The sequence below is a fragment of the Denticeps clupeoides genome, chromosome 3 (genome assembly GCF_900700375.1).
Source record: "Denticeps clupeoides chromosome 3, fDenClu1.1, whole genome shotgun sequence".
Classification (NCBI taxonomy): domain Eukaryota; kingdom Metazoa; phylum Chordata; class Actinopteri; order Clupeiformes; family Denticipitidae; genus Denticeps; species Denticeps clupeoides.
The window spans coordinates 13796305-13940483 of record NC_041709.1 but is presented as its reverse complement, the minus strand read 5'-3'; the positions used below and the strand labels follow the sequence as shown (position 1 = coordinate 13940483).

The window sequence follows — 144179 nt, the reverse complement described above, 5'->3', positions numbered from 1 at the left end:
AGCACTCAGCAGAAGTTCAGTCCTTTTTGTCTTGAGCCCAGGCGAGCAGCTTCTGACACTCTCTGTTGTTCAAGAGCGGCTTAGCACAAGGAATGCAAAAGCTGAAGCCCATGTCTCGTATATGTCTGAGCGTAGTGGTTCTCCAGCTGCAGTCCACTCTTTGTGAATTTTTTGACAATTCTCTCCAGGGTGCGCTTATCCTTGTTGCTTGTACACTTTTTTTTCAGCCACATCTTTTCCTTCCCTTCGCCTCTCCATTAATGTGCTTGGACACAGAGCTCTGTGAACAGCCAATCTCTTTTGCAATGACATTTTGAGTCTTGCCCTCTGTGTGCAACGTGTCAATCTTTTGGACAATTGTCAAATCAGCAGTCTTTCCCATGATTGTGTAGGGAGAGCATTAATGGCCGTTGCAGGAGTTTTGAGTTTATTAGCTGATTAGAGTGTGGTACCCTGTGTCTTCAACACTCAACCTAATGTTCTGAGATATTAGTTGTCAGTATTAATCATCAAAATTAAAAGAAATAAACACTATGTCTGTGTGGAATGAATGTGTTCATTATACAATTTTTACTTCTTCGATGAAATAAATCAACTTTTTGAAAATATTCGAATTATATGACCAGCACGTATATGTAACACCTTTGGCCTGTGGGAAGAAACCTGAGCCCATGGAAGAAAAAACCCACAGCACACACACTCTGGCATATGATTCCTACCCTGCAGAGAGGGAACCTGGGCCAAGAAAGAAAGGCAGGAGTCCCTCTGGCATGGCAGCAGTGCTAACTATGGCACAATTTATCCTTGTCCGAGCTCATTTGTTAGCTTGTGCATGGCTACTGTGGTTTGCTGCAGAAGAGAATCAATACTGCAGAATTCCTGCTAACTTGCATTTCTTCCTGGGTAAATGCTCCACATTCTCCACATGAGGCACACACAGCATCATGAAGACATGCTTGAAGCACAATAAAGAGTCGTTATGTCAAATGTTTAATGTTTATTTCCAGTCACATACATATATTAACTTTTACATACACAGTACCTTTGAAATGTCGAGTGCTTAACAGCTTTCTACATTGATTCTCTAAAACCTTTTTTCTGTTTTTGCATGTTTATTTAATTGATCACCCAGTAGCCTGGAGATAGGAAATATGACAGAGCACTGCAGAGTGAACCAGACACTTTCAACTTCACATCTCACCCAAATGGCTCACTGTCAGCAAAACAAAGAAAAAAGTGGAAATGGATCAAAAACACCACCGTTATTTTCTTCGTAAAACACAAACATTGTTGTAGTCGTGCTCCACACAGAATATTGTTTTATAATATCAAAACCATAAAAATCCCTATATTAAATGATTGCTATTGGTGAGATATTTTGATCAGTGTATTGCAGTGGGTTTGGAGTCATCTGATTTTTCATGGATGAACCAGCAATGAGGTGCTGCTTGCCCATCATCAGACAGGATACTACGGGAGGGGCAGAAAGGGCTTGAGAACCATTGTTATCATGAAACCACAAAAAAAAAATTAAGTCACCATTGAATTAGTCAAGCAGTGACAGTAATGGAACTCTTGACCGCAACTGTCCTTGCGTCCTTACGTAATGTAAATCCTTCTTACTCCAATGTACACACCATACTACTGGTACACAACAAGAACATACAGTACTGCATTATACACAGCCAACATTTTGAGCACTCCTCAAAGCAAGGGTCAAAACATGTAGTGTCAATGAAGTCATCTACTAGAATCTACATTGATGGTTAATGTACAGTGTCAAGAAATGTATAAATGCCTCGGTCACAATGTCACACCGCATCACACAAATCACTCATGATGTCAGTTCCTATGAATGCTGGTTTCCTTAAGAGCAGCACTGCGTTGTCTGAGAACAACGTGGCCTTTACATTCATTGCTGACACTCACATGAATTAGTTTTCTGTATTTTTTCTATGAAGAATAAAATGACTAGGTCTACAGCAACCTGCTCAAATTCAAAGAAAAACACTGAAAGATATTCTTAGAAAAAGCCTGTTTTGTAGGTCATTTTTAGAACAGTAATAGCTGTGTGATAGCTGATGCTTTTGAAAAATCCAAAACCCTGAACAAAGAGTTGTACAATGAACCCAAGTCCCAACAAAGGGACAGTGATACCTAAAATGGTTTCTCAATAAGAAAATTAGCCTGTATAAAACATATGACCACACATCAAACATTGTTCTTATTGTTAGGTAATTCACAATAGCTCCATTTGTAATGACAATCAATAATATAATTCAAAAGTAACAAATCATTTACAGTGTCCACCCTGTTTTCATGTCTTGAGTTTCATAGCTGCTGAAAAAAAGACCTGACAGATCCTGGAGACCCCTTTTCAACTTCCTAGCTTTTTCAAAGTGTCATTTTCCTGTACGTTGGCAAAGGTTTTTTGAAAGAATTTGGCAAGTAGATGTTACTTTAAATTTTACACGACCAACGCATATCTCCAGTGGTTCTGAATGAGGGGAATACAACAGCTACATCTACCACTATGAAGCCAGTACAGTATCCATGCAATTGAAAGGGTATTAATTACTGGCCGGAACATATTGGATGGAAGATGTGCTACAACAAGCAGAGCACAGAGAAACAGTTGCAACAGCAGTCTACCTGAGAATCAACCAGCTCACTGCCATTTTCACCTCTCCTGAGAATAATATGGGGGGACAAAACCCATCTGAGTGTCCAAAACAAGGATTAGTGTGCTTGAAAACAACAACATGAAATATTAATTTGTCAGGGTTGTATACAAAGAGACTCATCTGTATGTAAATAATATTTGCTTAAAATGAATCTAAATTTATAATTTGTTTAGCATAGAAGCTATGAATCTTGTTTGCTTTTCAACATTAATGCATAATGTGTCTTGGTATATTTGGAGCAAAAGGTTGGATCAGGGCACTGATTTAGGGCCTTTTAAAATTGCCAAATATTTAAAATTCAAATATTTAATTACTTCTGTTTTTTGTAGACTAACCTGACCAAAGACAATAACAAATATAAAGAAAATAAATTGTACTGTCTAGTCAAAAAAAAAAAAAATTTAAATGTCCAAATACATCAGCACCAACAAATAAATAAAACATGTGTGTTTCATCCCTTTATTAAAATGTTCTCGTACAATGGTAAAATCAGACAAGTACAGGTACAAAACAAAAAACTTAAAACTTAATTAGATGACCAGTTCACTGTGTAGTCCATACCACGTATAATGCAATGAATCATTACGTACCTACAAACTCAAAATACAAGTCATGTGCGTTTAAGGTAGGGTTACTTCTTAAATTCTACTTTATTCATTCATCAAAATGCAACATTTACATGTAAAATGGTTTAAGGGAAGTCTAAGGGTGGGGTGGGGTGGGGTGGGGTGGGGCGGGTGAGTCGGCCCTGGAGACTGTGTGAACAGTGCCACGCCACCCACAATAATCATTCCCTGGTAAAGATTTTAATCAAAGCTACATCAAACAAACCCATGAGTATTGGGCAACATTAGAACATTAGTCTGGCCTTTTTTAGGGTACAAAGCATTATCAACTCCATGACATGCCCACACATTTTAAATCTAAATTTAAGAAGAATAATTTCTTCAGTAGACTCTTTTTGCTCTTTACCAGGGGTGACGATTATTGCGGAGGGCACCGTATCTGCAGGCAAGTATCAGGTTGGAATGTGAAACATAACTAATCAAGCACCTTCACCATATTTTACTGTGTGTGTTCACATGTCTCTTGACCTCATTGTGTCACATTCAAACTCTTCTAAGCAAACGACTTTGCGTGATTTTTTTTTTTTTTTTTACAGAAAGAGGAAACTGCATGATTTCAAAGGCACTTCCCAAACTCAGATTCAGTTTTGAGAAATAAATAAAAGCTTGATAAATAAAGCATCCACTGAGGAGTCAGGCATGTCTTGTTTAGGTAGTCTGAACACTGGATTATGCTGACAATCAAATTCAAATGAAGATAAAATTATAATAATAACCTGCAATGGACAAAAACTTGCTTTAACCATCAATTATTTACTGATGAGTTAAATATTTTTACCCTTGTTCCGGTCCCTCTACGCTCGACCCAGCAACACACACATTCTCACAGCCACGCAGACACACACACACACACACAAACACACACACTTGCACATTCACACACTCGCATGTGTAAGGCGACCACTACTTCTAGACATTGACTCCATGTTGCTGTTACAGAGTAACTACCCTCTGATGGTGAAAGTTAGGTGACAAGCAAGGCCACAGTATTACGCCTATGCATTGTGTTAAATCCCCAAAAAAAAAAAAAACAGAACAGAAAACAAATGACACAATCACCACATCTCTATGGCTCTCTCCGGGGCTGAACTCACACAGTGTCCCTCTGAATCATGACTCAGGTCTGAAAAGCTCAGTTACTTACATGGTATAGAAACAAAGGTTTTTCTCTACGCATTTATTATTATAATTAGCTCAGTTGTTGTTGGGTTTTTTTTTCCCATCATGCAAGACTACAGGCAAGGGCAACTAAGGTCAAAGCAGTGATGTGGCAAGGTGTGCAAGGAAAGCAACCCATAAAATAAACTAAAACAGAGTTAAAAACAATTACTTCCAATACTGGCCCTCAGTCCCACACAGAGTACTCTACTGCTGTACAGAATTACATATATACAAAAGACTGGGGGCGCTCTACACGTAGCGCCCCTTTTCAGGAGTCACACAAAAATGACATCGACCTGTCCGGAACGCAATAGCAGGGCCAGGAGCAGGCAGTACCATCACAAGGGGGGAAGGAAGGAGTGGGGAAGGGGGTCTTTATAGTACAGTAGTCGTCAACAAAGGGGAGCCCACCTTGCCACATAGGACAGAAGCACATAAGCTTGCAAGGTATTGATTATCAGCCAGTCAATTTACACTTTACAAAGAGATGCCCGGGAAAGCAACTTGTTTTACACGTGTTTAGTCTTTATATCATTTTTATTTTTGTGTACTTGTTTATTTGGGTGCCATATGATGGGGAAGATATAAAGCAAAGCAACTATAAGGTTCCTCAATATACATATCAGTTTGTTTCTTTTTACCATAGAATGAAAATGCAAGCTTTTGTGTTCCGTTTACATCTTATGTCTAATTCACTTTTTTTATTGTTATTATTTTTTGAATACATATTATATCATCATTCGGGTTTGTTCTGATAGTGTGGTTGCACTTCACCTTCTGAAGAACATTGGGTTGCGCAGGCAGGCGGCTAGTCACCTGCAACACCCGAGGGCTCCCGCTGAGGTCTCCAGGCTGCTGTCGGTGTCGGAAGCGAGGGTCTGGTCGGTGGACATGGAGGAGATGTCGTTGATGGAGGAGGACGGAGGGAGGCTCTCGCTACTGTTCACGGCTGCACCTGTGCTAAGGGAATCAACAAGCAGCGGGGGTTACAATGAAAAGGAACGTCCAGCAGGACGAGCACAGCGCTGGAATCAGGAATAGGTCAATAGGTTAGAACACACACACATACACACACACACACCACAGAACAACACACCAGCACCATACGGAGGCCAACACTGCTGCAAGAGGGAGGACATGATCGCAGAAGGACGTGGAGACTATGGCTAGAGTTCATGGGAGTTCTCCTTGGGGTGATGTGGAGGGCAGCTGAACACTGGATATATGGATTAGTCTGTTCCAGTCCGGTCTCATGTTTATCACTGTGTCTTACGTAGATTTGTGTCTTTTCTCACACATGTTATGTAACAGGTTCTGTTTCACAGTGGGTCTGTATCGCTCCTAAATCCTTGTTCTGTGTATTATATGCACTCTAGTATTTTAGGTCCATGTGCTTTTAAAAATCCAGTTCCATCCTGTAGCATATCTGCTATGGAATGGAATGAATGATGTACCATCCATTCCAAATGTTGTCTGAGAAATAAACACATGATCATCCCGTCATTGTTTTTTCAGTACTCTGTTGCTAGGTAAAACATATTAAAACTGTGTAAATTGGAACTCAAGTAGAATTTTGCTGTGTTATTTTTCATGTCTTATCATGTCTTTATGTCTTTATGCTAAAGATCCACATGTTTGCATTGTCCAACTTTCCAATGCCCTGTGAATTCCATTAAATCATTAACGAGTCACACACCGAATTAGTGGTGCTTTACTTCTAAATCATCAAGATTTATCCTCTGATTCTGATTGGGGAAAGATCTCAGACTCAAAATTGAACTCAGCACCTGCGAATAAGCAGAAGAAAGAATTGTCTGTTCATTTTGCCTCGTTATTTTCTGTTCATTTAAATAGACTGCACAAAATCACTTTGCACAAAAAATTTGTGCTTTTTACTTTACTGCTCTTTCTTTTTTAAAACATTGTCTTTCACTCATTTGCACACCCTACCTTCACCCTACCAGTTACACATATTTTATGTGTAATATTTGGTTATGTTTGCAATATTTGCATATTGGTCTTCATTGTATACTTGCAACATTTGCAATACTGTGGTCTGTAGCAGTCGCAAAAAAGCATTTCACTGCTTATCAAACCGTGTATGACTATGCATGTGACCAATCAAATTTGAATTTGAATTTGATTTATATTGCCATTTATTGCTCTGCTTCTTTGCTGTCTACCTTTACTTTTAGTTTGAGTCAACTTTTTGGACGACCTCTCAGGCAGCCTCACAAGAAGCTATTCAAGACTATGCAGGAAAAACAACATACTTATTTCATTACTTGAATAAAATATGCATTTTTTTTTAATCCACCAAACTTTCACTATGCTTAAAGAAGACACCTTCCTTCAAATAGAACGTTCTAATGTACTGACCACTAGATGGAGACAATTCTTTGTGAATTATGAAATAAATAATTAACAACACCAAACAATACAATCAGCTAGACAGTGAAGGACATCTTTTTTTGTCCTCTATCTGACATTCTTGCCATATCAGTATCGAAAAAAAAGAGTAAAAAATATGTCCTCAAAGTAAAAGTGAAAGTTCATCCATTTCAATTTAAATCCTCCATTTCAGAGGAACCGTTGTGAAGCCAGAACTCACTGCCACATTTATAATGTTCATTTGAATAGTGCCACAGAACATTAACTTTGGTAGCCAAAACTCAATGTAGGTCTAACATATTTTTACAGTAGAAATGACATGCCGCCTTGGCCTAAAGCATTAACCAAGCCTAAGAAAAAATACATGTTGTTTTTCTCTTTTGCTCTGTGGGAAAACATGTCCTGTAAGCAGAATAGAATAGCCCTGGAGCCATGAGACCAGGAGTACATTTGGACTGATGTGTTAAGGATGAAGAACTGGCCATAGCAATGCACACACAGTATAAAAATAATAATAATTATGGAGGAAATGTACGTATTGTGATGTATGAAATGTATTTTTGCTAAAATACACAAACATTGTAAGAATCCATATTTAAAATCTATTTTGTGTATTTCTCTCAACTATTATGTATATGAATGTGTATATGAATATCCCTTACATGACATTTAAATGTAACTCATCCAGTCAAGTTGTCTGTGTGTGTGAATGTGTGTGTGTGTGTGTGTGTGTGTGTGTGTGCATGTGTGTGTGTGTGTGTGTGTGTGTGTGTGTGTGTGTGTGAAATACAGCCTCTGCAGACTATAACTGCATTGAGTATGCTCGCCTCGGTGCAAGTACTGCCCATCTACTTAATTGCAGAGACAGAGAGAGAAAGAGAGGGGGTGGGGGTATACTGCAGATTCAATTAATTCCCAGCAGATGGCTGTGACTGAAGAAAACCACACATTCAGAGTTCAGAACGGGGCTGAAGACCCACCTACGCCTAAAGCGGCAAGATTCCGCACTGAGATCAATGGCAGAACCATGATCAGACTGATTCTGCTTCACTCTGGGCTGTCGAATTTTGGGAATCAAACATGAGAAAGGAGGCCAATTGTAACAGTGAACTGCCCTCTACTGACCACCATGAGAAATGCAGGCACCTCTGAGCAGTGGCCTTACAGTTCCCAATCATTTGCTACACATCCAACCAATCTTTTTTTTGTTTTATGTAGGTCAATAGCCACTAATGTGTTACATAGCTGTCATGCATCCATGCAACCTTACAGTAGCTACTCCTCTGCTTCACCAAGGCCCAGATTTTCTAAACAGGGCAAGTTAGTGCAAGCATGCACTGAAGAAAGCACTGAAAATAATGTGTAAAAACTCTGGTCCACACTTTTCTGTTCTTTGACCTTTGGTATAAAACAATGGGACAATTACAAGTATACTGACTACTGCAATTTTTCAGTGCGGAAGGGAAGTCCTGTGTGCATCATAGTAAATCCTGACTGTATCTGGGCCCAAATGTCTGCGGAATTCTGCAAAGTGCTTTAAGCATCATTATGATTCATCATTACCGTTCTGAGATGATGTCATTTTTGTAATTCAGATAAGGACTGTTTAAGGCTGCTTGGATGAATGCATCACATGAACTCCAACCATAACCATGAAATGCCCATAATTACAAACAGACAGTAGAACGGTACACCAAAAAATCTCATTCTTTAGTAAGAGCAATCAGCTGAAGGAACAGTTCTCCATTTTCAAAGTGTATGTGATTTGATTTTTAAAACATTTGATGTCTGCTGCCGCTCTTTTTTGATATATTTTGATATATTTAGTAATCCCTCCACGATGGATTATTCCTCTTTGTATTTTTATATTCAGCTGCTGCACTGAAGCAGACAGACCTAAGGCCAATGCACATTTCAGGAAGAAAATTCAAAACAACTACATAAATAAAAAGGTTGTAGGGCATCTGCAGACCAATGTGATCAACATTCAAATGTGCTGTTGAGGAAATGGTGAATTTTGAGTACTCACCACAAATAAATGACAATCCAATTTGGAAAAAAAGGGTGGTTAAATGCTAAAAATGGTTGAACTGTTCCTTTAAGACATATACAAAACTATTTATACATTAGCTTTTAGAAAACAGTGACAGAGCAGTTATCGAGAAATATTATTGCATATTTTCAAACATTAGTTTTCACAAACACAACATATTTTTTATTCATTATGACTGACGCATTCATCAGCAAAAAAGCAAATGCAACTTTAACCTGTTGTCTCACAAGACAGGATGGGAGACACAGACGAATGGGTTACGCACAATGGTTGTCTCGGGTACACGTTTAAAAAACCCAATTATTTTGTAAATTGACTTACAGAGGGATTAGGCTATGCACTGAGAGTACCTGAAGGAGAGGGCTGTCCCTTCACCACTCCATTCTTCATTCTCTCCTCAAAGTTCATCACTTCTTTGTAGATTAATTCTGAAAGTAAATCAGAAAAGGATTAACAAACCAGGAAAAAACTTTTAAATGTCACTGAGTGGATTCAATTCTTCTCATATATTTTTTACCATATTATATTCTTTTTATTATTTACCTTTCCATTCATCAATGGAGTGTTCTCTCTCATCCAGTTGCTTATCATAAATCTGGGGAGGAGGCTGAAGATGAAATGTGTATATGTTCACATTGCAGAACAATAAACGCAATTAATAACACAAACAAAGAACCTGTATAATATATCATTTAACACAATAGTTCAGAAAGTGGAGGGTGCATGGAGCTTCTGCAGGGTGGTGCAGAAATGTGTTGAATTCAATCAACATGATGCAAGTTAATGTGAAATCTTTCACTTAATTATTCTGTTTTCTTTATTTAGAAGCATGAATTAAATGTTTAAAATAAACAGAAATGCATGCTTATTTTGTTTTTTTACTCTCTTAGCTGATGCAAAAAAAATGGAATTTAGTCAGACATTTTTATAGTATTTACAGTAATTTAGTCAGAAACTACAATGTGATGTCAGTTGTATTATGATGAACCGCTTTATTACAAGGCAAGCAGTCACAGTAATGTTTACCCTGATTCTCTGCTGTGCATGGCTCATTTCTATGCCAATGGTTCATCTATATCTAGTCATAACTATCATGATTACACTAGTAATACATACAGAATTAGTAAATTTGGTGTTCAATTTTATTCCATTATCCAAGATGCCACATGTTATTAAGGAACCCTTTGCACATGCAACCGTTAGCTCAACAGTCCCTTCAGTGGCAACAGCTATTATCAATAAAATTGCTTAATTAGTCAGAGTGCACAGTCTGCCCTTTATCATCATATCATGTACGTTATGTTTGCGCATTTCTTTTCTTCATGCATCAATCCCAGACATTGAACATGCTGTATATGAATGTGCCTTTAGCTCCATAGACTACAGTTTGGAACTTCCTGTTTAGTTTTTTTGTATCTGTACTTGTAGTATACTCTTTATCTCAGTTTCGTGTCCTGATTGACTGGCCTGTATGAACTACATGAATTTACTGTTATTCCGGGTTCTGCTCCCTTTTGCGTTTGAAGTTATTTAACATTAATACGATTTCCCCTAGCCTGTCTATGGTCCTGCAGTGGCTACAAATGGTGATATGTATAAAGAGTGCTTTGACCATTCAAAGAGTTGCAGAGCAGGCGGCTGGATCTGGTATTTGTCCCCTTATGGCCAAACATCGTGATTACTGAATGGTGTTGATAATGTCATTTCTATAGGTCGCTCTCCTCCTCATCCTGCCTCTCTCCTCCTTATTGCCATTTAAAGCTACAGACATGGGCAAATCTCATTGTGGGACTGCATAAAAGTGTCTGTAATTCTGCACCACAGCTGAATTTTGGAGAGAGACTTCAGATACAGTATTAGGGGACTGAGACCTATATAAAAGCAAAAACATTTCATGTAAGGGAACCTTTAATATTGTATTGTATTAATATATTTATTTTTAACCCTTGCATCCTGCAGTGTGACATCTGCTTAGAGTTCTCTGCTAAGACACTAGCCGGAGCAGTCCACAGCACAGCCGCTGGATACTCACCGCCTCCACCTCAGATGGGTCGTACCACACATTGATGTAGGGGTGCTGTAAGGCCTCATCCACTGATATCCGTTTGGCTGGATCAATAATCAGCATCTTGGACAGCAGGTCTCGAGCCTGACTGGCTGCAGCGAGAAAACACAGCAGGGTTACAGTCTGGAAGAACCCCAGATAAAAAAATCTCATCTCGTTATCAATCCCAAAGCTGGATTGATGATGATGTATGATTCTGGAGTCAATGGTTTACTGTGTTTGATGTGTATACTCGATAAACAGATTTAATAATATTTTTTCATTAAAAATATGAAACTAAAAATGTGAAAGAAAGTACCACAAGGCTTTCCTTTCCTGTCTCCTTGTCTCATTTTTCCCATTAGCTCGTGCCTCCTCGCATCCTGCTCACTCTTGCATCCCACCATTTTATATACAGTCCATTAATAAATCTCATTTTACTCGTCACCTCATGCTAAGAGGCCAGGGTAGCCCCACCAGTCAGCCTGTCCCTGTCAGCTCCAAAATGGCATCTCCTGTGACTCACTCACAGCCAGTCTCAGCTCTGCCAGCCACCTCCGGAAGCTCGGCTCATCAAGATGGCTCCTGTACTGCACCACTCAGCACTGCTCTGACTTCTAACCATAACCAGTGGCAACCTCTGGAGCCACTGCATCCAGGTTGTGTGACAAGGTCTAAGGCCCGACGTGAAACATAAAAAGGGGGGCTTCGGCAGATTTAATTATCTGAATGCGAAGTGCAATAAATAAGAGGTTGGGAGTGGACTGAAGGGTTAACGCCTGGTTGTTATTCTGTCACGGCGTCGGTTTAACCTGGATATCAAAAGACGAGAGTGGTGAACTCAATTGTGGAATAGTACGGCTTTACTATACAAATGCATGAAACTGATACAACAGAACATTTATACATTTTTGCATTCGAGACGCCGCACAGTAGGGAAATGGCAAATGTCTTAGCTGGGTTTGTGTGGCAAGAAAACAGTCTGACAGTGGAGACGAGTTGACCAGCTGGGTTTAGAGGTGAGTCGAGTAAGATTCTCAGGTAGGAGATAATGGAACTCAATGACTGAGCATCAGCTGGTAGTAACTTCTGAATATTTATGAATGGAACCACCTGTTTCCATGTTCCCATGACTGTCATTTGACTGGTTAAGTGACAGATTCTTGCAATTCCCTATTAATAATTTATAGAAGTACAAATTGTAGTAATAGCATAGTATTTGTCATAGTAATTATATTAACAATAATAATCCCTTTAATAGCATTTGTAATATTTGTAATATAATTTTTTGTATATTTACACTTAAGATAATATTTTTAGTTAGTTTTTTCCATTGTGGATAGTTTGATTTTGCAGCAACTGAATCTTTCAGTGAACAGCTATGATTGTCCAATCGTTCTTTAAATACAGTCTCACACACGTGTAACCACGCTTACCTTTGAGTTTGTTGTGCTCGGAGTCTGCAGGGAAGAGGCAGTCGGGGAAAAGCTTGGGGAAAGTGAGGCCGGCGTATTTGGGCCGGTTCTCGACATAGTTGCGCACAGTCGGCTGTAGCTTCTTCATGAACTCGGGTGATGGTGTCCCCAGCTGCTCAATCACCTTGTTCCACTGGTCAATGTCTGAAGAGAAGGCAGCTGAGGAAAACACTATGGCAACCACACAACTACAACCAACTATAAAACTACTATGAAACTGTCTCCGGTACTGTCTCAGGTACTCCAGGATTTCATGTCTCGATTGTTGGGGCAGTGGTTGGCCTAGCAGGTAAGGAAGCGAACGTAATTGGAAGGCTGCCGGTTCAAATCCCAAACTGCCACGGAAACACTTAGGTGCCACTGAGTAAAGCACCGTCCCCACACACTGTGCCTGTCACTGCCCACTGCTCACCGAGGGTTGAGGCTAAATGGTGATGGTTAAATGCAGAGGATTTCGTTGAGTGTACTGGATGCTGTGCTGCAGTGTTTCATGATGACAATCGATTCACTTTCACAATATATTGTCTTTTATGCCTTGTAATGTGTTTATTTTGTATTAAATCCCCATTTATGCTGAGTCGTGCGAATGTGTCCTTCCCTGCACTGCCCCATTCCTGACAGAAGGATTTCCAGATCTAGAACAAATATGATCGACAGATTTAATCTGCTGTTTTAGCTAAATTATTGTGTATTTCAGGTCTACGTGAGTAGGCATTCAACCACATGACGCTGATGACGACCACCAGTTCAGATTTGGCTGCATTTCATTTAGAGCACCATTGTCCCCTGTTGCCAAAATCCACAAGCAACGCTGTCCTGTCACTGAGCGACCTGCGCCATTTGTATTCATGAGGTCGAGCCCAGCGGAGCTGCAAGGCTCTGGCAATCTTTCATCACAGAAAAAAAGTCTACTGAAATGTGTTTTGACTGAAGCCGCTTATTAAAATATCCAGATCCTTCAAGTCAACTCGGAAATTTCAGAAGGAATATCTGTGTGTGTTTGTTGTCTGTTCACTCAGCATTTTACTTATTCATGTTCTAGAAACATCTGAAGAATGGCAAACACTCTGGTGACAACATAGTGGCCGAGACTAAATTTAAACAGCCAGCCTCAGCAGCACACACAAGCTCCATATTTACACCTGACGCGTTTCAAGATGCCTCCGGGTGGCTGCATCCTCCCATTAAATGACTGCACAATGACTACACAGGGGTCGCGGAGCAAGGTCAAGTAAACAATCGCCACCATTCTGCGAACACACAAATCTAAGTGCACATAATTCATGTTTACATCACACATCAAGTGAAAGAGAAGCTCCGTTTGCACACTGCACTTGGACCAGGGCCTTCCGTCAGCTCACAATCAGCTAAAAATGAATAAAGTCGCCGCAGAACTCTTTACAGGGGTCCTGGGTGTCCAAAATGACCCATTTACTGTTCTCATTAGCAAAGAGCTGACCCAGGCCAGCTCCTGGTTGGTTGAAAACAGGTGACATTCAGACGACCATTTAAATCCTGGCTTCACTTTCATTGCCATTTGAGCATCTCAGACAATCTATGCTATGGAGAGAAAAAAGATCTTGATATCAACCATCTATTTCTTGCAATTACTGGCCCTCACCGTATCTCTGAATGAGATAAGTAAAGTGCCTTGAGTCTCCTGTGTTGGCCACAACAGTGACAGTAAAGTGCAACAGTCTAATAAAATGACAGGCCATGCTTGAGCTGTGAGTCAATAGAAATCCCTGAGATGCCGGGAGATGAGAGATGCCTAGCAACAAAGCCAGAGAATGCACACGAGGTGGGGGGTGGAGATGATGTTGCCCGGTTACCCTTGGGGGCATCACGTGACACTTTTTTTTCTTTTCTCCCTCCCAGACCCGATGCATTCACACAGCGGGGTGCCAATTCAAATGGGCATCAGGACGTTCTGAGACTCATTACCTCAGCCTCATGGAATGCCATGGTTCTTTGTACTGCCATCTATCTGCCATCCATGCCTGTGGGGTTGATCTTATTCCTGAGGCCCACCCTGTCTCATGGGACCGGAAATTCACCCAAGTTGCAGATAAGAAGACAGATGATACATGTTGTCTCAAAGAATTCGCTGAGCGAATTTGCTTTTCTTTTGCTCATATTAATGAGCATCTCGTGAAGCTGAAGATGGTGCCACATGCAAAGCAGTCGTGATGGTAAAGAGAAGTGATATCTGCTGATACATGCTGAAAAAAAATTTATATTCTTCAAAAATAATACTATTCAATATATATTTACACTCTCCTGAGTATTAGGGTTTCTGTCATAGTGTGCACTTCCGGGTGGTGGGTTCCTTTACACATCACCTCCATAGTATCCCTGTGGCACGGATAGCAATCCTGACTGTGTAATGTGTCCGGTGCGGCCTGTTATGTGTCATCCTCTCCCCTACTTAATCCCGTGTGAGCCGGAATTCTACAGAGCAGTTCTCCAACGTGAATACCGGAGGAGTCCCCACGTCCCATGTGTGGCCTGAGTCTGGTTTTTGCTGTCTATAAAACATTTGTCTTTGTTGCAATACAGATCAATCTTAATCAAGGCCAGTCCAGTGTCTTGCTGTGCTCCAGCGAGCTGTGACGCTCTCATCAAGGAGTAGAACTTGGGAGCTAAACAAAGCAGGCCACGGTGTCACACAGCACAGAGACGTTCCTTACAGCGGAACAGGGTGAGGAACAGAGCAAGGCAGGGTGGATTTGATTTTGTTCTCCCCAAAATAAACTATATACATTCTCGTTCTCTGGACTTCTCGGAGTCTGTCGTTCTTCTCCCTCCTCCTTCGGTTGTGACAATCATTCGACCTCTTATTGTTTTAAATATTGTGAACAATTTCTTGCATCAAGTCACTCTGTTTCCGCAGATGTGGACAAGCCTTAATAATGAGGTAGAGCCACAGATCAATTTAATGGAAATCTGCTTGTCAAAAGGTTTCTGATACTATGTTACAAAGCATTTGATTGAACAGTTGACATAAGCACAATATTTCTTCTGTAACAAGCATTTCTTCCTTAAATAGACTATAATTGACCTGTCACTTTAAATAAAATGTCATGTATTTGAATGTTTTTCTGCAGCAGAATGTCATGAATGAGGAGATTGCGCCAGTGGCCATGGTGGAAGGATACGGTCGGTCCCTGGAAACAGTACACTTCCTCTTATCACCTCCCCAAAGATGCAGCCCACTGACCACATGTCCACTGCAGACACAGCCATGTAGTGTCAATACAGATATCACACACACACACACACACGTGTCACAAAAACTCATAATCTGTATCACTCTCGCCAACCTTCTACGAACCACGCATCTCTCCACTGACCACCTAACATCTGATTCTTAGCCCATTTAACATACCTGTCAGCTGTTCTCCTTTATTCATTTTCATGTTTAAAACCTGAACAGACCTTGGTGAGCTTCAAAAAAGTATTATCTTTTCTGAAAGTTGCTTATTCTGTTTCCTGGCAACCTTTAAGAGGGCAGGATGGAGTTGAGCACAGGACACAATTTCTATAAAGCATATTTTTCTAATGGAAGTTTAATCTGGCACACAGAGAGCTAGATTATTAAGATAAATATTTCAGGTTAATGGTTTTAAAATAACAAAAACATGGTCATTTAAATAGATGGCAAATTCTCTTTTAAAAGCCCACAATTAGCCGTGTTAGTCCAGCAAATCAATAAAGTAAGTGCTAAGGTGCACAAAATGAACAGTTAGAGCACAGCAGGCAAATTACTAGAAAATGTCTTTCTGCCCAATAAATCGTCCCACTGTTCTCATTAGAAAAATTCCGACGTATGCTCTCAGTCCATGAGAAAATCCCCAGAGAAAACCATTGCAGGTGCACCCGTAAAAGTAATGAATGACTATTCAAATACTTATATTCAGAGACTCCCCCTACCCCATACATAACGAAGCAGTTTATTACACAACAACCACAGGAACATTTTTACATTACACGCACACACCCGAAGCATAAACGCTAATTAACAGCTCAAGAACAGAGCAGGGGAGGGGGCGTTTCTACCCACAATACCGTGGGCCGTGGTTCATGACCTTGCAGTGTGTGAATGCACGCCAGGAAGCGGTCCCAAAATGATCCAATTAAAACAAAGTCATAAATATTCATTAAGCAAGATGCCCGGCACCAAATGTCTATGTCCAACTGTGCTGGAATTTACACAGATAGTGATGTTCGCTGCTTTGTATGTAGATTTGCTGACAGCAACTTGTGTAATAAAGCAGCACCTATATGCAGCTAAATTCTTGAATGGTCCATTAATATGGTCACAATAATATGGTCAGTGCAGCTCACAGCACTTAGATCACTTTGGACTCATTGTGTTTTTAATGGTCCATGTAGAGGCAGAAATGCTCAATGCACTTATAGCTATGAAACTTCTACTGATCAATAAGAGGTGCAACATTTTGGATATAATGCTTGAATGTTGCAGGAGTAGCAGTATGTTTTTCAGCATGAATTCGGACATGAATATTTTCTTCTCAATGTCAGTGTCAAAAAGGCTGAAGTCCGAATACGTTCGTTCAGCTCTGTCCAGTGTAGTGCACAACACTGCAAACGAATGTGATGTGGATTATACATGGTAGCGTGGGGTTGGAATCTTTCCACTTTTGCTCTTTCAGCTTTGAGCTGCTAAGTGACCTGATGTTTAAGCTGTTTTATCTGTCTTATTCATCTTTATTTTATCTATGTCTTACTAGTTCACGCAGAATCATCACTGCAATAGTCACTGTTAGCTGACCAGGTTTTCGTTTCAGATGAAAATGCTAAGCCTTTTGGAACTTTTGAATCTGTGGAAAACCCACTGTGCCAACACCTACACCAATAGCATCTGGCATTCACTTCAGGTATATTAGCTGAACAATGTCTACCCCATTATGGATGCTTACACGTTTTGCTTCAGAACTATTCAGAATTCAGAACTAGCCTATGTTTTAATCCTACTGCTTTCTTCACACTGCCAAATTAGATGCTGTAAAGTGCTCAGGAGGTGTTTATCTTTAGGACAGCCTGGCAGATGAAACGATAACCAGTTAAATATTTATAGAGCAGCCCAAAAAATCCTCAGATTAAAAACAAATTATCCTCCTTTGATCACCAGCTCATGCCCACGGCACAAATAATTTGTTTCGGGATCTAACGATGTTGCAATGGTTGCTGCTGGGTATCCCAATATCCCTCTGGAATGTATGTCTTTACTATGTTCACAGTTCCATGAGTCCTAACATATTCTGTTATGAAGCTTCAGCCATCACAAAAAAGCCACCATGAACCGAGCAATGGTCAACTACAGGGTCCCAAAACTGACTTTACAAGTGTAATTTTGTGTAATTTAGTGTTATTATTCCAATCAATGGCACAATGTGAAATGGTATTGGAAATTGATTTTTTTTTTTCCTAAACTCGAGTATGCATGTTCATTCATTATTTATGTGTTGAATGGCAAGAATCAACATCAAAAGTTTTAGCTTCACTTTATAGCTTAATTCATCTAAACAACTTCATAGTAAAATCAAGGATACAGTCCCGACCAGGAAAGAGGATTTTGTGGCGCACCATTTCTCCCATAATGCATCCCACTGACCATATATCCACTGCATGTAGCAGAAAAAGAGCAGACAGAAGGAAAGAAGGGGTTAGTGTTAGTTAAAACAGGCATTAATGACAGGGAAAAGGAGACTCATTAGAGAAAGCAGTGGTTATTCAGACATAGAGAAATAATTAGTTGCAAATGATATGGTTAACACAAACAAATTACGATTTGCCAGACCAAAGGCAGAGCGGTGGAAAGCCTCAAGGGCATGTGGCTGATGGCAGAAAATCTATAGCCCACCGCTACTGCCCTGAACCCCGTCTCCTCCCCCAACCCTTCTCTGAATAAAGTATCGATGAGAGGTCAGAATCCAGAGACTCCAGAGGAGTAAAGCAGCAACTGGGAACCTGATTTGTCTAACTCCACAATTTATAATTCACTTCAGCTGGGTTGACAATGTAGCAAATAATCACGTTCCTGGCACAACACGCACAGAAAGTGAAATCTATCCTTACCGTTTTCCTTGTAACCCATGCCCAGAATAACCTCTGGTGCTCTGTAGTAGCGTGTCACCACATAGGGTGTCATCATAAAGCTTGTGCCAGCAGTTCTTGCCAGACCAAAGTCCAGGATTTTAAGCGTGCAGTCAGATTTCACCACTATATTGCTAGGTTTCAGATCCTGTGAGGATAAAGAAGAAATAAGAACATCGCAAAAAGCGATCAGTGGTAGAACAGATAAATCGTTGGGGATAATGGGTCTCTCTAATGGGTGGCCCGACACTAGATCCTACTACAATGCTTCATGCCTGATTTACTTGAGAAGAGCGACACATTACCCTATGGATGATGCCAGCTGAGTGCAGGTGTTTGATCCCACACAGCATCTGGTAGAGTAGGTAGGACATTCTCTCATGGTCTAGCTCCATCTGAATCACCTGGCAGAGGTTGGCATCCATGAGCTCCATAACCAAGTAGCTGCGGAAAAAATGACAGCAAAAACTTGAGATCAAAAGTCAGGGGGATAAGAAAAATAAGAGATAAGAAAAAGACTCACTGCAGTCAAGCTGTTGATTTACAAGTGCTGCACAATGCACAACAGTTAAAGTCTAAATTGGCCCTATTGAGTTATCAGCAGGAATCAGTCGTTTGCAAAATCCCATGACAACACTGCAATGCCTTTCACAAAAGGCTTCAAACTTTTTTTCGTTTGGCTACTCTGCGAGTGATGACTGCACATTACTATGCCACCAAGTAATTCGCCTCTCCACTTAAAACATAAACTTTGATTCGCGGTGAAATAGCACTGGTAGCATCCTGCCACATAGCATTTACAGATGCAGCAAACTCATCATTCTGTAATGATGTCTGAACCCTCGGTTGTCTAATATCTTCAGTCTGAGTACGCATAAAAGCCACCATGCCATGATGGGTCCATGATCTGACTGTAAATGGCAAGTTTTGCATGTGGTTTGCAGATTTGCGTAAGAATCGGTTCAATGTGTACAGTTTGTTTCAGATGTGCCTTTTGTGAGGAAATCTCCGGTTCCCTTTCCCTCGTCAGAGTCTCAAAAAAGTATTGGAACCCTGACTTATTCCCCTTTCCCCATCCCTCTGTTCCTGTAATTCATAAATCTGAACACCTCATCTATAACCAGGTATATGCAATCACTCCAGGTTCATATTATCAACACTTCAGTGGAGTCCAGTCCTGCTGTTTTCGGGTTCAGCCCTTAATATGGGTCCACAGGAACTGTGCCTTGCTCTACTGTACTGACTGCATTGATTTTTTTTCCAGACTTGCTGAGCACAGTGTGTGAAGAGAAGTACTGTGCTAATGCACTCTGGGATTTCATGGCCTGTGGGCAAGTGCACATTTCTCTGTGGCATTTTAGATTAGCCCAAAACCAGCCTTGAATTACCATCACCATGGGCATGAAGATAAGCAGTTTCAAAAGTGCTTTGCATTAATATATAGAAAGTGACAAGAAAGAAGCACGATCTTTAATGATGTATTAACAGGAATGGGTGTAAATCGTCCAGAATGAGGAAATATGGGAGAGCTGACATTCATTGGGCTCCAGTCATTTCATTTTTTTACTCTTCTTCAAAATGGGTCTTTCTTGTTTTATCTATTGATGTAAATCCTAATGAAACTTTTGACCTTACATAAGGGAACACGTCCTACCCATACTGAGCTCCACTTTGTCAGTTTGAAAATAGTGCCCTTTTTTTAGGTTTAGGTTTTTAAGTTTAATTGTGTTTATAATGATTTTAAGAAATACTTACACATCCTGGAACTCCTCTAAAGATTTCTGTGGTGTGAAAACATTTAATAAGCTGATAATCTGAAAAACAAGAGGATGGAAAATTACATAAATCTAAAAATTTATATACACAACCAGTCCAAAATTTGCACACACCTACTCATTTATGGTCTTGCATTAACATTATAGAACAAAACTGAAATCACAGGACTATGATGTTTTGGTGTGATGGCAACAGTTGACACCACTGGCTTCTCTTGACCACCTGAAGTTGGACAACAGGGATGTTGGATTTTTCTAACAGTCCTGAAGGTTTATGCTGAGCAGTTTCTTATTATTCACCCATGTTAATGAGCATCTCATGAAGCAGCTTTTGATGACGATAATGAACAAAGCAGCCATGTAGGTAAAAAGAAGCGACTCTGAAATAACAGGTTCATCAAACATACTTCTCTTTCTCCTCCTACAAAAATACTAAATATGCTTCTTGCATCGTATTCTTCAAAATGGCACCACCTTAGTCTCCAAAACCACCACAGAGTAGGTGTGTCCAAACTGTTGACTGGTAGTGTACAATGACTAACAGAGACTAACATACGATCCTCGATAGAATTAACCACTTTCTTCCTGTTCAGTAAGTATACTGGTTAGTATGCACATACACCCTGGAAACTATGGCAAGCACTCCACCCCTGTCCTCCAAACTACCAACACAGGGAGTGATGGAGAGAATTAGGAGTATGTGTGTAGGGGGTTGACAATGACCCTGATTCAAGGACACTGCTGTCTGAGAAGGCAATGGAGAGAGACAGATTGATAAAGAGAGAAAGATGGAGAGACATTACAACACTGAGTGATTCCACATAGCAAAGGAAAAAAATAAGAGCACAGAGGAACTGCAGCGGAGGGAAAAAAGGAGCCCTGAAATCCCTGAGCTCTCATGCACTATCCCCCTCTGTTTTTTTTTTCCTTTGTCATCCTTTCTTTTTTCTCCCTCTCCCCTTTTCTCTCAACACACTTCCCCAGGCCAAGCTTGTCGGATGCACAAAACTGATTGTCTTCATGGCGGCTTTAAATAGGCACCCACAAGCCGTCTGCTTCAGATCAAAGACTAATGCAAGTTGAAGTGAATAAGTGAATAATGTGTAAGAGATCTTTCAATATTTCAAGCTAGAGGAAGCTACGAAATGTAAATCAGGAAACGAGACATGATGTTCCACATACAGGCACATGCCAGAGAATACAAATAGGTGTCTTTAGCCACAGGCCACTGCGGCGGGGAGCCACTTACGTTTTTGTGATTGACGCATTTCATAAGCACCAGCTCCCTGTATGCTCGTTTAGCGTGGGTCTGGTTCTGAAACGGTCTGCTGAGCTTCTTAATGGCCACATTCCTGTCAAGGACAGCATCGTATCCGGCGCTGCAGAGGGGAGGGAACACACACAAACACACTGAGCCAAATGGATGCAGGGGCTGCAAGGATGCATTCGCTGCAGGAATACATTAACCTCACATGAAATCTGCTTATTGTCTGATTATTCTGAGAATTTAAAGGAGGCCCCAATGACACATTCCAGAATTTAGATGGAATGATTATGATTAGAAGCAGAACAGCAAAAGATCACATTCATCCATTAGATTGCTTGCACCGTAAGAAATTGAAAAACAGTGGAGAACTCTTAATATCTGATCATTGACGTGTATAGTACAGTATTGTGCTGAAAAATGTGCGCTGCTCTGGTCATAGACAGGAATTCTGAAATGACGCTTTGCAGATTTATTGTGTGCTGTTCCCACCAACAGCCTGAAGACTGGCGAACAACGAAAACGATGCAGTGCTCCTGCGTTTAGCCTACTTCCATCACCTCCCCCAGCTCACCGCTCCTCCCCGGCAGAACACCTCTGATCATTAACTATTTATCAGCCGTGGCAGCCCAAACCACTCAGAGGATTCCATCATGCTTCCTGTGTGTAGGTACGGCACAGAAAGAGAGTGATGGGTGAGCCTAATTGTATATGAATTATATGAATTATTTGATTATTAAAAATTGTCAAGTGCATTAAACACATGGTGAGACGGCATGCTGCAGCTGGAGCCAAGCGGGCCTCCCTCAAGGAACAAAAAATGCAGAACAGGGTGCAAATAAAAACCACATTACCATTTAATCGCACCCTCGCCTTTTAATCAGTAGCCTAGTAAACTCATTAGAGAGAACAAATGGGGCTGGTGTAGCGACAACAATGAACCCTCAACACACAGGGAGAGGAGACAGCCTCAGCTGCGTTGCAACCCCACCTCTCAAATGGCATCATGGGATATTTAAACGCAGCCCTTCCAAGAACGGCCACTGGGGAGCCTGGGAACTCATGCAGATACAAGCAAGTGCACCTGCTCCTGGTTTCTGTCAGCTGTCGTGTGTTAGACACTAGTGCCTTTCCTTCTTTAGTAGCTGTGTGACAAAGGCTGGGATATTTTTGCAACTTAATTGTTGCAAACACCCGAGGGTGTCCCCCCTCCCCCTATCTCTGTACTCACGTCACCTCCCTAAAACTCCATCTACAGTGTAGACACAAATACTAATTTTTTTGTTGTTCAGTTTTTTCTGTGGTGTACTGAAGTATAATGACAAGTATTTTATACATTTCAAAGGTTTTTATAGACAATTACTTGAAGTATATGCTGTTAATTGACTTTCCATTCCTTTGTTGGAATGGTTTGTTGGAATGCCCCGATCCCACAGGTCATCTTTAAGAGACGATCCTGGGGCTTGCTGGACTTTTTTGGGTACCCTGAAGCCTTCTTCACAACACTTGAACATCTCTCCTTTTTGTTGAGGTGCAATCTTAGTAGCAGCAATATCTTTGCCTGTGAAGCTCTTGTTATGCAACGCAATGATGACTGCTCGAGTTTGCTTTCAGGCAACCATGATTAACAGAGGAAATACAACGATTTCAAGCATCACCCTCCTTTTAAAGCATCCAGTCTGCTATTCTAACTCAGTCAGCAGGAATGAATGATCTCCAGCCTTATGCTCCTCAAAGCTCACTTGTGTTAATGAGAGGAGATCTGAAATGATCTCAGCAGGTCATTTTGTGGCAGGGCTGAAATGCAATAGAAATGTTTTTTTGGGATTAAGTTCATTTTCAAGAGGGACTTTGCAATTCATCTGATCACTCTTCATAACATTCTAGAGTATATGCAGTATCACCAAATTGCTGGGAGATTAATGGATTTTACAATATGAATTATTTGACAGTAAAAAAAATCTCAATTATGTATCTACTTAATCAAGGGCCATATTAGCAAAATTGTGATAGATTACAGATAGTACATGTGGAATATGATGGAATTCATGATTAATTTTATATTAATATGAATCATATGTTCAGAACCATATTCCAAACATCAGAAAAGAGAGCAAATCCATTTTGAAAAACAGTAGATTACATAATGGGGAAAAAAATCATGTTGGTATCAATGTGAATGTGATCATTGTGATTTATGTGAGAAATTAATAACTAAATAAATTAATGAACTGCGCTATTAATACTGGTGGGCATATGACCTGATGCCATGTGCCAGGTGTCATCCAATCCTGATCCGGTAGATGCATAGATGCGTTTTTGCCAGGTTCCACCACACCTGAAGGAGCACGGCTGAATCAGGAGTGCTAAATGAGGGCCAAAACCCAGGACGCGTGTCCTGCAACACCAATGTTGGTGACCCTGCTTTAAACACGCCATCTTCTGTTGTGATAACATCTCAATTTATTCATTGGTGTTGCTACAATACAGACATCTGGAGACAGATATTCTCTGACTGCTATGTGCTGTGAAAGTTTATGTGCACTATTACATTTTGTCATGTCTATATCACATAAATATCATAAGACATAATCTAAATCCAAACAGCTCACACACAAGTTAAAAATGTACGTGTTGAGGTAGTAGACGAGGGTAACACCCAGGTTCAAATCCCACTTACTACTATTGTGTCCCTGAGAAAGACACTTAACCCTGAAGGTCTCCAAAGATACTTTCCCTGTAACTACTGATTGTATGTCAGTATGAGGGCATCTGTTAAATGCTGTAAATGTGAATGTCGACCACATTAAGGCCATAGTGACACAACAAATACAATGCCCCCCACCCCCAACGGAGTACACAAAACAGAAAATAATCAAAAGCTTTTATATGTTGATGTTGTTTCCTCCCTGCTGGTATATCTTGTTGACCAGAAGGGCCTGAGAAGAAATACGGAAAGCTTTGATAAAACAAACAGAACTGTCATGCATCCTTCACTGCTGCGCTGCCAGCAGGCACACCCTGAACCCACTGACCCTGAAGTACAGGGCAAAGATCGACAACCTGGGTAAATGTTCACTCTTGTTAATGTCATTCATCCTTTTATCGCTGCTAAGCTGTCCCTTCCTTGCTCTCTTGCATTTCTGGCTACCTTTGGCTATGACCCTTTTTGTTCTTCTCAACTTCACCTTCTGGATTGCCCATCAGACCTGACTGATCACATGCTGCCATCTTATAGCCTGCCTCTGGATTATGAGCCTGCAAAACCCCACGGACCCACTGCACGATCTGGTACTGACCCATTTCTGCTGAAGATGAACCTGAACACCCCCATATAGCCACCATCTTCTACGGTACTTTCTGTGTTTCCTTACTCCTGACGCGCCAAAGCCATGCCGCTTGATGCTCCCTTGCTCCCGACTCGATCCCTGTCACCATGGGCTCCACCACACCTGGGACCAGGCCCATGGGGCCCTGAATCACACCACCGTCCTCATGAGTAGCAAGGCCGTCGGGCACCGCAGACCCACCTTGCTGTAGCAACCCCGGTGACAAAGTGTGGTTGTCGATTGCCCATGCCCTCCAATGGCAAGAAGCTGGGGCCCTGCTATGTGGGACATTTCCACATAGTCCAACAAGTTAATTGAGTGGCGTACCAGCTGTCCATCACTCGCACCATGCGGGTAAGCCTGGTCTTTCACGTGTCCCTCCTCCACAAGGCACTTGCCTCTCCTCTACGTCCCACTCCGCAGGCTATTCCCTCCACAGATAATCAACTCAAGATGGGGTTTGGTTACTACAGGCATAGTTGCGCCATTATCTACTGCATTTTTGTTTAAGTAGAACTGAAAAAGCAATTCACTGAACTAACAAATGGTACAGGGTGTCATGATCCAGAGATTCACGTTAGTCCTGTGTAATGTTTCCTAATCGTCTTTACCTGTGTTTGATATATAAAGCTGCCCTGTTCATGTCTGTTATGTCTTTGTTATGTTACATGTTCACGAGTTACCGGATGTCTGTTTTTCACATATTAAACCCCTGTATCGTGATGTTGTGCGAATGAATCCTTCTTCCTCGTCTAGTTTTGTCACCGTCTCAGTTCACCTCCCTCGTCATGCCAAATGGCCGTGACACGCGGAGAATAGGGTGGCGCAAAGGAGACAAATAATGGAGCCAGGGTCAGCAGAATAACATCTGAATAACCTAATTTCTTTTACTTAAGAAAACACTGTCTTCTACACCACTGAGTAAGACAGGAATGCTACAGTAGGTGATTACCTCCATTTGCCATAAGACTACAATCTTAGACTACAAGACTACAAAAAAACTCTAATTAAGTACACTATTCCATAATCCAGTCCATACATCCATAACACAGGTACTGTACGTCTATTATTATTACAATTTATTATTCAATACTGCATATGTGCAAAAATTTTCATTAGAACAATTTATTTAAAAAAGGGTAACTATTTAATTTCACATTATACAGTTAATTCAATAGATTCTTAATATTAGTGTGGGAAAGATGTCCATATGGGGAGTGACATGGAGATGATCTGGTCTTTTATATACACTTTGGAGACTTTCATACGGCATTAAATTTAATTCAGTGAAAACTGTTTGGGTTTTCTCAATACAGTCAGCAAAGTTTTTATTTTAATAATTTCTCCCCAAAAACACATGTCACATGGTACTGTGCAAAAAGGGATGTGTCCAGATTCAGGCACGCTGTCTACATTTGGAGAAACCACAAAACCATCTGCAATCAGCCCCTAAATCCCCTTCATTGTCCATCTTTGACTTTATATTGGAATTGTCTCTGACTAGGATGAATGTCACATCTATGTCATAGGTCAGACCCCAAACAAGAAGTAAACAAAAATTGTGTAAATTTATTTTAAACATTAATATATGATTTATGCATTAAATTACATTTTAATTTAGTTTGACTGTTTTTCTCTATTACATTTTGTCTCGTTATCTATATAATCTATAATCCTACATATTTTATTATGTTGTAAATTTCCCCCAAGATCAATAAAACCTTATTTTGCTCTATAACAAGTTCATATGGAAATGTGTCTTCTAATAAATTTTTACTTGCTAATAGGCATGGCTTTAAAGGTGAGCCCTGTTAACTGTGGGCTAATTGCAACACTGGAAGGCGAAAGGCAGGTTAGGAATCTGTGCCTCTCGGTGCAGGTGTGAATGAGCACCAGATGGCCTCAGCATGGCTGTCAGGGAGAATCAGCCTCAGGACACAGTTCTAGGTGGGAGGGGGTTAGGAAAAGCCCCTCCACAAGCCTCTGCCCACCCACCACGCACACACCAGCAACAAAGGACAGAGCAGCGCACTGACTTTGAGGATGAGATTAAAGGGAGGCCATTTGCAGATCTCAGGAGTAAAGGCAGGTTTTATGGTGCACATTTTCCTCACAGCTGGATACCCAGCAGCCACCAAATACAAGTTGTTGTTTTTTTTCTAAAAGCTAATCCATCATAATGCTGTCTCCAATATGTTACTGCTACAATGGGTAGTTTCATATTGTTTATTTTGTAATAAAAATGTTCATCGGTAACATCTATAAGCAAACATTGATTTGTTCTTGGTATTAAACAGTCCAATATGAGTGTAACCTTTAAAAACGTATATACTATAATCGGCAGTCGTCAAATGCGCTGAAGTGGCCATGGAAACAGTGAAGTGTGCAGGAAAAGCTCTGGCCAATGGGAGTAAAGTTGCACATCACTGTGAGAGCCATGCGAGAGATGAGGTCATGCTAAACATCCTTCAGTGTGCTAATGCACTGCATAAAACCGCTTGGTAAGAGCCACCACCTCGATTCTCCTGCACATTAAAAATACACAACAAAGGAATAGGACGGTTCTCAAATTTCACAGGGGAAAACCTGCGTATTATGGTTTATACAGTGAGAGGTGCTAAAATAAATGAAAGACTGTTTAATCATATTGGTATAATTGAATTTGATTAGAAGCATATTGAAGAGCAGGTAATTTTGAATGGAAAAACACTCTTTATAGCAGTAATATATTACTTATATGTGTGTGTGTGTGTGTGTGTGTGTGTGTGTGTGTGTATGTGTGTGTGTGTGTGTGTATATATATATAGAAAGAGTACTAATCAGTGGACTGATCACAACCCTTTTTCCAGTCAAATGTTCCTTATGTAACAGATTATATAATGCATGATGATTCTGAGAATGTCACTTTGCCCTGGTTGGTGGCTTTGTGCATATGCTGTTTTCGGTTTCATTGCCATGATTCCAATAAACAGAGAGAATAAATTGAAAAACCAGGAGCTTTGAAAAACCAAAACTGGTGATTGGCAGGCAGACAGCATGACATAATGATGGCTTACAGACTAAACCGAGAGAAATGCACAGGCTGACAGATGCTGGGAGGTTTTTTTTTTTTGGATTATGCTGCAGTCCTGTTCTTGTTCCCACCCTTCTGAATATAACAACATCATTTTATAAAATGTTCATAGTAACTTAAATAAGGCCACAGTTTTGAAGGGGCCCTATTTTGTTCATCATGGTGACAACTGGTTAGGAAACAACGGTTTAGTAGAATACTACCATCATAACATCATGACATTACAGGATGTTGTCCTCAGCAGCGACTGTTTTCAGACCTGTCCCTGAGCATTAGTGTTGCTTTCTGTCCTAATAATGGGGTTGCCATGTGTAACAATTGTGCCGTATTAATGACCCATGCGCTGATGGAAGGCAGCAAATTAGATCAGAACTGTCCATCCGCCAGACTGCGTTCCAGCAGCCTGCAAAGATGCCCGACCCCTGGATTAGTAGTCCAGTCCTGCCTGGCCTCCTGTACCAATTTTCTCAATCGCCTTGGAAAAGCATGGGGACAGAAGATGACATAAAAGATCAGGACGGGGTGGAGAACATTTTTTTTCCAGAATTTTGACATGGCTGACAGCTCCAAAGGAAACCCCGCCTTCAAAGCCAAGTGTCAGATCTTTATGGCATGTCAGGGTATTGACATGGCATCAGGGAAAGGGATGTGATGTCTGACATTTTCACGCTGCCCTGAAGGGTTAAGGCGAGCCCGATGTTCCTCTGTGTCTAACGAGATGCCGCAGAGATAAATATTTTAATGTATACAGGCACAGAATTCATAACAGTTCCACGATAACAAGACTCACTCACATTCGTACAGATTTATGTTAAACAGGCCTCATCAAAATTCTATTATGGCACACATCTTTCTGCATCTTTAAAGATGCTGCTGAATGTTAGCACACATCCCATCATTTTTGAAGACTATAGTCATTTTTAAATACTCACCACACTATTCCCTGAGCCCCAGAGCCAATGGGCTTTAAGTTCTGATAGCGTTTGAGGACTGTGAAGGTCGAGTCTCCCACTTCCACACTGTAGAACTGGTTGTCTACTTTGCTTTTGCTCATATTGTAATGTTTACCGATGTATGACACATCCACTTGTTTACCAAATCCCTGCAGAGACAAAAGCATAAAAAAAGCCTGATTACATTCAAATGTTTGCTGCTGGAAATGCAGATTAAACAGAACAAAGACGAGAAGTATTAAGGCAACTAGGTGCTATCATTTACATTTACAGCATTTAGACGCCCTTAGTTAGGGTTAACCATTGTGTCTCAGGGACATAATGGTAGTAAGTAGGATTTGAACCTGGGTCTTCTGGTTCATAGGCGAGTGTGTTACCCACTAGGCTACCAACACCCTATCAGAGGGGCTGTAATGCCAAAGACATCATCAGGGCTTAGATGAAACATGGAAGAACTGCATGATAGTTACTTTGAAGAAGAGAAATTTAGTTTCATTATTAAAGATTGTGGTTTTTATCTACCTGTTCAGATAAAAAAAATACCCTCTACCTGAGAATGCCAATGAGCTTACACTAGTGAACAAACCCCACACTTAGTGCACAGCACCACACTTAGCCCCAGTTTAAAAACACTGCCTATAAGTCAGTGTTCAAAGGGTCAATTCAACAATATTGTAGAACTGTAGAAAACTGCAATTTTGGTATGGCCCAGATTAATCAAAGCTTTGTTGTGAAATTTTAAGGGTCTTAATAAAAAATTAAGCTCTTGCAGCGTATGCTCCAGAAGTGCAGGACTGGGAGATAAAATGGTCAGGAAGAGCAAAGAACTCCATACTTTATCTAAAGTGAGCTGATGAAGCTCACTGGGTACTCATACTAATACAAGCTATCCATCCATGGGCTAAGACAGGGGTGCGTAATCTTATCTGGTGTGGGCTGGGGATTTTTTTTTTTTTTTGAGAGAGAGAATTCCATCTCTGTGGAGTCTCTAGATTGGGCTGAAATGGCACATTTTAATAAGAACCCACAAAAAGGTCACAAGATTATCCTTTAAAAATAATCAAAGTGCTTGTCTCTTGGCACGGCTTGTCAGTTTAAGGTCAAAACTGACCTCTCGTTGTTATCACTGCATGCCAGACCATGGTCCTGTAAAAAGAAACCAATTGGATGACTGCGTAAAGAGTCCATTTTTAGAGGAAAAGGGCCAGGTCTCTAAGGCTGTATAATATTATTGGATAGGAACTTAAGGCAAGCCCAGAAAAAGAAGACCAAGGCCAGTCCATGAACCATTTCTCTAACTCCACCAGCTGAGTCTGAACCTGACAAAGAAAATTAGATTTGGATTAACAAAGATCTGCAGTAATTGCCATCTTTTACTGAAATGAAATGGGGTGAAGGGGCTGAGAGGAGCTCTTTATGAGCAAGTGATTATAGTCATCCCTCATTTCTCCAAAGACTGCACACCCTGTCTATGCTGATTGTGTACATGTATGTTTTATGTATATGTATATGTATGTCAGGATTGCCTGCAGCTGGGCTCCACACCGGAATGCAATCCTGACGCCCCATAAATGCCGGAAGTGTCCGCCCGTTCGGGGTCGCTGGCATTTTCGTGAACTTTAGTTGGTAACACTGTTCGTAATTTGAGTTCTGGCAATCGCCACACGCCTACGGGTTAGTTTCAGTTCCTTATTTAAGTTAAATCGTTTTCGGCCACCGCGCCAGTCTTTATTTGTGTTTCTTTATTGTTTATTTGTTAATAAAAACCCCTTCCCAACATGTCAGACCTCTGCGCTTCCTTCCCCCGTAAGTCCGTAGACGTGACAGAATGCCAGCGACCCACCCAAAAGCGCAGAGGTAAAAAACAGAGGAGAAGAAACGCCGCGAAGGACGCGGCGCGGCGAACGCGGACACCAGGGGAGAGACGCGCCGCCCGTTCTGGTGGAGCGTTTTCTCCCCGAGAAGCCGTGGTACGCGGCGCCACGTGATAACGTCACCCCCGGGAAACTCCGCGAAACCCGGAAGCGACAACGTCGGCGGGTGAGTGGGCGGAGCGAGGACGTTGGCGTCGGCAGCAGCGAGGAAGTGACGTGGGCAGCGAGCGCAGAAGATGCGACCCCCACGATCTTCGGCATGTCGAGCCAAGAACTCTGCGCTCTGCTGGCAAGGCTCCCCGTGGACTGGGACGACACGGACGACGACGAGAGCACGGGAGACGAGAGTTGGGCTCCGCCCATCGGCGGCGTCCCTCCAGCGAGGGGATGGGCAGCCTCCAGCCCGAATGGCCAGAGTACTGTCCCTGGGAGTTGATCGCACCCTGGGTCCAGGATGTCCGCAGGGTGGACGACCCTCGGAGTCACAGGTGGGAGGACACGGATGACGAAAGCGACAATGACGTGGATTTTCGTTGGGCAGTCGGGGCCGGGATGGCTCCACCCAGCGCGCGCGTCCGAGATTGTCGCGACATCCGTGAAGATCCACGTGACTTCCGAGGGTATGAGGTCGACACGGACCAACACGAGGATGACGCCGATTGGGCAGTCGGTGCCGGGATGGCTCCGCCCATCGTGCCCGTCCGTTGCGAGGTCCGTGGAAACACACGTCAGTCCCAGAGGTGCGACAACAGTGAGGAGGAGGACAGCGATGCGGGCGTAAGCTGGTGGAACAGGGCGACAGGAGGTCGCCAACCAGCAACTGCACTGTCGGAACTGCCTCACAGGGAAGATGCCCTCCCAGTTCCAGTCGCCGACCCGCCTTCCCTCTGCTCGGACGTTCCCCAGCTGAACGGCAGCGCATCACCAGCGCCCCCGCATGCTGGAGAAGACGTCCACCACCCCCCACGCCACACGCCCACCACCATCTCCAGCGACGCTGCCTGGCAGCAGGGAGAGACCGACAGGAGTTTTCGGGACTTCCAGCAGAGACTGAGGGCGGAGTTTGATCGGCCAGAGCCTGAGCCAGGGATCGAACTCTGCCCCTCCACCACATCCAGCGCCAGTCAGGATCCGGGGCAAGAAGACCAAGCACTGGCGGGCGACGAGAAGGTCGCGCCTCCCGAGATTCTGGCTGTGCCCCCTGAGGAGGTCCCGGAGAGCTCAGAGAGGGAACCAGACGACCCTCTCTTCTGTCTGTCTCTGTCTGTGTGTGTGTGCGTGGCATATGTGTCCGTATGTCGCCCCCACTTCCCCTCTTTGTGTCCACCAGATGGCGACCCAGCCGCGGAGCCGAACCCCAGGGAGGAGGTTCCTGACCCGAATGTGCTGGTCCAAGGCGAGGTGGACAAGCCCCAAGGTACCCCTAAGTCCAGCCGGGGGGGGTGCTCCCCCAAAGAATTTTTTGGGGGGGTGCAGTTCGGGTTGGGGACTCCTCCTGAGGGGAGGGGAGGTGGGGAAGCGATGGAGCTGGGTCCTCCGGTAGCCAGTGAGGAGGGCGGGCCAGGCATGGGCCTGCGTCTGCCTCCAGAGGGGTGGAGCGCCATAGAGCCCCCGGGTAGGCATGAGGACCCAGCTGGGACAGGCAGGAAGAGGGCCTGCTTGTCCCAACGGACGCAGAAGGGGCTAGCCGGATGGTCTGGCAATGCCCCCCCCTTGGCACCAGGGCCGTGCAGCGAGAGGGGCTGCATAGTCCCAGAAGGCACCAGCCTGGGGTGCCTGGAACAGTCGCCGGAGGCTCTGGGACAATCTCCCTGCGCGGTGCAGGGGGTGACACAAGACGTGTCAGAGGGGACATGTGGAGACAGGGCCCACACGTACCCAGATGGATCGGCCCTGATTATTGTGTGCAGGTACGGGAGTCCGGGGCCGCCATGCGGGACCACGCCGGGAGCCAGGCCGAGGGTCCGGGGCCGCCATGCGGGACCACGCCGGGGAGCCAGGCCGAGGGTCCGGGGCCGTCATGCGGGACCACGCCGGGGAGCCAGGCCGAGGGTCCGGGGCCGCCATGCGGGACCACGCCGGGGAGCCAGGCCGAGGGTCCGGGGCCGCCAAGCGGGACCACGCCGGGGAGCCAGGCCGAGGGTCCGGGGCCGCCAAGCGGGATCACGCCGGGGAGCCAGGCCGAGGGTCCGGGGCCGCCAAGCGGGACCACGCCGGGGAGCCAGGCCGAGGGTCCGGGGCCGCCAAGCGGGACCACGCCGGGGAGCCAGGCCGAGGGTCCGGGGCCGCCACGCCTGACCACGCCGGGGAGCCAGCCCGAGGCACCGGGGCCGCCACGCCTGACCACGCCGGGGAGCCAGCCGAGGCACCGGGGCCGCCACGCCTGACCACGCCGGGGAGCCAGCCCGAGGCACCGGGGCCGCCACGCCTGACCACGCCGGGGAGCCAGCCCGAGGCACCGGGGCCGCCACGCCTGACCACGCCGGGGAGCCAGCCCGAGGCACCGGGGCCGCCACGCCTGACCACGCCGGGGAGCCAGCCCGAGGGACCGGGGCCGCCACGCCTGACCACGCCGGGGAGCCAGCCCGAGGGACCGGGGCCGCCAAGCGGGACCACGCCGGGGAGCCAGGCCGAGGGTCCGGGGCCGCCAAGCGGGATCACGCCGGGGAGCCAGGCCGAGGGTCCGGGGCCGCCGGGAGGAGCCAGGCCGAGGGTCCGGGCCGCAGCGGACCACGCCGGGGAGCCAGGCCGAGGGTCCGGGGCCGCCAAGCGGGATCACGCCGGGGAGCCAGGCCGAGGGTCCGGGGCCGCCAAGCGGGACCACGCCGGGGAGCCAGGCCGAGGGTCCGGGGCCGCCAAGCGGGACCACGCCGGGGAGCCAGGCCGAGGGTCCGGGGCCGCCACGCCTGACCACGCCGGGGAGCCAGCCCGAGGCACCGGGGCCGCCACGCCTGACCACGCCGGGGAGCCAGCCCGAGGCACCGGGGCCGCCACGCCTGACCACGCCGGGGAGCCAGCCCGAGGGACCGGGTCCTCCAAGGGGAGGATACAGCAGGGCAGGAGCCCTGTGGTTGCCGCCGTCCGCCCCGCCGCCTCCACTGATGGTACTGTTGGGGCTCCGAGGACGTAGCCCTTGGAGGGGGGGCTCTGTCAGGATTGCCTGCAGCTGGGCTCCACACCGGAATGCAATCCTGACGCCCCATAAATGCCGGAAGTTTCCGCCCGTTCGGGGTCGCTGGCATTTTCGTGAACTTTAGTTGGTAACACTGTTCGTAATTTGAGTTCTGGCAATCGCCACACGCCTACGGGTTAGTTTCAGTTCCTTATTTAAGTTAAATCGTTTTCGGCCACCGCGCCAGTCTTTATTTGTGTTTCTTTATTGTTTATTTGTTAATAAAAACCCCTTCCCAACATGTCAGACCTCTGCGCTTCCTTCCCCCGTAAGTCCGTAGACGTGACAATGTATATGTATGTCAGAAGGTATTATTATTTATAACAGTTATTTGCTATTTTTGAATTGCATTTTGAATTAGTTATTACTTAAGAACACATAGTTTAATTGGTTTTAATTGTATTTCTAAGAGGAATCAATTATACAAGAATACAAACATAAAATGTCTTTGCAACAGAAGTGTCATTGCACGTGCAGGACAGACAGGGAAGGTTTCAGACTTTCATAAACAAACTAAACAACATAAATACAGGGTCCAGGATCTAAAAATGTCTAGATGGGCCACAATTATTGTACAATGCTATTTCTGACATGACTCCAATAATACATTTCTATGTGAGGATTGCACAAACACAGCAATTGGCATTCTGTTTTTTTTTTCACATATAACTATATGTTTAATTTGACAGCATCCTGAAATGCCAGTTCCACAATTTGTGTGGGGTTAAAAGTGAAGTGTTGTAGTGGTCTACAAATAGTTGGTTGGTCTATTTCTTTTGAATGTCAGCACTAGTGGAGCCATTTGTGACACCAGCATATCAACAACAATGAAGGGCAGAATGGAAATGAATGAATACTGTACCTTTTTTACCTGTATGGAACACACACCTGACAAAAGGCAATCTTCACATCCAGGATCGGTTCACTGCAGTAATATAAAAAATGTCTATTCATAAATACCTGAAAGACAAAAAAAAAAAAAGAGAGAGACATGTTATTCATCAAACATGTGCAATTTGCTTATCTATATAAACACAAATACAGGCTGTTGTCACTGTTGTTTCAGAAAAAAATCAGAAAAGGGAATTTGGGGGGATGTTGACTTTCAAATTCCAATATCAGCTTTCAACTCATTTTATGTCTCATACAAAGCTATATATGGAAGAAGTGCTTTAAAATATTTTAACCTGTGAAACAGTGAATTATAACCCAGTCACCGTTGCATATATTTTGCCATCCTTGTGTCACAATTGCAATGGAATACAGGTCAGTGCATGAGATACTCCAAATATTGTAACAAGATACAAAACTACATCAAGATGCTGAGCAAATAAAAAGTCAATTTAACCAATGCAGACAACAGAATGTAAATTATGCCATATTTTAATCAGCTTACTAGTGTTTTCAGTAGCAGAGACAGCTCATATTCATAATTTAATAACTTCATTTTATTGAGGCAGTATATACAGTACAAAAGCATGAATTTCACGAGGTCTGGACATAATCAGCGGTTAATGATTTTTTCCATGTCTCCATACAGAACACCAGAAATCAATTGAACAAGAGCACAAAAAGGCCTCAAACCCTCAAAAACATAATATAGTTAGCATTAAACCATTTAATTGAGGTTATTTGCCTTTTTTTTTGCTCTATTATTCAGAATTTATTTCACCTATCAAGTATGAAAAATAAGTAACTATTTCAGTTGACGAATTTCTTCCTCCTCACAGCTCCCTGCTCCTCACCGGAGAAACTAGGACAAGCAATCTTCAAATATAGGAACTTGTTTAGCATTCTAAAGGATATGAAGACAGCATTTTAAATATAAATCTTAGCCATGTGGCTGTGAAGGTAAAAAAAAAAAAAAAAACACACACAGTGTCTTAAAAGTGTATCTACCAATCACAAAATTCTTCTGTCAGATGAAGATTGGCAGGGAATTCATCATACTTCTGGATGCTCCCGGTCAGGCAATAAACGAAAGACCTGTACGCACAGCCTGATTTTGTAAAATGCAGGACAACATGCCTGATAAAATGCCTGAAACTCTGTGACTGGTTATGGTGATCACATAATAAGAAGACTGTATGCAGTCACGTCAGGCTGATTGTTCCATGATAAAAAGCCCGGCGAATGACGTGGCAGATTTTCGACACACATCCCCCAGGATAAAGACAATACAGCTGTCAAATTACTGACAAGAGGAAGCCTGTGAGACAAGGAGGTTTGTACTGTTGAGGAATTTTATGAATTCATAGGTGGCCAAAGAGACAAAGCCATGTTTTAAACATAAGGACTAAAGACAGCTTTAAATTAAGTAAAAAAAAATCGTATTTATGGTGACTGTGAGCCTTCTAAATTCTGCTGAACAAATTCTCTGTCCACTCCATTTGCCAGCAGTGTGTGGGGATGGTGCTTTGCTCAGTGGCACCTTGGCGGCTCAGGATTCTAACCGGCAACCTTCTGATTATACTGCCCCATCGGCAACAAGATCTTAACATGGGAATTCTTTCAGGACTGCCGCCACATTCTGAGCCACTTTAAGGTGGCTGAGAGAAGCCAAGGGTGTGAAATCACAGCACGAGTTCTTTGCTTAGTTCAGAGCCTAAAATACAAAACATTTTGATTTCTTTCTGTGCATTTTTTTTTATTGAAAAGGTGAGTTACAAAATAAACTCCTGAAAAATTCTGCTCACTTACCACAGCATTGTGTTACAAAGGAAAACATTTTTGGATCCGGACAGCTGACTGTTAGGAAGATTTTACTGGACATTGAAATTCTTGTCTTGGGAGGTTATTAGCTGAAGTGACTCAAGCCTGAGGGGTCTGGAAGACATTCGTTGAAACAAGACTCACATCAGCGGCAAACTAAACACTTGTGCAAACTAAACATTGAGCAAACTTATTAAAACCCACCACAGCATCCAGGCCTGTAATAAGAGTCACAACCTCTAATAGAGAGAAGTCTACAGTCGGTGCCCATGGGTTTCAGTCACAAAATCCATCGACTTTCTCATTACAGCCTGTCACGACGTTGAGAATAACGCATGAGTTGCACAACATTGTGAAGTTTAATAATAATTATAAACAAAAACAGATGATCTTAAACAGAATCAGAACTCAAGACGTGGTCTAAACTGTCCAAAAACAGGCTGAGTCAAAGCAGACAAGAGACAAAGGAATGAGGGAAGGAGAGGCGTGTACTGTATATAGGGAACACTGATTACCTGTGACATGGGAAACAAGTGAGGGTAATCAGGGTAAAAAAGACAGCGATAACTGGAACCTGTTAGGTGATAGGTGCACCTGAACGTCACACAGAAAAAAAAAACTTTCCATGTGTCCTGAGCAAAGCAACTTCAGAAAAAAAGCCAAATTCGATCATATTCCACATGTAATTTATATCAAAAAGTAAATGTTTTCACTATTCTTTCTTTCTTCATTAAATGAGCAAAAGTTTACTAATAGTCGTTCATATAATTGCAGATATATGAATCTACCTTTTTCAATAAAAAAAATGGCCCTGATTTGTCACATAAGGATTACTAACATGTTGTCATCTATGCAACTTAAAAAGCTATTATGCAAAACTACTACATTACATTGAAGGCTAACTGAATCAATTGGAAAGTGAAACATTGCACATCTAATTTAAATATCTTTTTAATTTATTATCTTATTAATTTTCATACAGAGTTCAAAAGATATTAAAATATTACATTGCTGATATATTATATTACTTTATGACATCCCTTCTCCTATGCCACATGCTTGACACTTACACATATCAATGGGGCAAGAACACTAGAGACAAGAAAGAGCAATATCATTTTATTTCTGCATTTTCTACTCCTACACCTATTTTCTGCTCCTACTGCTCACAGCCAACTGTATGATAACTATTACACCGTTAATTCATGGTGTATTATTCATTAGAGAGAGTTCACCTCTGCTCCTATCATACATGGCAAAGTACAACCAATCACAAGGCAAGGAATGTAATGGCTAGCTCAGACAAAGAAAAACGACAAACATCTTGTTATTCATCTGTATCACGGACCGTGGATCAGCCAACACTGCTAACTCCAGTTCTCCGGCAATAATGATTTATGGAGGAGCGCCCCGCAGGGTCACGGTAAAACATTAATAACCATCCACCCAGCGATGGAGGATGCTGATAGGCCCAGTGATGCATTACCAAGAGAACATGGCTGTCACAAGCAAGACAACGCGAAAGAGCAGAATTCCTTGTTATGGAAAGAGAGTGTGCGGGCAGGGCGGATGGCAAGAGAAATGGCGAATGGCTGTCACAGGGACACAGCCGCTGCTGAACAAGGCGCAGGATGAATGTGCCCATGACGCGAGTGGGAGTGAAGTGTTCTTCAGCTTCAGATAAGACCTTGGGCTCCATATTGACAGGCCTGTCGATACACCAGTAGAGCCCAGAATCATCCCTAATCAGGGGATCTCACGTCCTTGTCGTCGCACGAGGCTCATACGGGGTGGATGCAGGAGGCCATTGTCTTCTGGTGGTTGGATGGCAATATAATGAACCATGTGCGGAGCCTGTCAAGGCACTTCAAGACATACAGGATGTTCACACTGAAAACCATCCTAAAAATACCCAAGTCCATTCATTATTCGGCGTTCTCTCCACACACATTACTATGTAAGAAACAAAAACGGACAAACTTGCTGTTCTCATTCAGTGGTATCTGAACAAGATTTTTTCTGAGCATACAATTACACAAAATGACTTGACTTGGGATGTATGTGACTGTGTATTTCTTGGTGAGAAACTGACAGGGCCGTGGCGACCCCTAAGAGGAGTAGCCGAAGAAAGATGATTACACAAAATGACTTAGCAACAAAAAGGTTTTGTCAATTATATTGTGATGAAAAAACTGATATTGTCAATCAAAATCAGGAAATAAATGAAAATTGAACCCAACCATGAACCATCTAAGCAAATTACTGACTCCCCAAACCAACAGAGAAGAAGACATCTTTGTGGCTAAGAGGGCAGCAGCAGAAAGGTGTGCAATGATAAACGGAAGAGAAATTATACCATGAACACAAATGTGAACGCAAAGCCAAATCATCACAGCCGGATACACACACAAACCTTGCCGGCGTCTAGATGATGGTGGATAAGCAATGACTAGATACAGAAGTCCTCTCCACACAACAACACTGGTGAAGCTGTCAGGGAAACTGCAAGGCAGAGGAAGGACAAGGATCCCTGGAATCCAAAAGCCCCGGCTTTTCTCCGCAAGGTCAACGTACATTCCAGGCGATTTGGTTTTCTGTAACAAGGACCTTATCCCAAGTCTCTCTCCACTACGTCAAAATTGCCAAACGAGTATCCAGTTCCCCGTTATCATTTCTCCGAATGCTAGGAAGGAATCTGGCATAACCATTGCATTGGAAGGACCCATCCTACCTTGCTCACCCTCTCAGCCTCACAGTTTGGCCTGTGCATGGTGTCAGGTCCTTAACAGCGTATCCTTCACTCGTTCTTCACTTCAACAGGACATCCATTCTTTTCACGCCCACCTAGAGCCTGCAGTGAAACTTTAGAAGCTTGCGTGGACTCTGTAGCACTTAAGGAGATTAAAACCGCCGCCTTTTGTGTTTGTCATTCCATGAAAAGCATCTGCTCAGTGCACATGCTGTGGACAATGCCGGGTCCAAGGACTGTCCATTTTCCACTCGGTTAATTACCACCACGCACACTTAGTGTCACATCCCCTCCACCGGGGTCCCATGTGCACAACATGACTCTCATGAATATGCTAAAGAGGTGGCTGAATAAAGAAGGCAAAATGTGGTGGTGACATGCAAATCACCTTATCAAGTCTGAGTCGCCTCATTTGGCTCATTTGTCTGGTTTTTCTTTTGAACTGAAAACCATTTAAGCATTTTAGACCAAACCTGGCTTTAAAAAGGACAGAGAACAGCACAATGATTCATGATTCATTTCTGTTATTCAGAATTCAGTTCAGCCTTCATTTTATACACATTTGCCAGATGTGTAAATGTCAGAGAACGATGCAAAAAAAGAAAAAGAAATGTGAGAAATGATGTGACTCAGAAAAAAAATGGCCTTGCCGGTCCTGTCATGTAATGATGATCGAAGGAAGCCATTGGCACTGAAAAACCATCTGATAAAACATCCCCCCAAAAATCATTATGCTCTGTCAGCTAATGGAAAAACTGGACGGGCAGTTTGACCCAACAGTACCCATCATGCACTTGCACAGGGTCACAGCTGAGCAGCAATAACCCAGCCGCAGTGGAAGGGCCGTCCTCCCGTGTCATTTTAACAAATGAAACTCTAATAAAGATGCCACCGGGGCTTGTGCGCTCTCATCTGTCCACACCGGCAGCTCATCGTTTAGGACATGTCAGCGCAAGGGTGTGGCTGAGTTACTGCCAAGGACCAGCCCGCGGCCATAAAACACACGGGATGTGCCAATGTGCGATCTCCCGAAGGAGCTGATGGGTCCCTCCTCATTAAAAAGGCTGTGTAGGAGGTGGGTGTAGAGGGGGAGGGATGTTGCCGGGGAACAAAAGGAGCAGATCCGTGTTTTTTTTTTTTTTTAAATGCATATACCGCCTCCCAAAACGTAGACTGTCTTAGCAAAATTCGGTCTCAGATTTGGACATAATTGACCATTGCAAAGACCAAGATCGAGCCGAGTCACGTGGCGATGGGCCAGGCCAAGCGCCATGTGTCGCTCTGTTTCAAACCACCTGGGTCCTTTCTTTATGGCTTCAGGTTTGCTGGATGAAACTAAGATCTCACTGAGCCACCGTAGGACATTCATTGTTTTGGTTCTAGGCCCACTGTTTCCACTGTTGCTTTAACCTTGCGCTCGGGATCGCCGTCTCGCTGAAATGTTACCTTTCCCAAGACTTTTTTTTTTCAGCTGATTGTAGCTTCTTGCGTTTCGGACCACCCAAACATAACAAATGAATTTTATTTCTCAAGAAACCCAATCATTAGCACTCATGTTCGAAGGTTGTAATTACAATCAGTGACAAATGCATTACATGGCTAGAGATTAGAGCTGGCTGAACATCAGTTGACAGTTATATATATATCTATAACAACCAAGTAGTGACTGAACAAAGCTTTTAGAGTTAAGATTGGGCGTAAAAGGGTTTTCTGTAAAACAGGCTGGTTTTCTTCTCAATGGGAGCATATGCACCAAAACAATGTGGAAGGAAACCTTGTTTTCTATTAAAATTTGCTGTCTGCCCCGTGGCACTGATCTTTGTTTCCACCGTGGCATTTTTCATTTTTCTGCCAGTGTACAGGGTCTGTTGGAAATGACATTATAATGTCGCCAGGCCAAAAACATGTAGTTATTATTTTCACTTGCTTGAACTGTTTTCTACTTTTAAACAGTTTGAAGTGAAACTTCTCTGTTGGAAATGAACGTCTTGCGGAGAAACAGTGTTAATAAAAGTCTTGCGCATCTTAGCATGTTTCAGTTATGAAGCGGACGAATCCGATCAAAGTTGTGTTTCATTATGAAAACCTGAAAACAGTAGAGGCATTAAATATTTCGGCTGGTACCAGAAAACCATGGTATGGTAGTATGGTGCCCATCCCATGTACCAACACGGTGGAGAAAGTGTTTCTGTTGAAGCAGGTCTCTCTTCTAATTTCAGAAGCCAAAATAGGGGACAGAGGTAAGAAATTCTTTATAAGTGCAGAGCCCAAGAAGGGCCCAAGAAGCCAATCGAACACTAGAGAAGCTCATAAGACATTCATGGAGGACACGTTCACTAATTGTGGAGTGAGAGGGCGCATGCGTTGAGTTACGCAACATCCTCTCAGGATCCGCTTAGTCGCTTGAAGTGACTTGGCTAACACGCGGAGGCAGCACTTAGAATGCAGCAGGCCAGAGTGAATCTTTATTTTACATATAAACTGAGAATACAGAGCATGAACTGAATGCAAAGACCATAGAGACACAGTGATTTGGATTCCATGGCTAAAGGCAAAAAAAAAAAAAAGAATGAACAAACATAGAGTGAGATCTATACTATAGCTCTCATACTTATTATATCATTTACTATGATACAATAAGGATCTAGGACCCAAAACATCCTTTTCTGTATGGAATTTTTATCAGTACATTGCACATTTTACAATCCCCGAAAAGATACCGGGAATAAAACTGAGGAAACTACACTCTAAACTGTTCTATGGTCTTTTTGTGCTTTGTGCTCTCCTCACAGCTGCTGCAGAGACACAATAAATATGACCAGTAACCATCGCTTGCCATGAAGGCTGGCATCACCAGTCAATAGAATGTGTTGTACAACACACCCGATGCACCGAGAGAGCTTGCAGGATAAAATGCACAATATATTAGAGACTAATTTATTAAAGTATTTCATTTACCACCTTAGCCAATAACAAAATTGCTACTACACAACACCTCATGGTATGCGGTGTGCTGAGAAATCCTCATGAATATAATCCCCAGGGAATCCCGGGGAGAGAGCAGGATTAATGCAGAATTACGAGGGGGTTTCATTATTAATCTGAAGCCTGCAGCCCTTTTCATCTCTAAAAACCCAGTCTAATGTCACCAGATTACTGCATTGAAATCTAACAAAATGAAACGAACTATGCAATAACTATCTGAGAAGCACTTGGGGTGCACAGTTTTTCAAATATTCAGATGGGTAAGATGCTGCTGGCTTCTGGGTTTTGTTTATTCCCAGCACTCAGCACGTCCAATGGGGAAAAAAATAGACAGAAAGAGACAGACAGAAAGAGAGATGGATAGATAACACTAACAAGTTCACTAGACTATAAATAAAAAAATTTATTCAAATGCAATGCCGGTGGGTGGTAGTAGCCTAGTGGGTTACACACTCGCCTATGAACCAGAAGACCCGGGTTCGAATCCCACTTACTACCATTGTGTCCCTGAGCAAGACACTTAACCCTAAGTTGCTCCAGGGAGACTGTCCCTGTAACTACTGATTGTAAGTCGCTCTGGATAAGGGCGTCTGATAAATGCTGTAAATGTAAATGTAAATGTGGATAGAAATGCAAACAGAATAGCAAACCAACATTATGTTGGTTATATTAAGACAAAGGATCATTTAATGTTACTGAATTAGCGGTGTTCGTAATGGATGAGCTCATTAATCTCCCAGAGGAAACCTGCAAAGCGTGCACACATAGACCTGCATAGACCGTTCACTCGCTCTCTCTCAGACACACACGCACGCACGCCGATTCTGCTGATCAACCGGGCCTTGCAGGCTGCCGGGGTCGTTGTGATTCTGAGCAGGTCTGAGTGTTTGCGGTAAACACGGGAAGAAATGGAACAGAATGTTGTGGAACGCAGCAGCAAGAAAAAAACAGGACTTTGCTTAATTCACTCCGGACAGACGGCCAAGGGATGCAAATCAATAGCCAAGTCCTTATGGGAATGTCTGTTTGTTTTACAAAAAGAACAGATTTAAGGAATTTTAAGGAGAGAAAACGTTTACATTTATGGCTTTTATCAGACGCCCTTATCCAGAGCGACGTAAAATCAGTAGTTACAGGGACATTCCCCCCCTGGGGACACTCAGGGTCTTGCTCAGGGACACTTTGTTACCTTCTGGTTTATAGGCGAGTGTGTTACTCACTAGGCTAATACCACAGATTATGCTGTTTTTACTATCTGTAGTTGCTCAGTGTTTGCTTTAGTGCCCTATTGTTTCTTTATATAATAATTTAATTCCTATAATTATGATTATTACATGCAAGATAAATTCAACTGATCTCAGACTGACTAAGCATCTGTGGGCTCTGCTGGAAAAATAAGTCTAATCCACAGAGGCAATTTAACGGTATCTGTAGTCAGTGAAAGTAATTAACTGTTACGTGACACAGCACAGCACACGGTGACACAACGAAATGTGTCCTCTGCATTTAACCATCGCCCTTGGTGAGCAGTGGGCAGCCATGACAGGCGCCCGGGGAGCAGTGTGGGGACTCAGTGGCACCTCGACGATTCAGGATTCGGACCAGCAACCTTCTGATTACGGGGCCACTTCCTTAACAGCTAGGCCACCACTGCTCCTCAGTGGACAGAAGCAGGACGATCCAAGGAAGAACCTTTCAGATTTTCATCACTAACATCACTAATACACCCATGCACTAATGTAGACATTTCAGGAGCCAAATTTTAAATAAAATAAAATATTCACCAGAAACCAGTGTGAAACAAAATGCAGCAAACTACTCCAAGCATACGATATGATATAGAACCGTTTCGCAATCCAATATCCTATAATTTATTTGCATATGACGTGTCATTATTTAACAAAATATTGCATTTGAAAAATTAACGGTAATTGCCAATCATCTAAAACTATTGTAATTTGCCTGGTCTAGACATTTTGAGGCGTGTCCACCCCATGAAAAGTCCATAATAGTGTGTTTGGCCATTTTTTATTTCATAAAATGCTGTGCATCATGATTTCATTAAAGGAGCATTCAATTTCATATATTTTCATGCAACCCTTCAGCGCATCTACACCCTGCTTATGCTCCAACCGACACACTCTCCTCTACCCTGCATAGCAGCAGCCCCATCCATGCCCCCGCCTTCTCCATCTTCCTCTCTCCCTCGCTCTCTCTCCTTCCCCTTCGTTCTTTTCACTCGGAGAGGAAAAAGCCTGCCTTGGCTCCGCTCAGTACTCCCCACGGAGGCATGAGCTATTTTAAATGGACCGTCCATTTGACCAGCTTATTTACTTCACATCAACAGTATGCCTACCGATGGGTGTGTTCTGCCGGTGAGCACGCCATGCACAAGGACGCATGTGCACAGATTCCCGACGATCTATGTGACCTCCAACCCGGTTTCTCGCTGCTTTCTCGCGTTTATCCCACCTCGCACCGGAGGCGAATCCCCATTCGGCTCATGATTCCTCCGTCTCTCCCTCCATCCATCCCTCTTTCATCTTCCCCCACCCCCGCCCCTTCCTTTGTCAGTGCTGACTGAGGCCAGGCTCGGTTTGTTGGGGGTCTGAGTGCAGCGCCCATCTGTTAGGGGTTGGGAGGTTCGGCTGCGGGAGGAGGTTTTAGCTTCAGCCCGTGGACAAGGCCTTGATGACAAGGTAGACTTGAACTCATTCATAACCAAATATTTCATGTAGAGCTGCAGTTGAAGGACTGAGTGATCAGCGAAGAGAAGAGAAGGGAATGAATCATTTTGTATAATGAAGACTTATTGAAATAAGAGTGCGGCCAGACAAAATTTAGATAAAAAAAATCCTGCTGGACAGATCATCAGAATTAATCATTTTTAAACTGCAGGATATTCACCCCATGTTCTTTTATATTATTCTATTTATTGGCTGATTTGTTTAACTGAAAATGTCTACATATCTTATCATGTAAATTATTCGTGATTGATATCTTTTTTAAATTTTAAACAAATATCTATTAAAATAAGTGTTCTAGCGTCTCTCTTTTCCGATCGTATTATTTCCTTCAGTGCCACTGCTAGACATTACCAGCCCTCATTAGCGCCATGTGACACAATTAAGTCGCTCTATTTCAAAACAGAAGTGACTTTAAAATTCGTAAATTATTAATATTGAAATGATAGCGTTACACAAGAGAGGAGGGAACAGTCGTTGTCATAATCGTGTCTAAGGGCTGAATCCCACGCGGCTTCAGTTCTGCCTGTTATAAAAGCGCTTATGTGCGTAGGATTGGTCGCCTCATCAAAGACTACGAACGGGAATCTTGGTCAGCCACGGGCCCCGCCTCTCCCTGCCTTCTGTCATTTGTACGAGACTGAGCGGCCAAAAACATTCCTGCTGAGTCTGCAAGAACAAAAGCCCGTGAACATGGCTGGCTATGGGGACTCAGTTGTCGATGTTAGTGCATGGGTTCGATACTGAATCTAAATTCCAACTAATTCCATCTCCCAAGGCCACACCAAGCAAGCTCGAACTGAGGCGTCACTTTAGTACGTATAAGAGAAGTAGCGACAATCTTAACTAAATGACTACAGATTTTGGAAGAACAGATAAAGAGACACACTTCTAATCTCTTTATGTAACACCCAGCGAGGGCTTTTCAACCTATATTCATTTTTATAATGACGTGATGCTTTGTAGGGCTGATCAATATATCGAAATCGGACCGAAATCACATGGTTTTGCAGAAGACACATGCGCAGACATGCTGGGTTGGCTGGAGACAGTCAGTGAGGGAGACACGGGAGGGTTGGTGACCCCCTGGGACGTTGGGGATGCAGGCAGAAGAGAGGCGGCAGCAGCGACGGCGCGGCGGGGAGAACGGGGGCCGAGCGAATGGCGAATGCAGCCGAATGGGCAGAGCGTGGGCAGAGGTCAGAGTCAGAGGTCCTTCGCGTGACATCTCCTCCGTCATCATTGCACGTCATCATAACCACGTTGCGCCGTGCGGAACACAAGCCATAGAAAACAATGGACGGCCTGGTTGCTCAGCTTATCATGTCCCTCCCCATACCCATAAATACTCCCCATCGCCGGCGGCAGCATTGTGTCCATTATTAGCTGGTCAGTTGTCCAACCTTAAGCATAGCAAAAAAAAAAAAAAAAAAAGTTCATCCATTTTTAATGATGCACAGCACAGCAATACGTTGCGCATTTAAAACAGTACGAAATAAGTTTTTCGCTATTCACTGAGACGGTGTTTTTAAGCCACCGCACTTATTTCCTTCCTTATTAGTTCCTTTCCTTTTTACACAACCCCAATAAATTGTCTCTCGAGTGGCGCCTCTCAATCACTGCGGCGACGCAGGAATGTGGGGACTGTTCACCGATGGACAAATTCCGCCCTAGTCCTCACAAATGTTTTTTTTTTTTTTTGCTAAAATGTCAAGCCATTAAGCAAGTTAATGGAAACTACTGGACAGAGATGTCTTGTCTCGCACCACCTCCATCTGAAGTGACAGAGAAGGGTAATGCTGAGAAAATTAACAAAGGCCCCAAGCAGCGGGGACGATTGAACAACAGAAGCGGCCATATCTGGACGGCGGCGCCACGTTTGCCGCCTCCCTGGATGCACAATTATTCCCTGGTAATGAGGGCGTAGCCCCCAGAGTCATCACAGCATCATGGAGAGGTCTAGACACCCATCAAGCAGGGGTCCAGACATCCCACAGCACAGGGGGGAAAAAAAAGGACGTCCACTTTCCTGGTCTATATTCAAATCCTCATGGTTGGAGGCCACGCCACCTTCGCGCCAAACATCTCATATTTACGCACGCCGCCGTGTCTAAGCAACAATCTGACAGCTCTCCGACAGGAATATGCATATGCATGGATCCCTTGCTTTTTTTTTTTTTTGGAAAATATTTCACCTTCCAAGCATGACAGTTTGACAGCGCGTCTCCGTCAAAAAACGCCGCTGTCTCGGCTTCGGGGTACGGGCGTGATCTACACGCCTTGTTAGCCGAGAGGAGGGCATGTGGCACTTCGTGTAGATTGGTTTTGTGCACCGCAGCAACACAACTGGAACATCGCGCATGACAAATAGAGGAACGGTGCTATAAGCCCCATACACCCTAAAAATTATATATATACGTTATTTTACTATATATATATATATATATATATATATACACGACATATTGAATATGTCACGTGCGGCATCCTGCCTTTTTAAAGAGACATGCTGCCACCCTGCCACCCCGCCATCACATTTCACTGCCTGTGGCACCACCGGCTTCTGGAGGCCAAACAGCTTTGCCATAAAAACGAGCGTTTCATTTGCCTTAAACATAACCTTAAAAGCACCTTTGGTTGAACCATGCTAACTGAACATGGTAACTGGTGCAAGTGTGTCTGTCGTGGGGGGAATTTGAACTTTTTGGTGGCTTTCAAAGGTAAGAGCATAAACTGACCGCCGAAAAAACATATTGGAAGCGGCAGGGGTTCCCGCCGGCCGGTTAATGTCACTGTAATCGCACGAGACTCATGGTTCCGGCGTGACAGGCCACCGCTCGTGAAAAACACCTTCTGTCGCCTGGGAGAAGCGGGGGAACCGGAACGTCAGCGGTGCGCGGTCGAACCACGCCCACCGTGGCGGGTCACCACTTTTATTTGAAAGCATGTCAACTGATCAATCAATAACTCATTTCAACAGCCTCAATTTAATCAAGCCTATAACTCTGCGGTACGTCAAACGTCCACGAGCACTCGGAGAGGGGGCTAGACTAACGTTGGCGGACCCGCTGCGTGGAGGTAGATGCACAATTTTGGCGGAGGAGAAGGCAACATTATTTTTGACTTGTCAGCACCTCGTATGTTCGTTTTCTTCGGAGAACCACCATGCATATTAGTAGAAGTGTGAAGCACCGGAGCTCCAGGTATTGGCTCCCCATCCCCTGTTGGAGGACATCATGTGCCCGGTGAGGAGAAGACTGTGCGGGTCCACTATTAACGCGGCTGACATAAAACCACGCGATTCCGTGCCGGGCCATTGGAAAATCAATAAATAGCTTCTTTATTTTCAGTGGAAAACACTGAGACTAACCCTGACCCAACGTCAGAGCCCCAGGTAAAGGTTAACTACTTGGTCCACGGTCCAAGCACAGGACGGTGAAAAAAGAACTATACACCCCGCAGTGTAGTGCTAGATAAATAATGTCACATAGAACGCCACACGGGTCGGCATTGCGGCGTTTTGTGTGAAATCTGGGGCTGACTTGTGGAAGGCTGACCTGAGCTGCGTTCCGAGTGGTTTGCTGTTCGTGAGCCCACGTAAGAGCCCCCGCACCGATGAAACTCGCCGCTATTCCCGGGGCTCGTCAGCAGAAGGCCGACGCGGGGGTTCAGAGCCGCATGCGGCGGAATAATTGCCTCTATAGGAGAGACCGGAATGATGCAAACTGCGGTGACGTCTGTCCGTGGATCCGATTAATCGGGAGATTGAATTTCATTTCAGGACTAGTGCGATGTGCAAATAAATACGGCGCGTTTGTCCCTTTGCTCGGCCGGAGGAAGGATGCAACGTCCATGTGCACCGCAGCGCCGTCATGAATAAATGCAGGAGGAGGCAGCGCTGCACCTTGCGACGTATTGAAAAAGGGAAGGGAGAAACCGCACAGGCTCCGGCCGTCCGACGCTGGTGAATTCGATCGTATGAGGATGCGACAAAAGGTTGCCGTGATTAGTGATGGCTCGCAGGCCGGCCCCGCCGACGAGGCGGATAAAAAGCGGCCAGCGCGCCCTAACCTTCTACCGAACGGTGTGTTCGGAATTTGTATATAAATGCATTTCGACGTCGCTGGCAGCCACGGCCGTCACCCGTCGGGCGAACGAATGTCGCACCGCTCGCCGGAGGAGTCGACTTCATTAACCTTCGCGGCGATCGATATGCATCACCCCACCCTTCAAGCAGGTTCCCGCATCAACGGCACCCACCGACCTACCATTCCGCGCCGGCTGACCACTCTCCCAGTCCGGTGACGGTCCTGTTCAAAACATCCCGACGGGCCGCTGGTTTAAAATAAAGGAGGCGGGAGGGGGGGATGAGAGCCCGGACGCGATGCTGAATCACTCCCCGCTCACCGTCTTGCGACCATTGTGCTGCAAGATGCTGGCTGTACCATTGTGGAGCCGAGCGGAGGAGGAGAGGGAGGAAGGGGGCTCGGGGAACGGGTTGCCGTGGCAACCGAGAGGAGCACCTGTGACGTCAAAGCCCGAAGCCGTCTCCTGCGGGGCACGTCGCCGACTCGACACCCCTGGCACACCCCGCCCCGGCCCGGCGCTGCGACCAATAGGCTGCCGCGATCGCGGCCACGTGACCGCCGCGTCTACGGGGAGGCGGTCGGAGGAGCGTCGGCAGCGCCCCACCCCCTCCCTCACTAACAGTAAAGCCATTTCACCATGGGCCGCTTTATCGAAATAACATTCAATCATATTCACTGAGTGCACATTCGAAATAAAAAGCATTCTGTGACTGGATGCGATCATTTCACTGCAAATTTAGCTTGGGGCTTTGTTCTGTGAAGTAAAATAATAAATATGTATGCTCAGTAAACTAATAGCTCAACAAAAGTGACAAATAGGTATACAGTTGTACAATGCGTAATGATGTGCCAAAGCCTGCTATAGATTTTGAGGCTCACAATAAAGTCGAGTTTTTACTTGTCTCACCTGCTGTGAGAAGAATAGCAACCATCAAAATGACAATCTTGTCAAAAACCAATTACATCTTCTCAATAGTTTTGAATAATAGTTCAGATCATTGGACTCCATAATTTCAAAATTTCTATGGAAATTCATCCCTTCACTAAGAAGTTTCAAAAACGTAAATGTTATGGTGGTCTGGAGCACCCAAATTTCTACAATTACTTTCTTGCAATAGGTTGATAAGTAAAAATAAAATGGACTACACAAGATCAATTAGATCATAATTGGTTGGGCATTGAGCAAAAGTTCTGTAACAACATTAGACTGTGTGATCTGCCCTTTATCAGCCACACACTTAAACGATGTAGCTGCTTTAAAAGCATCAGTATTAGCTCATCACTGACAGCCTAGAGGGAATTTTTTTAAAAAAAGAAGAAACCTCACTGGTGCCATGCAAACTGACACCCATCTGGAACAAACCAGACTTTCTGATAAATAAAAAAATTATAAATTTCACAATATGCAATAACAAATGAATTCAATGGCCACAGCATATTATCCATCATAATAACCTTATTTAATTTGATGAAACTTATGGTATTAACAAAAACAAATACTTAGAATATCTCAATTTTAAATCAATAATACAAAGTAGATTAAAAGCAGTGGGGCAGAGTAGAGGGGCAGTGGTGACCTAGCAAGTAATCTGAAGGTTGCCGGTTCAAATACCAAACTGCCAAGGTGCCACTGAGCAAAGCACCATCCCCACACACTGCTCCCCGGGCGCCTGTCATGGCTGCCCACCCACTGGTTAAAAGCAGAGGACACATTCAAATTCAAATTTTATTTGTCACATACACAGTCATACACGGTATGATGTGCAGTGAAATGTTTTTGCGACTGCTACAGACCACAGTATTGCAAATGTTGCAAGTAAACAATGAACCAATATGCAAATATTGCAAACATAACCAAATATTACACTTTTATGTCTTTAACATAAAATATGTGTAACTGGTAGGGTGAAGGTGTGCAAATGAGTTACATTTTTTTTTTTTTTTTACAATGTTTAAAGAAAAGAGAAAAAGATCCATAAAAAAAAAACATTTCGTTGTGTCACTGTGTGCTGTGCTGCAGTGTTTCACAATGACAATCACTTGACTTTCATTAAACAGTAAGGAATTAGATCTTTAACCTTCACCTAGATATGTATAGTTCTTAAAAATTCCAACCAGAAAAATGGGAAAGGGATTTTACTCATCAATCTCATCAATGCTATGAGGCACTGCACATCGGTCAGGGAATTGTGGCAGAAGATTTGTGAAGTTTTAACAACAAACCTAGGGCACACCATCCCTGCCTCAACCAAGCTGTGTCTGGTGGTGATCTCACTAACATTAACATAGAAACAAATAAGTCTTACATACTTCTCACCATATTAGTGATTGTCAAAAAAAACATCCTTTTGAACTGGTACTGGAAAACTTAAATATTATGTATCACTGCCATATTAAAAAAATACTATTAGATCATGCTTCCATGGAGAAGATTTTTCCTTAAGGAAACTGTCAAAATTTGAACACCACTGGGCATCCATAATTAATTTTATTAGTTGATGTTGTGGGAGGACAGTGCTTCGGCCTCCTGGCACGTGGTCCAGGTTTTGGGGGCATGGCGTGTTGGTGTTTGGTTTTGGGCGACTTCATGGCTGTGGTTCCAGTGGACGATGACTGTGGGTGGCTGTGTAAAATATCCACAACGTGCATCTCCAACTACTGTACACGTATCAATGTGTATCTCTACATACTGTATCAGTTGTGTAAATCATGCGGAAAATACAGTCGGAACAAATGAGAATGGAATGCACGCTGGATAAAATTGTACAATGTTTTTTTTTGTAATGCTAGTCCGAAAGTAGGTGGTAGTAGCCTAGTGGGTGACACACTCGCCTGTGAACCAGAAGACCCAGGTTCAAATCCCACTTACTACCATTGTGTCCCTGAGCAAGACACTTAAGTTGCTCCAGGGGGGAATGTCCCTGTAACTACTGATTGTAAGTCGCTCTGGATAAGGGCCTCTGATAAATGCTGTAAATGTAAAGTCACTTGGGTGTGAAGACACCTGCTCACCACTAGAGGGCGGCTGGCGACGTGGAATAGGAAGCAGAGGGACTCGAGGAAGGAAACACTCCGGCTGAACGACTTCCTGTCCGGAGAGTGGCGGCTGTGAACATACATCTGGTCTGTTTACTTACAAGTTATTTTAAAAATGGTAGATTTAAAATAGTAGGTTTAAAAAAAAAAAAAAAATCACCTTTGTCTAGTGTAAATTCTAGTGTTAAACTTAAAGTATATAATAAAGTATAGATCAACTGAATGTAGTGCGCTGGGCACGCAAAGTGTTCTTTTTTCGCCCCCAGTTGATTGATGATATAAAATCCACCTTTACTCTTGTTTAATAGCCATGGGAGGTACACATTTTTTATGCCTCTTTCTGGTCGTATAAAAGTGGACTTTCACCCAGCTGGAACAAACACAGGAATCGCAGGAATATGGTCAGCGGGTGTGAAGGTTCTCGAGATTAAGCGTGGTTAAGGTTTCATGTTAAAGCCTGTTCAGCAGCTTCCAGCAGACCAAACACTGTCACGCTTTACTTATTGCCCGCCGTATCTTCCACAGAAACACTCGGTTTTTTTTTTTTTTTTATGTTACCTTTTTAAGGAAGCGGCCAGCGTTTTCTTTCCTGCCGAGCGGCTACAAAAGTGCAGCAGAAAGCACATTTGCAAAACCAAAGCCAGCAATTACCAAACCCACCAATCTCGCCTGCCCTCCTCCCCACATCTCCTGCCCTCTTCCTTCCTTGATCCCCGTGGAGGTTTTAATGACTTTGGCCCGTGGCCGAGTGTGTGCTGCGCTGTCTGCATGCAGCAGACACCTCCCGCCACATGTGCTCCATGTGCGTCTCCGTGGGAGCGGCCAAGTGCGGGGACAAGTCCCCGCGTGCCGCCTTCACTGGCGTCGAGCTCGTCCACGCTGAAGGACCGATGGCTCGTGCCAAGGCCCCTCCGAGCGTCGAAAACGTCTTGATATTTGCCATGGTGGACGTTCCACACGTCAGCTCCAGCCCCCACCTCTTTCACTCTGAAAAACAAAAATGTTGTGGTTTGTGTTTTAAAATAGCCAGCTTTTTGGTTTTCTGGATCATGTTTCTGAGAAAGGGAACCATTGAGGCGCAAGCTGAATGGCAGGCTGAGGGTGACATTTTGTTCCCCTGTACCCTGCCATTTGCGGTGTGAAACTTCATTTTTCCCCTGTTAGTCATGTTTGCAGGGCTCTCCTCCTTTTCCTCATATAACCGTGATTACCAAATACATTCTGCATGGTTCTTCGGTTTGAATCGCAGTATCACTCATGGTTTGTTGGTGTGGCGCATGCCCCTTTCTGGCCTTCCGACCACACTAGTGTTGTACCAAGGCTGGTCGCTTCAGTTTGGCCTGGGTGAGTAACTTACTAATTGTATTCTGGTCATGTGACCACAGGGCAGATTAACAAGACCCCTTATCTTGTAAAAGATTACCAAAAGTACACTGCAGGATTAATGAACGTTGCCAAATGGCCTAAAAGTGGGGGGCTGGGGTGCCAAAGAGGATTCCAGTGGACCATTGAACTCAATTTCCTTGGAGACAATTAGGGAACATTATGGAAGTTGATGTTAAAAGTGTTGGGAGGCTGACCTCAATCAGATGCCCTACCATGCTTAATACAGTTTAGTGATGCTGCTCGTTCACCCCTAGCCGACGACACCCAAATACCTCCGTCCTGTTTATTGTACTTACAGATTTCTGTTTCAGTCCTTGGTCCTAAATCTAGAGTTAATCCAAATCTTTTAAAAGCCTCATGCGGTAAAATTACAATTGGTTATGTTAGTATTTTAATAGTTGTACCCTGGTAAGTTAAATATTATTGGAGAATTTTTTTTTTTTTTCAGAAAGGCCGGTCTGAGATCAGCTGATGCCCGTTCACCTCTGCAGCCTTTAGGCCCGAGTCTCTAAAGCAAAACAGAAATAAAGCAGGACCTGGGTCCTACGGTGCACCACCACAGAGGAATACTTCGCTGAGGAAACAACTTCTTCTTCTTCTTTCTTTCTTTCTTTTTTTTTTTTTTTTTATTAAACCCTCTTCTTCTCCTCCCCGCCCGCGGTTTCTATGGCGACGGCTCTTGTTGCTGGTGTGACGTCGCCCGCCGACAGCCAATCAGCGGCGGGAGTAAAGGTGTCTGGTTTCCTCCCGGTCCGCCCGAGAGAAGGAGCGTCGGCGCGGACGCTTTCCTCCCGCCCCGCGGCTTCTTACTTCATTCCGAACTACTGCGGTTAGAACGTCGAGGGGTTTTTAATGTTTGGTTTTTTTTTTTTTTCGTTTTGTTTAAGCGTCTTAAGTTTGCTACGGGAGGACGGCGTGAACCTGTCGCCAGCTCCTTTCCCCCCAGGCTCTTCCAACATGGTCCGCTGAGAACGTGATGCTGTGCCTTTCCTGCCCTTTTCTACTCGGAGAGCGAAGCCTTGGAAGGAAGTTAGCGACACGGAGGCAAGTTTTTTTCCCGTTTAAATATGTATGTATATACGATAAAACGCAACAAATTTCGGGGCTGCTTGTGGGAGCGGGGCGCCGAAACTTTACTCGGCGCGGAGGCAGCTAGTCGCCGCGCCGCGGTGGGAAAGCCGAAGCTCGCCGAGGTGAAGGGCTGGTTCGGGCAGGGAGACCGTCTGCTGGCGGGGCTCCGAGGTGCTTGACAACGTCTCCGAAGTAAAAGGTAGGCCGGCGGCACGAGAAAGGGCTCGGACGCCGAAGGTCCGTCGGTTTTGCCAGAAGTTAGCCTGGAATTCCTTCCGCACGACTCGGGAATTCTTCCTCGGAAGATACGGAGTAACACGCAGGAGGGGAAAATGGTAGAAATGTATCTGCGGAACTCGGGAATTCTTCCTCGGAAGATACGGAGTAACACGCAGGAGGGAAAATGGTAGAAATGTATCTGCGGAACTCGGGAGGTAGGGTGGTAGTAGCCTAGTGGGTAACACACTCGCCTATGAACCAGAAGACCCGGGTTCGAATCCCACTTACTACCATTGTACCTGAGCAAGACACTTAACCCTAAATTGCTCCAGGGAGACTGTCCCTGTAATACTGATTGTAAGTCTGATAAATGCTGTAAATGTAAACTTTTAACTTGAAAGCACGTTGTAAGTCGCTCTGGATAAGGGCGTCTGCCAAATGCCATAAATGTAAATGTAAACTCGGGAATTCTTCCTCGGAAGATACAGAGTAAAACGCAGGAGGGGAAAATGGTAGAAATGCATCTGCGGAACTCGGGAATTCTTCCTCGGGAGATCCAGAGTAACACGCAGGAGGGGAAAATGGTAGAAACGTATCTGCGGAACTCGGGAATTCTTCCTCGGGAGATCCAGAGTAACACGCAGGAGGGGAAAAGGTTGGAAAGGTGGAATTCACTTGCTCCGCACTTGGCAGCGTTCGTGAAATCCGACTCGAGGCTCCAGCGTGAGTGAAAAGCTAGGGACGTTTGGCGTGGCATTAGTACGTCGTCTGCTGGTTTCGAGAAGCCGCGAATTGCGGCCGCACCGCACGGTCACGTGACCCGCGTTTCGAAGCCACGGATGCGATTTCGAACCGAACGTCGGTTTCTGTTTACACCGGCGCTGACCTCGGGCTGCCTTCATTACGGGCTGGGCTGGTTTTGTCATTTGGGTTTGGGTATTTGGCACGAGTGTTGTCACCTCGGTTTATAGGTCACATGCCAAGACTTGCATCAAGTGGTGCATGGTGCCTGCTGCGTCTGTTCCGGAAAGTGTGTGCCAAAAAATGCAAGCTTTTATTTTGCGGAATGCGTCTCTGTGACCTCAGGTTGGGGTAAATTCGAGCATTTATGGGATGGAGTAAAAGTGCTTTGAAAAATTCTTTTGTATCACTCTGGTGAAGTCTTTTTTTGGAATGTGGAGTAATTGTGTAAGTGTGGATGTTCCAAGGCACAGGAACAGACCACCATCATGGAAACCTCACCTGGTAGGATAGTCAAAAGATTGACTTAGTAACATATATCCATTTCATCGAAAAATATCAAAATGTTTTTTTTATATTCTTCTTATATGATAGATTATGGAGACTGTGCAGACATTATCAGGTTAACCTTTCTTTTGTGATAACGTTCTCCAAAAATACATTTCTGTTTCATTTACAGTACTAAATCAGATTTTTAAAATATGGTCTAATCTTATTTTAATGGCTCCCTGATGTGGGGCATAGACTACTGGGCTCCGTTAACACAAAGATGTGAGGATTGTGAATCTGGAACGCTAGCTTGCCTGAGAGAATTCTGGGAAAAGAGGTTCAGGATGAGTGCACTGCCATTCCACGTTTCCTGGCCTTGCTATCCCCGGAGAGATTTCCACCTCAGCCGGGCATTCTGCTGCTTACAAATTACTTTTCCAGACGCACTTCTAGCTTTAGTTCTGTGACCAAAGATGAAACAATTCAATTTGATTAATTTGCACTGGGGTGCTGCATTTTTTTTGGTGGGGGGTGAAAAAGCCAGACTGGAGTGATGTAGTCTGGTCTGTACTGTTTACAAAAAAAAGCCGGAGTAGCTTGTTTTATCTGGACGAAAGGCCTGTTAGTAATCATTGCATTCAACAGCTTTTCACTGCTTTTGCAATGATTTTCAAACCAGCTTTTGTAAGTGCCTTTGAGAAAGAATAACACTGCAGCTTCTGAGTGTGGACCCTGAACACGTTTCAAGGATTATTGCTTTTTTAAATCCTTGTGACCGTGAAAAAGGGGGGAAAAAATGAAACGCAGCTCGACATGTGTTGAAATACCTGGGGTATGGTTCCGATCGGGGCGGGGTGGTTCACTGGCTGCTGGTCCCTAAGCCTGCTCTCATTATCAGGCTGCACATTGTACCAATGGGAACAGGCCCGGCTTCCACACTGGCTTCTGTGGGGATAAAAACATTCCACTGTAGGTCTCTGTTGAAATAACAAGGGGAGCGGAACAATCGGGCGAGGGTCCACCCCCCCACCCACTCCACCAGCTCAGACTATCCTCGCCTCTAATGAGGCGGATTGGGTTTGTAACCCATTTTTCACCATGAGGTCGCTCTGTTAATCAGATGCTCGATCCTTTTAATTTGCATTCCTGCATAAATTTGAGACTGAATGGTGGCGTAAACGTTTCTGGTCCTAGTCATACGTCAAATCAGTAGCGTTTAGGTTATGTTCTTGTATAGTATATGTGTGACTAAAATCCATCTGGACCGTCTCTGGACGTGCCTTCTAGCTGCACCACTCTCGGTACTTGTCCAAGCAGACATCTATTTTCTTTCTTCCCCTTTTTAAAATATTTTCTGAAACTCAGGAGGACCGATTTGAATATGAAGCCCAGAAGCTCACATGAGTATTAAACCATGTGCAGAGACAAACCCCTTACTCTACATTTTAATAGAAATGTGACACTCGCTGCTATTTAGGTAGCCGTGGGTTTTACTCAGGCAAATGTAATCCCCTGAAAGCTGTGGCTTCCTATACTTTGCTTGCATCATGTCACAATGGGATTTCGAGGATTTGAATGTCTTTGTCAGTGCAGCTTGGCTGTTTCATAAAGGGTTTCTGACCTAATGGGGTGCTTTAAAACCAAGTGTGGTGATGCGTGTGTGTTAGTGAATGTTAAATCACCATTATTGATATTTCAAACTATTCACAATGAAATCCGTTTTGTTTGTAGAAGACCGATTATAGATATTGAGCAAGTATTAGGTGTACTGATAGTCCCAACAGACCCAGGTTAATTTGAAAAGAAATAACATCAGCTATGTATGTATTTCACAGCATTTGTAATAATAAGGTTTATGAGGAATGTTCATGTTTTTTTTTCTTTTTTTTTTTTGTGCAAATTTTTGTCGGACCTTGAACTGCAGGCTTAGTTAATATATGAGTAGTCAGAATGTAATTTTAGTTTTTGTGTAAAATTTAGTTGTATAATGTATATATTTACATTAAATTTTTTTTTTTTTTTTTTTTTTTACAGTGCTGTTTATGACATTGTCTTTATGCTCCCCTTCATAATCAGCATTTTATTGAAGTAGTAGTGTTTATTTGAGATGGTTGGGAAATCTCTCTGACTTATAAAGACCTGCGTTTAACCTGGATCTCCAGCATGTGACTAGTCCTGTGCAAACGCTGTGTATGTCACGATGGTCCAGCCAATCAGAATGGAGTACATTTGATGTCAGAGATGTGCACTTGCACACTTTGGCGGAGACAAAAATTCACCTCAGTCATGCTTAATTTGAAACCAAAATAAATTACTGTCATGTTATCATCATGTGACTTGATTTAATCTTTATTCATGATTTCTTCTGAATTTTCCAGTTAATGCAGTTGTAAGCTTTTGATCAGCGTTTTAATATTGATGTATGTTCTACCCAGGGAGGATGCATGTGTCCCTGGCAGAGGCGCTGGAGGTCCGAGGAGGTCCTTTGCAGGAGGAAGAGGTTTGGGCTGTGCTCAGCCAGAGTGCCGAGAGCCTGCAGGAGCTCCTGCACAGGGGTAAGCTAGCTCTCCACTATCCTTCTGTTTGCCCATTCTTTACAACAGATTAGAAAAATATTCACAATTTTCACATCTGCAGGAACCAGTGGGCGCAGGCCAATATCACACACACACACACACACACATAAAGTTCATATCCATTGAAAGAGTTTCTAAAACTGGTTCCTTAATCGAGTGGTGAATTAATTCATGATGTTTTTTTATGGTTTTATAGCAGCACCTGGCTTGCTTATTTTTTCTGAAAAACTGTATGGTTTTCTGTTCCTGGTGCTGTTCTGCTTCCTCGTGTTTCTCACCATGTGAAATGCAGATCTTCTGCATATTTCCTCCAAGTGTCAAGTTTGGACAATCAATTTAGGCTGCTTGTTTTGCCCACATAAATCCTAAAAGCTGTAGATGACAGGCCTGACAATGATTTGCGCTGTAGATTAGACTTCACTTCCCCTCCATATTTCTGTCCACTGCACCCTGTTTTGTGGTGATACTCATGTGATTGTCCCAAATACAACCTTCACTGTAATCCTTTATCAGTCTTACAATGGTCACTGTGTCTCGGTTTCTTAATGTTTCCTGTGATGTTTCCCATGACTGCACACCCTTTTGACATCATCGTGCACCTTGTGCCATCTTCCATAATTGAACGGTTTTTAGAAGCTCTGCCAGGCAGGCTTACTCACCCAGTTCTCCCATTATCAATCCTGTTCTCTCTATAATGGAGGAGGAGGAAAGCTGGCTTTAGCTTTTTGTTTTCCTTTCGTGCTCGCAGAAGGCGAGCCACTGTTTTTTGGCTCAAGAATAAACAGTCATAATAAAAGCATGTATCTCATACCCCTAATGCTCAACTAGAATAAAAACAATTACTTTTCCTGGCTCTCTTTTTAGATCCATGACCTAAGCAGTTCAGAAATCCAGTTTAATGGAGAATTATTGGGCTCTTGCATGCTCAGTGCCTGAGCTCTTCCATATGAAGACCTTGGCAGTTAGTCTAATGCCACATTCATTCACATTAATCCCTTTTTTTTTTTTTTTTTTTTGAGACAATATGACCGACATTCAGCTCTTAGAAATAATTACAGAATGAATTTTTTTTTCTTTTTTGAGGAAGAGACTCCTAAAGGAAACTGTGGAATGGTTCGGCTCAAATCAGCATGAAAGTTTAGCGCTAGTTTCTGTGTAGCTGGGGTGAGCCATTGGCCAAACTGTCCCCCCTCATAATTTTTTAGCCCCGTGAGGTGGTGACGTGGGGGTGCTAGTGTGCATCTCACTGACAATAGTTGCTTTATTAGCTGCTGCATGGGGTTTCGGGGAAAGCCCACAGTAGGTCATCGGCCACGTCTGAACTGCTGCCAACCCTCTATGGCCACAGATTCCCCATCTATGCAAAAGCCTCTGCTCATATGTGGTGTGGTGTTTTTTTTTATATGTAAATAAAGTTGAAGTAGATTGCCCACTGTGGTTAATAGTGCCATCCCAGGAGAAGAGGCATAATCTGGTCCGTTGTCTTCCCTGTCTTCTGTCTAGGCCGTACAAAGGGACGTCTTTCAGCACATCCACATCAGCACTGGCATGTGGCCAGTGGGGTTTAAGGGTAATTAAAGGGCTGCCCTCGGGCTCTCTCTGTAGCTGGGTCTGCATAACTCACACGGAAGGGATGCAACCTCACTTCTCCCTGCGACACGTCGCCTGGCCTTTTTACTTGTAGCCAACTGTGGCAGCCATTTTTTGTATTCGATTGTATTCTTGCGTTTATCTGTAGTTTCTGTGTTCAGAGTATGTGCCAGCGAACCAGTGCTTGTCACTTGTGGCACAGGCGTGTTCAGTTATGTGACCTACGGTTATCTGACTGTTTTAAGTTAGGGTGAAAATTGTAGTGGTACTAAAAATGCTGAGCTGTGTGCCCGCCTTCAACAAGTACTGAAACCGGATGTTAATCAAATGGAAAGTGTGGTTATCTGTCACAGTGAACGTGATTTCAAACTGTGATAATACTCACTCTGGCATCATATGTAAACTAAGATCTTCCTTTGTGATTTGTGACCTTGAATCTACTTCTCCGCATGTCAATAAATGTGCATTTTGAGGAGTTTGTTGAAGATTAGTCTTGACATGTCGCACTTCTGTCAAGCTGGTTTTGCACCCGATACTGACCCCTCGTTCACCTTTCCTGTGTGTGTGTGGTGGTTTGGTGGAGCTTGCAAGTTGTGAACTGCTTCATGTAGGGCATGTCTGTTTATTTCCCCCCAACCTGTCTGTGTGCAGATATCTGACATTTGTTTTGCATTGAATATGACCATGTCACTCAGAATACATGAAAAATGGGTTTGGCTGGACAAGGTGAGGTCAGAAGGGTTGATGGCCGCTGCATTTGGTGACTGGATGGAAATCTATGAGGTGCTGGCCAGTATAGCAAATGATATGAATGGTGCCTCTACTTTGATTTGGAAAAAATTCTAAGTTCTATACAAACTGTTGATAAATTATAACATGCATGTGTGTTCATGTTCTGCTTTTTAAAGAAATATATAAATAAATAAAAAATCTCATAATTCCCAGGCATCCTTTTGTTTCCTACACAAGTTTACATTCTGCAATGATTAGTCTGGCATCTGCATGGAAACTATGAGGTGAAGTTCTCCATGCAAATATTTGTGCTGGAGCACTTTTTACTCAGCAAAAGCGATTGCAACACCCTGGAAAAAGCATGTGGGCTCTGATAAACTATAGTTGACTTGCTGCATAGGATTAGCATATAGCAGTATTAACAGCCTTTGGGTCCTGCGTGGGAATTCCTTAGACTTTGGCTTGCAGAATTAGGCACCATACTTAACCATACTTGCAATAGGCTATTGAAATTAATTACTCTTAACCCACACATTCTCTCTCCTCCGCTTCTCTTGGTTCAGATCCCTCAGCCTTGGGTTTTATAATCTCCCCCTGGTCCCTGCTGCTCATGCCTTCTGGAAACATCTCTTTCACCGACGAGAACGTCACTCAGAAGGACCTGAGGGCTTTCACTGCCCCTGAGGTCATGGAGGGCCTCAATTTGTCCTCTCTGTCAGACATTGAGAAGGTACTGTGAGCGTTTCAACAGACACATACACACAGACTAAAGGTTTGCTCATATTTCTATGATTATACATGCTTGCAGAACTGCTCTTGTTGTGATATTTAAAAAATTGGGACAGGGACATCCTCGTTAGCATCTTTGTTCTGTCAGATGAGCTAAAATACTCCCTGTTACTCTCTGTTACTCCCTGTCCAGTGCTCTGGTACATAGCCATGTACACTTCAGGCACTGCCTCTGCTGCAGCGACATGCCTTCATTATGGCTATTCCTGGCCGGCACGGTTCCCTCTGCCCGCTGCAGTGCAGTGTTTGGGCCGGTGAAAGAAGCTCTGTTTCTTTTTTTTTTTTTTCTTTTTTTTTTTTTATGGAAGAATCTCTTGCATTCTTTGGCAAACCTCAAGTTATTCTTTCCCCCAACCTAATCCTGGGCAAGGGAAGTGATAGCTTTCTGGGAAAAGGCAGAAATGTGAGGGGAGGGAACTAGAAAGATGTGTAATTGTACTGTAGGTGAGGGCCCACACACATACAGAGGCATATGTGGGCGCTGTGTATGCCAGCGGATGAGCTACTTTTAGCCCTGTGTAGAGGCAGGAGTGTGAAAGTTCAGCATGTTGTATTAGTCAGGCTTTTCCTCTACCAAGTAATACTTTTAAAGGTATAATGTACCTTAAGTTTGTGAATTGCTATTAGACTTTAAAAAAAAGTGTCATGTTTGGTGTTTCTACTAATGCAAAATCCTCTACATTTATGCCATTAAAAATACTCAGTTGTATAAATTATTATTAGTGACAATGCTTGTTTCCACAATGGCTTTGAAATAACCAAAATTAATCCATTTGTTTTTCACAGATGCACATATACTCACTTGGCATGACCCTGTTCTGGGGAGCGGATTATGAGATTCCTCCCAATCAGGTAAGACAAATTAAACATGTTTACCATCAATCAGAGGATATAGAATTACAGTCATGCCTGTTTTCTGAATAACTGCTATAACTTACTTTAACTTACTAAAGTATATCAACTTAAAGGTATCCTGAATAATGGCAATAAACAATGATATGGCAGGTAGATTATATAAAACAGCCTGCTTTTATATAATCCTCGTCTAATTCGATGTGTGTAACTACCCTGCCAGTCTCAGTTCATGTGAGTTTGTGTGATTTGTGGGTGTTCCAGCCCATGAAGCTGGGGGAGCATGTGAACAGCCTGCTGCTCAATATGTGTGACGACTCGACACTCACACGCACGTCTGTGCGCACCGTGCTGGATGCCTGCAGTGCACACATCCGCAGCTCCAGTTACGAGCCCTCGTTCTCCTACGTCCGCAAGCTCGTCCGCCTGGTGCTGGGCAGCCTTTCTCAGGTAACTGCGAGTGACCCGCACTGATGCAGCCGGAGTTTACATTGCCCTCCATCTTATAGAACAGACTAGAAAAAACTCAATATTTTCCTGCCATGACTGGAAATATACCTCATAGTAAAGCGGTGCACACAAATTCTCTTACTGGATGAAAAAAAATATAGCCACATAAATGGCCATTGCGTTAGATTACAAATTAGTAATAAATGAATAAAATGCAATTGTCGTTTTTTTCCCTTCGGCTGCTCATGTTGGGGGTTGCCACAGTTGAACAACCAGTCTGGTTGTCTGCACAAAGATTTGGCAAAGGTTTTATGCCGGATGCCCTTCCTGAAGCAACCTTCCCCATTTACCCGGGCTTGGGACAGGCACCAAGAAACGTGCTGTCACGTATCCCCCAGTGGCTGGGGGTGAATAATCTGACATGTTAAGATAATAATTGATGTTTGCCATTTTTGACAGAAAATTGTAGGTCTTTTAAAAATGTTTTACTTTTCTGAGCATCAAGGGTGTCAAGTTTTTTTTTTTTTTTTTTTTTGCTTTTTGCTCTTATTACAAAAGAAACAATCTTCACGTGAGAGACACAATTAAAGCACACACTTCATAATTCTTTCACCTCTGAAAATAGCTGCTGCTGCTGATGGAAAGATTCATATTCCTGAATGTTTTGACACTTGAAACTGAAGGCTGTTTCTCACAGGTTGGCCTGCGTGGCTCTCTGGAGAGCTTTCAAAACCTCCGAGCCCTGCGGCCATCTTACTCAGCGTGTACCTGTATCCGCTTTCTGTGTGTCACGCTGCCCTGTGCATTTATTTGTTAAGTGACACCAGAGTGGGGGATAGCTTTTGATAAAGCCTCTTTAGCTGATCACACTCCCGTCACAATGCGGCCTCCCCCCCCCCCCCCCCCCTCCACAAAATTGAATAGCAAATGCAGCGTGTCTCACAAGCTGCCCGATCTTGTGATGCCGATGACGAAGCCACGTGAGCCAGTTCTCTTAACTTCGGGCAAGAACCCTGCTTCTCATGTTAACCTGAGCCTTTGTCTGTCTCCCTTTCGCCCTGTAGTTGGACAACCTGCTGTCTCAGAGTGAGCGCGAGTCTCTGCCGGAGCGGAGCAAGGAGATTCGTGAGCGCCTGCGGGGTAAAGGCCTTCCTGCAGGTAACCTGAGCTCCTGTGTGTAAACCTCCCGCATGGTGGCCTCTGTGGCCGGAAGGAGACTCTATACACACGTACATGATGACCTTTCTCTTTCCCTGCTTCTGCTGTCTGTCACAAACGGCTCCTTTCACTTAGTCACGTCAGAATTCGCCTTCTGAATGACACTTATGTTGACCGTCCGCTTGGGACTGTACTAAGCAGAGCAAATGCATTACGATAGAAAAACCATAGAATATATATTTTTTTATTGCATGCTAACTTAAATATATTAAACCATGTAAGGTGCCTTAATATTTTTTTTACTGCCATCATTAATAACGTACATATTTTTTTAAATTAATTATTTATTTATTTATTTATTTATTTATTTATTTATTTATTTATTTAAACCTAATACACCATGTTGGAACAGCAAAAAAAGAAATTATTTTAATGGGAAGAGGGGTGCTTTTAAAGAAGTTAAAATGGCTCTGTATTTATGTAAATTATTAGCTTTAGAAATGTAACCTAAATAAATCTTGAAGCAACTGAAGAGTAATTAAAATGATATATAAATGATTTCAATTATATGCATTTTTTGTGCGATTTGAGTTTTTTCAGGCAATATTGATTATCTGTCCAAACCTACACTACACCATTGGAAACTACGGAAATACTACGGGTAAAAAAAACCTATGGAACATGCAAAGCCAGTAGTCCTGGCACAAGTGACTAGGGGGTAGAAAAATCACAACAAACGAGGGCTAGGTCCTGACAGGCCTCACAGCGAGGCCAAGTAAGAGCATAAAAGCGGAATCGCAGCCAAACTCGGTGGTGATTCTGCAAACTGGGCGTCTCCCCAATGCCAACATGCCCAGACACCTCAGCCAGGCAGTAGCCTAATTGTTTTCAGGCAGGGCGAGGTGGGGCATGAATGTAGCTTCTTCTGCAGTCTTTTGTGCGTTTCTCTCATGACCATTCACCGAGCGCAAGGTGCAAACAAGAACTAAACGAGTGCAAAAACATAAAAAACAACCTTAAAAAGGGTCCTGTGTGTTGCTGCACGATGGTGTTGGACTGATCTTGCTTTAGGCTTGATTGTTCAGTGCCATGTCTGTTCACAGCTCTCGCACATTAATGAGAAGTGGACTCCCTCCTCCCCTACACAATCCACACCCTTTTCCTCTCCTCATCACTTTCTTCTTCCATCACTTCCCGTCATTGGGTTATCCAGCAATCTGTCTAATCTAGATGTTCTTTTTCCCCTCCCTCTGCTTCCTCTCAACCTTCATCCATGTCCCAGCCTGGTCTACGGAGCGCTGCAGACAGGCCCTGGGCTCTCAAAACTGAATCTAGACGTGCACCACACCGCAGACCAGAAGCGCAGCTTAATTTTGGAAAATATGACCAAATCCTCCCAGTGGTTTCGACATTCCAACACATCTCTCCCAGGCCACGGAGAACACAAACAGGCACGAGTGGCCGTGCCGCCGCAGCATGGTATTGATTAGGCCGATACTTATGCAGTGTTTTCTGCATCCTTGCCCTTTCGTTTTGGTGCAGCAACACTTTGTGACTTGTTGAATCTGTGTCAAGCACTCGCCTTTGAAGTGAGGCACACTTGAAGGATGTGACTCATCTTTGGAGTTACTTTTCCGTTCTGGCTGGGTGTTGTAACCTCAGTGGTTAGACGTGTTCCATCATTGTTTTCATGTCGGACTGAGTAATGTTGACGTTGCCTCGTCACTGCTTCTTTCATGTTTAACCTCGTTGGGAGAACTGCAATTCATAAAAGAATATAGATAAAAGTGTCAAAAAATGTCAAACCCCTTTTGTTTTAGTTTTGTGTGAGAACCTCTGGAATTGTCTGTGTGTGTGTGTGTGTGTGTGTGTGTCTGGACTTTTTGATGTTCTTTTTCTTGGTAAGGAGGGAACATATGCTTTTTAGATTACGACACCACATGCAGAGTTTTACAGGCCAACTCTGGCTTCTCTTTTTCTCCCTCGCTTCTCCTGTCTTCCTGCCTCTGTTTGCCTGATGTGAAAATGGAGGGGTCCCTCAAGCTCTGGAGAGCTGAACGGGATAAGGGTGATTTATTGTTTCATCAGGTTAATCCCATTTCTATTTATGACTACTGTGCTGATTTCGCTAACTTCCCCACTCATATCACTTGTTTTGTCTTCTTTTTTTCATACCGTTCATACCTGCTATAATTTACACTGTAATGGATTGATTCCAGTCTTCATTTATCTGTTTTCCTGGCTTTTTGACACTTTGCTAAATTAACCATGGTTCTTTTCCAATTTGAGGATGCTCCACTGGTTTTTCTCTTGATCTAAGTAAAGCAATGCTACTCACATGCCCAGAAAGAAATGTAATCTGTAAAGGATCTTTAACTGAATACAGTCTTTTAAAATGTATTTTTTTTTATTGAGTGTGCCACAACAAATTATTCTACAAATTCTTGACAATTCAAACATTTCTTCTTATGGTAACTACATTTGTCATTTTATCTCATTTTGATGATAACCTGATCAGCAGGTCATCTTCACTGGTTCAACACTAATGATTCAATCAATTGTTCTTGATTTACAGGTTATATGTATAGTGACTGCTGTAGGTGATATTCTGATAAAAAAAAAAAAAAAGTTATATTTTAAAAATAATATGTGTTCTATGTCTGTAAGGGAGGAGTGCAGCCCATCGGGTTTTGGAGCGTTATCGTGCTCGGACCCAGGAACAGGCCATTTTGAACCGGGGCTTGAGTCGCTCCATGGGCTCCCTTCCCATCCAGGACTTGCTGAGGGCTGATGAGAATGGCATGCAGCGTCCCCCCTTGGAGTACCACCCTGGCTCCGAGTCCTCCGCTGAGCTCTTCCAGCAGCAGCAGCAGCGAGAACGTGTCCTAGAGGTTAACAAGAGGGCACTGTCCCAGCGTGGGGACAGCCGCAAGAAGAACTGGGCCTCGTCTGTGGACCTAGCCTGCTTTGACCCAGACATGCTTCGCTTCGGAGCCTTAGAGGACGCTCGCAGAGGCAGCTCTGCCCTCAGCACCCGCTCCACAGGTAGACCGCCATCGTCTTCCTCCCGCGCGCGTGACTCGCGCTACTCTGACTTTGGGAGTCTGGAGTCGAGGAAGGTCCATCATCTGTCCGCAGTGTCAGTCAGCTCCGCTGTGAACAATGCGTACGACCGCATCAGAGAGAGGCAGAGGAAACTCCACGCACTCAATCAGGCCATGGATGGTAAGTGCTGATTCTGACTCCGCTTTTGCTGACATTGATCCTGACAGGGCCATAGAGGGAGCAAATGTTTACCCAGCAGTTGGGTCGTTCGTGTATGTGGGATTTGATTCCCAGAAACCACAGGAAATAGCCAATCAGCAATTTTTTTCCAAAAGACCTGCTTAACAAAAGTCTTAAATGGTTCTCCAATAATGAAGTATGTAAAATATATGGAGATATTTTATGTAAGCAGGTCTATGGTGGCATTTATTATTTTCTTTGCCTTATGGCCAGTGTTCAGTTCAGAAGTGTCTTATGGACAACCTACACTTATAAGCTGGGGAGTCATGTAAAGTATGTTAATGTTTACATCCTTTTCCAGTTTGTCTGTGTCTGCTCTCCATGTGCAGAATGGCTGCATGTAATAAAACCTAGGCTTTCCAAAGTCTGCTTCCCTCCCATCAGCGATCTTTTCTGGCAGCTCTGTTTGCTTGCAGTCAGATAAGTAAACAAGCATGGACGTGAGACGCCATGCTGACGCAAAGGAATGTCCACCACCATTAAAACTGACTCGACCGTGCATGATGGTCGAACCCAAATATTTTAGTTTTTGCTGCTGTTTCACTGTGAATGGGGTAATTGAGCACAGACCATTTGTAGAGGCCTCAGAAATGTGTTACTTGGCGGCTAGTCTGTGTGTTGTTTCTCTGTTTCAGTCGGTCCTCCCGCTTCACTCATTTGTGGCCTTTCATATTTTAGAGGAATCGATCAGCCACCATTTGGATTGCTGGTTGCGATGTCCCTTGCATGTTTGCTGATTCCTGACCCTTTTGATCCATGTTTCTTTGATCCGACTCCTTCCTGTTTAAGCCAAGGTGCTTCAGCTAGCCCTTTCCTGCAGGCCATGGAGGCCGTAATAGGAGTCATGTGTAGCGGATGAGGGCATTCCAAATGTTATTGGACTTTCCGGTGCTTGGCATCGGGTCATGAGGTTGTGGGCTGGGCCGGATTGGTTTGGGCCTGACCGGGTGCGGGGCAAGCCCCTGAGGTGATGGGTGGTCGAAGAGGAGGAGGCTGAGCAGAGGTTGGCCAATCCAAATAATAGGTTGGAAAATGAGAAGCTCTTACTGTAAAGGGTCTAAAGAGCTTTGTGAAAGGCCAGCAAAGGGGGAGGGGTTAAATGTTGCCTTGAACTGAACTAGAAGTTATGTTAATCCCCAAGATAAAAATCAGGATTTGGAAAGAGTCAAACCTGGAAGAGGGTCTCTGTTTGTGCTTGCTAGAGCATAATTTCCTCTTGGACGTGAGTCTGGTCAATCACGATATGTCAGCAGTGTGATGAAGCCCCCTCAGAGAGACCACTGCTTTACAGATGTTGACGCTCATTCTCTTCTGCTTTATTTATTGTGGTAGCTTGAGTCATTACAAAATTTGTCACCATAGAATAGCTATTAATGGTTACAGGGGTTATGCAACGTTGGGCACGGATTACAAGCGTCATGGGTTACAGAACTCAAACCTGTGAGAAAGCATTCAGCTATTTCCTGCTGGATTTCAAAAGCTGTCATTATCTTCTCATATCCATTGCATATGTTATGTTGGGTGTCGTCGTCTTTCCCAACTCCCTCCCTCTGTTCTTCTGTCCTCCGGGCTACCAGACTGCGAATAATATTTGGCTCCGACTCTTATCCTCTCCGAGCATGTTCATCCCTGTAGGATATAGTGCCTACACCACCCCTTCAAATTCATACAATACAGGCAAATGGCCTTTGTTCAAAGGACAAAACAGTTCAAAGAGTAATTATGATGCTAAAATAAGTTGACTGATAAGTTGGAACATGTCTAGCATTGAAAGCTTTTCTTGTTTCACAACTCCACGTAAACAGCAGGTAGACAAAGCTTTTTAACTAAGTGGTTGAGAAATCTCCCACTCTGTTCTTTGTTATGGTCCAGGCTAATTGCTGGGATAAATCGTTTCCCCCGTTCTGCCCCATTCCTGTCCAATCAGTTACTAATTGTTTAATCTCTGTGCATTTGGGGTGGTGGAGCTATTTGCGTTTTCCGCTTCTTTGGTAATAATCAGACTGTTCTGAGAGTGAGCACAACATGCGAGAGGTGTAGTTTAAAACTAGGGGGAAGGAAAGGGAAAAGATGCGATCTTCCAAGAGAAAACAGATTAAGCAAAAAAGATGAAGGCATAATACAGCACCACAGAGGGTGGAGCTGCTCACCGTGAGCAGCTCCATGGGCACCCTGCCCATCCAGAACATCATGTCTCTTGAAGCAAATTATGATGATGACATTGGTGACCAGTGAGTCGGTACGTCCAAACTTTTCATTGGTAGTATGTCCTCTGCTTTTAACAATCACCCTTGGTGAGCAGTGGGCAGCCGTGAAAGGTCCCTGGGGAGCAGTGAGTGGGGACAGTGCTTTACTTAGTGGTACCTTGGCTGTTCTGTGCAAAGTGTATTCTGTACAAAAAGCAAGGTCGCACGTCGCGTCTTTCTGCACCTCTCTCTACAATATACAGTATTAAAAGAACATTAAAAAAATATTCACAAAATAACACACATGCAAAATATTCCTAATATGTACATAAATTAAAAATTAAAGAGAACTTTTGGCACACCTCTCACAGCTCACGCCATGTGTCCAAGAGACAAAATAAAAATCTTTAGAAAATAAGACAATAAAAGACACAAGAAAGAAGAAATATACTTTTAACCATTTAACTCCAGCACAATAGCTTGCGTAGTATAGACCCAGCTCCCAACCCAACTTTGTGAATAGATTAACGCCGATGTTTTTTTTTTATCGCCCGATAAGAGTCTCACGTTAACGCAGCACGTTAACACCGATAACGGCCCACCACTAGTGTGTGTGTGTGTGTATGTGTGTATGTGTGTATATATATATATATATATATATATGCGAAAAGCACAAGTTGCATTTCTTGTAAACATTAAAATGTATGTAGATGAATTGCAGAACTTTTACTAAAGTAAAATGAAATCACAGTACAACTAGTACAACAGTTTACTGAATGTAAGAAAGCATTAGGGAACAACATGCATACTACTACTGGCATCCAGTTAAATGTGGGCAAACCTGCCTACTTAATCCAGACCTGTTAGCCAAACATTTTCTAGATCCATTTTACATTTACATTTACGGCATTTGGCAGACTCCCTTATCCAGAGCGACTTACAACGTGCTTTCAAGTTACCATCGATGAAGAGATCAATTCCGGTTCACTAGGACCCCAACTATGAATACATCTATTTTATTCACTCTGTTGTAGATTTTGTGCACAAAGTTCGACAACAAGAAAATTACAATTTAATCTAAATATTCTTTAAAGATGAAGGTCTTGAGCTGTCGTTTGAAGGTGCTCAGTGACTGAGCTGTTCTGACCTCGAGGGGAAGTTCATTCCACCACCGAGGGGCCAAGACGGAGAAGAGTCTAGATGAATGTTTTCCTTTTACCTTCAGATTGAGGGACCAGGCGAGCAGTACTGGAGGCTCGGAGTATACGAGGTGCAGTGCGAGGTGTAATAAGGGCTGTGAGGTAGGATGGTGCTACTCCATGTTTGGCTTTGTAGGCCAGCATCAGTATTTTGAACCTGATGCGTGCAGCTACTGCGAGCCAGTGGAGGGAACGTAGCAGAGGGGTGGTGTGGGAGAATTTGGGAAGGTTGAAGATTAGTCGTGCTGCTGCATTTTGTATTAGTTGTAAGGTCGGATGGTACATAGTGGTAGACCAGCTAGAAGGCAGTTACAGTAGTCCAGTCGTGAGATTACTAATGACTGAACCAGTAGTTGGGTAGCCTGTGTTGACAGATAAGGGCGGATTCGTCTGATATTGTAGAGAAGGAATTTTAGGGAAATGACCAAGTTCTCTAGTACCTTCCTGAGGGAAATGATTGATTGAATGAAATGAGTAATGGACCGGACCAAATAGCCTGCAGTACCACACTAGGAGATGTCAGCCGATTGGTTAAAACTATTTCTTGCTCTTACCAAATATAATACCCTTTTGACCGATAGGAGACCAATTTTGCTAGAATCAATGCCTTTGAAACCTGACTGGTAGCAGTTAAGCAGCCCAGACACTGAGACACTTTTAAACTGAGCAAATGTACTGAGGACAGTTCTGTTGTACCACAGCATATCCATACTAGGTAGACGATAGTGCATTTGGTCTGGTACTGGTTTTGTGAGTGAGCTGGAAAATAGCTGAACTTCCCTATGTACTGAAATGCAACCGGACTTGTACTGGCAAAGCAAGTGTAGTCACAGAGCCTGGTAAGGTTACAGCCACTTTGCATTTTGAATAAACTGTGCTCAGAAGAGCCAAGCAGCAGAAACACCTGCGCAGACAGCTGGAGAACAGCTGGTCCGCTGGGATGGTCTGTGGGGCACTGAAGCGTCTTGGCGGCTTTTGAGTTAGATCTGGATTTGATGCATGCTGTTTTAAATTGAGATTATTTGGAATTTTATTGATTTCCATGAAATACTTCTTTGCATGCCTAGTGTTCTTCATTACGAGGCTGTAGACTGCACAAGGAGATATGTGCACTCCCACCTGTTCTGTGAATCATATTAGTCCATCTAATGTGTTCAAAGCATGCATAAAATTGAATTAGACATTTTACAGTTTAACTGTGAATTTAATCAGGTTAGCGTTCTCAGATTAATGTCAAGGTTTGGTGTTGACCTGTACAGTTCTCTCGTAGTGATTGTTGGTGACTCTCCTACTTCAAGAGTTTGGCCCCTTCCCCTTTGCTTTTCGTGGATTGCATATCTAAGATACATATCTAATCAAAATGAACACTAATAATTGCAAATCCCCTGATTTGCAAAAAATTGTGATGTTGCCTGAGATTACAACAATAACTGTAAATTGCAGTACCGTTCTTCATTACCATATAGTTATGATATACAGAACTGTAAAGGTACTGTGAAGAGTGTTTTTTTTTTTTTTTTAAACATTGATCTTATTGTGTGGTCATTTAAGCAGTTTTAAGGATGTAAGTTGCACTTACCTGAGTGGACGATATACCATTCAGCTTGTATCTTGCAGTCAGTCATTGGAATAGCATTAAGTCTTATTGAAAATGCCCCTTGCATGTAAATTCTCAGTTCACTTGATGTTTAACGATCTTATGACTATTACTTGCTTTTTTGCTGAGACTAAAAATTGTGATTGACCCACATTATGAACCCTGAAGTAACATCTCTCAGCGGATGGAAAAAATTAGTACTTTAGGTTTCTGTGTTCCCTCAGTGGTTTCGATTAAACTAAAGGGACCGGTTGGTTGAGTATATTTTGCTTAGTGTCTAGTGATTAAGTATGTCCGAAGGTCTTGATTGCGTCAGAAACCTACCAGACAACCAACTACTATATAAGAATTCCGATGGAGATTTCATGTACTCATCTATTGCAATGGGTAAACATGAGATATTTGGGGTTTGCAGTGTGGGCTTAGGTGATGCTGAAATAATTGTTTAGTTTAGACACAGGCTTATGGCTAGTGGGTGTGTGTGAGTTTGAAACTCCGGTTTTTGACCTAGAGCATGAACATTTGAACTATGCCAGCTATGTTCTGACTGGATGTTCTGGTGGAACCTGTTGTGATGCCATTCTGCTTTCCTTCAAATGAAAATGCTTGCATGATTGATGCAGAAACTGCCTGTCATGACATATGACATCAGTATTAGAAACACCAGCTTGAAATATCATGTAGCGTCTGGAGTACATTTACATGTACTGTATTTATCAGACACCCTTATCCAGAGCGACTTACAATCAGTAGTTACAGGGACAGTCCCCCTGGAGCAACTTGAGTGTAAGTGTCTTGCTCAGGGACACAGTGGTAGTAAGTGGGATTTGAACCTGGGTCTTCTGGTTCACAGGCGAGTGTGTTATCCACTAGGCATACCAATAGGAGTATCTCATAAGCTCACATCTGTCGTGTTTTACACTAAAATGACATTTAAGTTTCATTTTTGACTTTCTTTCAGCTCCATGGATGTGATTTTGTATTCAATTGTTTATTTTTATTTATTTATTTATTTTTAAAAAGCTTACTAATTCTGGTAAGGGTTATATGACAAACTACACACAGATGACTCCATTCATTGCTTGAGCCTTCTAGTGTAGTGGGTTTACACACTTCTAAATGTTTGCAGTGTAAATGTTACATAAAAAGAAACAAGGAGGATGGAAGAAGGTCTCTACCATGTTTTTTTTTTTTTTTTTTTTTTTTTTTTTTTTTTTTTTTAAAACAAACTTATTCACAATACTTTCATTTGGCCTCAGAATTTGCCCTTATTACTATGTTGTTGAGCTCTGCTCTGCCGGGTGTATCTGGGAGTAAACATTGGGTTTCTCCACCTCTTTTATGTTTTAGTTTCTTTTCTCCTTATTAGTAATATGTTTATTGTCTCATCTGACCTACGGTGGTGAAGCCCTGCTGTCTTTCCTCATCATTTTATCTAGTCTATTGAGAAAAAAAAATCACTTGTCAACTAGTTTTACAATGTCAATTAATCGTTTCTTTTAAAAGTTATTTATACCTGTCATCCCGCGTTAAGCCAAGTTTGCTAGTTGTGGACACTGTCCAGGACTTTTCACAAAATCTGAAGCATTTTTATTTTTTTTAAGTGAAGTCATCAGTCAGTAGAGCTGCACGAAGACCTCACATAAACCCAGAGCTCGGCCATCTGAATGCCAGCTGTGGAAAACAAAATGAGATGAAATCCTCACGAAATGGATTATGCTTGCTGTTCTTTGCCGAGTCATTTTGAGTCATTCCTTTCACTGCCGTGTATTATTGTCTGTAGTATGTTTTTTTACATGTTCTAGATGAGCTGAAGTCTGTAAAAAAAACTATATATATTTTAATACACACACACATTTTCAAGTTATTCTGAACACAAATGTAGTTTGGATTGTATTAAGGTTGTAATGCAAATTTTTAAATATAATTAAATGAACTATGTTTACCCTATACCAAATTACTAGCAAGGATTTATTATTTATTTTCAGATCCACTGCACACACACAGGCGATACCATAGTGACTACAGCTCTTCCAGTGAAAGCCATTCAGTGAGCTCTTCTGACCCAGACTACAGACAGGGTATGGTATTATAATCTCTTCTCACCACAGAATCCGTCTGAATGTCACTGAGTCTCAGTCCTGAGACGAGTCCTAAAGCGAATCGTACCCATCCTGTCTGTGTTCACTGGTGTTAGGTGAAGAAGCTTAATTCTACAGGAATGCAAATATAAATGCAATATGCAATCTACTTCACTTTGTATCACAGATATGACTTTTCCCATGTTCAAGTCATTTCATGTAAACGCTCAGTTCATCTGGTGTTTAAAATGAATAATTTTTTCATGACTGCTAGTTCAGGAAGTTCTTATTCAAATGGAGTTTCACGATTTCAATGTTTACCATAGCTGTATTCAATCTTAAAATGATTCTCTCTCTCTCACCATGATGTTTTTCCCCATCCATTCCCCAATCACATCCTCATTCTGTACCACAGCTAAGAAACCAGAGGAGGTAAGAAGATATGGTTCACAGATTGCGCTGTCAGAGCATGATGCTGCTTCTCTCAGCAGACACAGGTATTTCTCCATTTCATCTTTCTCTCTTTCTCTATCCACACCTGCCTCATTAAGGCCATAGCTCGTAGTGAGAAGACACCCTCCCACACATGACTTTGTTTCCCAGACGAGGCAAAGTGCCGCTTCACTTTTGTGGGTCTTCAGTTTTTGTCTCGTCTCACAGCTCTAATGTTACTCCGGAATTATTTTTTTCTGTGTTTTAAACTAATGTCATATAAGCATATAAAAATGTCCCTTCATATTCTGTTTTATGTACTAGCCCACTCCCAACATATTTATTTTCTCATTAGCTCTGTAGCGCCCATTGTTCCCCTCTTTTTCTGTTGATGTGTGGCTCTCCTGCTCCCTCTTGTGCTTTGCTTTATAAACTCCCAAAACACACAGCAGTCTTATGCTGCTATGGAAACTGTTGCCTGCCCTCGGCTCTGTGTTCGGTTTATGATTACATAATTGGTTCCCTGTGCAGCATCAGGGCACAGAGCCACAGTGTAGACTGTCCACCACAACAAGCTGGCACTGCCACCAGGGCACATGCCAATACACTGAGGTCAGTGCCATTCGAGGTTAGGATTTTGTCAGTGTAACCTCTCCGGTCCTGATCCGGGAACAGTCAGAGGGCACAAACTAGTGCCGGATGCTCAATCAGCACCACCCTCTCAACCAGACATTTAACAGCTGTGAACTTGAACCCTATAATGTTTTTTTTGCCCTGGTTTTCAGTGGTATTTCACTGGATGAACAAAAAAAAAAAGTTTAGTTCATGTAAAATCTGTTCTAGAAAAGATCTGTAATCTGGCCAGTAAAGGTCCATCCCCCATGACTATCTTTTTGGTAGATTTATTCTCTCGTTAATCCCAGTTGATGTGTTCTGAGATTTTTTATTTATTTATATAACTCTCCACTTAGCAACACTGATTGAAAATCAATTTCACATGCTGTTATGTAAGTGACAAAGACAACAGGTAGAAATTATATCAGCAAAAAAGGTGTGGTTCTTCAGGTGGTGACCACAGACCACTTCTACAGCCTACAACCTACACAAGTGGCTCAGGTAGTGCAGCTCATCCAGGATGGCAAATCAATGCGAGCTGTGGCAAGAATGTTTGCTGTTTCTCTCAACGTAGTGTCCAGAGCATGTTGCAGCCTGTCTGGTTTGTTAGTGGGTCAGTAAAAGTGTGGGGTGGCATATCTTTGGGGGGGCTGCACAGCTGGGTAGCCTGACTGTCGTTCGGTACCGAGGTTTTGACTTGTTTTAAGGACATTACATCAAAGTTGGATCAGCCTGAAGTATGTGTAATTTTATTTGCACACAGCGAAATGTGTCCTCTACTTTTAACCCATCACTGTTAGTGATTAGTGGGCAGCCATGACAGGTGCCTGTGTGTTGGGAATTTCCTCAGTGGCACCTTGGCAGATCAGGATTCGAACCAACAACCTTCTGAATATGTGGTCTCTTCCTTAACCACTAGGCCAAAACTGCCCCTCATAAACTAAACACATTTTAAACTAATTTTCCATAGCTGCTTTGAATATTCTTGATTATTTTTGTTATGTTGTGCACTCACTTGTTGTGCACTTGAAATAAATTGCTTGATTGCCCAGTCAGCTTAGAGTGGTGTTTTTAATTTAACCTTTTCTCCATTGGACAGGTTGGATGACACCTTGGGGGCCGATGAGGTCCATCGGCTCCAGGCTCGTATGTCCCATGCCAGCCTCTACCCCACTGATGAATCCCGCATTCGAACCAGCCTTTACCACAACGATGACCTCCACAGCAGCCCCCTGAGTGGGTTTATGGTACCCCGCAAATCTAAGGTACCTGTCACATCCACAGGTTTTAGTAAATCAATCAAGCCATTATAGAAACTGTTCCGCTGAAACATTAAAGCCACTGACCGGTGAAATGAATGACATCTTGTTACAGTGGAGCCTGTCCAGTTTTTGAAGTTGATGTTTTGTCAGAAGAAAAATGTGACTAATTTGGGTGTTCCCATCTTGTAATGGTTAATACCAAAAGTCATTTGAAAGAAGAGCGACTGCTGAATCGCAGTTCCAATCCCCTAGGAGATTTGTTGATGTGTGTTTTTTTTTTTTTAATTGCAGAGCATTTATGGACCTGAGTTTGTGAAGATGTCCACTGAGCCTTGTGTTGTCTTGAATGTTCCCACATCCATAATGGTAAATATGAACTAAATATGAATTGTAGAAGTATTCAGAATGTGATTGATTGATTTATTTATTTATTTATTTATTTATTTTTCCCCCTAATATAAAATATTACATTGTGATAACCATGTTCATCCTCATAAACTTGCTTCTTCCCTCCTTAATAGAATAAGCGACCAAAGACAGAGGAGGCTCTGAGGAAGGTTGGTGTGGTTTTGCTGAATGGCCAGAGGCTGGAGTTGTGCTGCGATGTCAAGTCTGTGTGTAAAGATGTGCTGGATATGGTGGTGGCCCACATTGGACTGGTAGAGCACCATCTCTTCGGCTTAGCTTACCTTAAAGGTGAGACTGCAGCATTGCAATGCTTATAGGGTTGTTAAATCTGCATTAAATCTTAACTGCATATAGATAATAACTGTAATGTAAATGTTAATGGTGCATTTGTTAACTGAAATTGTCTTGCCTGTGTTTTACACAGCAGAATTGGCTTAATCCAACATTGCTTGTATTGCGATTGGTGATAACTGGTTTTGTATTTCCCAAAGGAAACTTTCTAGAGATAACAATGTTTTTCTCTGGCCTCTAGACGTAATTATGCTGTGTTTGCAATAAGTGACCTGTTTGTGGTGGCTGTGACCCAGTCAGTATTTGGCATTAATGAGCAGGTTACCGGTTTCTTAGTCACCGACTAATCGGTTTTTTATTTTCAAATACTGTCCCTGCTGCTATAGATGCTTATTTGTGCTTTTGAATCTTAATAGATGATGAGTTTTTCTTCATCGATCCCGATGTCAAACTCACCAAAGTGGCCCCTGATGGCTGGAAGGAGGATCCGAAGAAGAAGAAAACAGATGTCAACTTTAGCCTGTTTCTGCGAATTAAGTTTTTCCTGGATGATGTTACTTTAATCCAGTAAGTTCTTAGTGGAGGTGATCTGAACTCACTTTTAGTGGCAAACCTTCCCTAATATAAATTTTGACTTCATCCTTCTCAGACACACAATGACCAAGCACCAGTACTATTTGCAGCTGCGGAAGGATATCTTAGAGGAGAGGATGAGATGTGACATGGAAAATGCCTTGATCCTGGCTTCTCTAGCTCTGCAGTCTGAGTTTGGGGATTACCAGCAAGAGGTATGAAGCGAATGGTGTGCTTTGGTTTAATATAGTCTTTGCGGGGTTATTGAAGTGACACCCCGTTTGTTCTCCAGCTTCATGGGAAGACATATTTCAGACTAGAGCACTACCTCCCTGCCTCAGTCCTGGACAAAATTGACCAAAGCTCAATTAAAGAGGACCTTCCCAAGCTGCACAGCACTTACTATGGAGCCACAGAGGAGGAGGCTGAGTTTGAGTTCCTGAAGGTGAATTACATAATCTTTCATTGGCTCTAAGCAATTCTTTGCTTGCTGAGTGAGTGTGAGCATGTGTTTCTTTGCCTGAGCATGAGCGCAAGCTTAGCTGCAACTCCGATATGCTGCTGGCCAGCTTTGTCTCTAAACCCATCCCAAAATTGGATGTTATATTTTTCGTCTAAGAGGTTTTACTCTAGTATGTGTTAATATGTGTTAATGGAATATAGCTCTAAAAAAAAAAAAAAAAAAAAAAAAAAGCTATCAACAGGACTATTGTGTGACATTGTCAAAGTCTTGGGGAGGCCTGAAACGAATTTCCTGGCTTGGTTTTACCAGCTTGCTTTTTTTTTTTTTTTTTATTTGAAGGTAAGCCAGCGGCTGACTGAGTATGGCGTACACTTCCACCGTGTACTGCCAGAGAAGAGGTCACTGACAGGAATTATGCTGGGTGTCTACGCCAAGGGTGTTCTCATCTTTGAGGTCCTGAATGGAAACAGAACTCCAGTGCTGAGGTTCCCCTGGAGAGAAACAAAGAAGATCTCCTTCTCTGTAATTTGTCAATTCATACATAACTGCCTACTGTTTTTACAATCTAGTCTCTGTAAAATTCCTGTATATTCCTCACCATGTGCATGTGTGTGCTCATATTACAGAAAAAGAAAATCTGCCTCCAAAACACTTCAGATGGGATCAAGCATCTGTTCCAAACCTCCAGTCAGAAGACGTGCCAGTACCTGCTGAACCTTTGTTCAGCCCAACACAAGTTTCATCTGCATATGAAGGCGAGGCAGAGCAACCAAGAGAGCCAGGACCTTGGTGAGAGAATCATTGAGTATTTGGTCACTGGGATATGACTAAAAGTGGGTCATCCAATCAGATAATTAGTTTATAGTAGACATAAACAGTGTTAGTAATGAGTTTAAACAATGTTTGTTCAATCATTGATGAAAGCTGGTATAATATGACGTTGTTCTCTCCATAGAGAACTCCCCTATGGCCAACCTGCGCTCCTCATCAGGCCCAGAAGGAATTGGCAGAGCAGTGAGCGTGAACAGCCTTGCCCCCAGCTCGACGGGCTCTCGCTCTGAGGTGGACCACCTGAAGAGGATTTCCTATTCTGAGGTGGCTCTCAACAAGGCCCTTCCCGGTCTGCACCAATTCCCAGCCGGCACTGACACGTCTTACCCTGGGTATGTTCCTAAACCGAACCCCAGGCTACTGAGCCGCTCCCACCACAACCTGGGCCAGCTGCCCGAGTCACCTGAGCATCGGGCGCCATCCTACAGCACCCAGTCCCAGAGTGGAGTCCCACGGACCCAGCTGCTGGCCTCACACCAACGTGCCAGTTCTGACACCAACCCAATCACAGCGATCCAGCAGCAGGAGACGTGAGTGTCTCCAACAGATCATGTTTTTTTAGGATTATGTTAATGCTGCTTTTCCACACAAGTATTTCAAAAGCTAAGAGGATTCACTAATGTAATTGCCTGTTGATTACTAATGCACTATTCTGGATGTTTCATAGTGCCAACCTTTCCCCCAGTTCAGATTTGGCCACATCCTTTCTTCTATCTTTTGTCCTTCTATCCTTCATTGTTAATAATTTAGAAAATAACAGATCTGTGTTTTCCTGTTCTGATTGTGGAGGTAATTGTCCCCCTGTCCTCTCTTTTTTTTTTTTTTTTTTTTTTTGGACACTGTGGGACATGGCAGTGCACTTTGGAGTCCTGAGAGGCTTATGAAGGACTTGGACACTTCCCCATGCGCAGAGATGGGCAACGCTTATGTCGTAGGTCAGGACAACTTTTTGTAACTACATCTTTGTCTCAGCTGATCAATGACAGTTTTTTTTTACGGCCTTAAGTAGACAGTGGAATGCAGCAGTGACTCTTCATGTGCGAACTTCACTTTATTATATTGAAATTAAGATCAGTATTCTATTTCGCTGTGTGTGTGTGTGTGTGTGTGTGTGTGTGTGTGTGTGTGTGTAGGGGTGAGCATGCACAGCTCTGAACTGCCCTCAACCCCTGCTTCTTTGACAGGCAATGGTATGTGATTTGATTTATATCCCTATTTAACACACACACTTAAGTCATTTTTCATGCCCTTTCGAACACAAAGGCTTTTTGATCATTCCAATTCATGACTTTTGCACCAACACCCAGACGACCAACACCAGAAGACCATTTTAAACTGCTTTCTCTAAACTGCTGCCTTTTAAACCCAGACCCAGTGGGATGTAGACCAATGATGTATAGCTATGCTTCAGCCTAATCCCCTTGATCCCCTTGTGTAACCGATTCGCCAGGCCTGATTGTGTTGCGTTGTCTGCTCTGTTGCTTGCCAGTTGTTAAACAAGTGGAGTGATGCCTGTCATGCTGATGGGACAGAAAATAATTCAGTGTGTAACTGCATAGCCTGCTTTTTGACTGAACTAATGCTCTCACTGGCTCATGCGCTTAAAGTCTACATTTTAATTTCCAGCAATGTGTTTTTTCTTTGTGTATTTGTAGTCACAGGCAATCAGTATTCAGATCCAGGGCTATAGGTATACTTTATGTAGCCTGTAATTATTCTTAAAATGTAATCTTTTACATAATAAAAGGTTATAGTGCTGTTTATCACTTGCAGAACCACAAATGTCACTGGATGAACACGTCCCTTTATACTTTATACTAAAGCCAAAGATGGCTTCAAATGTGTGTTGTTTCCCTTTTGGACTTGTAGATTCCCTGAAAAAAAGGCTGAATGCCCTACCTTCACCAGAGCGGGAGATTGTGAACATAAATCTTAAAAAGGACGTGAAGTATGGCCTGGGTGAGTACCCCCCCTAAACACACACACACACACACACACACACACACCCCTGCTGTTTACTCGGATGCAATGATGTATGTCAAGGCCAGAGAGAGTGTTATCTGGGCCAGAGCAGACGCCTCTCACTGTGACATTCATTGGAAAGAATGGGGAGAGAGGGGGGAAAGACTAGTGCTGATAACATGCAGAGCTGCAGCTCACCCATTTATGCAGTGATTTAATGAATCATGCAGGCTGGAGGAGAGAGCACTTTTACATTCTTACCAGCTTTTCCTTTGATAAAGGTTTATAGCGGTAAAGACTTGGAGCCATTTATCATTGTTCTGGTTGACTGTGTGACCAGTGTTGGGCCATTGTAATGCATTTTAGGTTTCTCCGCATATGCTTTTAAGCCAAATGACATTTGTGTGTGCAACTGCAGGCTTTCAGATTGTTGGTGGAGAGAGTTCAGGGCGGATGGACCTCGGCACTCTTGTCAGCTCCATAACACCCGGAGGTCCTGCTGATATTAATGGCTGCCTCAAGCCAGGTCTGTTATGGTAGTTTTCGGGACTACTTTTCATCGGGAAAAAATTGTAATTGTAATTCATTTGATTTTGTAACAAGAATCTCTGTTTGATTTGGGGGGAAAATGGGGCCTTGACATCTATTTTTGGGCAATATGGTTATAATAATAGTAATGGTAGAAGTGTAATTTATTCTTGACATAACCATTCAAATATTTCCCTCAGGAGACCGTCTGATCTCTGTAAATGGGATGAATCTGGATGGACTTCCTCACGAGGCCGTGGTGGAGATCCTGCAGAATGCTCTTGATGATGTCAACATTGTCATCTCTCAACCCAAAGAAAGGCTGTTTGATGGTGATTTTGGACAAAAATCATTAATTAATTCACTAATGCAGTATGGAAATTTGTGAATAAAATGCTTACATTTTGACTAACTTAAAAATATTGTGCTGCTCTAGATTCCCTTTCAAGTTTTCCACGACAAAAGCCACCCATGGCCACGCATCCTCAGAAATCTGAGTCTCATTACGAGTCATCCTCAGTTGAGAATGATGAGTCTCCCTGTCCTCCTCCTGCCCTCACAGTGAGCATCTCTGGACCTGCACAGACCAGGCATCCAGGCTGCCTTAATTCACAGGACTCCAAAACAGAGAGTGCCAGCCTGTCCCAGAAACAGCTCAATGGCTTTAACCAAAGCCTACCCTCTAAACCTGCAGCACCTGTCCCAGCTGAACGCACCTTCACCAAGGATCCAGCCCCTCCCGCCCTGCCACCCAAAACCAGGAAAGCCCACAAAATGCCCGAAGTTTCGAAAGAAATTGAAATTTCAGACAGAGGAGACTCTGATATGGATGAGGAGACATACTCGAGTAGCAAAGATAAACAAAAGTTAAAAAAGGTAATGGTGGTTATGTTGAAGTTATTGAAGAAATGAAATGAGTGTTACAGCAAAAGCATGCCAGAAATTGAAATTAGAATCAGAATACAGTATCGTCAGGCTAGAGGTTGTTCTAGATGTTTTGCAGTATTTTGCATGGATCAGTTCCATTATTTGTTCCACAAAAATCAACTCGCATCAAAAATCTGGAACTTCCTTAGCATGATATGAAACCATGTAACCAATGTTAATTTTTATGTTTTCTAACTGACCAGTAATGAGCATAAATGTATGCTACAACAGCACAGTGTGCTCTGGCACTTGAGTGTCTTAAAAGCATCATGGAGGTCTGAAATTTCATAACTCTAGCATGTCATTAAATATAATTTTGCTGTATTTACCACTGTCAGGAGTGTCAAGCATCTGCTTGTATCTTGTATTAATTTATCAAACTGGCATAATAATTTCCCCACATATCTGTATGGTGCTGCTGATGTTGACCAAAGTGTCATTGGCAAATTCGTTTTTTTTTTTTTTTTTTCATGTAGAATGTGTAAGCTCCATGCTCACTGTTTTTTAATGAATTAATTGCTTTAGGATAACTGGCTCTCATAAATTCAGTCCAAACCTTTATATGTACAACAGTTAGATTTGCCTGTGAATCCAATGCTCGTTGTTTCTTTTGACTGGTTGCATTTTGAATGCAATGGAGTAACTGCATGAAGATCCCATATATGTCATATAAGCATGCTCATCTCTCTTACTCTCACTCTTACCCAGCTCTGCGTCTCCCCTTTGCATGTTTGAGCCTGTGACCTGCAGCTTATTTACACCCCCGTTTTTTCTGTTCACAGGAGTTATCTCCCAACTGCCTCATGGGAAAATTAAGTGGTAATGGTCCAGGGGTCAATAGTCTCCAGCCAGGAGATCTATTTGACGTTGAGCTGTCCAAAAAAGACAGCAGCCTGGGCATAAGTGTCACGGTACTGTTCGGCAAGGTTTTCACTCGCTCTCTTTTTTTCCCCTTTTTTCTCCTAACTCATGGATTTGTGTTTTGTTTCTTTCCTCCCAATTTCCTGCCCTTAGCCCTCACCTGCTTTCTGAAGTTCTGCTCTTCACTTCATTTCGGGGGAAACTCCCCCCTTCACTGTATGCAGATGTTTTCAGGCATTTCGTTTGAAGCATCACTAACGGTAAAACTGACTGCAGTAGGTGCAGTCCACGCTGGTGGAGGAAGAGAAATCCTCGTGCTGTTTTACTCTGCTAATAATGCATGCTTGGATTTCCACCTGAGTGAACCTTTTTCGGTCTCATTGATTTGATGCATGCTGTGTGCCTTTCTGCTTTTATTTAAAGCTTTATTAAAGGCTATCAACTGCACAGTGTAGAACAGGATGACAAAAGCAGGGAGATAATCATTTTGTACTTGCTGGCATTAGGCATAAAAGTTCCCCATTCATTTTGATTTCGTAATACTAGACATTAGACGTAATGGTGTAGAAAGGTAGAATATACCAAAATTGGGGCTCACTGTAGTAATTTCTTTTCTGTTTTAGGGTGGCTCGAACACGACTATTAGACATGGAGGGATATATGTTAAAGGACTTATCCCCAAAGGAGCCGCTGAACTGGATGGAAGGATCAAGAAAGGTGTGGTATCTATTTCCTGCAAATTCTGTAAGGGCTGCTGATTTGGGGATTTCACAACAATGACTCCATTGTACACCCCATTGTACATAGTTAAACGTACAACTGTTATTTTAAGTGGAAGTGAAGTGGTAGTCATTGTGAAACACTGCACAGGGTGTGTGGGCACGGTGCTTTGCTCAGTGGCACTTTGCTCAGTGGCACTTTGGCGGTTCCTGATTCGAACTGGAAACCCTCTGATTGCGGGTCTGTTTCCTTACCCACTAGGCCACCGCTGCCCCTTTAGTATTTAACAACATGCATGCTTCACTGTCATGACCCTGGTATGTGATGTGATGTTGCTTCACTGTGGTAGGTGACCGAGTGGTGGCTGTCAATGGGAAAAGTCTGGAAGGAGTAACTCATAATCAGGCAGTGGAGGCACTAAGAGACACTGGACAAGTAAGATCTTTGCTCCACTGGTATTCTAATGTTACACAAGGTTAGAAATGTGCTTGTGTGACTGATGCAGATTTATTTTGGTTCTCTGAATTAAGCATCATCTCTTGTCTGTTCCCCAGATTGTCCACCTCCTTCTGGAGAGAGGTCAAGCACCTGCTGACAGTGTTCATGCCCCTTTGACCCCTCAGCATACCCCAGAGCAGTCAGATCAAAAGTCCACCCAGGAGAGTTCATCTAAGAAGTCTCCTCTAGAATACAGCTTTGTTGCAGAGGGTGAGTGCTGGCTTAAGATGTTTTTTCCAAATTGTATAGTTCATTTATTAGCAATTCTGCTTGTTTTCTGTTAAAGGTCCCCTAACAAAAAAAATATTTTTTTTTCTTGCTTTTGGTTGCTTCTTGGTTGCTTATGCTATATCTGCAGTCCGAAATTCAGCCATGGTGCAGAATTGCCCCAGGACGCGCTGTTTTTGTGTCTGTTGCTTTAAATGACAATTCAAACACAATTCAACACAATTCACCAGCCACAATTTTTGGTGCATAAAGGAAGTTTTCCCAGAATAAAAAAAATCCTGGATCCTTGTGACTACATAAGCAGACAAATTCCTGAGCTGCCGCTCTCTGAACGGCGAAGCAGAATTTCCAAAGCACTCTTTACACCCATTGCTATTTCTAGCTACTGCAGGACCATAGACAGACTAGGCGAACTCCTATTAATGTGTCTCGTGTCAGGGGACCTTTAATTAATGTAATGTTCTCCATTAACACTTTGATTTGAGTGTTGTGTTCCACATGTTCTTCTACAGATAATGTGTTTGATGTGAGCTTGCTGAAAAACTCCTCTGGACTCGGCTTTAGCTTCAGCCGTGAGGAGAATCTGCCAGGAGAACAGACTGGTTCCAGCTTTGTCCGGGTCAAGAAGCTATTCCCTGGGCAACCAGCTGCTGAGAGTGGCAAGATCAAAGTGGGCGATGTCATCCTCTATGTGAATCAAACTCCTCTCAAGGGACTCTCTCAACATGTATGTTGAAACAGCCCAATGTTAATAATATAGACCACGAGTTCTGAATTCTGTTAACTTTCTACATTCTGTGCTTGGAATATTTTTTAAGAAAAGGAGTACTATGAGACTATGCGGTAAACTTTTACATTTGTGTTCGTGTGTATATATGGTTTTAATGATTTTGATGAAGGAATGGCATTTAGTCAGGATACCAGCATAACAAGGAAAAATAAACAGTTTGACTGAGACTATTATTGCCGTGTTTACATTTGGAACCTATCTCAGAACCGTTGTTTTACACTGACTTGCCACATTCATCACCATGTGCCAAACCTCCTCTCAGGAGGTGATATCAGCCTTAAGAGGAACTGGACAGGAGGTCACACTTCTTCTCTGTAGACCAGATCCTGGGGTTTTGCCGGACATTGACCCAACCCTTGTGGTGAGAGAAACATCAAACATTTTCCCTCTAGCTATGTACCAATTAGCCACGCCATCAAAAGTCTATCAATATTAAATCAATCAGTTTGCATTTTTTGAGATTGATTTAATTCCCTGTTTTCACTTTAATAAGTCACATATACCTGTTTGGTATCCAGATAGAGGTGGTGGAATAATATTTTTGCTTATTTTTATTTACATTTACTTCAGTGTAGTGGTCAGATTTAAATACTACTTTTTTAATGTATTTATTTACAAATTGATGAATTAATTTATTTGGTGATTTATTTTCTACACTTCTCAGACACCCATGTCCTCTCCTCGTAAGGAGGTCCAGGCCTATCCCAGGAGTATCTCTCCAGCCACAGCAGATAGCCACCACCGGGGCCCTGTGGAGGAAGCTCTGGAGAGACTCTTGATGAAATCTCCCAGCCGCCGGGACAGCTACAGTGATACCACAGATGAGGATGATGAGGAGGTGGAGGGGGCCTTTAGCCCAGCCCAAGAGCATACCAGTCACACCCGGGACCAGAGCATCTACCAACCCCCCAGCAACAGCCTTGCACTGAGGCATAACAGCCACAGCGAGATCCCCTGTGGGCTGGATGACACTGTTCACTCAGCCTACTACTCTCCAGACCAGTCTCTCAGCAGGACAGATTTAAACAGAAGGTACGGCTTTGCTGTCAATCTAGAAAATAATTCCTTTACAGCCAATGACTTGATCATTTGTATATCCATTTGTATTGTCCTTTCTTAGTTTTTTCTTTCTTTTTTTAATTTGTTTTATTTTATTTTTTTTACATCAGATACGGTCTTAATCCATAGGACTGCCCATTTATCAGGGATATCAAATTATGAAAATGTTGAGATGAAAATGTTTTAAAAGGTTGAGTTGGCCATTTGAGTTGTAAATAACCTCTAAAATCCACAGCATTCAGGCAATCATCATGTCTATTTTTATCACCCAGGTGTGTTTCAGCATCCCCTCCAACTGTGGAGATGGAGGTAAAACATCAGGTTTCTTCTCCTGAAGAGAGAAGCTCCAGCCCTCCACCACTGCCTAACCCCAGGAACACAAACTTCCTTGACAACAGCCATGATATGGAGTTTGTGCCTGTAAGAAGGTTTATAGTAGTGTTTTTGCACTTAGTTTTGAGAGAGACAAATATAAAGATATAAAGATTTAAAAGTGACTACAGTTCATGTCTAAATGGAGACCCATCTTCTCACAGGAAGTTGAGCTGAAGGTCTCCCTTGTCAAATCAGAGAAAGGAAGCTTGGGATTCACTCTGACCAAAGGAAATGACCTCAGCTGCTACATCCATGATATCATTCAAGACCCTGCAAAAGGGGATGGCCGTCTGCGACCTGGAGATCGCATGATAATGGTACAGGCTCAGCTCACTGCACTCTGTGTACATTAGAACTGTGTACAGTTCTCCATGACTACTGATTGCCTTAACTGGGAAATTGGTGTAAACTGGGTCTAGTTAGTACTCACAGACTGAGAAGGTGCATCGGTCCTATGTGCGGTTGTTAACGAACGAATGTTCTTGTTTTTTTCTGGTTCCTCCTAAGGTGAATAATACTGACGTGTCCAACATGGGACACACTGAAGTCGTGAACTTGGTCCGTGCTGCACCCAGAGTGGTTGACCTGGTGGTTGGAAGGGTTCTGGAAGCTCCCAAACCCCCATTTGACGCACATATGTTGCCTGACATTGCATTCCAGTGCCAGGAAGAGTCATTGGGTAATCATGCTTATTGTAGTGATTTAAACAGATTTGCACAATGTTGCTAGTGTTTGTGGTTATCGCTGAGGATTGAACAGTCACATGCTATCATGATTATGTACGGCGTAAACAAAGCATGGCCCTCCCTCATGGCCAGAGTTGACGTTTCAGCTGATATGGGACACAACAATAGTGACCTAAAGAAAGCATCTCTGTTTTGATGGGATACGAGACACAAAGTCCCTCACTATATTTTTTTGGTGTTTGTAGGACTGGTGCTGGATGGAGGTAGCGACAGCCTGCTGGGTGTGCTCTATGTAAAAGACATTGTGCAGGGCTCAGCAGCCTGTACTGAGGGCAGCTTGAGGATTTTGGACTTGATCCATTATATCAATGGTGCACCTACCCAGGACCTGACACTCAGCGAGAGCCGCAGACTCCTTGAGCTCTCCCTCAGAAACCTCACGCTGAAGGCCACACGGTGAGAGGATAGTGATACGTGGACCATGACTGAGACATGCTATTCATGTAGAAGAGCTTTGTCTTTTATGATAACCCTGAATTAAAAGCTTTTTTAATTTACCGAACCATGAGAAAATTTGAGAAATGGGCTTGCTTTAATGGGTTGCTTTAATGCCAATTAAAATATTGACATTTTGTCTTACAGGAATGGAAAGCCAGTTGTCCCAGTACAAAAAAATATTTCTTACATGAATAACAACATAAGTCCTCGTGTTAACCCTTCAAAGAGTATAAATGGTAAATGCCTAAGAATTTACACCCATCTGTTTCTTGATTTAAAACACAGAAAAGAACTGCAATTCAAACAAAAGCTTTGTAATTTAAGGTTATCTCCATGGCGATCGCAGTGATGGAGAGGTGCTCTGTCCTTCAGAGGTAATTAATCCCATTATCTCATTTGCCTCTGCTTTCTATAGAATGAACCAACCTGTGCATGTTTGAAGTTACTGTACTCAAGAAGACTGCTTAAAATTCTATATTCAGCACGGTCTTCTCTCTATTTTATTGGCATGTGTGTGATGTTTTGAGTCCATCTCCAACTTAATCACGTGAATGACTGTGTTCACTTCAAATTTTAGGAGCAGATTATTCACTTGGAGCTAGAGAAGCCACCCTCAGGAGGTCTTGGCTTCTCTGTGATTGGAGGAGAGAGAGGCATTTTTGTCAAGTCCATCACCCCTGGAGGTATCGCCCACACCTCAGGCCTTCTGCAAGTCGGGGACCGCTTGCTAAAGGTGTGAACAAGTATAAATATTGTGTAACACTTCTGTAAGATAAGGAAACAAAGTGTATGACATTTACTGTTTTGCTGCAGGTGAATGATGAACTGATGACAGGGGTGTCCCATGCAAAAGCAGTTACCACAATTCGAAAGACCTCTGGGTTGGTCCATCTTGTTGTGTCCAGACCACCTGAACAGACTCCTGGCAACTACCTAGGATTAACACCTCTGAACTCGGACAAGTGCAATGGAAAAACTGGTACAATTCAGACTTCCCAGAAGCACTGAATTCCATAAGAATCTCCTACTTTTTTTATTTGTTTGCCATATTTACCTAGTAACAAAACCCTGCTTACAGATGTAAGTGAGGAGAGTGGCATGAAGACCAAACTCTACAGTCCACCAGACTATCAGAGCTCAAGCAACCCCCGAGTTCCCCCAGAGTTACCGCCCATAGGTACATGTTGCATCTGACTAATTTTTTAAAAGAAAAACTTTGATTAGGAAACAAACTTAGATTAAAAAACTCTCATCCTATGTGTAACAATGAAATAGTAATGTGTTATAAAAATAGAAAAAACATTTAATTCACTTAATTCAGTCATTTCACAGAAACAAAACAGGCTAATTATGAAACACAACCTAACATAACAGTCTAGTTGCAGCTTGCATAGATCAAATACACAAAGCAATTGCCCTTTGTCACTTCTTTGCTGTGTTTGATCTTCCATAGATTATGATGTGGGCTCTCTGGAGAGAGAGAAGGCAGCAGATGGAAATGCTGACCTGTCAGAGGACACAGACTGTGATGGCTCCTCTCTGCCTGAAGACTCTCCAGAGGTACAGTGCTTTCTTTGAAATGACATGCTAGATTGTGTTTAGACATATGTCCAGACATTATTAGTTAGCATGGCTAAGATAAATAGATCTCGAGATGAACCTAACCCACACCCATTATTTTGTGTGCTTTGGCAACGTTTCTGTAATTCTGTGTTTTTTGTTTGGTTTGCTCAGACCTCCAGGAAAGGTGAATGGAAGGAGGTGAACGTTGATAGTCCACAGCATGAGAGGTAAAGGCTGATCATTAGACATCACTTGTGGTTTCTAATTTACATTTCAAATTTTTTCTCCTCTAGCTACCTACAGACATCCAACAGTCCACTGGAGGAGGATGAGATCACATGGGGCAGTGATGAACTACCCATAGAGAATATCAATTCTAAATTTACTGATGGTGAGTTTATGAAAGTATTCCAGCAATCTAAATTCACAGTCTCAGACCATGACTTGGCACACATGTCAGACTCGGCCACATTATTTAGATCTTTGTAATACTTTGTTTCAGATGGACCAATCATTACTGAGGAAGAGCTGACCTCCCTGCCTCTAGTGAAGGTAGTTCCTGAAGGTCAATATACAGGACCCAAACTCAACACAGTGGTGAGGATGATGCGTGGTCTGCTCGAGCAGAAGGTCCCCCTACAGGAATTTGAGGTAGAGTTCCTCTAGACTCATGTAGTGGCAGTACATACATTTTACCAATATGCATTGTCAATTTAAAACCGGGCTTTTACATTTTTTAAATTTGTCACATTTTAGAACTTGTTGTGTGACCAAACAAAAAAATAAATTGCACAACTCTGCATCATCTAAAACTTTTTTTTTCCCCATCAGAATCTACAGAATTTACAGCCATTGGATGATTGTTTGATAGGACAGACAAAAGAAAACAAAAAGAAAAACCGTTACAAAAACATTGTGCCTTGTAAGTAAAAGTATATATCAAATATTTAAATTATTTAAATTAAATTTGCTCTGATACTTTTTTTTCCTCCCCCCTCCCCAAAATATTAGTTGACACTACTCGGGTCATTTTGGGTATAGATGGAGGATACATCAATGCCAACTTCATCAAAATGCCTGTGAAAGATGAGGTGTTCAAGTACATTGCATGCCAAGGACCCTTACCTACCACTCTTGGTGACTTTTGGCAAATGGTTTGGGAGCAGAAATCTAATGTAATTGCCATGATGACCCAGGAAGTAGAAGGAGGAAAGGTCAAATGTCAAAGGTACTGGCCTGACAGGCCAAGGACAGCAGAGATGGTGGACAACAGACTTCAGATCACTCTGGTCAAGGATCAGCATTTGGACAACTTTGTTATTCGACTCATTGAGGTGAAGGATATCCAGGTAACTGCTCCTGCTCTATTTTTGCTGTAATGTCACTGTGTGATCTTCTGTCAAAGAATATCTAATCTGGTGTCCAACCCATCCCTCCAGACCAATGAGATTCAGCGAGTGACACACTTAAACTACACTGGCTGGCCAGACCACGGAACTCCAACTCAACCAGAACAGCTGCTCACCTTCATTTCCTACATGAGGCACATCCACCAGTCAGGGCCCATTATCACCCACTGCAGTGCAGGAATTGGTCGATCAGGTACCCTCATCTGCATAGATGTGGTGCTGGGTCTCATCAGCAAAGATGCAGATGTAAGTTGTTAAGTATGTAAGTATGTGCTTAAAGAAGAAATAAACTGCTTAAACTTTTAACTATTAAATGTTTCTTTAGTTTGATATTTCAGATGTGGTTCGTACCATGAGGCTTCAGAGGCAAGGAATGGTTCAAACAGAGGTACGTTTAAATTAATTTTAGTGAGGGCAAGGTATAATGTTATCATAAAGCAGCTATCCTTGTAGTCATATATTCCAATATTTTTTATCATTCAATACAATGAACATTTTAATAATGGCTAGTATTTTAACTTTTTTTTTTTTTTTTTTTTTCTCTCTCTACCCCTCCTACAGGAACAATACATTTTTTGCTATCAGGTCATTTTGTATGTGCTCAGATGTCTTCAGGCAGAGGAGAAAATCTCGGGCTAGAGATTGGATTTCTGTAGAAGATTGAGTACAACATTGTAAGAAGACAGATCAAGTTTATATTTTGCCTTACAACATTGACAGCTTTTTGCAACATGATATTTAGAGAATTATGTAAATATATATATATTGCCTGAGTTCTCTTCCTTTGGCTGCTATTACTTTTAAGACACAATAAACTATATTTTTAATGTTACATTTTTGGTGGGGATAAAGTGCTTTTTTTATATAGATTCATGCTAATTGTGGATTTAAATATATGGATTTATGGAATTGAATTCCAATTTTATGTGGAACAAATTAATTTTCTATTTTAAACTATATAATGCTGGAGTTGCCTTGACCGAATACAATTACAGTATTTTCTTTGTAAAATCTTAAATTAATCGTTGAATGCCAGAGGTAATAAATTCATTGTATATATTTATCTCTTGAAAATTGTTGATATATTTTAAAATGTTACATACTGGACTATTTGCAAATTGTAAATAAAAAGAGTATCTTGCGTAACCTTTGTTTTGTGAAGGTGTTTGAAATGTTAATCCACCTTAAAAGGCATGCATTTAAATTTGAGTAAAATTTGCATCTCATTTCAATTATTTTTGTAAGATTTTAAAGAGTACGTGGAGTGAGGTGTTTGGGTTCATTACAATTAGTGTATGAGGTGTGGAAAATGGAGACAAATAGTGCAACTGGTTCAGCAAGGAAAATCTGCATAATTTTCTTCCAATTTGGTGATGCCATAATTTTGCGTTTTACATAAAAATATTACCTCTGCATGAATAAAATGTAATAAATGGTAATTGCATGCAAATCCACCTTAGTTCAAAATACATGCAGTGTTCATTATCACAGAGGACTTTAATCACATGGCTTTGAAGCAGTGCTCCCCAAATTCCATCAGCATGTTATGTGTGCTACCAGAGGAGCTAACATGCTAGATAAGGTCTAAACAGACATCAAGCTAGGTTATAGAGCTAAACAGCTCCCACACCTGGCCCAGTCTGACCACATCACTGCTGTTTATACCTGCATACATCCCCCTCCACAAATCTACTCCAACTATCACTCGATCCATCACAGGTGGCCTAGCGGTTAAGGAAGAGGCCCCGTAATCAGAAGGTTGCTGGTTCAAATCCTAATCCACTGAGGTGCAGCTGAGCAAAGCACCGTCCGCACACACTGCTCCCTGGGCGCCTGTCATGGCTGCCCACTGCTCACTAAGGGTCATTGGTTAAATGCAGAGGAAAAAATTTCACTGTGTGCACCATGTGCTGTGCTGCTGTGTATCACAAGTGACAATCACTTCACTTTAACCTGGCCTGGGGACGCCTCTCTGCAGCTGCAGGACTGCTTTGACAGGACCAGATGGGACATTTTTGAACATCATGACTTGGAACTCCACACCGAATGTCTACTGTGCTACATCAAGACCTGCATGGCCACTGTCACAGTGGAGAAACGTATGCAGGTCTAGTAACAACAGCAAGCAGGTTTGGTATGGAGTCCAGCACATCACCAACTACAGGACCAGTCATGAAGCTGCTGAGGGTGATGCCTCAATAGCAGGAGCTGAACCACTTTGTTGCCTGCTTTTTTTCTGTGGAACTGCAGAGCTGCTGACTGGGGTCAGCTGGGGGATATTCAACCGGTCATTGCTCCAGGACTGTGTCCCACCCTGTCTGAAATCCTCCACCATAGTCCCGTTACAAAAAAAAAAAAATCATCCATAACCTGCCTGGATGACTATGGGCCAGTACCTGCTTTGAGAGACAGGTCCGGAGGCATGTCATATCAATTTGTTGCAGTCCATGCTACCCTGTCCCACCTGGAGCACCATGCCTCCTCTTTATAGACTTTAGACTGCAATCACTGCAGCAGATTGTGAAGACTGCCGAGGAAATCATTGGCTGTTCTTTACCCTCTCCAGATAAAGTACACACATCATAAAACATCATAAAGGACCCCTCCCATCATGACTGCTGCCATCAGGCAAGAGATACAGGAGCATTAAAACCAGGACAAACAGACTAAACAACAGTTTCTACCCTGGTGCCAGGGCACTTAACATTTAATCTATTTTTCCACCTCCAATTCAATTTCTTCGTCATGTGCAATAAAGTTTCTACTTTATGTGCAATAATTTTGTATCATAGTATTATACTAGTATATGTCTTCTAGCTAGCTTTTTTACACATTGTATTTAAGATACCTCTCCGGCTCAGGGACAGGGCACCTAATTTTGTTGTTCTTGTTACAATGACATAAAGATATTCTGATTTGGACATTCTATTTGCACCTAACAGGTAAAGGTCATTTGGGCAAATGTTCAATTCAAATTTTTCACACATGAAGTACATTTACAGTCAAGCAAATGCTCACTTAATGTGTGATCAATGTGCATGTAATGTTTCAATAAAGCATTATTAATAAATTACTTACTCTATACACAATGAAGTTAATTATTTGTAATGATCAATTGGAACTATGTTGTGAAGGTTTATAATTAAACCATAAACATGCAAGCAGGGTTAATAAAAAAGAAATAAAGGGGCTAAAGGGCATGTTATTCTATTTTTTCTATTTATTTAGTAATGTTTTTGGACAACCAACACATTTGTAATTGCCAGATATGGACATCATGCGGCGCTGCATGCTTCGCCATTGAAACCAGCTCTCACGGTGGGACTATGGGAGTTGTAGTGCTAACATTTCCAAGCGATCTTTTTTTTTTATTATTCGGGTGACACCTATTCTAAAATGAGTACATTTCAATAGGTGCTACACACAGCGGAATCCCTGCTGTAGAGACGCTCTGTTTTTTCAGAACCACTCCGTGAACTGGGAAGTCGTCTTCCGCCTCTGTGACGTCACACCGCAGCCGACTCCGACGTGCTGGAAGTTTGCTGCCAGGTGCCTTTCATGTGCAGCTCGGCCGCGGTCTTCTGGAAGGCTGCGTCGACACGCCGTCTCCTCTTCTCCATAGCCGGCGTCCTGGTGCGGTCATTTCTGGCGCTCCGAGGCCATCCTGCGGAGAGTATCGGGCGACCATGAGCTTCTTGTTGTAAGTCGTCGTGCCATTAACTTCGTGTTTTGTATTATCCTGTATTAGCTTCCATCTTTTTTTTAAAATTCTTTAACCACTATATTTTAAACTGGTGGTATATTCACATTCGCTCCGTTCGCCTCCGTTAAACTAGCCGCAACAATTCTCCATCCTTCCCTGCTCTCAGCTTACGTAAGGAGGTGTTAGCACATCTCTCTGCAGAATAATGAAGTGAACTCCCCGCGTTAGTTCGGGCTTAATTCACCACGTTCCCACTCGGCCAATTCGGCTCCATCCAGCCGCCGGCGGTCCGGCTAGCCGGTTAGCCGCGGTCCGCGTTCGACGTGCCGCGCCTGGTTAGCCGCGACGCTAGTCGGCCCCCCCAGAACTCGTCGTCAGTTCGGTAACGTCGCGTTTAAGTGCGCCATTGTGCGGCGCGCTGCGTTACAGTAACCCGCTCCGGTGGCGCGACCACCTCAGGCTGGGAAACTTTACTACTCCGGGGCCTCGGTGCAACAACGAGCGGCCGAAAAGCGGCACCACAGGCAGCGATCCGAGTTTGCAGGACTGCGCAGAGAGCGACTGACTGAATATGGCACAAGTGCAGACGGTCTCCGCGTTACCAAATGAATTGGAAGGTGCAAATAGGTTGCACAATACTGTTTTATGTGCAAAAGTGCAAGCATAGTATTCAAAAGTATTCAGAAAACAAACGTAATTTCCATTCTAATCCCTCTTTCCTTCTCTCTGTCCCCCTCTCTCTCTGTATTTGTGCATTAGTGGAAACCGTTCGTCCAAAACATTCAAACCGAAGAAGAACATTCCTGAAGGCTCTCACCAGTATGAGCTGCTGAAGCATGCGGAGGCCACGCTGGGCAGTGGGAACCTGCGCATGGCCGTCATGCTGCCGGAGGGAGAGGACCTCAACGAATGGGTGGCAGTCAACAGTAAGTCAACTGGGCCTCGGTTTATCCCAGACTGAACGCTGCTCTGCCTAATGTTGCATGTATCCTTCTGACACGTGCACCGTTTTATGATGCTTAAAATATAGTAACAGACAGATCATGTAGGCCAGTATAACGTTGGTAAAGATTTAAAGGGTAAAATAAATGTAAAGTCTACAGCCCAATGAGACCAAGGCATGTTAATCAACTTTTTTTTCCCCCCTCTGCTTGCTGTTCTCCAGCTTGTGCTGAATTTTAAGCACAGTTTTTTTTTTTTTTTTTTTTTTGTCCCGTCCTCAGCCCCCATCTTTTGTTTGCTTTTTTGCCTTGAGACAAATGGCCTGGAGTCGCAGTCTCGCTCCCCTCCACACTTAACTCCTGATGACCAGAGGGAGGGGGTTGAGATTAGTGGACACACTGTGATTCTCTGCAAATAAAAGAGCAGATTTAATCGTCTTCTTGAATCAGATGGGCTGACTCTAAATCCCAGATGAAATCTCCCTCTCGATGGCTCAGTGTGTGGGAAAATTATACATCACCCAATGCACAAGTGCATTTCTACAGATGTGAAAGTCTAACCTTGCTAACATCCTGACAAACCCACCAGTCAAAAGTCACTTTTAGCAGGCAGGGGTTTAGAAATAGAAGGACGGTCGCTTTGTAAATATAGACTAATGTTGCATGCTTCAGTGGTGGTTTGATTCACCTCAAGCTAAATGAAATCAACTCTCTAGTGAGCTCTAGAAAATGCAAAATGTGTTACTGTCTCAGCACATCTGACTGACCATACTGTCATGTTGGTATTTCTGCCCCCCCCACAAACCCCCCACCCTCAGCGGTGGATTTTTTCAACCAGATAAACATGCTGTACGGCACCATCACAGACTTCTGCACAGAGGACAGTTGCCCCGTCATGTCTGCAGGACCCAAGTTAGTGTGCGCTGATCCGGCGCTCGTTTCCTACACTTGACTAGTTGTTACCCTTTTAAGCTTCTGTGAATTATTTGCTGAATTAGGTCGGTGAGATTTGTTGAATTTATGAATTACACATTTTAGCCACAAGGTGGCTGTATTTAATCGTGCCAAAATGTATGATGACATGTAAACTGGTTAAGTTGCTATGTGTGCCTCAACACATACAGGATTTTACAATAAAGGTGCCAGTTGAAGGGTTTTATTTTAGTGATTAATCTTAAATTTGCGATAGTACTACAGCCAAGAATCTTGCATATGTTTATGATAAAGATAAAAACCACATCTGCTGATTGGTCTATGCAGGATGTACCTCAAAAAGACTAAAAAGGCCGATGTGTTCAAACTGTGATTTGTATTTTGATGTGGACACATACAGCTTTTTAACGTTCTTAATGTTTTTTTCCGTTATAAATAGATATGAGTACCACTGGGCAGATGGGACCAATATTAAAAAGCCCATAAAATGCTCAGCACCCAAGTACATTGACTACCTCATGACTTGGGTCCAGGACCAGCTGGATGATGAGACCCTCTTTCCCTCCAAAATAGGTATGACTTAGTAGTAACATCGCATGACTGCTGTTATTCATATTAACAACACTCAATATTACATACATGATTTTTAGCTTAAAGTGGCTTGTTTTTGTGTATTATTTAGCACAATAACCAAAATGGTCTAACGTTGTTAAAACTTATTGTTCATTCATCTCCTACTCTTTTTCTTTTAACAGGGGTGCCTTTCCCAAAGAACTTTATGTCGGTTGCAAAGACGATCCTAAAACGCCTGTTCAGGGTTTATGCTCACATCTACCACCAGCACTTTGATTCTGTCATGCAGCTACAGGAGGAGGCGCACCTCAACACATCATTTAAACACTTTATCTTCTTTGTTCAGGTAGCACCTTTTTTTTATTATTATTTCATTCATGCATACTCGTACATATTTTTCCACATCTTCCTTCTCTCCCACCAGGAATTTAACTTGATAGACCGGAAGGAGCTGGCTCCCCTTCAGGAGCTGATTGAGAAACTGACAACAAAGGATAGATAGATGGAGAGGAACAAAAGATATTCTCTCTATCTTGCAGCTGGTTCCCTCTGTGGTCTCCTTGTCTTTTGCTTTTTACAGACCTGCTGTCCTGACTTGAGCTCAGTCGCACACAAATGCTACACTACAGTACTTCAGGAGAAGAATAGTAACATCAGAGCATAATGCTGACAAAACTCTTATACAGTGTTTCTCAATCCTGGTCCTGAATGAATGTCTTTAATTAGGGTCAGGTCTTTTTCAATGGCCTAATAATGAGTGTGGCAGGTTATGAAGCCATGTGTGTTTGAAGGAAACTTTCTGGCAAATGTTCCTCCAGGACCAGGGTTGGGAAACACTGGTCTAATAGTAATAAAGGAGTATAGCTTTGCTAACTGGTGTTTTATAGAGATGCCTCATTTACCTGGGGCATAATGTTACCCTATGCTTATAGAATCAGTTTTGAAGACTTTTGTGCCATCAGTGCCCCCTTATATATACACAAATAATATGTATTTTCAGGAGTGTATCACTATGTGGCTGCCATCTCGTGGTGAATTGTTATTACTACATCATGATCGGCAGTGTGGACTGGTTATGCTCAAATGCAGTGAATCAGACAGCAGTTGGATGAGAAATAATTCGTTAGGTATTTCCTATGCAAGAAAGGTTACTATTATTACCCGAGGTCAAATTGCACACTAATGTTATTTGCATCGCCACTGAGCTATTAAACCCTATTTTTAGGGGGATGTTTAATTTCTGTTCTGCTGTATTAAAAATGTCATATTTGACAGGGACAGTCATTCTAGACTTCCATGTAGAAAGGGTTTAGCTGTTATGTAATATAATGATGACTGTTTTTGGTGGCTGTCCTTTTTTTATATTGTTTTTTTTTCCCTAAACAGAATTCTTAATACTTTTTTTCCTCTTAATATGCAAGAGATTAATTCATGAAGAAAGATGAAAAATCTTGGCAGTCCCCCTGACAAGTGATGTTCTTTTTGATAAGCGAGCTGGAGGAATGAAACATACATATTGTGTAGATTTATTTAATTAGCAATGGGTTTAGTTTGTTTTTCTTTCTTGTGAGAAATGAATGTTACCCAATATGATTTTAATTTGTCATATGCAATGATAGTTATACTTTTGGCTGACTCCTGGTCTCATTATACACGTTTTTCTTTTTGGGTTGTGAAGCAGTTTAACCAAGTTGTTATGTGCATATTTGGGACAGTTTTACGAATGCCAAGGCCAGGAACAGTGTAGATATAATAACGTGTTTCTACAAAACCAATTTTGGCCATATATTTTCCTTCGACTGTAAAATAAATAATTTTAAGTAGTGTGTATGTACACATAACCTGCTGTGGCTGACAGATTTTACAATACTTCCTGAATTACAGTGTACATAGGCCTAATAAAGTTTTGACAACATGATGGCTCGGTCCTGGACTGGTGTGATATGTTACATGCATTGATTGATCTGCAATTACGGGTCAGGTAATGTATCAAGGGCACAAATTACATCCTTTTGTTTACATAACCATATTCTTAATAAAATGTCGATGGGATATCACGGATAAGGTCGCACTTTACGCTGCGTACATCAAGCTACGTCATTAGTTGCGCAGTGCATCGGTAATGTTAATAACCATTATTAATTTTCGAGAAAAACTTTATTCGATTGCGACGAGGTCCAATTAACCCACGGGGTTCCTACCTGACGCGCCACACCTCGGCGACGTCGGGCGCCTGTGGAACGTCCGACCCACCCACCCCCCGCCCCGAAACCAACTGTGGGGTTCCGCCACAAGAAGCCTGCCTGGACTGTACACGGTACGCGCCCGACTTCTGCTACATTTTGTATAGGTGTAAGGAATTCGATCCGAGAAGTGATATGCTGGCATCCGTATTTTATTAATCCGATCGTCAGAATCGGTGTGTCTGCATTTGATGATGTGTGATGGACTGATATTCAGCGCTGGCAGTACTCAAATGGCTGCTCGGAGGTGTTCGTGTACTGTTTTCAAGAAACATGGTGGATTTTATCATTCACACCAATGGTAAAACGTTCTTGTGATATATAATCTACACATCCACCCCATGAAGGCCGAGGATTTGCAGATGATGCTTATGAGCGAGTGATGGGTGTGGCGTGTGAAGGTCCTGTGTGGAACATGTGCTCTGGGCCGTGCTCAGGAATTTTATTTAGGCTTGACTGGCCTACTTGGCCTCAAGGATCTAAGCTGACCAAAAGCTGATTAGGACACGGGATTCTAACAAAACAAGCTTTTGTTCAGTGCTTTTTTAACTATAATGCGTAACAAGAGCATAATTTGTAGTACCGAGAAAAAAAAAAACCATATTTCTGAAATATTTTATGGAATTCTGAACCGGCGCAATTCAAAATAGGGAATGATGTGACAGTCTATGTGTGCTTTCCTTTTTATTCCTCCATGATTTCGTTTTTTATTTAAAGAACACGACTGTTAGTCGCACACCCTCAATGCCGGTCCTACACAAAGCCCTCTTAGAAAGCCCCTCTCAGGTTCCTCTTTGAGGATGGTGGGGGCTCACCTTGGTTACTAAGTTTCTATGTCAGTGCAAAAGGAAAGCCAAGAGTGTGAGAAACGAGACTGATCCAGTGGACTTTTATTATTTTTATGCGGTCAATGTCAGATTATCTTGCTGAGCACTTTGCGTTGCAATTTTTGAGAGAGAAAGTGAATTTGAAGTTCATGCCCACTTCCCGCTTCAAGATTCCGATCTGCTTCTGAAGGAAATTTGGGTCAGGATGGCTGACTCTATTGAACTGGAGACGCTGGGCAAGCCCCTTGTGTAGAGAGATAGGTTGACACGCTTGCTCTTGAGCTTCTCCCTCCGCTCCTCTCCTGGTGTTTGTGTGACTGTGTGCTGTCGGAATGGAAATTCTTTTGGTGGCTGGAGGAACACAAGTGACTGTGTGCTGAAAACTGTCCAAGCTGCATATGGGAAATGTCTGCAAATCATGCTAAACAGTTTTTATTTCATCCAAATGACTTGCAGCTCCAGCTTAGGGTCTCCAATCCGCTGCAGCGGCCTGACAGAAATGCAGGATTAGGCTTTTCGTTTCGTTGTGGTAAAATGGATCACAATGTTCCGTGATCCCTTTATGTTGCTGAATACCAGCAGTTAAGTCCCATGCTTGCTGTGGTGAAATGTATGGAATTTTTTCACCCGTGTATGTCCTGCTGGTTCCCCTATTTCAGTACCACAAATCTCCATTAGGGGGCGACACTGACATCGCGTCCCAAAGCCATCTTGAATTCATTTTGCGATTCCGAAACTCTGAATAATGTGAGCCTTAGCCCATAGAAAACACCTTTTAATTAGTTCAACTGAGCTGGCTTGTCAGAGAGTCTGGCTTGTGGTTGCCACAGCTCATTTCTGGCCGAGGCTCTGCAATTATCTCAGCTATACAAAATGAAATTCCTCAAATAGGCAGACTTCCTGAACCACTGGAGAATCCAGACCAGATCCCTTCTCACCGGTCCACAGAGATGGCTGAGATTACTGTTAGCAGTGAAGTAAAAATGTGTTTTCTTCCTGTGCCCGTGTAGAAACGTCTACAAATATAAAAAACTATCTAATGTATATTTGCTAATCTCAAAGAATTTTTTTTGGTTTGTTTAAGTTCCAGGGACATTGCCTGTGGTGCTGCTCACCTCCCAGACCCTACTAAGACCTGGAGCCTTGCCATTGGGAGACAGTAGATGTAAATCAAATGTAAATGTATGTGCCTTGTGCTTTTTCTCACTCTGACATGTAGTTCATCTAAAAGTTCAGATATGTGGCGTATTGATTTCATGAATTTGATTTCCATTTTTGTCTTTAGGTTTTTAGTCAATCGGAGGTGAGCCAGAATCTGGACAATCCCTGTTTGTACTCCTGATGACAAAAATAAAACCAACATGGCAGGTGCTGTGCATTCAGGTTTGCTCTCCAGACGTTCTGATGCACTTGCCTTGTAGAAAGTCACATGGTTTGTGGTCATTGTGTGTGTTTTGCTTAAGACTCTTGACACTGCTCAGGAGTTTTAGAATTCTGCTTGAGGGAGGAAGAGTTTAACTGTACCCTGTGATTTGAAGGCTCTTTGTAAATGGGTGGGTGCAGTGTGGGCCAAAGCCTTGCTATTGGCTGGATTTGTTCTCCCCCTGTTTAGACAGAGCTAGTGCGAGAGTAGAGAAAAGCTGAAGAAAATGCTTGTACATTTGTGGACTGCAGAGAACTTTACTAAATGAGGTAATCCAATGCATTTATATTCTCTGATACTTATTTTAACCTTCCAGGCTTCCAATTCCAGGCTTGAAATATACATGTTTATATATACATGTTTATGTACAGGCAAGCAATTTCCCAATTCGGTAATAAGTGCATGGTCTAAAATTTAAACACATTTAAACACTATCATTCATATTCAAGCATGTGGTTAGAAATAATCACATGGTAGTCCAATCAGACCTACCAATGGCTACTGTGCATGTAGGTTTTTGGGATACCCTCCCATTGAAGACTCTCAAGCAAACAGTAACAGTAACTGTGTGCATGGGAATATGATGAGCTTTATTAGTTTATTGTTTAGTTTAATTTTGTGGTATTTGTTCTTTGCTTAGTTAAAAAAATTAATGCAGAATTTTGTGTACTGTGGAGCTTACATCACCACTGGCACCAATTCTGTGTACTTACTTTCATTCTGCAAGTAAAGAAGTGAATTTCACTGCAGCACAGTGCATGGTGCACACAACGAAATGTGTTCTCTGCTTTTAACCCTCACCCTTGGTGAGCAGTGGGCAGCCATGACAGGCGCCCGGGGAGCAGTGTGTGGGGACGGTGCTTTTGCTTAGTGGCACCTCAGGGGCTTCGAACCGGCAACCTTCTGATTACAGGGCAGCTTCCTTAACCACTAGGCCACCACTGCCCCCCTAGACTATGGTCTAGATAGGTAGACAGTGTCAAATCGTGGTTCAAATCGTGGTTGTGTCTCAAATCGTGGTTCAAATACTTCAGGGGACATGGCATAACCTTTGTGAACCAAATTTTGTTTCCAGCCTCCATATGTCTACACTGGTCTAGACTAGGGATTTACCAATCAACTGGTAAGGGATTTAAATATTCAGTCTGATTAGATATTCAGTCTGATCAGACAGATCGGTGATCGCCTGGTCTTACGTATTTCCCATTTTAAACTGATCTTGTGCACAGCCAGAGAGGCTTACATGTCAGGTGAGCTTACATACAGAGACACTAAAATGATCAGAATCCAAAACTGGTGAAAAAGGACAAGCTTCTCCCTCTACATCTCTATTAAACATACAAGACCCAGTTTATTTTGAACCACAGTTAAAACCTTCCTGTCATAGTAAGATGTTATGGTTGAACCTCTCCGCCATCTTTGTTTCAGAGCCTGATTGGATACTTTCTTTGTATCAGTCATACATCATTACATAACAGTTTGATTATGTTCAATTTTGACCGCTGCATCTGTAGATCTGCGCAACTTAAGGAGATGAACAAATGTTACATAAAATATCCCACACATTCTGTAAATTTTAGAACACACCAAGTAAATTGATATGATTGTTATTGTAACTGTATTTGTTGAAAAAAGAATCATGTTTTTGTGCAAGATAAACACCTATTAAATAGACAGTGCCAACCTGGATGCCAACTAGGATCCTAGTAATATTTTATAATTCCTAGTGTGAGGATTAATTGTGGGTAATAAGAAAGTACAATAATGTTTAATGTATAGAAGAAGTAATAATACAAAAGTATAATTAAACATGATATAAAGGCATTTTGAAAAAAGGACCCTGTTCACAAAGGTCTCTGAAAAGGTATGAAAACCATCCCAGGTAAATTAAATAACAGCTGGTGATGATAAGGCAACTAAAGACATTGTAATGTATTTCTTTGGAATTATAATTCTAAATACCAATTTTAATGTTTAAAATGGGGAAGAAAAAAATGGTGCATCCCAAGTCTAGACCTCAGGTATTTGGAGCGTCTCCAGCTGGAACCTTTACATCCCTTAAAATAAAGGGATTTTATATATATATGTGTGTGTGTGTGTGTGTGTGTGTGTGTATATATATATATATAAAATAAAAACGGATATTAGAATTTCAATGCATAAAATATTAATTTCATATTTCAAGAAAATTGTATGCCTTTTAAATGTTTTTTTTTTTTTTTACGGCAACAGCCATGTTCTGGAAAAAATCATGCAGTAAATAGTCCATCTGCTAGGTAAAGGACACATTTTTGGGCTGCGTTTGATGGACCTGGGGGCAGTCTTACCAGGCCACATCAAAATCTAATTGTCAAATGCATCCCTTCAGAAATTCAGACATACATAGAGTATACTGCATGTTGCCATAATTGTCCATGCCAATTCATATGCTCCCAAAATGGTTTGCTCCAAAAAGTTTAATAATGTAATTTATGTATTTCGCTCAGATAAACCTATAAATACTGGTGGAACAAAGCATAGTGCCGCCTACTATGTGAAGACACCTTATGGTTACCATCTTGATTTGGATTTCCTCAAGTATGTAGATGACATTGAAAGTGGTGGCACCAATAATCAATATAAATTGGAAGCATACAGAAGTAAATCCATTGCTAATCTTTTCCAGTGGACTTCGTCAGAGTCCGTCTCATCTGTAAGCAGTGATGAAATACTCCAAACTTCATCTTCCTCTCCATCTTCTTCCTCTATGAACCAACGAAAGCCCCCTCTTCCACCATCTCTCTCAGTGCACATCCCACCATCAGGAAATTATGTGTCCTCTCAGGCCATCACTGCATCCAATAGACTGCTGGAGGAGAAGCACCCTCCTTCTTCACATTCCTCTGCTGCTCCAAGACCAAACCCTATGGTTGAGAGAACCTTGATGGAGACCCGCTGGCGACTAGAACAGGAGAAGGCCACCCTCCCATCATCAGCCCCTGAGCCCCTCCCTAGGCGGAGGTTGGCAAGTTTTGGTGGCCTGGGCTCTGTTAGCTCTGTATCTCCTTACACTGGGTGGAATGCTCTAAAGCATAGTGTTATTGGAGGAAATAAGCAGAGTAATGATCATCACATGCAAGGCATTTCACTGGGCATAGCAAGTGGAGGGTCATTGAGACACAGCCCAGCGAGCTCTGGTAGAGCTACACCAGTGACTGGAGTGAGTCCTCTTCACCTACAGCTTGTTCGCGATCAGATGGTAATGGCCCTTCAAAGGCTTAAAGAAATGGAGGAGCAAGTGAAAACCATCCCTCTTCTGAAGGTCAAGATATCCATTCTTCAGGAAGAGAAGAAGCAGTTGGTTGCAGAGTTGAAAAACAAGAAAGAGCAGAAAGAAGACACAGAATTAACACTTAACAAACAGGCCCACAGTACTGGCAGCGAAGAGTTTGCACTGCAGAATGTCCAAATTATGAAAGAATCAGACAAAGACCTAAGTGCCTGCTGTGGTCTGGAGGAGTTCAGACAGCTAACAGCTGAAGTGCAGGCTCTGGAGCGAACAATCCAAGATGCTCGTCTGGAGACACATCATTCACCAAAGAAGTCACTACAGCCTAGAGCAAGTAGGTCCGTTGCTGCTGGTGGCAGTGTAATTATGGATGAAGTTGTGATTCCCCATCAAATCTCCCAAAAATCATGTCTGGATGTTGCCTCAGAGGTAAAGGTTGAGACAAGGTCAGCAGCAGTGGGTGAATCTGATGTAATGTTGGGCGTGCCTTCAAAAATTGAGATAGAATTCGAATCCCAGCAGCACATCATACAAGTCCTGAAAGAACAGGTAAACCATTTGGAAGCTGAGTTGAAAGAGATGACTCTAAAATCTGAGATGAACCGGCTAAGGAACGAGCTTCACAGAGCTGGAGGCAAAAACTTGTCAAAAAAAACTCTAATCCAGTGCATTGGTACACAGTCCACAGTCCTCACCCGTAGCTTGGGTGTAGGCAACCACATAGAACTCCAGGATGCCTCCACTGGGGAGCAATGGTCAAAGGAGGGACGGGCTGTCTCTTTCGGCGTGTCTTGCAAGCCAGACACTAGAAGTGTAGCCAGTGGTCCCAACAGAGCCATGACACAATGGGAGGTGCGGGAAAGAGTGCAGTGTTTTGAAAAGTGTGTTGGGAATCATGTGTCAATGTGCAGTCAGGCCATATGCACAGAAGCAAGTGGGCGCGAGGTAGGAGTCATCATCGAGGGGACTATGGAGATGCCTGACAGAAAAGTGGAACACCGGACAGTTGGCTGTGGGGATTGCACCGTCGATGTAACCGTTCGACCGCTGAAAAACATGGTCTCACAAGGGGTACTAACTGAGCCTGTCAGCAAGGTAGATTTTGGCGTCATGGTAACGCCACGATCGGTTTCGCAGTGCACCAACACTGTGCTGGATGCTGTGTCTCGTTTCACTAACACTGTAGCAGCACGTGTCACTGAATCCAGTACAAACACCTCCCTGAACACCACAAGTGAAAAACATACCAATACTTCAGCCACTCTCACCAGATCAGTCGCCATTGGTGACGGGAAGGTTAAAGATGCAGAAGGTGCAATGAAAACCCGGTCTGTTTCTGTTGACACCTCATCAAGAGAGACCGTTACCAACCTAACCACTCTTTTTAGTCCTGTTACCAAAGTAACAACACGTGACACTGGAGTGGGGTTTGCTAATGTTAAAGAAAATTTTCTGGTTGGCTTAAGGACCAGGAACATTGCTTGTGGTCCCTCTCACCTCCCAGACCCTACTAAGACCAGGAGCATTGCCACTGAGGTGGGAGACGGTAGAATTCGACATGCTTCAGGACATTGCCACACCCTTACCCAGACAACCCAGACCATCCTACAACTCCAGTCCCCTGTAGTGCTGGAACCAGGGCTGTGTTATTACATACAGCGCATGCAGCGACTGCTTATGGACCAGCAAAGTCTCCTGAGTGAAGGCCATGGCGAGCCAAGGGAAGTAACCCTACAGCCACACACCCAGCTCACCTCCATCAGTTCTGAGCTAGTCAGCGCCTTGTCGTGTTTGGACTCCGCTGTGCGACAGGGTGGTACAGAGGAGTTACATTCTGCAGGTAGATAATGCACTTATAGGATTTGAGTTGTAAAGGATGTTTGAGTTTTGTGTATTAATCTGCGTTCTGGATATTTTCCTGGTTCAAAGCAAACAGCCAGTCTTCTAAAGCATCAGAGAGACCCCAGACCTGGAAGAAAAATTTGGTGGGAAAGCAGATTTCCTCTGCTCTGCTTGGTGAGTCTGTTTTAAGAATGAGCTACATGGTATTGGCAGTGTTGATATGTACTGAATTTCCAAAGACCTTATATTACTGCTTTTTACAGCACTGCAAAGGTGCATTAGCACATTTTGGCTTGTTTTTATTTACATTTAATTTGATGGAAATGCTGAATTTCTTTACCAAATTAGGTTTAATGGTTCTGTTTGTCACATGGGTAATCCACATAATGAAAGTAAGGGAGTACTTTTATCTCTAGACCTGTGATCAGTATATTTTTGTTTCATTTGATTAGCTGGAAAGCATTATTGTAAGAAATATAAATGTTTGTTTGTGAAGAGTAAAAGAACTGAAAGGGAGAAGCAGTTCATTTTTTGAGGAGAGAAGGTGGAAATGGCATTTTTCTGGTTTCAGTGCTGGCTGGTTGAGACCTACACTTAAAATATTTGGGATGGTGTACGGTTTTGGACAGCTCCCTTGTCTTATGGTTCTGTGGTCTGTGGCACTACTAGTCTGAAGCAAAATAGCTCTGACTTTGACTTAAAAGCACATCACAGAAATGAGTGGTGAAGGTTCTCAGAAGCTTACCAGTCAGCTTTCTCCAGCAGGTGTGTAAATATCTAGAACCAAAACAAGAACATACAGACAATGGTGAGGTTTTACATTTTGTCTATCTATCTATCTATCTATCTATCTATCTGTCTGTCTGTCTGTCTGTCTGTCTGTCTGTCTGTCTGTCTGTCTGTCTGTCTGTCTGTCTGTCTGTCTGTCTGTCTGTCTGTCTGTCTGTCTGTCTGTCTGTCTGTCTGTCTGTCTGTCTGTCTGTCTGTCTGTCTGTCTGTCTGTCTGTCTGTCTGGTTAGTTAGTTAGTTAGTCATTGTGAAACAGTGCAACATACCACACGATGGACACAACAAGATGTGTTCTTTGCATTTAACCTGTTAGCCGTAGTGAGCATTGGGCAGCCACGAAAAGCAATGTGTTTGGACAATACCTTGGTACTGGGACCAAGGGGACCTTGGTTGTTCAGGAATTGAACCTGCAATCCTATGGTTATGAGTCCACTAGGCCACCCCTGCCCCTCTATGGCCAAGCATGATACAAAATACAAAATTTTAATTCGTGTTTATTGAGCTTTGGAGACTAAGCTTTGTATTTTCTCCAGTCCCTCTGTGTGATGCCAATTCGTTGAAGTCTATAATGAAGAAGAAAGATGGACACCATGGTTTGGATGACTTTGAAGAGAACCTGAAGGTCAAAAGTTTGGCTGCAATGTGAGTAGCGAGAAGGTCCAATTACTGCAACTTTCATAAGCAATAGGCACATATTAGATTTTCTCTCTTTCTCCAATTCTCAGATAAACTTTGAATACCTGTTGCACATGCAGATCTAAGCTAAAAGGCTAAGCTCTCTATCTGGTCTATGTATATTTCGACTCTTACCTATGGTCACAAGCTCTGAGCGAAAGAATTGTGAAAACAAGCAGCAGTTACAGCACATCTGGATATTCAAAGCGTATCACTTTTTCCACATTTTGTTATGTTACAGCCTTGTTCCAAAATGGATCAATTTAATTTCCCTCAAATTTCGCTACAAAACACCCCATAATAGCCACATGATAAAAGTTTACTTGAGGATTTAGTAGGTGGTAGTAGCCTGGACCCTCAGTTCACAATTTATGTCAAAGCACAAAGCAAGCATGAAGTGAAAGGAATTGTCTGTAGACCTCCGAGGCAGGATTGTCTCCAAGCACAAATCTCTGGAAGGTTACAGAAAAAAATCTGCTTCCCAGTGAGCACAGTGGCCTACAAAGTCTTTGGTCGTGTTATTGACTTCATCCAGGAACAATTACAAGGTTCAGGGAAAATTTCATTGGAGACAGTATTTCTCAAAATGACCTAATTATATTTGGCACATTGATGCATATGACAAGTCAAAACCTTTTGCCGTGTGTATTAATGGATGTATTGATGGCTTCTCATGAACAATAATTTGTCGGAATGTCTACAAAACAAGCAGTGACCTGAGAGTTATAGAAGCTTTAGAAATATTACATAACTGTCCTAAACTTGTGTCCACAAACTGTGGTAAAAAAAAAATCCATTTCATGGTACTTAAGGGGCTCCATAGTAGTGCTCTAGCTGCTTGCAAAAAAAAACAAAATATCTCCACCTGAACAAATTACTCTACTGTGAGTGCATACATGATTTTTTTTTTTCTCATAGTTTGACGACAAGAAACCCAGAGCTCGTCAACTATCCTGGAATTAGTTATCTTACTTTTCATGGTGCTTTCTCTGGTGAGCCTAGTGAATGTAGACATTGTCCCAGCTCTACCCATCAAGGTGGCTTGGATAATCAGGTGCCACTCAGCATGCCACATTATGGGCGCACCTCACTAATGGGTAATAGAAACCACGCATGCGCAAAAAAATTATGATTTTGAATTGAGGTGCATAATCAATAAAGATACTGTTCTGTGAGAATGGGCTTTGTGGTGTGGTAGTAGCCTAGTGATTAACACTCTCGCCTATGAACCAGAAGACCCAGGTTCAAACCCCACTTACTACCATTGTGTCCCTGAGCAAGACACTTAACCCCAAGTTGCTCCAGGGGGACTGTCCCTGTAACTACTGATTGTAAGTCGCTCTGGATAAGGGCGTCTGATAAATGCTGCAAAATGGCTTTCTTTTTTTTCTCATCCCATTGAGACTGCTATGTTGAGACAAGACGAGACAGAGAACACAAAGATTGGTTTTGAGACCAAGACCGGTCTCGATAACTACAGCACTACCAAGAACACAATGGTCACTCTGTTAGCGCTCCAGAGGTTCTCTGTGGACAGAGTAGAACCTTCTAGAAGGACAACCATCACTGCAGCAATCCACCAATCAGGCCTGTATGGTACAGGGGCGAGTCAGAAGCCACTCCTTAGTAAAAGGTACATGGCTGCCTGCATGGAGTTTGCCAAAAGGCACCTGAAGGACCCTCAGACCATGAGAAATAAAATTATCTGGTGTAATGAGACAATGATTGAACTCTTTGGTGTGAATGCCAGGTATCATGTTTGGAGGAAATACCATCCCAACAGTGAAGCATGGTGGCAGCATCATGCTGTGGAGAGGTTTTTCAGCTGCAGGAACTGGGAGACGAGTCAGGATAGAGGGAAAAGTGACTGCTGCAATGTACAGAGACATCCTGCATGAAAACCTGCTCCAGAGCGCTCTTGAACTCGATGGTTCATCTTTAAGAAAGATAACAACCCTAAGCACACAGATAAGATATCAAAGAGTGGCTTCAGTAGAACTCTGTGAATGCTCTTTAGTGGCCCAGCCAGAGCCCAGACTTGAATCCAATACTGGAGAGATCTTAAAATATCTGTGCACTGACGCTTCCCATCCAACCTGATGGAGCTTGAGCGAGGAATGGCTGAAACTGGCCAAAGATAGGTGTAACAACAAAATATTGTGAAGGCTGTGACGACTAATGTACATGTGATTTTTCTGTTTTTTTTTTTTTTTTATATATTTACCAAATGTAAACTGGAGAGGGTGATCTAGAGAAGCGTCAAAATGGACTGATGGATGGAAATGGAGAGATGTCTTAAACAGTATAGCTCAAATGTCAGATGTTTCAGACTGCATATTCATGGAAAGAATTCTGTGTGTTAATGGATACAGACTTCAATGCTTCTTTTGGTTATGAGAACAAAAATGGATAAATCAGCTCTCAGTAAGACATTATGCACAAGGTCAAAGTAGTAGTATAATGAATATCCTGCTTGCTTTTAACTTGTCAAACATATGTTTCAAACCTTATTACTTATAGCCCAGTGCAATGTCTATAAAATATATGTGTTCTGTCAAAATCATGATGTTTTTTTCTAATCTTTTCAGAAATATGTTCAATTGTACAGTCATTTCAATTTTGAATGTCATTGATTCTTTACAGCATTCATTTAATCCATTTTGTTGTGCCCTTGCAGCAAGCTGGAGGACGTGGCTGTGACAGAAAATTTATCCGAAGAGAGTGAACCAGAGAGACGGGACGAAGCTTCTGTCATTCCACAGAGGAGAGGAGCAATGCATAATCTAGGCAAATCCCTAGTGGAGAGGAGGAAGAACCTACCAAAGACAGAGAAAAGTGAAAGGTGTTTTTTTTTTTTTTATCAGATTACTGCTTATAAGTGGGGTAGTCACAAATGGTTGATTCAATATGATGTAAAAAATTTTAAACAATGTCTCTGATTTTCAATTAATAGCCAAGCAATTACCAAAGGGTGATGTCTCACATTTACATTCATTTACATTTACATTTACAGCATTTATCAGACGCCCTTATCCAGAGCGACTTACAATCAGTATTTACAGGGACAGTCTCCCTGGAGCAACTTAAGGTTAAGTGTCTTGCTCAGGGACACAATGGTAGTAAGTGGGATTTGAACCCGGGTCTTCTGGTTCACAGGCGAGTGTCTTACCCACTAGGCTACTACCACATTCATGGCATTAAGCAGACACACTGATCCAGAGGACAGTCTCCCTGGAAGGTTTACAAGACCAACCTGGAGCAACTCAGGGTTAAGTGTCTTGCTCATAGACATAATGGTAGCAAGTGGGTTTGAACCTGTGACTTTGTGTTCTTCTGGTTCATTGGTGAGGGCATTGCCCATTCACATTTACAACATTTGGAAGACACTCTTATCCAGAGCAACTTATGTAGGTTCTTTAAATGGCCATTTAAAGAACCTACATGGTAAATACCATTAGTTTAATAACTCAGTAGCCAACCAATTTTTTACATACATTTATTTGTAAAGTATTTGCTAAAAAGGAAGGTACTTAGCTTGTGTTTGAAGAGCTAGTGACTCATTCCACCACCTAACAGCCAATATTGTGAAGAGTCTAGATGAATTCTAGTACCTTGTGAGATGGTGGTACCAGTCAAACAGTTCTGGAGGATCAGAGAAATCGAAGTGCAGAGTGATGAGAGATCTGAGGTAGGAGGGTGTTGACTAGAGGTGTGAACCTTCGCTGGTCTCATGATTCAACTAGATTACGATTAGAAATGCCTCTATTGATACATCACAATGCATGCCATACATTTTCTACATGGTCACATGATGTTTTCAAATACAAGAGTTAAGGTCTCTTACACCATGCTCCCCTGACACGACAAATGGCAGAAAAATGCCTGGATCAGATGTCCGTGGCATCAGGTAAGCGCAGACTGGAAACAAACCCATTTTCTGCTCATTGTAGAAAATCTAAAGCCACAGGGCTAAAAAAAATATGAGTTTTTTTTAAATCTCCCTGTAAGATGATAATGTCATGCTGTAGGTCTCTGGACAGATCAGCTTTTTTTTTTTTTTTTTTTGTATGTCCTGACACTTTTTCATTAGAACTAGCAATCTGAGCTACATTAGCTCTCCTATTAGATCAGATTCTATGCCCCTCACAAGAATCAATACACATTGGCCATCCATGACTGTGTAGCCAGTTCAAAGGTTTGCCTTCCTTGGACCAATTTTGGTTTGTGCTAACCACCACAGACACTGCAGAACATCTCATAAGAGTTGCAGTTGTGAAGATGCTATCACAATTTGGCCTTTCTCATGGTCACTCAAACCCTTACGCTTTTTTATTAACTTTTTTCCTGTTTCCAACACACCAAAATGTTCACTTGTGGTCTTAATTCATCCCAGCCACTGACAGGTGCCACTAATAAAGCTAATACATTTATTCATATTGGTGGGGCTGATAAGTATATAGGATGGTATATTTTAGGGTATTAACTTTCTGACTGCATAAAATGAGACCTTAATGGAGAATGAACAAAATATGATTTCATTTTGATTATGGGTTGCTGTGTTTGGAACAGAGCTGGTTTGAGGCTGATGCTGATTAGCATTGTAGTAGCAGACATAGTGGTAGCAGATAATCCTGTTCAGGGACATTCACTGCAGCTAAATATAAATCCATTATTCATGGACTGAATTACATGCCAAGGATTATAAATAAAGCAAGGCACACACACCACACACCGAGTTTTAGCCTAAGCTTTTTTTTTTTACCGCCTTCCTAAACTGACATGATATAGACAATAAATATGTGAGATGTTAAACACATAAATCTTTAAACATTTTTTATATGTGTTTCAGATATGAGCTAAATGAGAAGATGTTGTCTGCATGCCATGCTCTGAAGGTACACCTGTCAGACAGCAAGGCTTTATCAGCCAGGGAATTGGTGAGTACAGCAAGTCTAGAACCCCTCAGTTTGTGAGTGTAAGTTTGTGTGTTTATTTAAATCTCAGTTGAATAAACATACGTTAGAACTATAGATGTCAAAAAGTTTTGAATAAAACAAAATTCACTTTGTGAATTTTTCAGTGCAGGATAGGAAATTGGAGACATGGGGACCTGACCCTTTTGGCAGGGTGGGGTTCTGGAAATGCTTATTGAAAACAGGAACCTCAAAAGAACCTCAAAAACAGTCAGAAGGTTTAAAAAAATCAAGGTCTGGCAGAAGTGTTTCTATATATAACACATACATGCACACATTACTATACAAATGGTTATGCAGGAAAATGCTTTTGAGTGTTAATAGTTTATTTTCTCAATTAACAAAATGCTGTGAATGAACAGAAAATAAATATTAATCAAATAAATGTTTGGTGTGACCACCCTTTGCCTTCAAAAAAGCATATATTTTTCTTGTTACACTTGCAAACAGTTTTTGAAGGATCTCTTCTGGTGGGTTGTTCCAAATACACTGCTCAAAATACTACACAAAAATAAGACATACTAGATCTGAATGAATATTAAATACTTATTATTAAACACAATTAAGAACCACATCATCTGCAAAAAGTAAAGATGAGATTATCCTGCCACCAAACTCAACACCCTCCACACCACGGCTGCGCCTAGAAATTCTGTCCATAGGTTACCATAGGTTCTGTCCAGGTTATGGACAGAACCAGTGACAAAGGGCAGCCCTGGTGGAGTCTAACCCTCACCGGGAACAGGTTCGACTTATTGCCGGCTATGTGGACCAAGCTCACGCTCCTCTGGTACAGGAACTTAATGGCCCTTAACAAAGGGCCATCCACCCCCTACTCCTGGAGTGCCCCCCAAAGGGTGCCCCTGGGGACACAGTCATAAGCCTTCTCCAAATCCACAAAACACATGTGGATTGGTTGGTCAAACTCCCATGCCCCCTCCATCACCCCAGCAAGGGTAAAGACCTGGTCCACAGTTCCACGGCCAGGACAAAAACCACATTGCTCCTCCTCAATCCAAGATTCAACTATTGACCAGATGCTCCTCTCCAGTAATTTGGAGTAGACCTTTCCAGGGAGGCTGAGGAGTAGTATCCCCCTATAGTTGTAACACACCCTCTGGTCCCCCTTCTTAAAAACGGGGACCACCACCCCAGTCTGCCACTCCACAGCAACTGCCCCCAATGTCCACGCATTGTTGCAGAGACATGTCAAATACAACAACCCTACAACATCCATAGCCATGAGATAACCAGGATGGATCTCATCCACCCCCAGGGCTACGCTGCTGTGTTGCTGTTTGACTACTTCAGCAACTTCTGTCCCTGAGATTGGACAGTCCATACCCAGGTATCCCAGCTCTGGTTCCTCATCGGAATGCATTTTGGTGGGATTGAGGAGCTCCTCAATGTATTCCTTCCAACACCTGACTATTGCCTCAGTCGACGTCAGCAGCTCCCAATCCCCACTGTAAAAAGTGTGACCGAGTTGCTGCCCTCCTCTCCTGAGGCGTCGGATGGTTTGGCAGAACCTCCATGGAGCTGATCGGTAGTCTTTCTCCATGGCCTCACCAAACTCCTCCCACATCCGACATTTTGCCTCGGCGACTGCCACTGCTACACCCCGCTTTGCCATCCAGTAACTCTCTGCTGCTTCTGGAGACCCACATACCAGCCATGCCCTGTAGGCTTCCTTCTTCAGACTGACAGCTCCCCTAACCTCTGGTGTCTACCAGCGATCATGACTAGCACCGGCCACCTTTCGACCACAACTAGCAACAGCAGGACAATGGAGTCCCCAGTCGGAGCACTACCTAACACTCGTCCCAGGGACTCCAAAAAGGCTGGGTATTCTGAGCTGCTATTTGGCGCATAAGTGCAAACAACAGTCAGGACCCATTTCCCAACCCAAAGGCACAGGGAGGCTACCCTTTCGTCCCCCGGGGTGCACCCCAACAAAAAGGCTAAGAGTCTTGCGGCTAACAAAAAAGCCAACACCATCTCTCCGTCTCTCACCTGGAGCAACTCAAGCAAAGGAGAGTGTCCAACCTCTCTCAAGGACTTGGGTTCGAGAGCCAATGTTATGTGTTGAGGTGAGTCTGACTATATCTAGCCGGTAGCGCTCAACTTCTTCTGCTCGCTCATGGGCCTCAACCCCAGGCCTGGCTCCAGGGTGGTACCCCAGCAACCCTCTGCGCCGGGTACTCAGACTCGTTGTTTTTCCTTCCATGAAAGATCTTCTGAACTGTTCTTTTTCTCACCCTTTACCTAAGACCAATTTGTCATGGGAGGTCCTACCAGGGGTACCAAGCGCCCCCAGCAACATAGCTCATAGGCTCATTAGGGCTCTCAAACTCTTCCACCATGATAAGGTGATGGTTCAAGGAATAGAACCAAACACTCAGTCTTAAAAACAGGGGAATTTAATAAACTTAAAAAAGGCACAACAGCCCTCACTCAGTCACAATACATGAACACAAGAAACACGGATACTGCCGAACAAGGATGGGACACAGCAAGGATACATTTAAACTAAGAATCACAGGTTCACTCAGGTAATCAGGAAAACAAATCTCCAGTCTGGAAATGGAACCAGAGACCCCAGAAATGTCAGATTTAATTTTTCATTTGTTTGCATTAAAAGCATTCTTAGAAAAGCATCCTTAGATTGCTTTAAAGTATCTTTAAAGTCGCTTTAAAGTATCTTTTCACACCTTTGCACAGTACTGTATATACTGAGGAAAGAAAATTCAGTATCCTATCCTACTGCATCGTGTTTTTGTATCATGTTTTGTGCTGTCCAGTGATCTATGTTTATCTAATTATTCAGCACAGCATTTTACTTAAAGCAAGCTGTAAGGGTCAGATTGGATTACCCTCTGTACAAGTAGCACCTGTTTCTACGGCTGCCTGTGACAGATGCCCAGTGCCTCCCACCCCCATCCGTCTGCACAACAGCCAGGAATGGGATTCCCCACCATGTGTTTTTTTTTCTGTAGATGGTTTGTCTTTTTGAGCTAAAATTTTTTCTTGTGTTTATTTATTTAGTTATTACCATATATGAACCTGAGTATGAGGGCAACAGGGCAAAAACATTATGAAGACTGATTGGATACTTGTTATTTTTTGTCCCATTATGGACCAGAAAAGATATTTTATTAACATATGTGTTTGCTTAGATTGATCACTGCAGTTGGAACTATTTTCAGGACCTTTGTCAAGTGCAAAACACAATGCAGACTGTGTGGTTTTTGTAATCAGAGAAAATTGATGTGTTTTTTTTTCTTTTCTCAGTTGCTCTTTTTCATGGCTCTATGATGCAGCATCATGGAGGATATATTAATAATCATGATAAAAGATCTTAGAATTTCTGAATATGAATTGTACTGTCAGGAATCAGTGCAGCGGAGGACAGAAAAGACGCAAATGCAGGACAAATAAACAGTGAATTTACTAGAATTTAAAATATACATACAGATAAACAGTGGAACGGGGACATTGCCATGATAAACATTTATGACTGGACAGTGACATGAAACAGAAGGATACATTTATACACATATACACAGATGAAAACAATCAGGTAATAAGAGCGACATTAGACAAACTCAAAACTTCGGAACATGGACCCGGCACACCCCACATATTCAGGTTCATGACACGTTCATAAAACATTTAGCACAATCAGGCTTCTTCTCATGGCAGGGATACTGTATCAAATGTTTGCATCAATTTGGAAAATATAAGTTTTTAGTATTGATGTTAAACTAAAATTTGTTTGTCGAGAATGGAAAAAATAGTTTATCAAGAATAGATTTTTAATAGGAATCACATCTTACCACAGCAAAACTCCCAACCCTATTACAGAAGCAGGCATTTCAGCAGTTGCAGGACTGTATTTGTGATAATATCTGTTACTAGCAACAGCCATACTGAGGAGGCCAGACGATCTGTGAACAGAGTCTGTTGTTTTTGGCTGTTCCGTTTTATAGTACATTTTTTTAGAGTCAGTTTTATTCTGTGGTGACTGGCTGGGGTTGCTCACGAAACCATTCTTCTCAACAAAGTGCTTCAAACGAGGCCTTCTTGAAAAACTTCTCTTATTGTGTTCTATGTTTATCGTCATTTTTGTTGATCCCATAATTATAAACTGGCCTCTGCTATTACAAATTCAGACTGGCCATTGCTCTGGGGAACTGGAAAGGCATGCAAATTACTGTTTGTCCAGGGGTCAGTATGGTTTCTATGGAGCTTCCTGGCAGTTTGATGACTTCTGTATAATGCAAGAATTTGAACCAAAGCATAAGAACTAAGCATAAGGCTTGTGTACTTGTGAAGGCATCTTTAGGATTCACATAACTAAATAGATAAACAAAGAAAATGTGACCCATGCGACTGTTGGACAGTCATGTGTTTAAATCATTGGAATGAGGAAGTATAAAAACCTTTAAAACTCTGTATGTAAAAGACAGAAATAATTACACACGAAATAGGGTAGTTATTTCCTCCTCATCAAGATGCAGTTTTACCTACCTGTGTAAATCCTGTTTTCACTTTAGTTTTAGTCTAGTCTTTGGTCAAGCTGTCATTTTATTTACTATTAGTCTTAGTCAAGTCCATACTCATTTTAGTCTAGTCAGGATTTATCCCACTAAAACTAATTTTAGTCAGAATTATCCATATCCAATATAGTACAAGTACCTAGTAGAACAGACAAAGCCACATTTTCTTTTAGTCTAACCCATTTCATAACATTTAGAGACAAGGTTATCTTATTATTATATTATTGTTTGGAGCCCTAGGCAAGATTTTAGGTGCTGCACCCTTATATTGCAGTAAATTCCTCTGCTAGCCTAATTAATTTTCTCACAAGAAAATATATTTGTCATAGAAATTCTTTTATTTAAAATTTTAAATACATAGAAAGAAATACAAAAAAATGACCTTGAGCTTGTTGATCAAGAAATCAAGTCCCCCAAGTAGCCCTTGACAGAGGGCTCTCAAGCTTTGAGAGTGACAAGAGCTAAGAGTGACATTCCAGTAAACCCCACCTCCACCACTGTCCTGCTGGATGGGCCTCAGGAACGTGGGCATTTCTTTAATAATTTTATTATTACTCTTAGCTGGTCTTGATCACGTCAAAAAGGTCAGTTGATGAAGATATTATGTCATAAATGTTGGTGACAAAAACAACACAATCCTGACAAGCCCTGATGTCACACAAGCTGCATGCTTAGCACGTAGTGTTGTGTGCCAGTTCGAAAGCAGTTCCCTTTGTGTGTGTGTTTCCATTGCCTAGAGGTCCAGCTTGAACACCCTGCAACACGAGTGGTTCCGTGTATCCAGTCAGAAAAGTGCTCGGGCCTCCCTGGTGGAGGACTTCCTGTGTGCAGCAGGATCCGTATCTCCCACTGTGCTGCGCCACATCGCCAACATGGCCGACGGCAACGGAAATACCGCGCTGCATTACAGTGTGTCCCACTCCAACTTCACTGTGGTTAAGAGGCTGCTGGACGCAGGTGCGCCGAGCCAGATGGATCACAGCCCTTCATATTACTCTATATTCCACAGTAGGCTTTATTTCCTGTGCTCAGAGAATAATAATTTAGTTTTTCTTTATTTTTTAATCAACCTTTTAGACATCTGTAACGTGGACCAGCAGAACAAAGCCGGCTATACTCCCATAATGCTCGCTGCTCTTGCTGCTGTGGAAAATAAAGAGGACATGAGTGTGGTAGAACAGCTCTTCAGCAAAGGGGACGTTAACGCCAAGGCCAGCCAGGTCTGTAACCCAATGCACTGACCACGTATCTGTCTGTTTTAAGTGTTAAACTATAAGCCCTCTACTAAAGGGTACTAGAATGTTCCATCTGAAACTCATTTACAGTCAGCTGATTCCACTTTTTATAACCTTTTTTATAATGATAGCAGTCCTGAGAATACGTGACTGCACTGGCACTCAAATTTTTCTAATTCTGTGCATGACTGTATGATTGTGTGTGTGAATCTCAGGCAGGTCAGACAGCACTGATGCTGGCGGTCAGTCATGGCCGGATAGACATGGTGAGGGCCCTGCTGGCGTCAGGGTCGGAAGTAAACTCTCAGGACGATGAGGGTTCGACGGCCCTGATGTGTGCTAGCGAACACGGCCAAGCTGACATTGTCAAGTTGCTGTTGGCACAGCCAGATTGTGATGCTGCTCTGAGTGACAATGTGAGTAGGAGTGGTTGGGAGGAATGAATGTGGATGGAATCATACATACATACATATATATGTGTGTGTGTGTGTGTGTGTGTGTGTGTGTGTATATGTAGCGCAAATGTAGGGCTCAACGATACAGTATCTAACCAAATTTTAATAAACGGGTGAATGGCGATTGCAGTTGAGTGGGCAGAGCGTGACGACACTGTTCATCCATACGACACTCTGTTCATCCGAGGAGGCATGCAGCAGAGTAAACAAAGTTTAGATAGTAAAACAAAGTTCTGTCCTCAGAGCGGTAAGCCGTTTTCAAACGCGGCATGTGCTGCACTCGCCACAAGGTTTGCGTTTCCTCTCGAAGAACAGCGAGTGGCACTCAACGTTTTGATTCTATTTGTTGTGCGAAAAAGCATCACTACACATAGCTGTCAAAGTTCTTTGACATAGTGCGCACGCCCATGAAGCCAATCGGGCAAGTGCTACAGATTCGACACAGACAACTGCTCTAGCACTGTGCAAGCCTAATGATTTTGAGAGCAAAGTGCAGCATATTCCACGTTCGGTCTGTATCCCACCATGTGGGCGAGTCCAGTCATGTGGCGCTGATGTCCCTGTGTAATATGCAAACATGCTCATCAATCCGATGAGTCCCATGTTAAAACCCCACCCACTTAAACTCAAGCAATGACACTCACTCTCAACTCATGGTATGCTAGTTACACCGTAGTTCATTTAATGTACAGTTATGCTACAGTTTTTAATATACATAGTATAGTCGCAAATAAATTGTGCTCTAGGCACATTCAAACTTTGTCTTAAAGTGTAGCTGTTACCCATTGATGTTACAAACATATGAATTGTTACAAACATATTTGTGCTTTGTGTATCGAAATGTTACCACAGCTTTTGATCTTATTTTTTTTATACTTCTACACAAATTTTTATATTTTGAAACTGTGGTATGATTCTCTCTCTCTCTCGCTGATTCTGAACGCAGGATGACAGCTCAGCCTTGTCTATAGCTTTGGAGGCAGGACACAAAGATATTGCAATGCTACTCTATGCTCATATCAACTTCTCTAAGGGCCAGACTGGGGTAGGACAACACACACACATCTTTTATATGTTGCATACTGTGTGTAAAATATGTAAACTAATGTAAAATGTATGCTTCATATGAATGTGAATCAGTGCAGTATACAGGTTAGTATTGTAATGACTATGTAACAAACACCCTACATATCCTTTATAACACATTTACAAATGTCTACATGCTACTGTGTGTATGATTTGTAACTAAAGACTTTCTGCGCATGTCTTAAATCTCCCTATTCATCCCTCTTATGTTTTATTTTACAGGGTGCACCACATATTGGGGGAAACATTCCCCCTCATCCTGTTGTAAGAAATGCTTTTGATTAACAAGATCCCAGTCCAATGTGGTCTACTTATATTCACAGGTTTAGTTACTGTCCCTCTTTAGCTGTCCAGCTTCAGTTTTATTAAATGCAAATGTAAACTTTAATCAAGGCTCACCTAGATTCAGTATTTTATTCTCAGGTATAAAGGAGCCTGGATTGAAATGTGTGCTTTATGCGAAGCTTGAAGAATTTATTTTATCCATTGTTTTTGAGTGTGTGTGTGTGTGTGTGTGTGTGTGTGTGTGTGTGTGTGTGTGTGTGTGTATATATATATATATATATATATATATATATATATATATATGTGGGTGTGGGTGTGTGTTTAAGCTTCAATGCATGACCATGTATGACCAAGTGTAATCATTCTACAAACAGTCTAGCTCTAGAAATGATTTCTGTGTGCATTCAGCATTTCTAACACCACATATTAACGTACACAAATTCATATGATTCATTGAAGAATTTCCTGGTTTTTTTATGTGTATATACTGTATATCCTTGAAATCTTTCTTGTAATAGGCTATTTTGAATTAGCTGGAAATGCCTTCATGCATTGAAACAATAAACTGCTTCATAAAATATCTTTTGGGCTTTGCCTAGTACCATACAAATACTGAGTTGCAAATCTTGGTCACAAAATATTTATAAAAAACAATGTATTGCATATAAATTCTTTCTGACATACACTCTGTCAACATGTTTATTTCTTTCTTTTTTCACCAGAAGTGGGATCTTTGATCTTATGTATGACCACATCTATTCAAAATAATAAAAAATCACATGCAGTCTGTTGTCAGACCCTTTTGTGTTTACTATAATCTGATTATAGCATAAAGCAGCATTGCTGCCTGAGAAACTCAAATTCTCAATCTATCACCATGGCAACCCCTCCATGTGTAAAAAAGTGCCGCTGCTTCCCCTTGTTAAACATGTAACAGGCTGAAGGTGGCTCCAGCTTGTCAGAACCAACTGCCTCTGTCTTTTCTTGCATACGAATGGTTTGCCTATTATTTTTCAGCCCCCAGACAGAAGACAAAAGTTCCCCCTAGCATATTCCATAACAATAGGTCTACCTGTTTACTGTCTTCTTCTGCACGTCCAATAGTTTTACAGGAATAATGCAACCAATTTCAGTGCCTAATGCCATATGCCAACATTCTGCTTCTATTTTTAAACCATCTGATGCCTAGCTGATGATGTTTCGACAATTAACAGCATTCTTGCCTCATTTTTTCTGCCCCGTTGTTCTCTCCACACCTTGATAATGTTTTGACATTAACGAACTGTGGTCTAGTGGGGACTGTGCGCGGGTGGAAAATGAAAGCTGAGTAATTGGTTTCTTTTTAGGCCGTGAGTTTCAATGACATGCGCATTTACAGATCACCTCCAGCAGGTTATGTGCACTGCCTCTTATTTCATTTAACATTGTGATTGGCTAGTAGAATAAAAATGAGATATTCTTGCCAGAATGGTGTATTATGTTTAGTGAAGCTAGGCTAATTGGACGCAGGACTGCAGTGGGAGACATGTGACTATGTGAGTCTTTGACATTGTACACGTTTTACTGAGTGTGTGTGCAAGTGAGTGTGTGTGCGCGTGCGCATGCAAAGTGAAGGAATGCTGTAGCTATATCACCCTGTGAGGACTGCAGTGGGGAAAACGTGTTGTTGCCATGGTAACGTGTCTTAGCAGTAAGTGGTATTTTAGAGACAGAGCTGTGCGTTACGTGCTAGGATATGAATCTGAAATATCATTTCATCTGGAATTCATTGCAGTGTCATATCATATCATATCTACTATTCTCATTATGAAGAGACATTTAAAATTGTCCAGTTGTTAAAAAAAACACCAGGCGATAACTGGATGCCTGAGACATTTAGAGACATATCCTTTTCTTGTTACAGTTGCCATGGCAAATCATTTTTAATACAGTCAAGGGAAGGTCGGAAACAGCGATATTTTAGGAATCCATTTTTAGATGCATTTTGGGTTTTTGCATCTATAAAATTAAAACATTTTGCATCTATGAAATTAAAATTAAAATTAAAAAGGATATAAAGAGGAACATAATTTACAGATGATGTTTTTTTCTTGTGGTAATTAAGTTGGTTGTAATAGCCCTGATACAACACATCACTTCTTGCTAACTTGTTAAAGCCATATTTTTATATATAGTTTAGGTTATCTGATCGAATGTAATCAGAAATTTTTTTCCGTATTAATGACAGCTACATTTTATTAATATTTTGTCTGCAAAAGTAAAGTATACATTCCAAAATACTAGTTTTCTAATAATACTGGCCATGGCAAGAAAACATTGATTGAACCAATTTCTAGACCCATGAGGTGCACATTTTGATCCATTATTAATCACTCTAAAAACAATTACCAAGTTAAAAATAAACATATATACGATAAAACGAAGGGGGAGGGGTGTCTTCAAAGTAAAAAGCAAGTGGAGCACTTCTCCAGTCTGCTACATCCCATCCATAATTGATAGAATGAACATGTGAAAGTTTTTGCAAGGAAAAAAACGAGTGTTTGCGGCTCCTTGCGGCAGCTCTCCTGGATGATTATGGGACTATGGGTGGGAAATATCATCCCGTTCACTTGCCTCAAGCGTGGAGGAAATGTGTGTCACATTTACACACATACACACAACTTGTCAGTCTGTTGTTCTGCTTCTCTGGCGGGAATCGGTTTGACCTTCGTGTTTTTGGTGCCATTCACAAGTTCACTCGCACACGTACACGTACACGCAGCATCTCCCAACATGTCTGAGTGCCGTATGAACATCCATAGACATAGACACCCACAGACAAGCAGGTTTCTGTAAGACAGATGACAAAACGGTCCCAACACACACACCCCCCCCCCCCCCACTCCGCACCTAAACACAATTTGAATTCTCCTACATGGGAATTGAGGGGGGGGTCAGCTCTGGAAAAAGGGGGAGAAAAGGAAGGAGGGGACAGGGAAAAAATGTGATTGCGACAGTGGATATTAAAACATGCGGTGTGATTTGAGCTTAAGGCCCTCTCCGTCGGGAGGAATGAGAAAGCCCACCACCGCAGCCCGCCATTCCGTCCTCTCTCTCTCTCATCTTTCCCAACACCAATTGATTTGTGTATGAAAAGCCGGCGCTTTTTCGCCCCCCTCTCCGGCTGTGCTTTTTGAGTGATCAGCTGATGAAGAGACTCGCGGCACGCTGCTATGCTGGCTCGCTAATTCTCTCCCCTCCAGCTGATATCCAGCCTGAACATTACAGTCAGGTAAATGGCACTCTCTTCCTCTCTTTTCTCTTCTGGTGCGGGCGATTAAGGCAGGCTACATCACACACACAGACAGGCACACAGACGGAGCGAGGGAGAGGGAGAGAGAGGGAGAGAGAGAGGGGGGAAGAGAGAGAGCGTGACTGTGTGTGTGAGAGCTGTGTGTAAGAGTGCGGGTGTAAGTGTGTGTAGGTGTGAGATGAGGAGAATCGCTTCCCAGACGAGTCAGTTCTGGTGTAGGGTCTAGCATGGATGGGCGAGAGCACACACATACGCACAGACACACACACACACCCAGAGGCAGAGAGACAGGCATGCAGACACAAACACACTCACGTCTAGCTGTTCTGTTCGGATCATGCGGTGTTGTCGGGGTTTTGTCTGGCTGGCGGATGGCTAGCGTCCTCCTCAGAGAGAGGCTTTGCAGTGTTGTGGGTTTTTTTTTTCTCCTCCACAGGGCTGACTGCTAACAAGGAAGAATCCTTGTTTTGCTCTTCTGCACCGTGGCTGCTGCGCAGACTAGTGTCTACTGCTTACTGCATGTCTTTTTCACTGTGTGTGTGTATGTGTGTGTGTGTGTGTGTGTGTGTCTGGGTACCTGTGAAGCTCTGCATGTCTATGGAGTGGCATGTACATTTCCTCTGCTGACGACTGGGCCTCGTGGTCCCCTGGGGCTGCATCCCTTCATGTTGTAGGTGCTAAATATCTCATTAGACTTACAGTGTCTAGCTCTGTGTGTGTGTTTTACCCTTTTGTGTCCTTTATCCAGCCTCATTGTGCATTAGGGACACTTCGTTAGGATATCTGCATGTGTAATGCTGCTGCATGACTTTAAGTGTAGTAGCCATTTCTTTTAGTGCACTATGACAAAAAAAAGCATTTTACATATTTTGTTGCATGCATGCATTACTATTCTTTTTTTTTTTTTTTTTTTGCGTCAACAGTCTGCATCGCCAGCAGTGACTTCATGGTGAATTCATAATTTTCTGTATCTCTGTGCTGCTGCAAAAAGGGCTGCTGCATGCATATTGCTTCACTTTAATTGCCTTTGTGTGAGATGCACAGTGGCAAGAAGACACACACACACACACACACACACACACACAAGCACACAATCACAGTAGGGTGACAAAAAAAAAAATCCGATAGTGTTTGGACTGAAATGTGGGTCTCGTGTTCATCCAGAAGCTAGTGATCGGGCAAAAACAGGAGACAGGCTGACGTGTTGTTTTTTTTTTGGCTTTTTTTGCTTGGTGCTTTTTACAGAGTCACAATGTCAAGCCTTTCAATATATAACTTTCTCCTGGCCAGAGCTATGCAGATAGTTCAGCTATTTACGACCCATTATATTGAATGATTTTTGTCTCTGATCCACTCCTGTGTGGAGCAAAGACATGACGCTTTGATTAAATTCAAGTGTTGCTAATCATGTATTAAAACACCGCATTAAGGGTCATACCATTCGCGCTGCTAGCATATATCATACCTTGTGTGTTCTCAAGTGGATTTTTGATCTCACTGACCTCTCCTTTTGTGTTTTAAGCTTTGGTTTTTAAATGGCATCTCAGCTGAATGCTTCCCACAGTGGGAATCAGTATTACAATTGCTGTGGCGTTTAAATGCAAGGCTGGATTCATTGTGCAACGGCACTGGTTCTCCATTGTTGAGGGTGGAACGTGTTCAAAAGCCACTTTTTTGAAGACTGCAGCAGCCAAAATTCTGGGTGAATTGGAGAACATTAAAATGACCACTGCATGGAAAGCTGTGCACTTATATTGATAGATTAAGCGCCATGTCTCTCTGTAGCAACATGTCTGCATGTGCTTCTGGGATCAGAAGAGCAGTTTTCTTAGATCCTTGATTGTCCCTGAAGTCACCCCTGCTTTTAGTCAAGAGGCTAGTCAAGCTCTGAGAAAGCCATACTCAAGCTCCTTTGTATGCTCTAGCTCTTTTGCGGCATTTTATAACATGTTTTTTGCTTTCTTGCTTTCTTTCTTTCTCACCAGAGATTTTTGAAATACCCTGACAAATCTTGTAGGATTTGTAAGTGCTGTGAAGTGTCAGAAAGGTCACAATGCATCAGTCTAGTAAACTTCTGTAAATCGATGTTATTTGCTCATTTTGTCTGCCTAAATGCTCTCAAAATCTTCAGTCAGGGACATAATCTGTGACAGTCCTTGTATGTCCCCATTATAATGTACTTTTGCATTCTAACATGGTTCAAATTACACAGAGGCTTTCAGGGCAAATGTGTTTTTGCACAGTCTTGTGTTCAGTGGTGATGCTGTACAACTAAATTGAGAGAGGAGTACTGTTATGCCCCTGATCAATAAGAACTCATGCTCTCTCTCTCTCTCGCTCTCTCTCTGTGTGTGTTATTGCATTTATCAGTCACTTACTCTCGTTGTTCTAAGATTCTTGATGAGTTTTTGGATCTTTTGTGTCACTCTTTTTAAAAAGACCTTTCTGGGTTATTGTACGTAATTTGTGCTCATCATAGAACTACTATCGATTGGCACGAGACTTCATGGATACGTCAGTAATGCAGTCAGTTACAAGGTTGATGTGAAACAACATTCTACTGTCAGTCATGCTTTATATAGGCACAAGAAAAAACATAACACTGTCAAGTGTGGTGCTGCCATGCATGGATGTCACGACTGAAAAAGACACAGAACTGTGTTGATTCAGGGAGCTGGATGTTCAGAAAAAGTAATGAATGAATAAACACTAAAGAAATATACTGTTATGTGCAAATACAGTGCATCTGGAAAGTATTCACAGAGCATTTTTCCACATTTTGTTATGTTACAGCCTTATTCCATGAATTCTAAACCCCATAATGACAATGTGAAAAAAGTTTACTTGATGTGTGGATAAATTTATAGAAAACTGATAAATTACATGTACATAAAAATTCAGAGCCTTGGCTCAATAATTTGTCAATGCAGCTTTGGCAGCAATTGCAGCCTAAAGTTTTCTTTAATATGATGCCACAACATTTACATTTACATTTACATTAAATATTCTCTAAAGAGGAAGGTCTTGAGCTGTCGTTTGAAAGTGCTCAGTGACTGAGCTGTTCTGACCTCAAGGGGAAGTTTATTCCACCATGAGGGGCCAAGACAGAGAAGAGTCTAGATTTGTGCCTTCCTTTTACCTTCAGAGATGGAGGGACCAGGTGAGCAGTACTGGAGGATCAAAGAATACGAGGTGCAGTGCGAGGTGTAATAAGGGCTGTGAGGTAGGATGATGCTACTCCATGTTTTACTTTGTAGACCAGCATCAGTATTTTGAATCTGATGCGTGCAGCTACTGGGAGCCAGTGGAGGGAACGTAGCTGAGGCGTGTGGGAGAATTTGGGAAGGTTGAAGATCAGTCGTGTTTCTGCATTTTGTATTCGTTGTAGAGGTCAGATGGTACATAGAGGTAGACCAGCTAGAAGGGAGTTACGGTAATCCAGTCGTGAGATTTTTTTGTGTGATATTGTAGAGAAGGAATCTACATGAGCGAGAGAGATTGCTGATGTGAGTCACGAAGGAGAGTTGGTTGTCTATTGTTGCTCCAAGGTTGTGGGTTGTTGTAGAGGGAGAGAGCTGTGAGTTGTCCAGGTGAATAGCAAGATCCTGGTATGGTGAAGAATTTGAGTTTGAGATGATGGGCTGCAATCCAAGATGAGACATCATCTTGCAGAGATTTTGGAGGCAGCAAGTAGATCTGAGGGATGAAAAGAGAAGATGAGTTGTGTGTTGTTGGCATAGCAGTGGTAGGATAACCCATGTGAGGAAATGTCCTCACCAAGTGATCTAGTGTAGAGGGAGAAAAGGAGAGGACCTAGTACTGAGCCAGTGGAGAGTCTACGTGAGGCAGAGATGGATCCTTTCCAAGTCACTTGGTAAGATCGCTCATCAAGGTAGGAAGCAAACCACTGCCATGCTGAGCCCTGAATTCCAAGCCTCTTCAGGATAGACTAGAGAGTCTTGTGGTTAACAATGTCAAATGCTGCAGAGAGGTCAAGGAGAATAATAACCAATGACAGTTTTGCCGATCTGGCTGCATGTAGCTGCATGTAGAAAATGTGTAGCTGGCTGCATGTAGCCAGAAGGGCCATCTCAGTGAGCTGCTCTGAAGCCAGACTGGTTAGGATCCAGGAGGATGTTATATGAGGTCAGGGGAGATGGTTTGTAGCACTGGACATCTATTGGACAGATGGTTGGACTGCCTGTAGATATGACCTGAATGATTTCTTCTTATGTGAGCTTAGAAAACTGATGTAGAGCTTGGCACACCACAAGCTATCCTTGGCCAGTTTGACCCATTCCTCTTTGCAGCTCTTCTAAAGTTCCATCAGGTTGGATGGGAACTGTCGGTGCACAGCCATTTTAAGATCTTTCTATAGATGTTCAATCAGATTCAAGTCTGGACTCTGGCTGGGACACTCAAGGACATTCAGAGTTGTCCTAAAGCTACTCCTTTGATATCTTGGCTGTGTGCTTAGGGCCGTTGTACAGCTGAAAGATGAACTGTCACCCCAGTCTGAGTTCAAGAGCGCTATGGAGCAGGTTGTCATCCAGGATGTCTCTGTAAATTGCTGCAGTCACCTTTCCCTCTATCCTGACTAGTCTCCCAGTTCCTGAAGCTGAAAACATCCCCACAGCATGATGCTGCCACCACCATGTTTCACTGTAGGGATGGTATTTCCTCCAAACATGATACCTGGCATTCACAGAAAAGAGTTCAATCGCTGTCTCATCAGACCAGAGAATTTTGTGTCTCATGGCCGGCCAGAGCACTCTTCCTAGAGCTCTTTACCATAATAAATATATGTGCTCTTTTGGACCTTCAAAGCAGCAGAACTTTTCCTTAACCATTCCCAGATTTGTGCCTCGAAACAATCCTGCCTCGGAGGTCTTCAAATAAATCCTATGATTTTTTTTCACAGATGAACTCCAATTAAGCTGCAAAAACGTCTCAAGCATGTACATGTGATATCACAGCTTTTTTTATAAATTTGCCAAAGCCTGAAGTAAAAAAAATCATGTTGTCATTATGGGGTGTTGTGTGTAGAATTCTGAGGAAAAATGAATTTAAGCCATTTTGGACTACAACATTACAAAATATGGAAAAATGTATGTGCTGTGAATACTTTTTGGATGAACTGTATAGCCTGTAACACTAAAGTAGACATTTTTAGAGCTGAACATCTCAGGTGAGACTTGTGATCTTTTCAGTGAAACCATACTCCCCCATAATTTGAACAGTGTATACAAATATTTAAAAGTTATTAAATGACCAAAATTAATGTAACCTTTCTGCTATTTTCTTATTGGGCTACTATGTATATGTGATTTGTAATCTTAATACGGCTGCTGTTGTGAAGCCAGAAAACAGAAATATTAATCTATTGGTTCTTTGAAACTTTGGTTATGTATGTGTGAAAGTATGGTTATTTAGATGTCTAGCAGAAAAAGCCCTCCTCATCCCATCTCATGCATTTCGCCTCTCAGAGAGCATTTGTGACGTGGTGTATTGCTTGACTAATGAATGACAAAAGATGGCATATGCCAAAAGTGTTTTAAAATGTAAAAAATCCAGATAGCAGTTTCGTTGACATTGCTTTTATTCCATGCTTCAGGCTGCAGAGAACGGGCTGTCGGTGGACATGGAGGAGGAAACCAGCTTGAAGAAGCGTAAAAGCGACCACCAAGTCAACAAAGACCCTGTGCCAGGACAGGAAACTGGCGAGAAAGTGAAAAAACGACGGGGCCGACCTCCAGCTGAAAAACTTCCACCAAACCCCCCACAACTCACCAAACAGATGAACACCATTGTGGACATGGTCATCAACTACAAAGACACGTCAGTAAACATTGTATTCATATCAGTGGTGGCCTAGCAAGTAGGGAAGCAGACCTGTAATTGGAAGGTTGCCGGTTCAAATCTTGGTGCCCTAGGGTGGTAGTAGCCTAGTGGGTAACACACTCGCCTATGAACCAGAAGACATTGTGTCCCTGAGCAAGACACTTAACCCTAAGTTGCTCCAGGGAGACTGTCCCTGTAACTACTGATTGTAAGTCGCTCTGGATAAGGGCGTCTGATAAATGCTGTAAATGGAAATGTAAATGGTGCCACTGAGCAAGGTGCCACTGAGAAAGATACCATCTCCAAAGGCACCTGTCACTAAGGGTGATGGGACACAATTCATTGTGTCACCTTGTGCTGTGCTTGCAGTTTATCACAATGATAATCACTTCACTTAAAAAAAAAAGAGAATCTGACGCTAACATGTGCACTTTATGACTACAAGCATCATCATTTGTGAGGATGATTTATAATCAAGTGTAAATACTTTTATTACTGAGTAACACAGACAACAACTAAATGTAAAACACTGGGCTCCAGAATACTGGTGATGTCTGGTACGGTGCATAGGAAAGATAGCATTAGTCAGGTATATCACTATGGGATACACGCCCAGTGTGTCTGACTGGAAGCACCAAGTAACCAAGTACACCGCATCAATCATGTGAGGACCAATCACAGCCTCCTGTGTATGTGTGGCTGCAGTCCACCAGCATGGTCTTCCCCGTGCAAACCAAACCAAAAAATGCAAGGAACCAAACATCTCACATTATCAGTTATGTTAACTGTTGCGTTAACTACGTTTGTCACAAGGGGAATCCGATGACGTACTTGCAGACATACTTTGGGCGTGGGCATAAGCCGTCGTACCGGTAGAGGACACTGGGCGAGCGGGGCAGGAGGAATGAGCACGCAATGCACGCGCTGCAACGCAGCGGGGAGTCAGTTCGGGATCTTTGGGAAGCACCGGGGCAGAGGAGAACCGGAAGACGGCGGGTTTCAGGATGGTCCGGGATCTTGGACTGGACGGGAGTAGGTCTTGGGCGGCAGGAAGTTAGGGGAGCATGGAATCCTGTCTTAACCGATGGGCCAGGTAGGTTCAAGGTCAGGGGCAGGCTGAGGTCATAGCCAGGAAGTTCCGGTCGGGGTTCTTTCGTGGTTTCCAGGGGATCAGGCAATTCTCGAAGTCGTGGGCAGGCAAAGGTCGTATTTCAGGAATCACAATTATCTTGGGGCGTGGGTGAGAGAGCTAGCGTCTCTGGCGAGTAAACTCATACAAAGAGCGGGCGTGTCTCCTTGGGGTTACCTCACTTTTATACTTGCCACCGACCGCTTCCATTTCCTCTTCCGGGTCGTCATCTCCCAGGCTGGTGAGGCGCCCTCTAGCGGGCTGGAGGCGCGTTGGCCATGACAACGTTGAATGTCCACGAGTTTGAATTTGGTTAATACTGAAGTGTGCTCTAATTCATGAGAATGTTTTGTGAAATAGCGAGAACAGGAGAATGGAATGATGTGGTCCGCTCGATATACATCATTTATAAATGTACATTTATAAATGTTTCTCATATTATTTACTACAGGTTAGGCCGACAGATTAGTAAAGGCTTCGTCCAGCTGCCCTCTAGGAAGGAAGTTCCTGAGTATTACGAGCTGATCCGCAAACCTGTGGATTTCAGGAGGATCAGGGTAAGACACATGAAGTAAACCTCTATATAAAAACTCACCACTCTGTTTCCCTCCAACTTTATTCCCTCCAAATGAATCCTTATTATTCTCTTTCTCTCTCATGCCTGTATACATACAAACAAGACTCGAGATAAACTGCACAACGGCCAAAAGTGCCCAAAATCAAAGATGTCAGAGTTACATGACACGATAGTTACCAAGGTGAATTAGATAGCCCTTTTCAATTACAATTAGGATGCATGTGCACACAGCTATGTGATTTCCCTACTTTAGCAGACCAATAATGTACTCAGCTTCTGTCTAATTTAAAACTGAACTCTGATGCTGGTTCTTTGTTTTGTACAGGAGCGTGTCCGCAACCACAAATACAGGAGTGTGGCGGATCTGGAGAAGGACATCATACTCCTGTGTCATAATGCTCAGACCTTCAACCTGGAGGGTTCTCAGGTCGGTCTCAGCCTTTTTCAGTCTGCAGTGTCAGTCCAGTGTTGGCATTGTGGATAAGAACATGTAAATTTATTTATACAGTCGGCAACACTACAATGTTGCAACACTACAGCAGGATAAAATGTTAAAGTGAATGAGACTATCAAGGAATTGAGCCGAACAGGATATCCCTCCGGACCATGGTGCAATAGCTGTGCTTGTGTGTGAAATATGTGCAAGGTAGTATCGTATATTTCAAACCTAGTGTTAAAAAAGTTACTGATTCTATTTACATTATTTTCTTGAATGGTAAAATCACATATGACACATCACAGATTCATGCATGTATTATTAAAGATTTAATGCATTTTCGCCTACTTACATATTAAATATGAACAAATGGCTGTATGTAGGCCTTCATTTGATCTCCATTAAGTACCACTAGTAGAAAAGCAGAACACCAACGAGCACAAGCAGAACACCAACTCCAAAACAGGCTGCTTTTTTTGCTCTGGTTTCTTACAGAACAATTAGTGTAGTTTGTCATGAAAAACTCCCAAACGCCAGCATTTGGGAGGCAGTGGAGTCCACAGAAGCTGTAGAGAGAAGTTCTGAGAAATGGCTGCAGTTTGGACCAAGACATGTCATAAAGAGCAAAGGGACTGAAAAGCATATGATGATAAGGGAGTGACTTGACACGTTGCACATCTTACTGTCCTCATTATTCGCATGCTGGTTTATTTAGTAGCGTGCCAGTGAAGTGTAATTGATGAGCTCGAACATAGAGTAGAACAGAAGATGGTGTTCTGGGTGATGGAAATAAAAGATTTGTTTCTCCATATTGGGCATAGTGTTGTCACCTAAGATCGCTGCTGTTCTTTGCACGTCCCTCAGATTTATGAGGACTCCATTGTTCTGCAGTCAGTGTTTGAGAGTGCCCGGCAGAGAATCGTCAGCAATGACAAAACTGAAGAGGAGAGTGCTGCCTTGGCAGGTGGAGAAGGTGTGCATGACTTTTCTATAAAAAATAAAAAAAAAAAAAAAACACACGTTCTCTTACAAATGGTTTATATCGAACTTTTTATTTTTCCTCTTCACATTTTTCATACAGCAAACCAGCAACTAATGCAGCAGGACAAAAATAGCGAGCAAAGCCACAACGCAAATGCCACGGCTGGTGTTAAAGAGCGCTGCAGCTTCAGCAGTGAGGACAGTGCAGAGGAGCGGCGAGATAATGGACGAGGCGAGGACGGCTGAGACCAAACTTCTGCCGTCAACCCCTTACCTCTTCGTAAGGGGAGGGGAGGGAATGGGAGGGGGGATTTAATAAAATAGTTTCATCGCAGAACGGGCTCAAGACGCTGATTTATTGATTGATTTTCCCCCATTTAGTAATATTGAGGAAGAACTATACATGACAATCCACATGCTCCGCACATGCATCCTTTAATTTGTAATTCCCTGCTGAATATTTATTGTGCTTGTATTTATTATGGTATAATTATGTAATTTCTTGTTTTTTCTTATTATTTCTTGTACTCCTTCTTCCTCTTTTCATATTATGTCATCATAGTCGTACAATTATTAGACTTAAAGACCTAGTTAGCGATAATAATCATGATAATTAAAATATTATTGTAGGCTGCATTTGCTCAGTATGAGAATTGTCATCTATAAGAGCCTTTCCCAGTGATACTGGACAGCCTGGTTATGATGGTCACCATATGACAGCTGTTGCCATCTTAGGTATTCTGCCATTTTCCTTGAACATTGTTGACTTTTGTATTTGTATCCATGTTCACTGGAACAAAACTGTTCCAAGGAGTTAAGCGACATGAAAAGAAAACTGTTTTTTCACTCCAACAGATGCTTAGCCTTAATCTGCCTCCTTGTGTCTTCAATAATTCCTCTTCTCTTCTCTTCTCTTCTCTTCTCTTCTCTTCTCTATGCTACTTTATTCTGTTCTATTCTCTCTTTCTGCCTGGGCACCTGTGTGAGATGTGAAACAGACAGAGGTTCCTCTTGAATGGCCTCTGAGTTCATTGATTTTATAAGTATTTTAAACCTTGACTATGTGTGAAAAGCCTTGTTGTCTTGTCTTGGAGCATGATGACAATATTACACAGCCACAACAGATGACTTTTGATGACATCTTTTACAGTATGAAGAATATTCAGATCCTGTTTTGGGGATGTCTGAAAAACAGAGAGTATCTGGTCAGAATTTGATGTTTACTATGATTTGTATGAAATGGATGGATTAACAATTGTTGGTTTGGGAAATGACTGATTCGTCTGTGGTCTTTCTTTTCTATGTTTTTCCATTTCTGTGAATATATACTTGAAACAATGTTCCAAAGTTTAGGGAATATGGACAGTTCTGCAGATTAATATGAAATTCACATAGTTGCATGTTAGTCAAGAAATCATTATATAGATTGCATGCATTATGGCACATTACAATTAAACATCAGTTGAGGTTTCAACCATTTATCCCAACATATATATTCATATTAGATGGTTTACTTACACTACTCCCTGTAGTGCACAAGAGAGTAAATTCAACCTGAGAGAACCACAGGGCGCTATAAAGCACAACTGGGAGCCTCCCTGCTACTCTAACTATTGGGTTTTTCCAGTTCTTTTTCTGGGCCAAGTGGGAGGCGCAGTACATTGGAAACCACCATTGACAACATGTTGCTGGATTTAATGAGATATTCCTGCATATCTCTTGATGTGTTTTACTGCCCCAGGGAAGTGAGATGTGTGATTTTTTGTCCTACTTCAGCTTACTCAAGATGTAGATCTGTGCACATGTATTTGCGCCTGCCATGAATCTCCTCTGTGACTCATGTGCAGACGTCTGACAGTTTCTGACACTTCTTCCCTCCCACTTTCCCCCTTATTTTAGAAATTTCTTGATGAATTTCAGTGTACCTGCACTTTTGCACTCACATAACAGCTCCAATAGGAAGCAAATAGAGCTTCCTACAGTTGTGGCTTGGAGAGGTTTGAGGCATACAGAGGTTGAGGCATGGCAGTTAAAATTTTTTTATAAAGGATCGTTGAAAGTCTATGCAGTGCAATTTTATGATTCCAATTAATCCTGACAACAGAATTTTAATTTTTTTTTCTGTTGCCATGTTTAAAATATGTGCAATATAAACACTCGGAATCAAGATGATTCTTGAATGAGAGATTTGTGAATGAAAAGATGTGTTTTCATCTTCATTGTGCTGTATCCTGCATTTGCATGTAAATCTTCCAGTAACCAGTAGATGGTGTCCATATACTGCATTTTGTGAAAGTTCTTCAATCTCTTTGGAATAGATCTCATTTGCAAGTAGATGTTTCTGACTACATAATCCCAATCAAGTTCTCAGTAAGTAGGTCACAATCAAAAGATTGATTGGACAGTGCACATTGGACAGAAAGTGTACAGAAAAGAGACAAAGCCTTTTAAGAGTATTAAGGCTCAGTCCCTGAGATGAGTCACTCTAACAGCAGGAGTGTTAAAAGGAAACTATAGGACAGCTGTTATTTGTGACTGCACTCGATATGGATGCTGAGGTAAAGTGCCAGCATAGCTTTGTAGGTTCGCTATGGGAAAAAGCTCATTATTTAAAAAATGCACGGTGAGAGATGTGGGAGTCCGAGTGGCATAATTAGTTTGCTGAAAGTAGTCAAAGAGCAATTCGTTTGCTGGGCAAAGGCATAAAGGGTATATAAATTGGTATGTGTGCCAATCATCCTCTCTGTACATCAAAAAGATCAAGCTTTTTAACCCGCATTTGCCAGGCTGATTTATAGCAACATAAGGATGGAAAAGATGGTTCGAAAGTCTGTCAGTTGAGGCTTTCAATGATGAAATGTAACAAAGCCCTAATTACCACTCTTATACTCCCCCAAAAATGACCATTTTATACAAACTACCTTCTCTGCATCGCATTCTCCAAGGGAAGGATTAAAGTGATTTAGAAAAATGCTTTTCTGCCTGCCTTTCCTTACAAAAAAAAAGGTCTCAGGTGCTAAAAGGAAAGGAACTATGTAGATGTGATACAACTATATATAATTTATTTTTTCACATTTAAAGGCAATTTTTTTTTTTCACAATTCATGTTCCTACAGCCAATTTGACCATCTCATCTTCATCAGCATGATCTTCTAAGATGTACTTCCAAATAGAAGTAAAAATATCACTTTACATCCCTTCAAACCTTCGTGTTATCATTAATGCAGAACAGGATTATTGGACTGACGACTTTGTTGTGGTCAAATAGTAAATGTGCCACGACTGCATCTCTGACTTTGCGGTAGAGGCACCTGAAAAAATGTAAATCCTCTGCCTCAAAGCCTGGCGGCATTGGAAAGGTCAAGCACATCTCTTGTTAGTAGCTTTTTTATTTTATATAACACATAAACATGCATCTGCGGTGGGTTGGCACAACCCTGCTTAGAAATAAGCGGTTACGGATAGCGAGGGAGAATAAGTGTGATAAACATTCATCGTGTGTGCTGGATTACTGTCTGAAGCAACACTCTGAATTGTTCCTATTCCGAATGGTCAATGATTTTGATTAAAGTAGACTTACTTTAATCATCTGAAACAGAAATGTCGCTCGGCGTACAAACTGGTTGAAAGCCATGGGGGGTGGGGACTGTACAGTCTAATAATAGACTGGAAAAACCACTGGGAAGTGTAAATAATCTAGCCTTACATTTTTTTGCATGGGATTTATTTCCTTGAGGTACTCAGTATTTGAATGCAAAAGACAATAATTAAAAATAGGCTCTTCTGTATCTTCAAACCTTCATATGGACACTTTTAAGTAGATAATGACAGAGAATTTGCTCGCACTTGATAACAAATGGTTCGCTTTCCTCTCGCCATCCAAAGGTGTGCATACTGCGTAAACTGAATAGTTCTGATTGAACAACCCAATATTCTAATATACTATAATACGGCTGTCATATTACGTCTGCGGTGGGCTGGCAGCGTGCTCACAGTGGGTCCTTGCCCTGTACCCAATGCCTCAGAAATGGCTCCAGCTCCTATTAAGCAGTTTGAGAGTGAAAGTGAAGTGATTGCCATTGTGATACAAAACACGGGGGAGCAGTTTTAGTTATCGTTTAGTTAGTTTAGTTACAGAGTAGTTATTTTGTAGGCTTCTGGATACTAATAACTGATTTATTTATCTATCTAACTATCTATAAAGACATTTTATAATAATTTTCATTCATCGGGGGCATATGCACCAGCTTTGATGCCCAGTGGCAGGCAGAGTGCCTTGAAAAACTCACAGACTGAGAAGACCCCCTTCAGCACGTGGTGTGGCATGGTGGATTGGTTATTCCCCGTGCATTTTTCCCACTTTTTTCCCTACAATAAACTGTTCCTTTTTTTGTTCAACCCTCCACACCATTAAAATGTCCATACCCCTCTGGCGTGACAGAACTCAACACTTAACACTAAATATATATACACTACCATTCCACCTCCACTTACAACTTGCCAGTCCTGGGGTGTGAGTGATAATAATTATTTTATGTAATTCTAACAACTAATCCTGTCACTGGGGATGCACGTGACCATGTGTTTCTTGGTGCCGGTCCCAAGCCCGGGTAAAAGTGGGGGGTTGTGTTGTGACCCCTAACGGGGGCGGCCGAATGAAGATGATGATGAGGTAATTCTAACAACAATTAGACAATTACACATGTATTAATCAACACGGCATTCCACTGGCACTCAACACAAACTGTAGCTGATACAGTTTATTTCAAATATTCCATTCAACAGGCATTTCCAGCTTCAATAGTCAGCAACCACGCCACAGACAACCGCACTCCAGACTCTCAGACAAGCACAGTCCACCGAGGCGAAGCGGGCTTGCATCCAGTGGTACTTGGATGGCAACGGTCAGTTTTTGTGTTGTTGGTGGGTTTTGTTGATTCATTGCTTTGCCTTTTTCCCCCAGTACACGTGGTTATTGGATGTCCTGTTGTCTGTTCTTCGTGTCTGCTGTGTGGATTACTGCCTGGAATTTTGATTTGGACTGTCTGTCTGGATGTAATTCACCTCACCACATGGACTTTCTTTTTGCCTCGTTATACTTTTGTCACATTGGCCAGGGTATTTTAAGAAAAATGACTTAAGCCTCAGGTGAAGAAACAGCAGTGCAATCAAGACACAGAACGGACAATATCTAAGACTAATGGGGAGGCCTTTTAGCGGGGAACAGACATTTAGGACCAAGCGTGACAACGGGCCTAATGCCTTCGTTATCTATATACCTCGCCTTCACGTTGGCGGGTGACTTATAAAGATATAAAACCCTAAAACACCGACACGAGGACATCTTCTGGCGTACGAAAAGACTTTTGAAAAGGTGTTCCGGCCTGCGGGCAACATATGGGCTACGTGGGATTTTCCCGCATATTCCGCCCTCTTCGCGCTGTACACGATAAATGTAAATCACCTCGTGAAAAACGCCATCATGGCGACAGAGGGTGGAATAAGAAGAGGCATTTTCTGAAACTGAAATAGACGTGCTTGTGGGTGAAGTGGGAAGCTGGGGAAAAAAATATTGTTTGGTGGTCACGTTTGAAAAAGTCCGGCCACAAGCGGCAGATGTAACCGGTGCATACTGTGCAATTTTTCCTGTCGTGGGGTAAACACCCAGCTCAAACTGTTCGAATAAATCGCATGAGGAAAAAAACAAAACTAAATAAACACATCGAAAGCAGCAGAAGAAGAAGAAGAACCCACATGCTGCTTTGGCCATTTGCTGCGTGTATGGCTGCACTTTAGAAGGGGGGGGGTGTTACAAAAATTCTTTTGATTTACCACTATAAATTACCTTTCTCCCGTTGTTCCGGTCATGATACGTAGGCGAGACCACGTTAAAAAGACTGGCTGGCGTCTGCCACAGCCAAACCAGTCGAGGGTCCATGTTCGTCGCGCATGCGCACTGAGGACCAATCTCACGACCGGGGACAGTGTACAGTGTCAGTGTACACTGTACGGTGCACGACTCACGACCAAGCTGCGATTCGGCCAGACTCGAGGAATGAATGCATGCGAAACACTTTTACCAATCACCGAACTACATTTACAAGCAGCGAATCACTACAGCCTTTTTTGCTGACCGATCATGTACCGAGCTCGACCCGAGCCGAGCCGATCCGAGCCCGACTAATAACCTGACTCGGGCCGAGAATTACAGCTCTAATAATATTTAAAGAATGCAGATGTTTTTCAGTTAAATAAATTCATCTACATTTCAACAGATGTGCTGCATAGATTAAAAGTGTAGATTAAGTTAAGATTGAATTCGAATTATATGTTTTACTTATATATTCACTTAAAATGTGAATGAAAAGTGAAAATTAAATGTATGGTGTATTACTCACTAGAACAAGGAATTATTACATATGTACTAATGGCACTCTGGTTTTTACCCACCCTCTTCACCTGCACTCACATCCCCCCCAAATGTCCGTAGGCAAGGGTCATGTCTTTTATAGATTGCAATGTTTGCGTTGGTTGAGGCATATGCATCTTTTAGGTCGGTTATAAATAAGACTCCTTGCCTTTACTCATAATTACCCTCAATGGGTGGTAAGGATTGAGTGTCATGGGAACTTGACTGAAATAAACAACAAAATCCAAAAGCATATAAAAAAAAAAAACACAGACGTAATCACACAAAGGACAGGTTTCCCCGGGACGTGGCAGAATTAAAAAGCAATGACAAACCACACAGTGTATAATCTTCATTTTCATTACTAGGCAGGCTGAGCTCCGTGGTGGAGGGTGGTGGAGCTCCGGCGGCAGGTGTGCCATGAAGAGGGAATCAGGATGTACCTACCAGCTGTACAGTCCATGCCTGGAGTTGGGTACTTTGTCGTTTTTTTTCTCTTTCTTTGATTTAACATTTTTATTTTTAGACTCAACACAGAGAAAGGCAGTGACATTTTCTCCCTGCCAAGCAATTAAGCTCAAACAAAACCTAAGCAATGTTTCTTGACCGAGATCACCTTGGCAGTTTTAAAAGAAGAAAATGCTCAAAAAATGTATAATGTTTCAGTCATGCAAGAATTAATGATGTGGAATAATTATCTTCAGATTTCCTGATATGGGTTTTTATTGTGATGTGTATAAGATGTATAAGATTATTTCTCAAGCAATGTCCTGTAGAGACAATATAAATCAATGCCTGGATCATGTCCTGGTCTTACTGAAAGCGAATTGATTGTCATTGTGCAGCACAGCACACAGTGACACAATGAAATGTGTCCTCCACTTTTTAACCAGCACCCTTGATGATGGTTACTACCGGGGGCAGTGGTGGCCTAGCGGTTAAGGAAGCGGCCCCGTAATCAGAAGGTTGTCGGTTCGAATCCCGATCCGCCAGGGTGCCACTGAGGTGCCACTGAGCAAAGCACCGTCCCCACACACTGCTCCCCGGGCGCCTGTCATGGCTGCCCACTGCTCACTCAGGGTGATGGGTTAAATGCAGAGGACAAATTTCACTGTGTGCATCGTGTGCTGTGCTGCTGTGTATCACATGTGACAATCACTTCACTTTACTTTTATAGCCTAGTGGGTAACACACTCGCCTATGAACCAGAAGACCCAGGTTCAAATCCCGCTTACTACCATTGTGGCCCTGAGCAAGACACTTAACCCCGAGTGTCTCCAGGGGGACTGTCCTTGTAACTACTGATTGTAAGTCGCTCTGGATAAGGGTGTCTGATAAATGCCGTAAATGTAAATGTAAATGGTGAGCAGTGGGCAGCCATGACAGGTGCCCACTGCCATTACAGCAGTGTGTGGGGATGGTACTTTGCTCTGATGCACCTCAGTGGCATCTTGGTGGATCGGGATTGGAACCTACAACCTTTTGATTACGGCTCCGTTTCCTTACCACTGCCCCTGCTGCTGCTTATTTGCTAATCCTTCTTTAAAGGACTTCCTGGTTTTATGTTTACTTTCTTGGTTCTTGGTTTAGTTCATCATGAACACTTGAATTTAGATTTTTCAACCTTTTTATTTTCATCTTGAATCAGACATTTTAATCACAACTGGGAGGGAATTTGTATAAATGGAGTGCGAGCAGTGTGGGTGTGTCACCAACTGTCACAGAGCGCTCATATGAAGGCTTTACCCACCGAGCAGCGTGAGCAGTGATGCCAGTTATATTTCCCGAAATACCAAATTGAAGACGGTGGGGAGCTTGTGCACAATCCAGTCTGGCATTAAAGCAAAACTGTTCTGCATACCTGCAATTCAACTGTAGACATCAAGCCATAGGTGATCTTAAAAATGTTGATAATACCTATGAAATAAATACGAAAGGGGTTTATAATAGTCCCTGCTTTCCTGACTAGTGATGGCACATAGGTATAGGCTTTACATTAGGCTTTAAAGCTGAAAGGCTAATTTATTATTGTATATATATTTATTGTCTATATTATTAACTTTCAACATAATTTAAATGCCTTGTAAGGTCATTTACATCAAACATCTCTCTTATGCTCTCTTATATGAGGGATATGTGTAACACATTTGATTCAAGCATGACTTGTCAATAGGCTTCACAAAGGGAAAACATTGTCACGTCCATGCGGGCATGACGTGGCGGGTGAACGTAGAGGAGGACGAGGAGTGACGAGGAACGAAGGACGCTTTCACCTGACATCACGGAACAGGGGTTTAATTGGTGAATCACAGGACAGGGGAGACATCCGAGACGAAGACACTGGTGAACATAGAACATAACTTCAAAGACCTGACAGCGGACAGAAACGAACAGGGCAGCTTTATACAATTAAACACAGGTGAAAACGATTAGGGAACATTACACAGGACAACAATGAAACTCCGGTCAGGATCCTGGACCGGAGTAACCCCCATTTCGGACCGGATCCTGACAAACATATTTTCTTTTTAGAACCAACATTTCTATTACTACCTTATTATTCCACAGGCATCAACTTGTGATCGTTGTGAGCATGTGATTAAAGTTTTTAAATCATTAAATCTCCCCAAACAAGAAAAAACACTGTTTTGGAACTAACCTTCCAATGTCTGGCTGTTGAGTCCGTTCCTAGAACTATATTATTATATTATTAAATAATGGCTTATTGGTTAATGGTTAATAAACTCATCTAAGTTTTAATTCCCCTGCTTTTGTGACCATTCCTGTATAAAGAGAAGAGGGATCAAATAAGCAGTTGTGTGACGGAACATATTTACTTCCAAAGCGACTTACAAGGAGAAGACACAAGCAATTTCAATTCGGTTTCCATATACATATGCAAGAATCATTTTACCAGGTAATTTGTGCTAAATGGCATATATTCAAGACTGTTGGGGGTGCAAATATTTTAGGCAGATTTTTTAGAGTGAATGAATGCTTAAAAAAAACAAGAATGCTTAAAAAAAATGAAAATAAATGTTAATAGTTTATTTAAATAATCAAAATACAGTGAAAAAAACAAAAAATCTAATCAATGATTTTGTTCAAAACAGCATTAATTCTAGGTACTGAGGTGCCCTTGAGCAAGGTACCGTCCAAACACACTGCTCCCCCAGGCACCTTTCATGGCTGCCCCCTGCTCACTAAGGTGATGGGTTAAATGCAGAGGACACATTTCATTTTGTGCACTGTGTGCCTCTCTTCCTCTTCCACAGTGACATAAAAAATGTTCTTTCCATGTACTGTGTTTAACTACACCACCGTTGTGTGTAGTGAATATTTGTATTGTCCTTTATTGTCTGATAGCACTAGACCCACCACCTTTGGCTCACTGAATTCTATTGAAAATAAGGAGATAGGAGAAAATGGATTTAAGTGTCTTTGACATCTGTGATATCAGTTAAATGTATTTTTAAAAGGCCCTGTTATATGGAATGCTCTTTTCTTGTCTGTCACAATAAAAAAGCAGTTTCTTCTTTTAAAAAAATATGTATTTTTTTATGCATGTGACTCAAGCCAGAGAGTGTTGGGTTGAGAAAAACTGGTAATATTGCAACATTTAAGAGCCATTTAGTCTCACTCGACAAATCTTACCCAGCTGGTGGTGGGGGGAGGTTCACTGTTTCACTTTGAAAGATTGCTGAGCTGAACACAGCCTTCACTTTGTACACAACCCCAGGTGAAAAAAAGTGATTTATTATATATACTCCTACTTCCACCTCCTGTCCACCCCGTCATGGTAATTCTTTTGTTTGTAGATAAGAACATTTAATTGATAGTGGAATTAACACAAATGCAAATGACAGTCACAGTGCTTATGGCGAAACAAACCTCCGCTGTCAACTGTGACAATTCTTCCTGGTGCTGTATAGCTTTAATAATAGTGCTTAAGTTCTGAGACCTCTTTGTGTCATGCTTCAGAAAGTGGACAACATTATGTGTTTATTAAGAAATAT

The 144179-nt window shown here is 42.6% G+C and overlaps 5 protein-coding genes and 1 long non-coding RNA gene across 25 annotated transcripts; 4 read left to right on the top strand and 2 right to left on the bottom strand.

Moving 5' to 3' along the window:
• Positions 1-3129: 3129 nt before the first annotated feature.
• On the bottom strand, positions 3130-49715 carry mapk10 (mitogen-activated protein kinase 10). 6 transcript variants are annotated; one of them, XM_028971126.1, is made up of 13 exons: positions 49453-49713; positions 34883-34954; positions 28928-29097; positions 21579-21708; positions 20310-20368; positions 18860-18998; positions 18537-18702; positions 18011-18082; positions 12396-12578; positions 10948-11072; positions 9459-9522; positions 9266-9343; positions 3130-5426 (listed from the first exon to the last, which is right to left on the bottom strand). In XM_028971126.1, exons 1-13 carry the CDS (start codon positions 49453-49455, stop codon positions 5284-5286), a joined length of 1404 nt encoding a protein of 467 aa, XP_028826959.1. In that variant the 5' UTR covers positions 49456-49713; the 3' UTR covers positions 3130-5283. The 6 variants fall into 6 exon arrangements, with proteins under 6 accessions (XP_028826959.1, XP_028826960.1, XP_028826962.1 ...); XM_028971127.1 differs by having other exon boundaries at positions 34857-34954; positions 49453-49712; XM_028971129.1 differs by having other exon boundaries at positions 34866-34954; positions 49453-49712.
• A 4833-nt stretch (positions 49716-54548) lies between these two features.
• Positions 54549-92834, top strand: ptpn13 (protein tyrosine phosphatase non-receptor type 13). Of its 5 annotated transcripts, none has more exons than XM_028972708.1 (49): positions 54555-54738; positions 58650-58769; positions 61676-61842; positions 62688-62753; positions 63018-63203; positions 64268-64361; positions 67029-67586; positions 74617-74709; positions 75125-75206; positions 76856-77021; positions 77310-77384; positions 77540-77714; positions 78134-78284; positions 78367-78505; positions 78583-78735; positions 79093-79275; positions 79380-79542; positions 79709-80114; positions 80440-80519; positions 80718-80774; positions 81454-81543; positions 81965-82072; positions 82275-82406; positions 82511-82950; positions 83784-84122; positions 84486-84579; positions 84932-85017; positions 85137-85290; positions 85821-86035; positions 86361-86459; positions 86763-87130; positions 87430-87577; positions 87694-87849; positions 88040-88211; positions 88464-88674; positions 88861-88952; positions 89041-89090; positions 89294-89449; positions 89530-89695; positions 89795-89893; positions 90170-90276; positions 90451-90506; positions 90573-90670; positions 90782-90930; positions 91111-91201; positions 91291-91628; positions 91719-91934; positions 92014-92076; positions 92250-92834. In XM_028972708.1, the coding sequence occupies exons 2-49, from the start codon at positions 58655-58657 to the stop codon at positions 92325-92327; spliced, it is 7680 nt and encodes a 2559-aa protein (XP_028828541.1). In that variant the 5' UTR covers positions 54555-54738; positions 58650-58654; the 3' UTR covers positions 92328-92834. The 5 variants fall into 5 exon arrangements, with proteins under 5 accessions (XP_028828545.1, XP_028828541.1, XP_028828542.1 ...); XM_028972710.1 differs by having other exon boundaries at positions 54556-54738; positions 83784-83912; XM_028972709.1 differs by lacking the exon at positions 80718-80774.
• Positions 92835-94865: 2031 nt separating this feature from the next.
• LOC114785293 (uncharacterized) lies at positions 94866-125288 on the bottom strand. The gene is made up of 3 exons (XR_003749040.1): positions 125106-125288; positions 108187-108218; positions 94866-95352 (listed from the first exon to the last, which is right to left on the bottom strand). It is a non-coding gene; the product is annotated as an uncharacterized LOC114785293 (long non-coding RNA).
• On the top strand, positions 95180-99758 carry LOC114785292 (MOB kinase activator 1B-like). Its single transcript, XM_028971304.1, has 6 exons — positions 95180-95388; positions 96151-96317; positions 97151-97244; positions 97705-97838; positions 98021-98184; positions 98263-99758. The coding sequence occupies exons 1-6, from the start codon at positions 95375-95377 to the stop codon at positions 98338-98340; spliced, it is 651 nt and encodes a 216-aa protein (XP_028827137.1). The 5' UTR covers positions 95180-95374; the 3' UTR covers positions 98341-99758.
• Positions 101816-122282, top strand: LOC114785289 (KN motif and ankyrin repeat domain-containing protein 1-like). 5 transcript variants are annotated; one of them, XM_028971293.1, is made up of 13 exons: positions 101816-101885; positions 101993-102090; positions 102194-102291; positions 104818-104908; positions 104997-107439; positions 107529-107615; positions 108764-108872; positions 111583-111747; positions 113755-113842; positions 119175-119394; positions 119515-119657; positions 119888-120088; positions 121074-122282. In XM_028971293.1, the coding sequence occupies exons 5-13, from the start codon at positions 105078-105080 to the stop codon at positions 121236-121238; spliced, it is 3540 nt and encodes a 1179-aa protein (XP_028827126.1). In that variant the 5' UTR covers positions 101816-101885; positions 101993-102090; positions 102194-102291; positions 104818-104908; positions 104997-105077; the 3' UTR covers positions 121239-122282. The 5 variants fall into 5 exon arrangements, with proteins under 5 accessions (XP_028827126.1, XP_028827127.1, XP_028827128.1 ...); XM_028971295.1 differs by lacking the exons at positions 101816-101885; positions 101993-102090; positions 102194-102291 and adding an exon at positions 102382-102600 and having other exon boundaries at positions 121074-121172; positions 121436-122282; XM_028971292.1 differs by lacking the exons at positions 101816-101885; positions 101993-102090; positions 102194-102291 and adding an exon at positions 102382-102600.
• On the top strand, positions 124514-135417 carry LOC114785290 (probable global transcription activator SNF2L2). Of its 7 annotated transcripts, none has more exons than XM_028971298.1 (6): positions 124514-124769; positions 130405-130628; positions 132212-132317; positions 132663-132764; positions 133638-133746; positions 133855-135416. In XM_028971298.1, the coding sequence occupies exons 1-6, from the start codon at positions 124686-124688 to the stop codon at positions 133998-134000; spliced, it is 771 nt and encodes a 256-aa protein (XP_028827131.1). In that variant the 5' UTR covers positions 124514-124685; the 3' UTR covers positions 134001-135416. The 7 variants fall into 7 exon arrangements, with proteins under 7 accessions (XP_028827131.1, XP_028827130.1, XP_028827132.1 ...); XM_028971297.1 differs by lacking the exon at positions 124514-124769 and adding an exon at positions 125042-125200 and having other exon boundaries at positions 133855-135417; XM_028971299.1 differs by lacking the exon at positions 124514-124769 and adding an exon at positions 125358-125460 and having other exon boundaries at positions 133855-135417.
• The last annotated feature ends 8762 nt before the right edge of the window (positions 135418-144179 follow it).

What these genes read in the sequence shown, in the direction of transcription:
- mapk10 (XM_028971126.1), bottom strand. An exon ending in CAGCTGGCATCATCCATAGG is followed by an intron (nt 18,703 to 18,859) that starts GTAATGTGTCGC and finishes TTATCCTCACAG; the next exon opens with GATCTGAAACCTAGCAATAT. An exon ending in CTCCATTGATGAATGGAAAG is followed by an intron (nt 9,344 to 9,458) that starts GTAAATAATAAA and finishes ATTTACTTTCAG; the next exon opens with AATTAATCTACAAAGAAGTG.
- ptpn13 (XM_028972708.1), top strand. Translation starts at nt 58,655, where the DNA reads ATGCATGTGTCCCTGGCAGAGGCGCTGGAGGTCCGAGGAGGTCCTTTG. An exon ending in ACTCAATCAGGCCATGGATG is followed by an intron (nt 67,587 to 74,616) that starts GTAAGTGCTGAT and finishes ATTTATTTTCAG; the next exon opens with ATCCACTGCACACACACAGG. An exon ending in CAAAGAAGATCTCCTTCTCT is followed by an intron (nt 79,276 to 79,379) that starts GTAATTTGTCAA and finishes CTCATATTACAG; the next exon opens with AAAAAGAAAATCTGCCTCCA.
- LOC114785292 (XM_028971304.1), top strand. An exon ending in GTCATGTCTGCAGGACCCAA is followed by an intron (nt 97,245 to 97,704) that starts GTTAGTGTGCGC and finishes CGTTATAAATAG; the next exon opens with ATATGAGTACCACTGGGCAG. An exon ending in ACTTTATCTTCTTTGTTCAG is followed by an intron (nt 98,185 to 98,262) that starts GTAGCACCTTTT and finishes CTCTCCCACCAG; the next exon opens with GAATTTAACTTGATAGACCG.
- LOC114785289 (XM_028971293.1), top strand. Translation starts at nt 105,078, where the DNA reads ATGAACCAACGAAAGCCCCCTCTTCCACCATCTCTCTCAGTGCACATC. An exon ending in AGAGGAGTTACATTCTGCAG is followed by an intron (nt 107,440 to 107,528) that starts GTAGATAATGCA and finishes CCTGGTTCAAAG; the next exon opens with CAAACAGCCAGTCTTCTAAA. An exon ending in GTCAAAAGTTTGGCTGCAAT is followed by an intron (nt 108,873 to 111,582) that starts GTGAGTAGCGAG and finishes GTGCCCTTGCAG; the next exon opens with CAAGCTGGAGGACGTGGCTG.
- LOC114785290 (XM_028971297.1), top strand. Translation starts at nt 125,084, where the DNA reads ATGCAGACACAAACACACTCACGTCTAGCTGTTCTGTTCGGATCATGC. An exon ending in GTCATCAACTACAAAGACAC is followed by an intron (nt 130,629 to 132,211) that starts GTCAGTAAACAT and finishes TATTTACTACAG; the next exon opens with GTTAGGCCGACAGATTAGTA. An exon ending in TGCCTTGGCAGGTGGAGAAG is followed by an intron (nt 133,747 to 133,854) that starts GTGTGCATGACT and finishes TTTTTCATACAG; the next exon opens with CAAACCAGCAACTAATGCAG.